Below are 142500 nucleotides of genomic sequence, written 5' to 3'. Positions count from 1 at the left end.
ACTATCCCGCCAAGCAGCAGGAGTATCAGTAACCTGCACATACACACACAGAGTGATGCCTGGGTCGGGGATCCGGACGAGCCACGACCAGTGCAGTGGGCAGAGTCTGGAGTACGGGGTGTGTGGGGCGGCCCCCTGCCCGCCCGGCCAGGTCTCCGCCCTCTCCTTCAGGGCGGCACAGTGCCGGCACTACAACAACAGGCGCGTCTTCGGCAGACTCGTCAACAACTGGGTGCCCTATGCGCAAGGTGAGCGGCAACGCCTCGACGCCAGCAGGAGACGCTGAGAATAATGACTGTATCGTCTGTATAATGAGATATAGATGTCTAGTGGATAATGAGAACTTGAAGATTATGAGAGACCTTGACAGTGAGGTACTTATCTGTGTGTTCCAGGTATCTTTATATGTAATACTTAAGGGAGAGTGTGAGGCATGTATTGAGGATAGCCAAGGATGCCATAAAGATAGTGAGAGATACCTTCAGTAGAGTGAGAGAATTCCTGATGAAAGAATATAATCGCGTGTATTATATTCTTCAGTTTATAATATACATCCTTACTGTCACATTCCTCCGTGACCCTGAACCTCCGTTGTGTTAGGTAGCAGTCACTGGGCGTCATGTAACAACATTATACGAGTGTACACCATCTACCACAAGCCTAGAGGCCTTACAGATTATTGTCGATTTCTTACCAGACTCTGAAGACGTCTCCACTGAAGAATTAGTGAGTGAAGGTTTAGGGTAGTGAGAGAGTGGTTGATGTAGTGGAAGACACAGTAGAGAGAGTGACCCACCAAGTGTGAGGGTGGGAGAGTAACCCGACACAGGCGGGGTGGCGAAGATGACTGTACAATGTACTTCCTTGTGTTTCATGGTGGCGGTGGTGCAGGAGGCATCAACCCCTGTGCCTTGGTGTGTGAGGGCGAAGGGGAGGGCATCGTCTACACCTTCGGCAAGGTCACGGACGGCACTCACTGCAGGACGGACCTCTCTCAGGACGGCCTGTGTGTCAACGGCCGCTGTCTGGTGAGTATTCCACCGCCGCTGTCGTCCTCTTTTAGCGTCACTGTGATCATAATTAAGCGTACGTTCATCCCTGGAACTCCCCTAAAGCCCCACCCCATCTCGCAGGATGGACAAGGGCGCACGTGAACAGGTTGCACTTGCAAACTTGGGATGCATTATGAAGATAGCCTAAACAACAGGAGCGTTGATAAAGTAATTGCAAGGCTCCGGGTACCTCACGCCGGCAGGTCTGAAGGGTCTATAATGACGGTACAACCAATAATGTTGTGTGTAAGGTTACGACTCTCTTCCTGCTCACGGAGTGTGCGGGTGGAGTGAGTGCTCAGGTTTGCGAGATGGGCGCCACCTGTAGCCTCACCTGGTGCTCGTAGCCTCACCTGGTCCTCGTAGCCTTACCTGGTGCTCGTAGCCTCACCTGGTCCTCGTAGCCTTACCTGGTACTCGTAGCTTCACCTGGTCCTCGTAGCCTCACCTGGTCCTCGTAGCCTTACCTGGTGCTCGTAGCCTCACCTGGTGCTCGTAGCCTCACCTGGTCCTCGTAGCCTTACCTGGTCCTCGTAGCCTCACCTGGTCCTTGTAGCCTCACCTGGTCCTCGTAGCCTCACCTGGTCCTCGTAGCCTCACCTGGTCCTCGTAGCCTCACCTGGTGCTCGTAGCCTCACCTGGTGCTCGTAGCCTCACCTGGTGCCCGTAGCCTCACCTGGTGCTCGTAGCCTCACCTGGTCCTCGTAGCCTCACCTGGTCCTCGTAGCGTCCCCCTGGTAGCTACTACCACAAACTTTTTAGTAAACATTTCATGGGGGCCCACAGTATGAGGTGTAAACAAATCATCAATGTTTATACTAGCGCTTTCAGACCTCTGGGAGATTGTTTACCTCCTGTCAGACCCCAATGTTTGGAGATATATAATCTTACGCGGGATGCCAAGTTGTAGATCTTTGTTGCGTGCTAATGTGGCTGCCATGTCTGTGTCATTATGGTGAGATATATTTGTGGGAGATGGTATTTATACAAGGGGGTTCTCAACCCATTATTGTCTCTTGAGAGCACGTTACTTACGATTCTTAGTTTGAGGTTTTTGCTGTTTATCGAGCACGATAAATTTTAAAGTGCTTCAGGAGTTCAGTAGCAGACTTTGAATCACAGAAAATTACTCCAGTGTTAGTGAACGGGTAGCAAGTTGTAGTGTAGCTGTTTATGTAGTTTGTGTAAACACTTAAACAACTGTAAGTTGTTTAACCCGACACAGATGATCTGTGTTATTTCTAAAACACCTACAAACTGGTGTTGTGCGTTCTAGTCACCATTGGAATAAATAGTTAATGTAGACAAAATGTTGGTGGGATGATAAGTTTTTCAGAGGCGGCAATGGTTTCAAATATGAGTGTCTTGAAGAGCAATCTTATTACTACCTTCCTTCATGATGAGTGTGTACACTACCTGGACGGCGAGATACATCAGGAACATTTAAATAATATGTTGATAAGGACGACCATTGATCATACAAGGAGTGAGCTGCTGTATTTATCATCAGTCTTGTGTATGATGGCGAGGCGCGCCCCCAGGTCGGGGGCCGCATCCCCAGAACTCACTCCACATGCTTCAGGAATTCTTGGGTCAAAGTTGATGTCATATGACAGCGGCGCCACGCAGGTATGACCGCTATATCGGGGGTTAGAAATAGCCTAAGCTACTCTATCCCTTTGAGATGTATTTCTTTCTTGTCTCAATAAACATACTTGAACTTGAACCGCTATATCCTGCCCCCTATGGCAGCGGCGCGACGCACGGGAGTATAACCGCTATATCCTGCCCCCTATGGCAGCGGCGCGACGCACGGGAGTATAACCGCTATATCCTGTCCCATCCTCCGCAGCGGCTGTCGTGCGACGGTCGTCTTGGCGGCGGCGCCAGAGAGGACATGTGTCGCGTGTGTGGAGGACACAACGACACCTGCACCCACCATGTGGGCGTCTTCCACACCGACCTGCCCGCCGCCGACCAGCCGTCCGCCCTCGCCCACGCCCGCGCCGCACGCCCAAGTGAGTACGCACGCCCACCGCTGACAGCTAAGTTCATTTACCTGTGTTGAAGCCCCACAATCAAGACCCAGCTCTTGTTTACCAACACGCATGCTTTCATACACTGAGCCAGACAAGTGTATGAGGCAGTGCTACATGTATAGGTCACTCTTATGAAGAGCCAGTTGGCATATAGGGTGTCATATATATATATATATAATATACATATACATAAACTGTGTGCATTATTCTTAGTATTGCAAACTGAGTCAGCTCAATTTATTAGTTAAAACATTTACGATATACCAGATCTGATGCATTAGTGGATTGTCTGCGAGTGTGTGTGTGACACCCAGGCTGGCTCCTGGCAGGTGTATGTTTACAACCTCAGTTGTAAATAACGTTTGTTTACAACCTCATTGTTGTTGCTACACAAGCTGGCTACAACTGTGCATAACCTGGTCAGGTCCAACCCGCTCTCCCACACCATTCCATGACCCCTGTCACACCCTGCCACACCCTTAATACACCCTGTCACACCCTTCGACACCCTCCTCCACCCTTGTCACATTCTTCCACACCCTCCTCCACCCCTTGCACACCCTTCCACACCCTAATACACCATATCACACCCTCCTACACTCCTGTCACACCCTTCCACGCCCCTTTCACACCCTCCCACACCCCCCTGTCACACCGTTTCACATCCTCCTACAACCCTGTCACGCCCCTGCCACATACTCTCTCACCCTGCCGCACCCTGCCACGCCTGGGTCTGGGCCTTCAATATGGTGTGACTTCCCCACAGGGAGCTTCGGGTACTACGAGGTCGCCCACATCCCCAGAGGCGCCACCAACGTCAGGGTTAGAGACGCCTCCCCAAATTTCCTAGGTAAGTGTATTTGTGTACTCATCTAATTGTGCTTGCGGGGGTTGAGCTCTGGCTCTTTGGTCCCGCCTCTCAACCGTCAATCAACAGGTGTACAGGTTCCTGAGCCTACTGGGCTCTATCATATGTGTGTGTGTGTGTGTGTGTGTGTGTGTGTGTGTGTGTGTGTGTGTGTGTGTGTGTGTGTGTGTGTGTGTGTGTGTGTGTGTTTGTGTGGTCCCGGTTCCTTTGTGTAAGCCTGACCACTTTATGCCTTTCCCATATTTTTCTCCTTATAAGTCTACACGGCAGTTTAGGTTGATCCTTGGCCTTGGAGGCGATATCGTCCTCGTACTGCTTCTCTGCTTTTCTTCAGGTTCCTATGTATTTATTCCTCTCCCTTTTACGTATGTTTTGGTTCACCTGGGTTCTGTGCTCCCTGTATGTCTTCCAATCTCTCTTTCTTCTCCTCCGCGCCTCCTCTTCCTTTCTCGGATCCACAAATTCTCAGTCACATTGTGCAAGATTCAGGTCACACTACCATGAGGTGGAGGTCTGGCTCCAAGAGTGATAGGAGCCAGACCCTCTCGCCCGTGGGCCCACCCCATTACCTGAGCTGTCCCTATAGGACTTCCCGCCAAACACACACCGAAACTATGACGTTGCTATAACGTTCGAATACGTTTTAACACCTCCTAACCAGTTATAACAACCAATATATCAAGTTGTAACAACGTTCTAATGCGTCATAAACACGTTAAGCCAAGATGTAACAATTTTATTACAAGTTGTAACAAGCGGAAAATAGAGACAGTTTCGGTTTGTGTTTCCAGGGTTGCTACCATGCTTTCCTCATGATGGCACTAACTCCACCACACGCTAACAGCCATAGAATTTGTTCAAGGTGACTCAATCAATTGCAACAATCCTTTACAACTGACAGCCAATCCTTGTATTTACATGCGGCTCCATTAAGCCCGGCCCTTATTTACGTTCGTGAATACGTCTGAGTATGTGTTTACCTTATGGTGCCGTTCGGCAGCTCTGAAGGCGGGTACCAAGTACATGCTGAACGGTGATTGGTTGATCGACTGGCCTGGTGAGGTGGAGGCGGGAGGCACGTCCTTCATCTACAGCAGAGCCGAGGACGACTCCGAGAACCTGAGCACTCTGGGACCCACCTCCGAGGACCTCACCTTAATGGTATGTTCTCTGCCACCACTCTGGACGGTGAGTACGGTGCTGGGATGGGTACTGTGTACACTAGCAAGGCTAGATGGAAGTACCGGTTTGAAAATAGTGGTGTGGGTGAGTTGAATGAGTTGATAACTGTCATTATCAGGACGGGCAGTTTAACATCTTTCAAGAATAAATTGGAAAGGCATATGTGTGAGAAGGATGTAATTGTGACAGGTTTAATATGAGCCAACAGATTCTAACTTTCGTAGGTAGATATGATGGGAAGCGGGAGCCAAGACACTCTAAAGACGCAGGAGAGGAGTGATGGCAATTTTGAAAAAAATCTTACCTAACAAAAGTAAGAACTTGTGAAACTAATCCTAGGATTAGGGTTCAACTTGGGAATATTGCTAGATAAAGGAACTATAATGGGGATTATCGCGAGGCATTTTAGTTTATTTGGTGGATTTAATGTCTAGGAGACATTTGGTGGGTCATGTCTCCTAGAGTGCCTCTGGGGACATGACCTGGAGGTGCCTCTGGGGAAATGACCGGAAGAGTGCCTCAGGAGGCACTCTTAGATACCTCTCTAAGTTAAATTTAATTTCATTGAGTACCTTAGCAATAGTTACATAGATGTTAATACAGACACTTGTGTGTCCTTGTGGGCTTTACCCTCACTGTGCATGAAGGGCATCACGTGGTAATACCTGTGTGTGTCTCCCACCTCAGGTGCTGCTGCGGGAACACAACCCAGGCATCCACTACGAGTACTGGACCTCGAACTCCCAGGTGTCAACAGCGGCTGCTCCCACCCCCGTCTCCACCACCACCACCACCTCGGACACTACCCTCACAACCTCCAACACCTCTTCCACCACCACCACCACGACCACCACTACCACAACGACACCACGACCAGCTGTACTGGCCAGAATCAACGTGGACCATCGGCTACCTGCAGGCCAGCGGCCGCCTCAGGGACCCCCAGTGCCCCGCCGCTCAGACAATGAGGTGCACGACACGTCGCAGCGGCGCCACAAACCAATCAAGCCAAGCAAGAGTAAGGCCCAGAAAGTTAGAAAGAGCAAAAAGGGGAAAAAACAAAAGAGTCACCGGGGCAAAAAAGGGAAGGAAAGAAAAGAGAAGTCAGGCAAGGGAGAAAGGAAGAAGGGAAAGGGAGGCAGTACGAAGCCAGTCATGCCTGACACCTGTCAACCATGTGAGAAGCCAAGACATCAAACTAAACAGATGTTCTGCACAAGTAACTTTGGTGAGTGACAATACTGGTATTGTAAGTAAGGGCCGCTACCACACCTAACCCAGCCTTGTGTGGCCGTGGGGCACTAGTCGAGTGTCTGATGGTCACACCTGAATTTACCCGAGGGCCACCATCGCTCTCTGGTGGCCTGCCACTTGTTGGCAGGCCACCAGAGAGCGATGGTTCGATGATGGAAAGTTGCGCCACCAAGTTGGCGCAACTTTCAGTGATTGCTGGAGTCTGGCTCCACCATCACTTTCTTCACCAAAGTGCTGCGAGGTGATGTTAGTGGATTGTTATCACACACACACAAACACAACTCATCACAACCACGCACCTCTCCGAACTGGCATTTGCTGTACCACATTTAACATCAATATTCTGTTATTGTTCCCGCCCAGTTTTCTGTTAAACTGACATTACTTCCCTCTACACAAGGTGAAACATTCGCCAAGACTGTATCACCTTGCCAATGGATCACCTGATCCATTTTTGGGGGGACACGTCTCCTCCTACTGCATTACTGGCACACTTCGCCTCTACGTCATTCAAATAAAAATAAACCAATATATATATATATATATATATATATATATATATATATATATATATATATATATATATATATATATATATATATATATATATATATATATATTAGGGGAAGTTCAAATAACAATGAACATAATATCTTGAGGTTATCTTGAGATGATTTCGGGGCTTTAGTGTCCCCGCGGCCCGGTCCTCGACCAGGCCTCCACCCCCAGGAAGCAGCCCGTGACAGCTGACTAACTCCCAGGTACCTATTAACTGCTAGGAAACAGGTGAAAGAAACTTTGCCCATTTGTTTCTGCCTCGTGCGGGAATCGAACCCACGCCACAGAATTACGAGTCCTGCGCGCTATCCACCAGGCTACGAGGCCCCTTATAAAATTGGGGCTGAAAGGTAAAGGCATAAAAGGCTGAAAATTGTATACAAACAATTATTTACATAATCATTTCCATTTTGTGCATCCGTGCCAAGCAGAACACCTTGTAATTAAGGTAGACAGTAGAGGTGAGAGCGAGGCGACGGTCAGCCTCATCCACCATTGAGGTTTCCTGTTGCTTTAAAGTCTCCGTTAACGACCATATGTGTTCTGTTGTAGAGTGGCAGCCGAAGTATCGCCATATTGCTGCCTTGAGGCTTTCCTGCAGTCATAACAACACACCTGTCAAGATGGTTTGGGTATACTGCTTAGCAAAATATTGAGGCAGTTGCTATACTCAATCATTTAGGGTAATTAATCACCTAACCAACACCCCCCCCCCATCCCTCCTCAAAGAATTACATTTCCCCCCCCCCTCGTCCAATCACTTGGGCTGGACGGTAGAGCGACGGTCTCGCTTCATGCAGGTCGGCGTTCAATCCCCGACCGTCCAAGTGGTTGGGCACTATTCCTTCCCCCCGTCCCATCCCAAATCCTTATCCTGACTCCCCTTCCTAGTGCTATATAGTCATAATGGCCTGGCGCATTCTCCTGATAGTTCCATTCCATTCCTTCCCCCCCCCCCCCCCTTCCCTGTATAATTTTGTCATAGAATACTCTGGCGTCTTTGTTGGCTGAGACATACAACAGGTATTCTCAAAGATACTTTTCATTCATAGAATGTTTCCATGAGAAGGTAACGTAGGTGGCACTAAGGTTGGCGCCCTAACTTGAGGGAAAATTAAGCTGTCACAGAACTCGGTTCAGAATAGAGTACCTTGAGCGCCCTTACACACATGATACAGGAGAGGCACTAAACTGACTCTCGAGGACCATTTCGTGTGACTACTGTATGGCTGAGTCGAGACTAGACCCTTAACATTGTATTAGTTGTCTCGGAATGTCGGCATCCCTCATCTGTCTAATGTGTGGGTTAACATTTACTGTTCCACTCGGGCCGACGTCAAGTCTATTCTTCATGCTATACATTGAAACTTTGACAGGCGTTAAAAAGAATGATAAATTGTGACAATACAGTATTTCTAGTCTACCTGTCTACGCTCTCTTAAGTATATTACACTCTGCTATTTACACTTTTCGTGGAGCCTGTCAGTCTCTTAGCTAGCCTCAAAAATTAATCAAGAACAGGCTTACATACCTGGCGCAGAAGATAATTAAAGAGTTAAAGGAAAAAATTATTAATTACGCTTTGTAGTGTGGTAATTACACATCAGGATAGAATTAATATATAAGTAGGCAAGAGCCATTGACACAATAATTCCCCCAGTGTTCCTGTTGTAGATGTGTGTGTTCATAAGATACATATAAAATGCACGTCAGTAACTATCCGTTTTGCCCACAGTGTCGCGGGTGGAGGTGTTGAACAGCGAGGCGGTGGGCGGGGAGCGACGGTACGAGGTCCTGGTCCACCAGTCCTACAAGAACACGGTCCCCCTGCTCCACAAGGAGTTCCTCTGGGTCACCAACCCTTGTCACTGCCCTCTTCTGCGGCATGGCCGCTCGTACCTGGTTATGGGGGTGACGGAGGTCACCCGAGGCCGCGAGGTGCGCCTGGTACTCAGCAGGGGCAGCTACGTACGACGCTACAAGCCACAAAACCTGGCCAGGATACTGCGCATTAGGCACAACGAGATGCGTTTTTGTAGACCCTGGCGGAGAGATCCAAGATTCGTCCAGGTTGAGGCCTCCAACGACACTCTTCCAGCTACCACTTAGCCCTCTCCCAGATAACTGGGTGCCAGCCATTTAGGTATCATTACCTACCACATGGAGGCCACCTGGTTGCCCACAGTCAACCACTTGATTACCACCTATCCCCTTATCAGCCTTCAGTGTCAGTAAGCCCTTAATGGCAGATCCTGAGGGCAACTAGCGCCAGAGGGCGAGACCCAGTGTGCCAGATGTAACTGCTGCTATAACCCATGGCAACCCCCCAAGATGGCAGGCCGCCCTGCCATCACTACTGCCAAGTGACAGTGCTAGACCAAAGAGAATGTTAACTATGTTGATAACTTGAGATATGAAAGAGCTTGTTAATGACTAGTAATTTATGAGGACTATATACATAGTGACGCCTTTGAATATAGTATTTACGTGGTGATACACGGAATACGGTGATGTAAAGGGCATAGCAACTCAGAAATGTAATGTCGCCTTAATGTAGTGGCAATTAAAGGAATTTAGTATTGCCTTGAAGAAATGTAGAAATGCGTTAAATATAGTGATTACTAGAGTGTTGTAATGCCTTGAGAAATAAAATTATGCCTGAGAAAAACAGTGACTTAATATCATAGTGCTGCTGCTCTTGGGCTATGACCACTGTGAGGGAAAATGTAGTTATATGGTGATAAGCGGGATGTATCATGATCTCGTAGAATACAGCGTCACTTTCGCCAATATAGTGATGACTGGCTGACACATGGTATCATGCTCTCATGACTACAGTGTGAGGAGCAGGCTAAAATACCAGGATTTGGAAAACACATCTTCCAGTGTCTCCTACTGTGATTTTTAAGCATCATTCTAACATTTCAAACTTAATGTGAATGTAATATTATTGTTAAAATATTAGATGTTAATTGAGAAAAACCTGAAAACACAACGAAAGTATTTTAATAAGGTTATTACCGAAATTATTTAATAATATATATATATATTACATATATATATATATATATATATATATATATATATATATATATATATATATATATATATATATATATATATGCGAACAAGCCTGAATGGTCCCCAGGCATACATTTGTGTTCCTCACGTGTGCCCCAAAGAATGAGGTGATTTGATAAAATACTATGCCCAAGATTACCATCAGAGTGCCGGCGGACTGATGGGGAAATAGCCTAGGCTACCATCAGCTTTTGTCCGGTCGTGATGGTCGAGTGGATAAGGTGCCCTGTACACCAGTTGCATAGTGCTCCTGGCAGTATGGGTTCGAGTCACTTCTGGGGTGTGAGTTTTCAGTTTATATATATATAATATATATATAATATATATATATATATATATATATATATATATATATATATATATATATATATATATATATATATATATAAACCATTGATATAACAAACATTTTGTTTCAGATTCCTTACTTTAAAAAGCATGACGTTTCGAATACTTCTCGTATTCATCATAAGATCTAAAAGAAAAACAGAACTCACAATAAAATAACTAGTAAACAAAGAACTCATACTGAACAAAATTATCTATCAGAAGAAAAGAGATATCAAATAACACTGGTTATAAAACAAAACACTTAAGCTTACTTGAAGTGATCAAAGAGAAACTAAATATCACATGGATAAGAAAAGCTAATTTAAAAAATAATAATACAAAACTAATTAAGCAAACCACAAATTTTAACTTACGTGAAGTAATCAAACGAAGTGTAACTAGATAATTAACATATGAACAATCAACGCTGTTACAACACTTGCGATAATGATGACACACTTACAAAATTTGATAAATTACACATAGATAATCAACGCTAATACAATACTTATAATAATAACTACACACTTACAAAAAATGTATATAAAACACAAGCAGAATAGAAAACAATTGTAAAATACTCGCCACAACCTTATAGAAAACATAAATATCAAACAAAACTTAACACTAAAAATGTATTGTACGTTTTAATTAAACAAGTTTAACAATATACAATATAAACACTTGAAACAAGTAAAAAGAGACAAATCATGGTAGACTAAAGCAAAAATTAAAACACCCGCATGAACTATAAATCAAAATAAAAGGCCTACTGTGCATTATACAGTGTACAATTGAACAGCTGAAAGGTTGTTATTGTTGTTGTTAAATAACAACCTTTCGGCTGTTCAATTGTACACTGTATAATGCACAGTAGGCCTTGTATTTTGATTTATAGTTCATGCGGGTGTTTTTAATTTTTGCTTTAGTCTACCATGATTTGTCTCTTTTTACTTGTTTCAAGTGTTTATATTGTATATTGTTAAAATTGTTTAATTAAAACGTACAATACATTTTTAGTGTTAAGTTTTGTTTGATATTTATGTTTTCTATAAGGTTGTGGCGAGTATTTTACAATTGTTTTCTATTCTGCTTGTGTTTTATATACATTTTTTGTAAGTGTGTAGTTATTATTATAAGTATTGTATTAGCGTTGATTATCTGTGTGTAATTTATCAAATTTTCTAAGTGTGTCATCATTATCGCAAGTGTTGTAACAGCGTTGATTGTTCATATGTTAATTATCTAGTTACACTTCGTTTGATTACTTCACGTAAGTTAAAATTTGTGGTTTGTTTAATTAGTTTTTTTATTATTATTTTTTAAATTAGCTTTTCTTATCCATGTGATATTTAGTTTTATTCTCTTTGATCACTTCAAGTAAGCTTAAGTGTTTTGTTTTATAACCAGTGTTATTTGATATCTCTTTTCTTCTGATAGATAATTTTGTTCAGTATGAGTTCTTTGTTTACTAGTTATTTTATTGTGAGTTCTGTTTTTCTTTTAGATCTTATGATGAATACGAGAAGTATTCGAAACGTCATGCTTTTTAAAGTAAGGAATCTGAAACAAAATGTTTGTTATATCAATGGTTTATATATTCATTTTGAAATTAATGATTCCCGAAGGGAACACACACACACACACATATATATATATATATATATATATATATATATATATATATATATATATATATATATATATATATATATATATATATATATATGTATGTATATTATACATACACACAACAAAACACCAAAGGAAGAGGGTGGTAAGACAAAAGAACATAGAAACCGTATTGAAGGGGACCTAAAAATCCCCTCTAAGCGTTCTGTGTGCTTTTCTCCGAGGCTAAGGGTCCCCTTCTCAGATGAAGAAGATAACAATTGTTTGAAAAAAATATGTTAAGAACTTCATTTCGTCATAGAAACCACAACACACTGAGCAAAGAGAGAGCATAAGCTCTTGTTAACATTGGTTCCTGTTGTTAACATTGGTTCTATTGTTAACATGGGTTCTGTTAACATTAGTTTTATTATTAAGATTGGTTCTATTGTTAACATGGGTTCCTACTGTTAACATTGGTTCCTGTTGTTAACATTGGTTCTGTTAACATGGGTTCTTGTTAACATTGGTTTTGATTAAATTCCTCTTAAATAAATCAGGAACAAAAGCATGAAAATTATCGTTAACTAGGTTAACGTCAGAAAATGTCAAAGATTTGTTAACTTCAGATTCAGCCGTAAAATTTACATTACAATGCTGAGAATTCAATTGATCTTTCAATACAGCAACACGAGAGAGTTCTTTGAATTGCCAAAAGAACGTGTCGTTCACATTTCTATCAAATAAACTGGTTAACCTTCAGGAGGAGACTTCACCAGCAAACATGCTTCACAAATACACAGGAGAGTGTTGGGATGAGAGGGACACGGAGGAGATCACATAACTCCATCAATTTGTTCATATTAACTATTATTAGGCATACAAATAAAAGTCCTGGACAGAACGTTCTAAAAGTGATGTAAACTGTCTTTTATTAACACCACAACAGCTGATTAAAGCAAATATAACAAAATAAAAAAGTCCTCGACTGAAAAATGCAATTTGACTCTGGAAATCTCTCAGAAAATCGAAAAAAAATTCTTACAGTACTGTGTACGTATTATTGGTTTGGGACTCCAGAGGGGCCCCAGAACTCTGCCAAGTTGTAATTGAAAGTAACAATAGCCGACAAAATAGGTAGAAAGCAAATAACCTTTCAACTTTATTAATATTTTAAATCCTCTACAAATTAACTACGCCCTTGTAAGCAGGCGAGGAGTCACAATAACGTGGCTGAAATATGTTGACCGGACCACACACTAGAAAGTGAAGGGACGACGACGTTTCGGTCCGTCCTGGACCATTCTCAAGTCGATTGTGATGAGGGAAGAAGACGAAGGCTATAAATAGGCAAGAGAGAGGTGAGAAGGAAATCTTAGAGGAAGAAAAAGTAAGATAAAAGGTACGAAAGGTGAGGTGTAATAAAGGGGATAGTAATAGGAATAAGAAAGGGATCGTAAGAGGAAAACAAGGGGAAGAAAATGAAAGATGTAAGGCAGGGTAAGCTTATATTAGGTCACGTTTGTTAGAAAGTTTCAAGCATAAGCTTAATGTTCTAAACTTTCTAACAAACGTGACCTAACATAACATTATCCTGCCATTTATCTTTTTCTTTAACACGAAATTAACTTTGCATTAACCGCCGTAAAGAGCAGGTCTAGTGATGCTGGTGGAGCGTCTCCTCTTACTCTTTTGAGTTCTGTGACATGTTGCTTTAAGAAATGTTTGTCTGTTATGTTTAACAGTTTTTCTCTCTATGTCTCATCACTCCCGCGGGGCTCCCTATGTATCCAGTCTAGTTCTCTGTGGTTGAAGTAAGTCCCACAGTATTAGGATTTTAGGTCTTGTTTCCCCTTGCTACTTTGGCTGTGTTTTCCATCATCTTCAGACAATTCTCATTGCATCTGTCGTATTCTCTCCCTAGGCCGTCTCTTGTTTGGTGGGGGTTATGTCTCACTGCTCCCTCTTCACGCCTCCCACTGTTGCTGTTCCGAGTATATACTCTTGTTGGTCAGTCACTGATGCTATTTTTGGTTCTTCACAGCTTGAGTGCAGCTGTAACAAGAGAGCTACACCACCTCTGTGCACCCTCTCTCTCTCCTTATTACTTGATGCTCTTGTGGCGAGATTGCACTTCCTATAATGCTTGCCAGTTTTGTTTCCATTATCTTGACCATGTGGGGTCATGCTTCTGTCACTCTTTCCTGCAACTCTGTTTCTTTATTATCAATTACATCTGCATTTGTGTACATTACTTTTTATGCTGCTCATGACAGTTTGACTGCTTTTGTTTCCCCTCCTGAGGAACATATGATCATGTGCTATGTGGCTGTATTTCCGTATTCGATAGACAAAGTAGGGGGGGGGGAGGGTGTGGTGGACCACTCTTGTCTAGTCATTACGTAGATGCCTCATTAGGCTGGACAGCCCTAATATCTCCCTCTGTTGTACTCTCTGTTTCATTGTTAAGCTGGTCGGCTCTACTATTTTCGTGTTCCTCAGACTCTGCTGCCAGATTCATATGTACTGAACGGGGTGAGAATAGCTTGAGCTACCTCATCCCTTTGTGTGTATTTTACATCAATAAACTTATTTCAATTTCAATTTCAGATCAGATTTTCTCTGATTATGTTTGCTGCTTCCCTCTCTTCCTTTGACATGTCCTCTCTAATAGACACTATATGGTACTGAATAAATTCACTAGGGCCGTGATGAGGGTTCGAACTTACGTCCAGGATGATCCCAGACGCGAATTAATCGACTGCATCCCGCAGTCTCTCAGAGACACAAACCGGGGTTTTACACAATTTCCACAATTTACAAAAAAACGTTTGTGTCTCCGTGACACTGCGGGATCCGTGTGAGAGCAGCAGCAATCCCGGTTGCAATTCTTATACCATGTCGTGGCGCAGTCTACTAAGCTGCACCTGGGATCATCCTGGACGTAAGTCCGAACCCTCATCACGGCCCTTGTGAACTTATTCATTTGATATATCACGCTATTGTGATTTCTGTCAACAACAGCCAAGACAACCCACAACCTTCCTTTCCCTGCTCGCTCAATCACCCCTTCCCCTCCTCCCCCCCCACACCGTGACCAAAACAACTATGCTAATAACTGTGAGGGCGGCAATATCAGCTCCACCTCTCTCTATTTTTCTCCCCGCCATTATCTCAAGTTCGGGGATAATTGCGTGACTTCTCCCCCGCCGCTGGCCATCGTCGCCGTGAAGGACCATTGTAAAGCTACTTCTCCCCCCCCCCTGCACCTCCTCCCCCCCCCCCTGCACCTCCCCCCCCCCTGCACCTCCTCCTCCACCCCTGCACCTCCTCCTCCACCCCTGCACCTCCCCCCCCCCACCTGCACCTCCTCCCAGTAATTAATACTCCACGTGGCAGCCTTTGATGGCTGCCGTGGTCGTGGGGGAATTTTGAATTAATATTTGTTTCCATTCTACTGTGGAACACAAGATCAGTCTCGCAGGGTTAATATAGAGAGTTAGGTACAAACACACAGGGGTCAGAGAGTCAGGTACAAACACACAGGGGTCAGAGAGTCAGGTACAAACACACATGGGTCAGAGAGTTAGGTACAAACACACATGGGTCAGAGAGTCAGGTACAAACACACAGGGGTCAGAGAGTCAGGTACAAACACACATGGGTCAGAGAGTCAGGTACAAACACACAGGGGTCAGAGAGTTAGGTACAAACACACAGGGGTCAGAGAGTCAGGTACAAACACACAGGGGTCAGAGAGTTAGGTACAAACACACAGGGGTCAGAGAGTCAGGTACAAACACACAGGGGTCAGAGAGTTAGGTACAAACACACAGGGGTCAGAGAGTCAGGTACAAACACACAGGGGTCAGAGAGTCAGGTACAAACACACAGGGGTCAGAGAGTCACGTACAAACACACAGGGGTCAGAGAGTCAGGTACAAACACACAGGGGTCAGAGAGTCAGGTACAAACACACAGGGGTCAGAGAGTCAGGAACAAACACACAGGGGTCAAAGAGTCAGGTACAAACACACAGGGGTCAGAGAGTTAGGTACAAACACACAGGGGTCAGAGAGTCAGGTACAAACACACAGGGGTCAGAGAGTCAGGAACAAACACACAGGGGTCAGAGAGACACGTACAAACACACAGGGGTCAGAGAGTCAGGTACAAACACACAGGGGTCAGAGAGTCAGGTACAAACACACAGGGGTCAGAGAGCTAGGTACAAACACACAGGGGTCAGAGAGTCAGGTACAAACACACAGGGGTCAGAGAGACACGTACAAACACACAGGGGTCAGAGAGTCAGGTACAAACACACAGGGGTCAGAGTGTCAGGTACAAACACACAGGGGTCAGAGAGACACGTACAAACACACAGGGGTCAGAGAGTCAGGTACAAACACACAGGGGTCAGAGAGTTAGGTACAAACACACAGGGGTCAGAGAGTCAGGTACAAACACACAGGGGTCAGAGAGTCAGGAACAAACACACAGGGGTCAGAGAGACAGGTACAAACACACAGGGGTCAGAGAGTCAGGTACAAACACACAGGGGTCAGAGAGTCAGGTACAAACACACAGGGGTCAGAGAGCTAGGTACAAACACACAGGGGTCAGAGAGTCAGGTACAAACACACAGGGGTCAGAGAGACACGTACAAACACACAGGGGTCAGAGAGTCAGGTACAAACACACAGGGGTCAGAGTGTCAGGTACAAACACACAGGGGTCAGAGAGACACGTACAAACACACAGGGGTCAGAGAGTCAGGTACAAACACACAGGGGTCAGAGAGACACGTACAAACACACAGGGGTCAGAGAGACAATTTTCTACTGAAGAAAACTTCTCCCCAATCAATTTGATGAGAATTTTCTGACAAGTGAACAAATAAAACATGATATAATTGACAACTTCGATGCTGCCAAATTCGAAAATTCAAAGCTTGACCTGTATAGAATGTAACACTATCTTTACAATCTATTTTGTAAAGAACCGAGTATGTGTAGGCCTGCGGGCCGCTCCAAGCAGCAGCCTGGTGGACCAAACTCTCACAAGTCAAGCCTGGCCTCGGGCCGGGCTTAGGGAGTAGAAGAACTCCCAGAACCCCATCAACCAGGTAACCCCAGTAGTTCTTGCTACAAGGGGCTGTTTCTATGTAATTATTTCCCATTAGTGGTTTTATAATTAAAATTATGTACCTCATAATATTTTTCATATTTCTTAAATATGTAAAGCGTAATACATATTTGGGAGGATTAATATCAATGTTGATTTTGTTTCAACATGTAAGTTGAGCTTCGCTGGAACGAGCTTCTTCTTCTCCAAGAACTCAGGACTAACAAATTAAAGAGCTGTTACCTTGAGGTTACCTTGCGATGATTTCGGGGCTTAACACCCTCGCGGCCCGGTCCTCGACCAGGCCTCCAAGATACATGTTAGATAAATAGTTTCTCTGGGAATTTATATAATGTTCAACACTCATTTGTTTTCCTCCGTAAATCTTTCAGCTTTTTGAATTGTTAGTCATGAGTTCTTGGAGAAAGTGTATATTGGAGACACATGGAAGATCACACAGGACATTATTTCATGCTGGGTGACACATGTAAGGTCACACAGGACCGTATACATGCTTGGAGACACATATAAGGTCACCCAGGAACGTATACATGCTTGGAGACACATACAAGGTCACCCCAGGACCGTATACATGCTTGGAGACACATACAAGGTCACCCCAGGACCGTATACATGCTTGGAGACACATGTAAGGTCACCCAAGATCTTGGGTCTTAGGGCGACCTTCTTTAATATAATCAATGACGTCATTCTTGTCCTGCTCTCTGGGGTGTGCGTTCTCGATTCACAGTCGGAGATCCCGGGTTCGATCTCCCAGTGGGACCGGAAGAGTTAGGGATTTTTCAATTTACCTGATGACTCTGTTCACCTAGCAGTAAATAGGCACCCGGGAGCTATGGTACTGTGGTGGGGTTGCATCCTGGAGAAGGTATATGGCTGCCTGTCCCCCTGACACAGGGAAGAGGAAGACCTGCACACAGACACCCTTTGAGAATAAAATACAATATTCGGTGCCAGGTTGATGGCAACGTCCCCAACTCTTGCCAAACTTTCCAGGTATTTTATTTTCCCGCCTTTTTAATTTTCTACATTTTTGCTCGCGGCTTTTTTTTAACCCGCGAGATATGAGCACCGCGGCGATGAGAAGGTTGTGATATTGCATATCAATGGGGGTTTGGTGTTTATATTGACGTGAGATTACCCAGCGTGAGTGTTCTCTTGTTGCAAACTGATCCTTAATTGTAAAAAGTCTCTTATTTTCTCTCTCCCTCTCTCTCTCTTTCTCTTTCAATATAAATACAAAAATACAGTCAAAATGAAGCAAGATCAAAGGGAAGCAGCCTTTGTGAGTGACACTCGGAGCTGAGGGGAGAGTGTGGGAGAGGTAGAGAGTATGAGAGAGGGAGGGAGAGTGTGTGGGGAGGTTTCACCTTACCTTGAGGTTACCTTGAGGTGTTTTCAGGGCTTAGAGTCCCCGCGGCCCGGTCGTCGACCAGGCCTCCTGGTTGCTGGACTGGTCAACCAGGCTGTTGGACGCGGCTGCTCGGAGCCTGATGTATGAGTCGCAGCCTGGTTGATCTGGTATCCTTGGACGTGCTTGTCAAGTTCTCTCTTGAACACTGTGAGGAGTCGGCCAGTTATGTCCCTTATGTGTAGTGGAAGCGTGTTGAACAGTCTCGGGCCTCTGATGTTGATAGTTCTCTCTCAGAATACCTGTTGCACCTCTGCTCTTCAACAGGGGTATTCTGCACATCCTGCCATGCCTTTTGGTCTCATGTGGTGTTATTTCTGTGTGCAGGTTTGGGACCAGCCCCTCTAATATTTTCTACGTATAAATTATTATGTATCTCTCCCGCCTACACTCGAGAGAATACAGATTTAGGCATTTTAGTCAGTCCCAGTAGTTTAGATGTTTTACTGAGTGAATTCTAGCAGTTAAGGATCTCTGCACGCTCTCCAGGTCAGCAATTTCTCCAGCTTTGAAAGGGCCTGTCATTGTGCAACTGTACTCCACTCTAGAGAACACTAGCGTCTTGAAGAGTATCATCATCGGTATAGCATCTCTAGTGTGAAAAGTTCTTGTTATCCAACCTGGTTTTTTTTTCTTGCAGTTGTGACGGCTACTTTATTGTGTTCTTTAAAGGTAAGGTCTTCCGACATGAGTACACCCAAATCCTTTACATTGCTTTTTCGTTCTATGGTATGATTTGACTGAGTTTTATACATAGGTTCAGTTTTTATATTTTCATTTTTTCCGTAGCGCAGGAACTGGAACTTATCTTCATTAAATACCATATTATTTACACACAGAAATCATAATAACGTGATGCATGAAATGAACAAATCCACAAAGGCCGTAAGGGCGAAGATGGAGAACGGCCTATTGACATAGTTCGAGTGCATGGGGGGATTGATTGTTGCTGCCGAAGGCGGCTAGTTTATTGTGCACCCCATACTCATCCTGTGAGCGGTAGCGCAAAAGCATTACAGAGGGCACAAAAGGTCTTTATCAGACCTCATCTTAGATTATTACATAAACAATTTCTTCAATCCTTCACACCTTATAGATACAATGTCAGCTAGTTACAGAGAAAGTGCTATTACAAGAGCTACATATTTACAGTAAGTCATCATACATTAATGGTAGGTCTTGTCGTTAATACATAATAGTTTGGCCAATGGGGATATTACAGAGTCATAGGGGAGCTTCTGTTTATTATTAGTCCTCACAATACACTACTTGTTTCTGAATCTCATATGTCGTTCATCTACTGGAAGCAAAATGTGGGTACAGTGCAAGGATTTCAGGTAATTTATCCATGGTAATAAGATAGGTTGCCATATCATACAGAGTGAGCTTAGATTTATCTCTAAAAGGCTCAAGTGCATGGGGGGAGTTGTGTAAAATCCTGGTTTGTCTCTCGAAGAGACTGCAGGATCCAGTAAGTTCAGTAGAACTTCGGTTTCAACTCTTTTGACCATGTCGTAGCTCAGTCGATTAAGGCAGCGTCTGGGATGCTCTTGGACGCAGGTTCGAATCCTCGTCACGGCCCTTGTGGATTTGTTCACCATATTATTTTCTGTAGCCCATTGAAAGACTTGATTTATATCTGATTGGAGGCTTGCCTTGTCCTCTATGTTGCCAACTCTCATTAAAATCCTAGTGTCATTTGCAAAGGATGATACAGTACTATAGATTGTGTCCTTGTCTATGTCCGATATGAGAATGAGAAAAAGTACTGGAGCAAGCACAGTACCCTGGGGGACTGAGCTCTTCACGGTTGATGGGCTGGATTTTATTTTGTTGACTATTACACATTGGGTTCTGTTAATCAGGAAACTGTAGATCCATCTGCCTATTTTCCCGGTAATTCCTTTTGAACGCATTTGTGTGCAATAACACCATGGTCACATGTCGAAGGCTTTTGTGAAATTTGTGTAAATTACATCAGCATTTTGTTTGTCTTCCATGGTATCTAATACCATATCATAGTGGTCCAGCAACTGCGACAGGCAAGAGCGCCCTGTTCTGAAACCATGTTGTCCGGGGTTATGGAGATGCTGTGATTCCATGTATTTTGTGATCTTACTTCTTAACTCTCTTTCAAAGATTTTTATGATGTGCGATGTTAATGCTGTCGGTCTGTAATGTTTTGCCTGTGCCTTAATTCCTCCTTTATGGAGCGGTGCTATCTCTGCTGTTTTTAGTATGTCAGGGATAACGCCAGTATCTAGGATTTGTCTCCACACAATGTGATGGGCCTGCGATAGTGTTTTTATTACATTCCTTGATAAATATTTAAGTTCCAAGAATCAGGGCCTGGTGCTGAGTCATAAAACAATCACAAATAACTTATTCAGTGTAAGTCGACCTTGGGGGGGGGGGGTTAGATATAAGCCTAAAGTGTATGAATACACTCTGGCTTCCTGTCCCTCGACACAATGAATTATTATTATTTGGGTCTGGAGTCATTGCATTAGATAAGCGACAGTTGTATAAACCAGGGCCCAAGAGCTGAAGGTCCTGCAGGCACACGTAGGTGAGTTCACAAGTGTAACATACTCAAAGTAATTACTGGTCCTACACTCTCAATAAAGGCCACGTGTGTTGGGAATGTTTTTATAGCATCAAGTAATATTAAATTCCTGTCGTTAATTTCTGAAAAGTAATTTGCTGTACAACATTGCCGACTATTACAGAAAGTGTAGTATGGGTGTCACCTAGCATGGTGTGGCGGTGTGTCACCTAGCATGGTGTGGCGGTGTGTCACCTAGCATGGCGTGGCGGTGTGTCACCTAGCATGGTGTGGCGGTGTGTCACCTAGCATGGTGTGGCGGTGTGTCACCTAGCATGGTGTGGCGGTGTGTCACCTTGCATGGTGTGGCGGTGTGTCACCTAACATGCTGTGGCAGTGTGTCACCTAGCATGGTGTGGCGATGTGTCACCTAGCATGGTGTGGCAGTGTGTCACCTAGCATGGTGTGGAGGTGTGTCACCTAGCATGGTGTGGAGGTGTCACCTAGCATGGTGTGGAGGTGTGTCACCTAGCATGGTGTGGCGGTGTGTCACCTGGCATGGTGTGGCGGTGTGTCACCTAGCATGGTGTGGCGGTGTGTCACCTAGCATGGTGTGGCAGTGTCACCTAGTATGGTGTGGAGGTGTGTCACCTAGCATGGTGTGGCAGTGTGTCACCTAGCATGGTGTGGCAGTGTGTCACCTAACATGGTGTGGCGGTGTGTCACCTAGCATGGTGTGGCGGTGTGTCACCTAGCATGGTGTGGCAGTGTGTCACCTAGCATGGTTACCTGGTTGATAGTGTGGAGGTGTGTCACCTAGCATGGTGAGGTGTCACCTAGCACCGTGGGGCAGTGTGTCACCTAGCACCATGGGGCAGTGTGTCACCTAGCACCATGGGGCAGTGTGTCACCTAGCATGGTGTGGTGTGTCACCTAGCATGGTGTGGCGGTGTGTCACCTAGCATGGTGTGGAGGTGTGTCACCTAGCATGGTGTGGCGGTGTGTCACCTAGCATGGTGTGGCAGTGTGTCACCTAGCATGGTGTGGCAGTGTGTCACCTAACATGGTGTGGCGGTGTGTCACCTAGCATGGTGTGGAGGTGTGTCACCTAGCATGGTGTGGAGGTGTTTCACCTAGCATGGTGTGGAGGTGTGTCACCTAGCATGGTGAGGTGTCACCTAGCACCGTGGGGCAGTGTGTCACCTAGCACCATGGGGCAGTGTGTCACCTAGCATCATGGGGGCAGTGTGTCACCTAGCATGGTGTGGAGGTGTGTCACCTAGCATGGTGTGGCGGTGTGTCACCTAGCATGGTGTGGAGGTGTGTCACCTAGCATGTTGTGAAGGTGTCACCTAGCATGGTGTGGAGGTGTGTCACCTAGCATGGTGTGGCGGTGTGTCACCTAGCATGGTGTGGAGTGTGCGAAAAATGCCAGGATAATTTAATGAAGAGTATGAAGTTCAAGTTCAACAATGTTCAATAATGTTCCAAGTTCAATAATGAACTTGGATTTGAAATTTAGTACTGTATATATTATTATAAAATAAGAATGCAAAACAAATAAACTAAATTCTTAGCTTTTACAAAAGTCCCAAGTTTGGGTTGTAAAGCCAGTGACTCCTCTTGTTTTTTTTATACAGATAAATGGCTGTAGTTGAGAGGCAGTGTTCTTTAAGGGTGAATAGGGTTTTTAATTGGAGAACAACAGTCAACCTGCAGGCATTTCAACACCTCAGCATCGTATTTTATACAGCGGATAACATTATAAACACAGTACTATGACTGTAAATACTGGTTCTGTTCAATAATCAAATGATCTGAGCACTGTACACAGTGTAGCCTAACTCTGAGATCTTGCAGCCAATAATGAAATACTAGTAATATAACAAGTTAGTTGTATTATATAAGCAAGATATTATATGCAATATGATAAAACTAATATGATAAATTGGTGATAACTATGAGAGCAATTGATAAATTGATGAATCAGATAAATTATATATGCAGAAAGTTATATATACAGATTAAAATGAAACGATTAAGTTAATTGAAAAGTTAATTGAAAATTCAAATGCCTACTGGATATTGGGGTGTTACCTCGTGCCTTAATGATTACCAGTTTAAAAGGGACGTATTATGTTAAGTTATAAAGCATGTAATTGGCTAATTTACACTCTACAAAACACTTAATAATTATTAATAACTTACCCAAAAAATTAGAACCGATGCCATCTGACAAGATGCTAGATTTAAGATCTCTCTTGATGAGATAAAGTACTGTATTTTTATATAAAAAATCTAGCGTTTGTCAGGATAGGATTCTGTGGTGGTGGAGGCGACCTCACGTGCTGGGTAAGGGGCCACTCTCTACACTGGTATTTAGATAAATGTATCAGGATTTGTTCTGATATATAGTCTAGGAGCTCTCTAAGTATCTTAGAGAGTAATCGCTGGTAATTTATGATTAGTTCGTGCGGTATTGTCTTGAAAATGTCTCAAAGCACCCCCGCACGTGTTCCCTGTTTGTAAACAGAACGATCTGGCCTGGGCGCTTAAGGTCCCAGCCACTCCCACCATGCTCTCTGTAGGCCGTTGACTGGTCATGATATATTTATGATATATTTCTCGTCTAAACGATTAATTTGAGGTAAAGTGGGATTATAATATATATATTGGATTTAATGATTATAGGTAATTATAGTACAAATCGATTCTTTATAACAGATTTTAATTAACCATTACCGGAAGTCAAATCTGTTCCAATAGTTTATTAATTAAGACAATTTCTTGTCGAAGCTTCTAGATTCTTGAGATTACATATACAAAGTCTCGTGGGGATTCATAGGCCGATTGGCGGATGTCACCATTGTGGCAGTGTCATGTTGGATCCATACTGTATGGTTTAGATATTATCTATCGATGTAGGATGTTCATGTGATGTATGATATACAAATGATTCTGATGTAATCGTCACATCAACAATAGGCTCCATACTGACCACAAGTACAGTTTCTAATTTACGTAACTGACATATGTGGAGAGCTAGTGTTACCGTCTGGTGGTCTGTAGATTTCTCTCTAATACAGAAGATTTTTTTCTCACAAACCCCATCATGGCTTCTAAGCAAAACAATATTGACTTCCTTCTTTCCAAAGCAAAATGAGGAGTGTAAGAAGAATAACGTACAGGAGACTGATAATGGTAACAGTGAAAATGGCAAGAGTTGTGTCTTGACGGCTTCTCTGGTTCAAATTTTCAAACTGGATTCATGTGCAATTCAGAATGTAATGATGCTTTGAAGTGTAACTTGTATCCCTGTTCAGGTGTTTGGACTGAAGAAATGGTGTAGGGAAAAGGAAACTTATCCATGGTTAGACTTCAGGGATGATGAACTTGGGTGTGAAGTGTGTGCAAACATAAGTAATGTAACACTTTTCACTTCTAAGGGTTTAAGACTATCAAATGAGTGACAGATGTACTAAGTACACTATTATGGAGCACATCCAAGAACACGCTTGAAGTCTCTCAGAACAAAATTGTTGATCATAAACTATTGAAAGATCACACTGCTGCTTTACGTGTTGAACATGTAGCTAGTGAAGATGTTCTTGGAACATTGTGTGATGCAATGAATGCTTCGCGTCTAAAGACAACTTGTTCAATTTTGTGTTCTGCATATTATTTAGCTCAGACTGTCAGACCATACTCTGATCACTTTGGCTTACTAGAACTACAAAAGTAAAATTGTGTTGACATTGGAATTTAGCAGTCTCCGTGGTGTAGTGGTAAGACACTCGCCTGGCGTTCCGCGAGCGCTATGTCATGGGTTCGTATCCTGGCCGGGGAGGATTTACTGGGCGCAATTCCTTAACTGTAGCCTCTGTTTAACGCAACAGTAAAATGTGTACTTGGATGAAAAAACGATTCTTCGCGGCAGGGGATCGTATTCCAGGGCCCATAGGATTAAGGACTTGCCTGAAACGCTACGCGTACTAGTGGTTGTACAAGAATGTAACAACTCTTGTATATATCTCAAAAAAAAAAATGGTACTGCACTCCCGCACTAGTGCCACAGAGATAATTAATCACGTAACCATTAATATGAAAAATAAAATTTGCCAGCATATCAAGCAGATAAATGATAACATTTATGTTCTCATTGATGAATCAACAAGCCTGAGCATTAAAACAACCTTGATAGTTTACTTGAAATGTGAAAGTGATAAGGAAGGTAATCCCCATTTCATGTTCTTAGATCTAATTGAACTACCTGGTCAGAGAGCACCAACTATTGCTAGGCATCTATTGAACTGTCTCAATTATCATGGGTTTGATGACTTATATTTGAAACAGAACCTTGTAGTATATGCTGGTGATGGGGCAAGTGTCATGCTTGGTGACAAATCTGGCGTTGCAACAATTCTCAAGGAACATTAACCTGATTTAATAATCTGGCACTGTCTTAATCACAGATTAGAACTTGCAGAAGGTGATTCAGTGAGAGAAGTTTATGGAATTAATCATTTATGGGGGATTCACTCACATGAACCTCATAACAACAACACTCAAGAATTCTCATGAATCATGTATCAGCACTTATGTTTGTTAAACTACATGGACCTCCTCTAGTTCAGTGGCATCCAGAGCCATATGCCATATATCATGGCTGCGGTGCCACAGATCACCAGATGACACCACGACAAAAGTTGCTTCACACCCCTGAAAACATCTCTCACCTGATCCTTTATGGAAACTGGTGTGAAACTTCTCACTGGTTGTATTTTGTGAGCACTGAGTGTTTTAACTTCTTAAATTGATAAATACATGATTGATGTTTTTTCTTTTTTGCTTAATAATTATATTTTATGATAATTAGTGAGTATAAACATGACATTGTTAATCGTGTGACATATAGAAACAGGATAAGAAATGACAGGCTTTTGTCAGGCCCACCAGAGCTCCGGCACCTATAAAATTGGCACTGTACCCCTACCAAACATGGATAAAAAAGATGGGCCAAAGATGACCAGGGAGGTGGGCCATACTTAACCGGGAAAACGAGGCAAACATGGTGGGGAAAGTGGGCCAGACATGGCCAGGAAGGTGAACCAGACATGGCCAAAAAGATGGACCAAACATGGCTGGAGAAGTGAACTTAGACTTGACTGGGAAGGTGGACCAGACATGGCATCAAGACGTGGCCACATGGCCATGGTGCAGGGTTTAAGCACTCGGCCAGGGCTTCGCGAGCACTTTGGCCTGGGTTCGTATCCTGGCCGGGGAGGATTGACCGGGCGCCAATCCTTAACTGTAGTCTTGGTTCACCCAGTAGTGAATGGGTACCTGGTTGTTAAACGATTTGGCGGGTCGTATTTCCGGAGGAAATTAATATTAAAGACTTGCCCGAAATGTTATGCGTGCTAGTGGCTGTACAAGAATGTAAGAACTATTGTATATATAAATAAAATAAACAAAAATGTTAGATTAAACATGGTTAAGGGGGACAGGCGAAACATGGTTTCCCTAAACTGCATTGGCCGGGAACGTTCCTTTACTCCATTCTCGTGTCCCATCTCTTATATAGACTCTCAGCTCATTGTCTGTACTAAAATTGTAGCTTCATAGTAATTTTACTCTACTGTTTTTCCTCCTATTAGCGTTTTTTAATGAAGAATCCCCTATTTTTACGCTTTCTCTGTCACGGTTTCTTTCACGTTTTCTTTTATTAGCCTCTCTGTTGGCTGTGGCTAACAAATATATTTTTGTTTTATTTTATTATTATTATTATTATTATTTGTATAATTAGGATTCGCTCTAGGGCCCCAGAGGCAAAACAGCTGTTATTCAACACTGTCACTTTTTCATAATGTTAATATGCTTCTATTATTATTGATGTTCTCATTCTTTTCATCGTGTCGTAGAAAGTGTCTTCTTGTTGTCACCGGTATTTTGGCTCTGATCCTCGGCCCTTTTACTAATTTTGTTTTGTTTTTAGCTCCACCTTTCCTCTCGATTCTATGGGAGTTTCCGTCAGTTATCTTTCTTTGTGTGTTGTCATAAGTTAGTCGGGTTTTCCTAAAACAACCTTGTTTCTTATTTTCTTTTCTCTCTGTCTCTTTTCGCTCATCTTACAAAAAAATACAAATATTTATTCAGGTAAATTACATATATACAAGGTGAGATACAAAAAGTTTATGGATTTATAGATAGAGCTAGTACATACGATGCCTAAAGCCACTATTACGCAAAGCGTTTCGGGCAGTAATTATGCTCAGTAATCTTGCTCAGTAATGTCGATTTTCAGCTCATTCTATGTCGTCTGGTTCCTTTCCGTTAGTCTCTGTCACTTTAATACGATGTTCCAACTGCCCTCCACCCCGAGCTGGGGCTTCAGAAACAATATTAATCTCCTTTAACTATAAAACGATTAGTGGAATTAAAACTACCTGAATTAACTGCAGAATTATATACAGCATCCGAATTATTGCCCTCTTAGTGGACAACACAAAACAATTCATTTAAGGACCAGGAATTATTTCAAGAAGCGTGGAGAGACCACCTAGAGTTACCCAAGGTAACATACTTGTGAAGTGCACAGAGAAGTCACACCATCGTGATATACCACAATACAGAGCATGCATCTATCTGGGAACCCCCAGCGCATAGGTTCGATCCCTCATCACGGCTCCTGTGGATTTGTTTATCTGTGAGGTTCTTGGTGGACTGAATATATCCTCCAGGGGCCAGATTCACGAAGCAGTTGCGCAAGTACTTACGAACGTGTACATCTTTCCTCAATCTTTGACGGCTTTGGTTACATTTATTAAACAGTTTACAAGCATGAAAACTTCCCAATCAACTGTTGTTATTGTTATAAACAGCCTCCTGGTGCTTCGGAGCTCATTAACTGCTTAATAATTGTAAACAAAGCTGCCAAAGATTGTGACAAGATGTACAGGTTCGTAAGTGCTTGCGTAAATGCTTCGTGAATCTGGCCCCAGGTGTTTAAATTACTCGCCAGTGATCGTCCATCTTCTCCGATACCGTTTCCCCTCTGCTTCTTGACCCGTATTTATGTATAAGCTCAGATATAACGCTGGTGTTACGATAGGCGATGTTCACGTTGTCATTTACACTCTCAGTTTTTTATGTCCAACACGCCATATTTTCAGTCATATCGATAATTAGAATTGAATACTACTAATACGTCGCCTAATTTTGAATGTTTCAGTACTACTAATTAACAATGTACTCAGCGTCATCTATGTTTTGCCAGCAATTGCATCATCACTATAGAGGAGTTATGATCGGTTGACAAGCTTTCTATGTTTCTGGACAACATAGGTTATGTGAGGTAAGAGAGCGGCCGACCCAAGTGTTGCCACAAGAAGCACAGTTGTACTAAAACCATACAATTCGAAGCTAGCGGTACAGTGGTCTTTCAGTACATTTTGCACAGAAGTTCTATATTTTTTCTTTACCACAAAAAAACATGGGCAGGATTTTAGAGCAATGGAATGTTCTTATTTTCCATTTTATAAGTCCTATTCTGGAGCAACACTTATAGATTCCTTTCAGAAAATTCACACAGCACTGATGAAGCCAATGACGGTCTCCAGATACACCATGAATACGAGAACATCTATCAATTATACAGACAAATCCTCTCAAATTATTTGATGACAGCTCAGGTCACACTAGCGGGGAAGGTGTACCTGGTGGCCAGAGACAGTCACGGCTGCAACTTGTCACCCTTCAACATCTTCCAGCTTCCCCTTACCCACTGGACGACCTTGGTGACACGTGGCGGCCTTGAGGTGGTGTGCACGGCATCAAACACGACCCAGCGACCAGCGACCCACCGACCCAGCGACCCAGCGGCCCAGCGACCCAGCGACCCAACGACCCAGCGGCCCAGCGGCCCAGCGACCCAGCGACCCAGCGACCCAACGACCCAGCGGCCCAGCGACCCAGCGACCGAGCGACCCAACGACCCAGCGGCCCAGCGGCCCAGCGACCCAGCGACCCAGCGACCCAACGACCCAGCGGCCCAGCGACCCAGCGACCCAGCGACCCAACGACCCAGCGGCCCAGCGGCCCAGCGACCCAGCGGTGAGTACACCAACAAGGACCAATTGAGACGACCCACGTGTCATGCCAACCGCAGCAATACAGGAAGCAGCGTTAATCTCCCCCTCTAACAGCTGGCCAGGCCTTGCCAAGGCTATGTTTACCCCCTCATGCTGTAGTATTTCTTTACACGACCAGTTGGACTGGTCGGTACAGCGACGGCCTCGCGTCTTACACGTCGGCGTTCGATCCTCGATGGTCTAAGTGTTTGGGCACTATTCCTTCCCTCCGTCATATCCCACATACTTCTCCTTATGTCCCTTCTAAGATCCTATATAATTGTACTGGCTTAGCATATTCTCCTCATGATCACCTTACCCTGCCCAAGAACCGGAGCAAATAATTATGTGGTCAATAACTACCATTGTACAGCACATTTGTAATGCCCGTAGACTCTCATTATACTTTTGTAATGCCCGTAGACTTTCATTATACTTTTGTAATGCCCGTAGACTTTCATTATACTTTTGTAATGCTCATAGATTTTCATTATACCTTTATGATGCCTATCACGAAACCTCCTGTGATCGGTTGGTAATGCTAATAAGCTACCATGATACCTGATGCGACAAGTGTGAGTGTGTGTGATGCATGTTTAAAGGATTACAGGTGTGTGTGACGTATTTTTATGGGATGACAGGTGTGTGTGTGTGATGTAGGTTTAAGGATGGCAGGTGTGTGATCTTACTATGAAAGAATGTTTCAGCCGTCGACCTGAGGTTTACGGGCTCACCATAGCTACATGGACACTTCGTTCTGAGTAGCTAAATTGAAAACAACAACAACGTCGATCTGAGCACACACACCTGACAATGAGAGTACTAGACGGGGCTCTGAATATATTGACGACCATTCAGGACCAGTTAATAAGCCCATCAGGGACGCTCTGATCTCCCCCACAACCAACACGCTCTGCTTTCAATGAGGATTTGCCTCGCCTGTTGATGACCAAGTCGGCTGTTGTGGCTCCCTGCGACAGAACCTCTCTGTACTCTCTGTACTTAAACTGTACCACACACACACAGTGACATCACTGACTGTGCTGGTGATGTCAGTTAATCTTAAGATTGGGCGGCCTTATCGATCAGGGACTAAATGTTCTACAAATGTCTTAGTGGAAATGTTAGTGTTTTATTGTGTCCAATTCCGAGGTATATAGAGAGAGAATCTTTAATGTGTTAAGACTTTAGTATCACAGCATATGAACAAGAGAGTGTGACACAGCACATGAACAAGAGAGTGTGACACAGCACATGAACAAGAGAGTGTGACACAGCACATGAACAAGAGAGTGTGACACAGCACATGAACAAGAGAGTGTGACACAGCACATGAACAAGAGAGTGTGACACAGCACATGAACAAGAGAGTGTGACACAGCACATGAACAAGAGAGTGTGACACAGCACATGAACAAGAGAGTGTGACACAGCACATGAACAAGAGAGTGTGACACAGCACATGAACAAGAGAGTGTGACATAGCACATGAACAAGAGAGTGTGACACAGCACATGAACAAGAGAGTGTGACACAGCACATGAACAAGAGAGTGTGACACAGCACATGAACAAGAGAGTGTGACACAGCACATGAACAAGAGAGTGTGCCATAGCACATGAACAAGAGAGTGTGACATAGCACATGAACAAGAGAGTGTGACACAGCACATGAACAAGAGAGTGTATCACAGCACATGAACAAGAGAGTGTGACACAGCACATGAACAAGAGAGTGTGACACAGCACATGAACAAGAGAGTGTGACACAGCACATGAACAAGAGAGTGTGACACAGCACATGAACAAGAGAGTGTGACACAGCACATGAACAAGAGAGTGTGACACAGCACATGAACAAGAGAGTGTGACACAGCACATGAACAAGAGAGTGTGACACAGCACATGAACAAGAGAGTGTGACACAGCACATGAACAAGAGAGTGTGACATAGCACATGAACAAGAGAGTGTGACACAGCACATGAACAAGAGAGTGTGACACAGCACATGAACAAGAGAGTGTGACACAGCACATGAACAAGAGAGTGTGCCATAGCACATGAACAAGAGAGTGTGACATAGCACATGAACAAGAGAGTGTGACACAGCACATGAACAAGAGAGTGTATCACAGCACATGAACAAGAGAGTGTGACACAGCACATGAACAAGAGAGTGTGACACAGCACATGAACAAGAGAGTGTGACACAGCACATGAACAAGAGAGTGTGACACAGCACATGAACAAGAGAGTGTGACACAGCACATGAACAAGAGAGTGTGACACAGCACATGAACAAGAGAGTGTGACACAGCACATGAACAAGAGAGTGTGACACAGCACATGAACAAGAGAGTGTGACACAGCACATGAACAAGAGAGTGTGACACAGCACATGAACAAGAGAGTGTGACACAGCACATGAACAAGAGAGTGTGACACAGCACATGATTAACAAGAGAGAGAGAGAGAGGGGTGGAGGCAGTATTGTCACTAATACACCATGATCACCAACATCCTCAGGCGGGGAGGCCGGGTGTGGCCCCGGCTGTGGCCCTGGCTGTGGCCCTGGGTCTGGCCCAGGGTGTGGCCCCGGCTGTGGCCCTGGGTGTGGCCGCCACTCATCCTTCAAGTCGTCTCCTCGCTGCTCTGTAAGTGAGACATGAGACATGTAAGACATGTGAGACATCAGACATGTGAGACATAAGTATGACAAGATGAGGGAGAAAGAGAGAAAGAGTAGTGGAGCACCTTGGTGGTGTGGTGCTGACGAAGCGTCATGATGTCGTCCTTGGCGAACTTGAAGAAGACGATGTAGGCGAGGGTGGCGAGGCAGGCGACGACGACCTGCGTCACGTCCTCCAGGAGGATGAACCACACCACCAGCATAGCGTTGAACATCACCAGAGCCATGGTCGCCAGCCACCACAACCACTCCGGCCCGGCCGTCTCCTCGTACCGCATCTGGCATGGTGGTCAAGTAGTATCATGGCACTATAGTAATGGAAATTATATCCAGCTCACCCACGCTCTCACAACCACTCATATCCAGCGAGTGAGCTGGTTATGAGTGGTTGTGAGAGCATGAGTGAGATGGGTATGAGAGCGTGATTGAGGATATTATAGAGTGAATCAACCTATCCTCCTGAAATGATAAAACTTATTAGGTGTAACTGTTGCCAAACGCACCAACATGTATGACAGGCCACCAGTGGGAAATAATCTCCAAATAACTTTAATTACAAATTATCAAACTAAAACGTGATGAGTGTTACTGTCAGCTTAAGTTAATAAAGCTAATGAAAAAAATGACGCGTAATTATAACTGCGCAGTAAATCAGGCTATGCATCTGAGGCTTACAACTTACTAAACAACTCTGAGATTGAATTGATATCTAATTATAATTTACTGAAAACATGGTTTGAATAAATCAACCAAATCAATAAAAGAAGGAGGTTGTTGCTTCGTATAATTGAATAGCACGAAAGCCTCCATCTGCCACTGGAGGCGGAGGGACGCCATTACTCACTCTTGCTCTCACAAAGTAGATACAAATGCTAAAACCTACGCTTTACGGCGTAACTACAGACGCTTACTGCTGTTCTATACGTCCAGGACCGGAACAGGTCATTCCCCGGCCCATGTTAGGACGCTAAGTCCTCCAGCTCTGTTCTAGTATATATTTGTTTACCATTTCATACATGCTAGGAGCGAGGGAGGAGCAACAAGCTAGCGTGAGTGTCAGTGCCTTGATTTAACTCTTTACAATTGATGAATCTAAATATGAGTAATCATAGAATGATAATTTGAGTCTAACACTACAATTACCGGCTGGTGGTGTTTGAGGTTAATGCCATGTCCCAGAGTATGACGCCAGCTTACCGTTGCTATATTGATCGACCAAGCTGGTCACTATACTCTAACATCTCAGCCATTCTTATATTAATTATTCACTTCTTAATTGTAGTTAAATTTAACTATAATTAATTAATTGGTAATTTGTAATAATATTTAGCCTATTCAGCGACAATCATAAATATATGTACAATAAACGCCATGAGGCTGCGCCTTCAAAAGTTAAATAAGTTAAGAATCAAATTTCGTCAACTCAGTTGTCCAAATAAGTTTAAGTTCAAATTAAGTATTTCAGCATTGAATGGGCTAATTCTTAATTAATTAAATATGGCTATAATAAACAAGACCTCCCCCCCCCCTCCGTATGGAGCTGTGAGGAACATGATAACAGTCATTATATAGTCCGCTGAAGGTAAGATAAATGAAATAAATGAGGACTTCCCACATGACTCCACACTACCAATAATTCCCTTTAAGTACTTGCTATTTTACAGACTCCGGAAAAAATAAAGTTAAAACCCATTTTAAATATTCCTAGGCCAAATATAGCATATACATGTTCTTGATAGTAGGCCTACGACAGCATGTATTAGGCCTGGTATTGCTAGGGGAGGTTAGGTTAGGTCTTTATGCTACCGTTGAAAAAGTTTTCCCAGTTATCCAAATTCAGTAATACAAAAGTCACCTATTTGGTGGTCTATCACTACATATTGATACTTTGGACTAAATTGCTACTATAAGTGTTATAGTATCGACACCGTTGCTGGAGTGTGGAGTGGCGATTTCGGCGCCATCTATGGACCTGCACTCCAACTCCCAGGTATTAGGTGAGACGCAGACAACGCCATCTGTTGGCGGTGGTGTGGCGTTGGTGAAAGGCTCCTGTTTCATACCTCAGTTAGAAGGTGAGGTCTACGATGATGACCTCTGGTGGGTGGCATAACGATATCAACACCATCTAGGTTGTGAAAGCAATTACAGTTTCAATTCCCCGGTGGAAGGGTGATATCTAAGGTCACCTAGTATACTGTCTGTCTAGTTAATGACGTTTTATGTTCACAGAGGTGTAGTAAGGCGATTGCGCTGAGGAGAACAGTTCACCCTAAGCAGTCCAGAAGTCTCGACTTGGTCCAGTATGAGGACAAAGTGGCCCCGTCGGTACTAGCAGCGCGTTAGCTGCTGGAGTTATGCAGTTTGTATGGACCGACGTTCCCGGGAATTGGCCAAGAAGAGTTAAGAGACGACAGTAGTGCGTCTGTTGAGAAGTGCTGCTAGTGACTTCTGCCAGGGTGTTAGCTACCCTTGTAAGTAATTATTTGAGACCCGTGTCAGCTTGTGGCTGAAGCCTTTTGCCAGTGTTTCTGGAGAGAAGATGGTGGGGGTACTGGGACATCGTGACGATACGATGTGTGGACTGGCCCACGTCGAAGGTGAACTCGTTGGTGATTGCCATTCAGCAAGGACGACGTATATGTGAAGGTAGTGGACTTGCCGGGACTTGATGAACATTGCAAATTTATTGAGTGTCCCGAGTGAACGCGACAGTGTAAATATTTACAGTAATACTTGGATAATATATATATAATATATACTGCTGAAGGTGATAATATATTGGTGAAGGTGTAATTGCATACAGTTTACCCTCCCTTTATTCTTTGCACTACTACTTGCCACATCCAGTTCTTAAACTTACCATTGAGTTCGTAGGATAAAGAAGTTATAAGACACGTTAACAGTAAGAACTGTTACTGGCCCAAGCTGGCCGTAACAATAAGTAATTATATATTGGGAGGCTGGACAAGAGTGAATAATAAGTTGTGCGGGTACTGACCTTGTAGAAGAGGAAGAGTAGTCTGGTGGTGAGGAGGAGGTAGGCAGCAATGGTGGCAGCCATCCCGCCGCACATCGCCAACACTGCCAACATCACACGGGGAAATGTAGCATTAATTAGTCAACTTTGTGTATTCACGCACCTTCCTCGTTACTACCCACAAGCAGGGAAATTACTCGAGTTAATATATAAATCATTATTCTTAAGACCTTCCTGCGAAGCTAAACCACCAGTTTTCTATTTAATTTTTTTTCATTCACTCTATATAATTTTCACGCTACTCTGCTCAGTCTTTTTAACAAATATCGCAATCGATCTCTTAATAATGTACAAATAAAAGTGTTGAAGAAATATTTAACATAACTACCAGTATCTATAGTACAAAAGTGTGTGCTATTTGTCTCTACTGGATTGAATTATTATCTTCTGGATCCCGCCTTTCTACCCGTCTAATGTGTCGATTCCCAGGCTTATTTTTTGTATCTGCATACTGCATATCTGACTCGCACATCCCCAGGGTGCAGTCCATAAGCAGTAGCTGTAAAAAAGTATCTGGAACTAACTACTACTTGGTCCCAGGTATCTGGGAATAGCCTGGAAGATTAGGTATTCCCTGAGAATTTTGTAGGTGGTGATCATGTCTCTCCTTGCTCTTCTTCCAGAGACGTAAGGTTAGCTCCCGTAGCCTTTCCTCGTAGCTCGTACCTCTCGGTTCTGGGACGAGTCTGGTGGCATACCTCTGAATCTTCTCTAACTTTGCCTTAACTAGGTATGGACTCTAGGCTGGAACTGCATACTCCAGGATTGGTCTAACGCAAGTGGTATACAAGGTCCTGAACGATTCCTTACAAAAGCTTTCGAAGGAAATTCTGACGTTGGCAAATTTAGGATATGCCGCTGATGATATCCTTTTTATGTGGGCTTCTGGGGACAGGTTCGGTGTGATAACCCTCAGATCTCTTTGACCTTTATCTTGACGATACGTGAGAGGGGTTTCGGGGCTTAGCGTCCCCGCGGCCCGGTCCTCTACCAGGCCGCCTCTTGCAGGATTTCACCTCCCAGATGGTACCTAGTGTTTAACCTTCTGCTACCTTCACCTAATTTCATTACTTTACACTTTTTAGAGTTAAATTCTAGTAGCCATTTTCTAGACATTCTTCCAGGTCGTCCTGTGGTCTCTTCCTTCATAAATCTTGAATCTTCTCATAATTTTTTGCATCATCAGCAAACATTGAGAGGAATGTCTACCCTCTGGAAGCTCGTTTACATGTACCGTAACAAGATTGGTAAAAGTACAGAGCCCTGTGGGACCCTGCTGGTGACATCTCGCCACTCTGATGTCCCGCCGCCCCCTCAGTTACTCCGTTGCTTAGATACTCCCTTATCCACTGAAGCACATTATTTTTTTTTACCTTTTACTCCTGCCTGTTGCTCCAACTTTTGTAACAGCCTTTTATTGTGTGGTGTGTACTCGCCTATTTGTGCTTGCGGGGGTTGAGCTTTGGCTCTTTGGTCCCGCCTCTCAACTGTCAATCAACTGGTGTACAGATTGTGTGTGTGTGTGACAGGGAAGTGGTTGTAGCAGGAGCAGGCAGGGGAGGGTGAGGGGTGCCGGGTACCTACCCTGAATGTCGCGGTGTTGGGGGGCGACGACAAAGCTCAGCTTGACCACCAGCGCCACCACTTGTACCGCGGCCATCACCTGAAACACGCCACGCGTCACCAGTACTGACATTTTAAGTGCGCGCGTTATAAACTATTCCGCTGTGGAGGTCAAACATCATAAATTATTTAGATATATGATCAAACTACCTCGAGTGTACCATGGTATGTCTGTTTTACTGGAGTACCACATACGGGTCCAGGATCACTTCCTGAAAATGGTTTTTAGATTCTCTCAAATGGGTTGAATCGTATAAAAAATTACTAAGTTATGTAGATAATGAATCATGGCTTTATACTAGTATATACACTTTATTTTACTTGTAACGTTATCACTCTTATCGTACAGGGCGCAAGGGTCGTCGGCGCCAGTTACGGTCGGTATATATTTACTCATATTTGAACCTGAATGTTTAGGCAAAGTGACAATTTTTATGGTAGAGATATTTTATTAAGATAAAGTAGTTGCCTCTTGCAGGTTGTCAGTCATTTTTGGGCAGTGTTCACAGTCGTCTTTCATTACCCCATCTGCTAATCTCTTGGGATCAGTGGCCTACCCATATCTGATTAGGTAGGTAAGCCATACCTGAGGCCTACCAACTACGGGAGGTTTAAATGAACAAATCCACAAGGGCCGTGACGAGGATTCGAACCTGCGTCCGGGAGCATCCCAGACACTGCCTTAATCGACTGAGCTACGACAGGGTAAGAGTTGAAACCGAAGTTCTACTGAACTTGCTGGATCCCGTAGCCGTGGGGGGGGGGTGTAAAATCCTGGTTTGTGCCTCGGAGAGGCTACGGGATCCAGTAAGTTCAGTAGAACTTCGGTTTCAACCCTTTTACCTTGTCGTAGCTCAGTCGATTAAGGCAGTGTCTGGGATGCTCCCGGACGCAGGTTCGAATCGTCGTCACGGCCCTTGTGGATTTGTTCATTTGATGCATCACGTTAGTGTGATGTGTGTGTAACGGGAAGGTTAATATGGTCTATCAACCACAAGAGGGATATTAAGGCCTATATCGGTATTTTTAGTTTTTGAATGGCATGGAATATTCCAGTAAGAAATAAGCCAATTTAAAATGAATAAACATATATCGTTATCCATAGATTCTGTCTTTAGTGTGTTCTGGATGACCCTTGGCGCTAACCTCGCTCAACTTTGACACATGAAGCATATGAGGCAGGGGAGCGTCATAGGCCAGTCGCGGCCGCCTCTTTTGTCACACTTTAAGAAATCTCAGAATCTGTCCCTTCTCCTTCCCTCTCCTTTCCGCTCTTATCCTCTGAAAAATTACACAAGTGAAATGAAACTTGCAAATAAGTCTACGGACAACACAACCGATGTTCTAGACTTGACATTAAAAATCCACAGGAGGGATTTTTTGTGAAGAAAATGTGTTAAGAAATGTATCTTTATCGTTCTTAAGATAGTATGATATACAGCACTTGGAAGGAATACGAGGACAAGGATCTAGGATGAGGAATGGGTGATGGAACGGTACCCAACCACATGGACCATCGGGGATCGAACGTCGAACAAACAAGAGGCAAGGTCGTAGCTCTACCGAAAGCTCCAAGTGGGTAACTATCAATTCTCTGAAGTATAAGTAAAAAAAAATTGCTTTTATATCAACGAAGGTCAGTATTTGACTTATAACTTGGGCAGGATGGGTTGAGTGTACAGTTGTTTTCATTCACAAACACGGGGTAAGCGGCGGCTGGATTAACAAACATTTAGCCACTGTTTAAGATAATGGGCTGCGTTACACAGGATTTAACAGTGATTGTGTTAGAAATGTTCCTAAACAGTGCTTCACTCACTTTCTCATCGCACCTCTCTTTTTTCTGAATGTTTCATCCACATTCTACAAATATTGCTTTGTAGAGTTAGCAATTATATGTTAAAAATTGATGAATGTGTATTTTTTATTTAAGCACTACGACGAGAGAGGTGCAGGACAAGCCCCAGCGGCCCATGGAGGGTAAAACACAAAGCCTTGCATCAGTATTAAAGTCGCCTGTCAGCGGAAACTAACGCGATCTGTGGCGGATAAACACATTGGTAAACAGATATGCGGAGCCCCAAGAGTCCCTAAGGAAGGAATTTTAAGGCTCTGGCCCCAGACCCGCACAGACAGCATTGGGTCGTCAAACAAAGTCGCGGCAAAATCTCGATGGCCCCTCATAGAATCTTGCTCAAATGAGCAAATAAGTAAAAAAATTTCTAGTGCCCTTCGGCAGAGCAAAAGACTGCCGCCACCAACACCTTAAAGGCAGGCCGGGAGCCCCGCCAACCCACCGGCACCTCTCTGCCAATCCGCGCCGGACACCGTCTCCCTTCCCCGAAGAGCTAGTCGGAAAACGGATACATCTATGAACTTCCCAGACGTCCGCCCATCGTCAAGGTTGAATCACGAGTCTGAATGCATCATTCGGTTGGCCCCAGCTTGGCAATAAGCGCTTTTCCTCTAGATAAATTTTCACGGCACTGATATTTTGATTGTTATCCGTGACATAGCCTAATGGGCAATGTTGACCGGCAGCCCTAAGAGTGTAACAGACTGTGGAGTCGACTATGTAGTGTAAAGGAGATAGATCTTACCATGCTGACAATACCCAGGATGCAGACCCGGCGTCGGGCACTATCAGGGACGGTCTGGTTCATCTTTGAAAGTTTCATCGTACTGTGTCACCGGTTTACCCACACGCCACTAGCAGACCACCTGAGTCACTCTCACTGCTCCGACCAGGGCTCTGGCACTGCCTGGAGGGTGTTGCTGCATACACCGGCGGTGAACCACTGCCAGTGTGCCCTGCTGGGGGCGCTCTAGTGCCCAAGCTTCGCCACCACCTCCACTCTCCAGCATTATTTGCTCAATCTTTCACGTGCCGTACCGTTGCGGGTATTGTTAATACTCCAGTACCCAGTGACATAATTTTGGTTTGAACTGGCACAGTTACAATAATATTGTGTAGTGAAGGCATGAGGTATATACACTATCAACAAGCTGGAGCGAGCCTGCTACCCGCCCACGCCGCCTGCGCCTTGACCCTCTATCTACTAGGCCTCCCAACATGTTCATGATAACGCGCTGAATTCGCAAAATCTAATACTGATTACAAGTATAAAACGACTAAGATGAGCTATTGTTTATACAAGCACTAACTACAATTTATTAATAATAATTACGTAGTTTTTTCGAGACTATAGAGTGCGGCTAAAGGCTCCCAGCAACATTCGATCATTGTTGGAACAAATGATGCAGCAAGAATCATGGTGCTACAGTACTTGTCACAACATTTTCAGGTGCCCTGGGGTCATCCAGGGTTGACATTGGCGGTCCTGACCCGACCTACAGTGGGACCACTTGGTCACGTGTCACGGCCAGACGTCAACTTGTGGTCATACGGAAGAATACATTATGACGTCAGCAGCATGCTGTCATTTCTCCTGGGGTGAGGTTCTGTCATGTGGTGACCCCAGCCAGCGTGTCGTTAGACCCCTGGACGATTAGAAGATAGAAGTGGACTCCCTGGTGTCCTGTGTGACTGTGCCACCTGCAGTGTTATGTGCTATACATATGTGTATATATAGTTAAGAAGTACAGTTGGTGATAGATCTGTTTAGTGTTATTTACCCCCTTTTCCTCTAGAATGATTATTACTGCCAGTTCTTAGTAACTTGCCTGTGACTCTGGGTGAGATCCAGTAAGAAGAGGCACTAAGGCCGCATGTAAAGTTTGGTATGAGAAGAACCCGGTTACTGGTTAAGTGAGGCAGTATACTGGTACAGGCGCCCACTGTATACTGGTACAGGCGCCCACTGTATACTGGTACAGGCGCCCACTGTATACTGCTACAGGCGCCCACTGAATGAAATAGTAAAATGAATAGCACATCTGCCAATAAATGGCAAATGTGAAAATATTTTATACTTCAATAAACCATACCTTGAGGTGCTTCCGGCGCTTAGCGTCCCCGCGGCCCAGTCGTTGACCAGGCCTCCTGGTTGCTGGACTGATCAACCAGGCTGTTGGACACGGCTGCTCGCAGCCTGACGTACGAGTCACAGCCAGGTTGATTAGGTATCCTTTGGAGGTGCTAACCAGTGCTAATCAGCACCTCCTTTGGAGGTGCTGATCTAACCATGAGGTTAGAATCATTCACTATTCATAATTGGCAGTGCTCCTTATAGTTAACGAAGCTTCGGCAACTTGGCTGTCATGTTAGATTCATTATTTGTCATTATTTACTCCATTACTAAAATATGAATATACTGATAAAGAGCAGGATCTTTAATGTTTGATATTCTACAATTTTTTTTTTGTATTGGGAACCAGGCCTAGACCCGAAGATCAGAACCGATTAGGCTATGAGCAGGTAATGGAACCGATTAGGCTATGAGCAGGTAATGGAACCGATTAGGCTATGTAGCGTCCTGTTAAATAAACTATATTTCTACTCGTGTACCAAGCCAGGCTCTTCCTGAGCGGGGCCCGAACCCCTTAAGTAACGTGTTCGTCAGTTTTTACGAATTGTGTGTGTTTAAATACGACATTTCTTCAAATATAAAAATGGTATTATTATTAGCATTATTATGTATTAGAAGTTAAGGTATAGTGATTTTAACCCATTTTCCTGCTTGGATAGTAGTTTCTGTAACCGTGTTCCTTGGTACAAAGATTGCTATTCTAAGCAATTAGATAGTTGAACTATGTACTATTCACCTTATAGTCAGAAAAACAATTGGGCTAAACAAATATTCCTTAGCCTTATATATAATATAAGGCTTAGGCTATATATAAGGCTAATACAGCATACACATGTACTGTATTAGGCCTCAGACATCGCGTATTAGGCTTGGGAAGGTTAGGTTTGGTTAGTTTAGATTCTTTGCAACATAGAAAATTGTTTTCCGGTTTGTCCAACTCAATTGTGCCGAGTTCTACCGTTTTTGAGTATAAACCCCTTTTTCAATAATAGACGGGTTTTGGTGGGTTATTATTCAATAATAAACACGTCACTCATTGTTAGCGTTTCTAAATCAATGTTTGGAAGACTGGTAGATTGATCGTTAGATTCATGAACCTATCAATACTTTAAGTGAAGTCTAAGCTAGCAGAGGTGGTGTACCTTGAAAAACTTCACATTGTACAGTTAAAGCTTGCAGTAGTAAATCGGCAATATGCTTCTTAATGCTTTAAATTAGTTTGTTATCGGTCCTATCTTTTATAATATATATATACATTAATGCACTCACTTGTAAACAATTATGCTTATTCCACTTCCTCAGCGTCAGGACTAACATGATTTTGGAGCTATTACAGATTTTTTAAGATTTTTAGTTTATAATCTATTATAATGATATATGCTAGGCTATTAATATTACATTTTCTTTAATCAATTATGCATTTAACTTTTTAAAAAGTACGTAGAGTATAGCTGTGAAACCATTTCACAAAAAATAAATCATGAATTTGTACAGATATATACACACATTAACGCATGAAAGTATTAAATTTAAATCTATAGTTTAGTTTTTATTTCTACATGAAGATGTTTACTCAGAGATGCGTATCCCGTTTCTTAGTGTTGATGCAGTGAAAATTTACTGTTAAGGGCCAACATTAAAGCAAACTACTGTTACTGTTGCTATTGATATTCCGACAATTGTTTTACCACTGCACCTTCTACTACCGCAGTCCTGCTCAGTTGTAGTACAAGTTATTACGAATAAAAGCCTCGGATTCTCATTTTTGTGTTCTATATACAACACGCCTCCAGTGGTATATAGTCATAATGGCTCTGCGCTTTCTTCTGAAAGTTATCTTGCCTTCGAATAAGTTTCTGATTGTAGTTGTAGTACAATTTATTACGAATAAAAGCCTGTGATTCTCACTTTATTGTTATATACAACACGCCTCCAGTGGTATAGTCATAATGGCTCTGCGCTTTCTTCTGAAAGTTATCTTGTCTTGGAATACAATTCTGATTGTATTAATTATTCATGAAAGAGGTTTTTTTAAGGTGAAGTAGACTAGTGTGGGAGGCGCCGCCGGCCAGGGTGGGGGGGTCAGTAGCCATGTGGACCTCGAGGCGTGTGGTCACGCCCGCCGGCCTCCTCACCACCTGCAGCTCCGTCTTCACCTTGGTGCTCCTTATCTTCTGTCTCGCCGTCTGCAGTGGGTGAGATGTGGTGTAGTTCGTAGCTAATAGTCTCGCGTTCGTCGTCTTAAGCGGATAAAGTCGCGATAACTATCTTCCCCCCACACGCCCACCCTTGACGCCAGGGTTAGTGGGTTTAAGACAAGACAAACTCGAAAGTTATTAAGGTTACCACAAGCTTGGTGACCCTCCTGCACGTATACTTCAGGCCTGATCAATATTCAATACTAAAGAAATACTACAGTGGGGGTTCAATCACACTCTAGTATTGGGTGATTGGGTCAATCACAATCACCCTTAGTTTGGGTGATTAAATATGTACGCCGATTGTATTGCTACTTTATACATTTTTTTACGTATAATTTTAAATTATCTCGTGCTTTCCACTTTGTTTCTTACCCGCAATATTTGGATAATAAATATTTTTAACGTAAATTCAAATAAAATATTGACAACGTTTCCAGCCGCCTTCCACACTAATGAAAACTAAATCAACAACTGGCATCGTTTGAGAAACACCTAATTCAATCCTCCTCGAGCATATTATGTCGTCACGGGAAGCAGTGACGATTGTGCACAAACGCTAAATATGTAGAGGTTCGCTTTACAACCAGGCGATGCGCATCGCTAGTGATTAAAGTGTCAGGCCTTCCTCCTAAGGGGGAGGGGGGGGTGAAACATGTCCAGGACCTGAAGGCACTGCGATAAAAGGTTATGAATTATATCTGATGCCATATATCAGGGGTGGCCAAACTTACTGATTGTTAGAGCCACAGATTATAAAGAGCTGTTGAATATGAACAGAATTTACACGAAGTTTTTTTTACATACACATTAAACAAATTTTATCAAATTTAATAAAAAATATTCATATTAAATGGAATAATATTTATGCATGTAGTTTTTTAAACTGTTGTAAATGCCCCATCTGTTGCAGCTCTGACGAGTTTGTTCAGTGGAACATCAGCATTTCTTAAGGTGTTTTTAATGTCTTCACGAGTTGTTTCTTTAAGTTTTTAATATCACAAAGTCCAACATTCTCTTCTTTCACATTTACACGAGTGGAAACGTAACGAACAAATATTGCCAGTTGTGGGTTGTATCGTATGTCCGTGAAGCCTCTACTCCTCAAAACTATCTTTCATTAGCGTAGGCTCGTCGAGGCGGCCTAACAAGACGCATTCTTCAGTTTTGACGAACTGCGTGTTCAAAATGTTTATTTTCTCAAATTTAAGGCGAAATTATTTCATGATAGAATGTGCTGAATTTATAGTTGGGCCTAACTTAGGTTAGGTTCTGTTGGGCATTATTGATATTTTAGTCAGTGAATGAAACATTTATAGAGATGCGATTCCAGCAGAAGACATGATCAAAGCACTGCTCAAGAAAAATTACATACTTAAGAGTCGTGTGTAAAGTGTGTATCATTCATAAACAAAGCATTTAATGGCAGGATTATAGATCATTTGTTGTTGTTGACGGGTTACTCAAGGTATACAAACCACTGGGAATGTGGCAGGGATTGAAGTTACTCCTCACACTCGGTTTCGTAGCTAATTCTTCCTTGAATCTACACTCTTGGGTTAACTAAAGTCCGCTGGGCTTTTGCACTCCTTCTTGAAGGAATATATAACATTTTTAAATCCTGGAGACACGAAAATAACCGAAAACCGGCTACAAGCTTTAAAAGTGTTTATGCTTTAAATGGAGTTTACGCTCAACCAACTCCTCCCTTCTCATTGGCTGGCTTCCTTCGTGTCCGATAATCTGATTGCCTTGCGCTAGGGCTTCGAATATCTGAGTGAACACAAGGTTCTAGAAGTTTCACCAGTGCGTTTACTCCCTTAATGAAAGCCTACCCGTTCCCCCTTTACTTACGTTTCTATTGTTTAACATATTGGTGAAAAGTATAACGAGTTTGTGTTGCTAGGGATCGGCAAACCTGTTTATAATTAAGGGTGGAATGAGGGCCGGGGGGGCCCTTTCCAATGTCACCTCAGTGTGTGTATGTTGACAGGAATTATGTGATAACGACGCCGCAGGAGTGGGTGATAGGGAAGCCAAGTCAGGTGTGTGTGATAGTGAATGACACCGCTTCCCCGGCCGGCTCCCTCATCCTTAGCGTCACACGCTTGGACGAGAGCGAGGTCACCGTTCTCTTCCCCAACACCACCATTGCAGTACCACCCGGTAAAATTGCCTGTCAAGCAAGTATATTTATTTTAGTGTACATTTTAGTCACATTTCCTAATTGACAATGAAAACATATGCAGTTTATGCTACTTTGAAATAAGATCTCGCATTTATTTACTATTCAAACTTGCCATTTTAAGTTACTTGCTCTTGAAGAACTAAAGGGCGAGTGTGTACATGGTGTGGTGTGTGTTGCAGGAGAGACAGAGTTCTGCTATAACGTGAATATAACGAGACCTGTGTATCATGACTACGGGAACGTCCTGTCGGTGACGGGTGAGGTGGACGGGAAGATGATCAACCATACGGCCGAGCTCGTCTTTCTCGACGACGACAAGAGGACCATCGTCCAGACAGACAAGTACCTCTATCGTCCTACCCAGACGGTCCATATTAGGATCGTCTCTTTCACCTACCCGAATTTCAGTGTCTCTACCAATCCAGTAAGTTTACCGCGCTCTTCCGTATGTTATCCATTGGAACAGTGGAGATTTATTGAGGTATAAATACACACAAAGGATAAGGTAGCTCGAGCTATTCTCACCCAAGTTAGAATCCTTGGTAAATCTGATACCTTTGATGTCACTCGCCTTGTGGCCTTTTGGTCTCGTATTGGTGTCTTTATAGCCCCTCTTGAAAATCCCGTAACGTGGACGATGCTACAATATGTTCTTTTGATAATTAGATTTGTACTTGATTATAAGCAGAGTGGTAAATATGATTACTAGTTGAGACTTGTATTTGAGTACCACATAAACGTGTCTGTTATCAACAGTACCCGCGGGTGTCGGTGATGTCCCCCGAGCCCTCCCTCTACCATATCGCCAGGTGGGAACATGTTGACAACTCGGCTGGTCTTGTACACCTCCACGTGAACCTCATTGATGAACCCGAGCTGGTGAGTTGGTGAACCCGGGCACAGGGGTAGAGTTGGTGAACCCAAGGACGGTTCATCAGGGAAGAAACGCTTATGTCTGAAAACAAAATCAACACACACACACTGACAAAAACATTGGCTATAGATATTACACTTGATGTATAAATGTGGCAAAATATTTGCAGATGTGTAATGAGTCATTACCAGATATTTGTATATGTCGTTGTTGTATAATGCTTATCACCAGCATGTGCGTACACGTTTCATCTTTTTTTTTATTCTGTGAATCCTAAAGGTTGAGAAGACAAAGTTTGAGATGATAGCTCTACCCAAGGCACCAGCACAACCTCGGCAACTAAAAATCCACAAGGGCCGTGACGAGGATTCGAACCTGCGTCCGAGAGCATCCCAGACGCTGCCTTAATTCATTTGATGCATCACGCAATTGTGATTTGTGTGTGTAACTCAGCTACTACAGTCTTCCAGTAGTTCAAACATATGAAATGCATTTATAATCTTGCAAAAATCTGTAATGGATCTTCTATACATTTACAGTGACGTATTTATTTATAAAGTTATAATTTTCACGGCTGTTTACAGGCTTGCCTTACGTGCAAAATCTTCGTACTAACATCTCATGTTTTGCACCAGGGAATCTACTATATTCTTGTTAGGACTACGGACAATATAACCTATACTTCGGAGTTCGAGGTGAAGGAGGATGTGTTGTCGCAATTTGAGGTGGTGATCGAGACCCCTACCTATGTCTACGTCACAAACACACAGTTCAACTTCTCAGTCTGCGCCATGTGAGTCCTCGTTCATATTTTTATGTTAAACAGTGTGTGTCCGTCCGTCCGTGTCCCGTGTCTTTACTTCATTTTCATGAAGTAAAGTCAGTAATGAAGGTTAGTTTTCGTAGACTTATTCACCAGTTTAATTCTTCGTTATTTATAATTTTCTACGAATGGGGGTTGGGTGAGGGGAAATAAGGGTGGGGGGGGGAAGGAATGGTGATCCATTAAGCCATTAAACATGAACCATTATTAAAAGTGTACCGTACGTGATCGTTCTCATGATAACTGGGTTGACAGGTACAGCCATGGCGAGGCGGTACAAGGTAACCTCACGGTTGAAGTCAACAACACTGGGAATAGGGCGTGTGAGGTCGCCTTCAACATGTCGAACACCGTAAGTCTCTATTATTAGTTGAAGCTTTCATCACTTGCTTACAGAGGCAAGGTATTCCAGTCTTTTTTAGTTTGATATTATCTTGTAATATATTTTGAACCTTTGGAGTGTCTAGTTCTGTCGAAACTTTTTTTTTTTTTAAAGTTTTTTTTTTTTTGCAAATGATAGGTGAAAAATATGGAAATTAAAAAAATGTGAGTATGTAAATTCTATAGTCTTTCTGGAAGTACAGAAGATAAAATTAATCAAATTATGATGTAAATTCCTAAAATTTAGATACTTGAAGCTTAATTTCGTGTTTTCTTGTAGGATTCAAGGAAAACAAAATAGTTTTTAATTGGAAAAACTACAACATGGTATCAAACTTAATATTTTTAATATTTTGAGTCGAATGGTCCTCCCCTCCCCTTACATGATTCAGAACTCTTCAAATTATGATTTGTTTCTGCATAATACATTTTTAAATTGTATTTGTTAAAGTTGCCAGATGGATATAAAAAATTGGTAAGTATTTAGATTTCTAAGCAAAACCAGATTCATGTTGAAATTCTATAGTGGAAAAATGTCTCTCAAATGCCATAGTTACGACGCGTTTTCATTATTTGACATAATAAATTGAATCATTATCTTAATTCAGTCATATCTAATTGACTTTTATTATACAAATTAAACGTTCCCAGCTAATTGCACACGTAAGAAAGGAATTAACCAACATGCTGTAAATTGTGAGTGTTTACGGTAGTCATGAATGACCAGAGTTATATTCAGCCTGCTCTCACCACGTGAGAAATTAGATCATAGCAAATTGCGTGAACCCATCACCAACACAAGTGTCCTTCAGACCCCTGTCTCATCAGGCCAGAAAATCGTCCATATATAAAGGTATATATGTATATTCCATGGAAAATGTTAAATTTATGCGTTTACAAATGTCACGTATTTAGTGTATGGAGTGACTGGATTAATCAGAAGGCTAGTGTAACGCACAGAGTGGGAAAGGTATTATGGCATATGAATAACACGGGTTCACAAAAAGGGCCAAGCCGGTATAGCTGGATGGAACGACTTTAAACTTATTGGACTGTGATAATTATTAGTTATTATTAAGAGTTAACTCTTGGGGGGGGAACAGGGAGCCAGTGTATATATATACACGTTAGGATTATATCGAGGTCTCCCTCTCCCCCAAGGTTGAATTACTGATATAACCTGTGACATGCGTTGCTGCTCCTTGGTGTCTTCGTCACCAAAGATCAACAGATCATCTCTAATAATAATACATATATAATAAATAATAATTGCCACCAGTATCATCTTTATACAAATTATTATTGAGGCTTCCCAATGTTTATAATATTGTCAAGGTGTACTTTAAGTAAATTAATAGAGTATTGTAGCACATTAAAGTCTGCATTCTACTCCAATATATTTGCCTAGGTGAGGTAAGGATTTAGTCCTTATTATTTAATATTCGATATATACAGACACAACTTATTGTTGCCATGTCGGGATCTCCTGGCGAAGGTATTTTCAGTTCCCCGTTGTGTAGTCGAGAAATTTAGCCTTGTGTACGGTGTAGTGAAGGTTGGTGTGTTCTAGAGGCGTCTTGGCGTGAAGGTGTGTGCTCGGGAAGAGCAGCCTTCAGAAACGGTTCATTGAATCCCAACGTAACAGCCAAGAAAGCGATAAGAAGGCTAGGTTTCCTAAGAACTTGAGTAACTGCTTCCTGAATCTAGCCCCGCGGATGTAATGGGAAACGACCAGGGATATTATGAGGCAACATGTATGCTGTATTTGATGTTTAATGTGAAATATTAAATGTTGTTATTTTCAGATCTCCGGGTGCAAAAATCTAGATGTATACTCCAAAGATATAAGGGTGATAGACTGCTTAGTAAACTTAGTACAGCTGAGAGCCATAGTGACAGAAAAGGGGACAGGTGTTCAGGTGACAGAGACGGTCCAAATCTCTCTCCTCTCTCAAGCCATCACTTTAAAAGTCCTGGGAAAGGATCAGTACATGAAGCCAAACCTTCCATACACCATACAGGTTTGCAGGAGTGGGATTATTTTATTTACACCCACTGTTCTTTATTGTCTTAGGTCTTCACCCTTAAGAAGTAAGGTCAGTGTGTTTTTTTAGTTAGTCTTCATATCCCAGCTTATAGTCTGGCCTTGTAATTACCTAACATGGACGCCACTAACAAGGGTGAATAACTGCACTCGCTAAGCCCATTTTTTTTCCTGTTAGATCTTTGCTTCAAATTTCTCATAAACATCTTAAACCAAAATCACCATAAGTATTTCTCCCGGTAGCATCTTCAGAAACATGAGCATCTTAAGACTCATTAACTATGGCACCTTGATTTTTCTCCTTGCATTACTGACACCAGCCCTCGTTCGTCTTTATCGCTATCCTTCGTTCATCAGCTATTGTTTAATAACTGATCATTTCGTAAACAAAAGGATACTTCGTTGATGAGTGACACCAGCCCAGGTTCACAACCCGTCCTCGACTCGGTTCATTACATCCAGCGGTCGACCCCATAGATGCATTCATAAATTTTTACATGCTGTTTCAGTCAAAGCAAGAATTTTCTCAAATATAAATTAATATTATTTTATATTAGCATATTGTACATATTTAGACACTGGGTTAGGTTAGGTGTTTAGGTTTTGTTGGCGATTACTTTGGGCCACTTGTCTCTATAAGTTAAAGTAACGATGATGGTAATTTTTTTGTAAATCGTTAAAAACAGTATCACGGAACATATCAAATTGTAGAAATTCCCATTCAAGTAATTAAGTCTAGATAGTGAATGACGTATTTTTTTGACAACTAACGCTACCTCTTTAAACACAGTTGCAGTGTTACCAGTAAATGGACTGATATTTTACAGAAGGATGTAAAAGGGTCTTGAGTATGAGGGTTGTGTAAACATGTGTGTGTACCACGGTGTTCAACTTGTCTCAGGTGAAGGCCGAGCTCCCGGACAAGTCGCCTGCTGTGGACGTGCCCGTGGAGATGTGTGCAGGAGAGGTCTGCACTAACGCCACCTCTCCTGACGATGGTATTATTACAGCACTGGTTTACTCGCCAACTGCTAACCAGTTTACGGTAAGTGGGGCTCATAGTAAGCTTTCTTGGTTATTTATATATATGGTCCCTAGTTCATCTGCCAATTAATCTTTATTTAATTTGGTAAATCTGTATATCCTTTGGGATTATTCTTCGTGTTATGCATTTGGAGGAGTAGGAGGATGTTGGTTAGCTGCATATCTCTCTGGATGTTGCTTAAGGTTTAGTTTGGTTAGATTAGGTTAGTTTCATTCGCAGTCCCCGTGGCGTAGTGGTAAAGCACTCGCCCAGTGCTTCGCAAGCGCTTTGACTTTGGTTCATACCCAGGCTGGGGAGGATTGATTGGGCGGGAATCCTTAACTGTAACCTCTTCACCCAGCAGTGAATGGGTACCTGATTGTTAAACTATTCGGCGGGTCGTATTCCGGGGAAAATTAGGATTAAGGACCTGCCCGAAACGCTTTGTGTGCTAGTGGCTGTACAAGAATGTACGAACTCTATATATATTATATTATCGTTGCATCAACAGATTACGGCACCAAGCATCCGGGCCCTCATGGACAGTACCAGGCGTGTCAGAACAATTGAACACTTCTTCTCTGCATCGAACGCCTCCCTGCTAATCCAGGCTCCCGAGGCACCTCTCAGCTGCAACTCCAGCGGCCCTAACAACCACAACATTTCCGTCCTGTTCTCTTCTGTTAACCAGACCAGGGCTGTCATCACGGTCCAGGTGAGAGACTAGGCTTTATCTGTTGACCGGACCATCAGTGTCATCAGTGGACCATCAGTGTCCAGTGTTGACCGGACCATCAGTGTCCATGTGAAGGAGCAGGCTCTACCTATTGACCAGACCAGGGCTGTCATCTCAGTCTTGTTTCTTATTCTCTCTACTTGCGCACTGGTTTCTTTCATTTCTTACACTTTTCTAACACTTTAGTAACCTCCATTTGAGCGGTCCACGAATTTTCTGCTGGCAAATTCTTGCTAAACTCGGTATTTTGGCTAAGGTGTTGAGTTGGTCTTGAGTTCGTCCATATTCGTTTATCTTTGTTTATTTCTTGAAATTCTTCCCCCTTCACATTCGCCGTCTTATTTTCCATGATTAATTCTTTAATTTGTTCCTCCTGTCCTCTTAGTTCATCAGTCAAGCTGATAACTTTCTCTCAAAATACTTTTTTGTAAAAAGTCGTTCCTTTTTTTTTAAATCTACATTTTTTATTTTGTTAGAAATTTACATTCATGAAGTTTCAGCAAATGCTTCACCTTCACGAACGTCTCTCTTTGTCTTCCTCTAAAACCCACAAAATAGTCATCCTGTGTTGACTGTTCAGATCCGTCATGTCTGCACTTCTCCTGATTACGTCTCCCATTCGGTGACCATTGCTCTAAATTTGTTCACATTTGTATACTTCAACTCTTTCCCTAAAGTCAATAATAGTCACTCTCCACCTTCTGTTACTGATCTCGGTATTTTTATGGAGAACGATGGCACAACATGTTTGTACTATATACATACTGTATTCGTCCACGATGATCCTAAGCCAATCAAGTGGTTTAGGGAATAACGTTAACTGCAAGAAATACAGAATACAATTTTTTCAGGTAATGGCAAATAGAGAGGTCAAATATTTCGGCAGTAAGGAATACGAGCTGACTGCCAGCGCTCTTCCCGTCAACACTGAAAACGTGGTTGGTGGGCCACCTGTTGTGCTCCCAAAACACGCCATAATCGGCGTCATCAACATCACATTCACCCTCCCAGTCTCGGCGTCCCCTGTTGCCAAGGTATGTTGTTATATCATGTCTGTATCTTCCTGTATGTAGACGAGGAGTCACAACAACGTGGCTGAAATATGTTATCTTGAGGTTATCTTGAGATGATTTCGGGGCTTTTTAGTGTCCCCGCGGCCCGGTCCTCGACCAGGCCTCCACCCCCAGGAAGCAGCCCGTGACAGCTGACTAACACCCAGGTACCTATTTTACTGCTAGGTAACAGGGGCATAGGGTGAAAGAAACTCTGCCCATTGTTTCTCGCCGGCGCCTGGGATCGAACCCAGGACCACAGGATCACAGGATCACAAGTCCAGCGTGCTGTCCCAGGTCGCTCGGCCGACCGGCTGTTGACTAAACCACACACTAGAAAGTGAAGAGACGACGAAACGTCGTCGTCCCTTCACTTGCTAGTGTGTGGTTGCATCGTCATGGTCCATTGTGACCGAGACTGGTTGGTTGGTTTGTGAGTAACAAGTTTCTGTGCATCTCTTGAAAGATAGGGGCGTTCTTCTCAAGATAGGTGTTCAGTTATACACATGTACATTGAGACAACTGTGAGATATAGTATAATGACGACGTTGGTGTTGAAGTCATACAATGTTGTTTTTGGATTCAGCTACTCGGAACAAAAAGTTGCAAGTAGCACTGGCTATGGTGAGCCCGTAGTGGACTTACCTGGCACACGGCTGTGACTGGGGGTCGTACATTGATGTTGATATAGTACAGTAATGTTGCAGGTGTTGATATGGTACACGCGCGACGACGGAGAGGTGGTGTCAGACTCCAGGAGGATGCCTGTGGAGAGATGCCTTCCTAATCCAGTGGATCTGAAATGGTCAGTGTCGCAGGCAAAGCAGGGACAACGAGCTACAATACAACTTACATCAGCACCAAATTCATTTTGTAGCTTTGGTAAGAACGAATAGGTAATTTGGACGTAAACAATTTTACTGTATTTTTAAACACATTACCATTGTTAACATTGTAATCTGTGTGATTATATTGCATTTAGGACGAACCGTTTTGTCGTGTGTGTGTTTGTATAGGTTATTTCATCCATCCGGTAATTGGTCCGATTTCACACACTTGTAGTTTTTTATCCAATCTGTTGCATGGTATTAGATAAGAGCTTGAGAGGTGTATGTGTGTGTATTCACCTAGTTGTGCTTACGGGGTTTGAGCTCTGCTCTTTCGGCCCGCCTCTCAACTGTCAATCAACTGTTACTACTTACTATTTTTTCCCACAAAAAAATTGTGCGCGCGCGCAGATTTATATAAATCACAGCTCTATACACTTTCGGTTAAGCAACACAGTGCTATCAGCAAGCCGGCTACTGCACCAGATAACACGATGAATCTCTAGTGTGTGACTGATTTAACCAGAATTATAGTGGAATCCGTGAGACATTTAGCAGCATTGTTAAAGTGTTAATAGAATATCAGGACCATTACGCCGCTTCTTGCTTCACTTAGAGTGGAGAGACACTTGGCCTTGAGCGGGTAGACGGTGGGATAGTTAGGTTTCCGGGCCGGTGTTCACACATTACGAGGGGGTGATGCCCAAACCTCACACACACAGATGTAGAAATGACGTTGCGGTCCGTCCTGGACCATCATAAAGTCCTGTGTGTAAAAGTCGCATACACATACGACTCGATAATGGTCCAGGACAGACCGAAACGTTGTCGTTTCTTCATCTTCTGGTGTGTGGTTTGGTTATCATATCCTTAGCTACGTTATTGTGACTTCTGCATTACAAGTGGTGGACGGGGATCTCCAAGAGCAGCGTGAGAGGGGGAGTGTATTTTGAACCCTCATAGTTGTGTATGCTTATTGATTAGAATGCGTGTGCTTATTTGATTATAATTATTACATTTTGTTTAGTTTTGTGTATTCTGAAGTTATCGTGCACTTTACGAAGAGAAATGATGGTTGTTAATGTTATGGAACAGGTGTGATAGACAAGAGTTTGGAGCTCCTGAAACCTCAAAGTGATCCATTCTCCCTTGATGTCCTCTTCCGTTATGTGGATCTCCTGGTCTACACTTTTAAAAGTGATGCCGAAAAGGATAACGAATACTGTAAGAAGGGCTTGGAATCAAGGCAAGGTACAGTCAGTTTCCACTTTAGTTTTGACCTCCTCATTCTGTATCACACTGTCGACCGCCTTGTAGCCTTCTAGGTACCTAAACAGTGCCCAGAAACACGCACGTCTCGTGGGTGAGTGACGTGCTTGGGTCAATCTTAGCCCTTGCAAGACGTCTTGAACTTGCCCAGTGTCTTACGTTGATTGGTTCCCCGTGTATGGCATGGTGAACCCTTAAAGTAACTACGGCCTAAGGTCCACAAGTTCCAACGTCGCCTGCCATTCGTATCCTAGTTACCACTCTTATCACAAATACATCTTAATAACCACAAAGTTTCATTAATTCTGACACCACATAAGTTCGTCTAAGTTTATCTCGATGGCAAAAAACAAATAAATGAGCAAAAATAAAAGGTAGAGAACTACAATAACTGACAGTGGCTAGGTCATATGCTAGGCTTGGATGGAGTCCTGACACTGCATACATACCCAGGCATAGATAAACGGTTTCAATAAGTAACGTAATGTGTTCCTTGTTACTGTGAATAATTATAGTGATTGTCGAAGAAGCGTATCATAAATATTTGTTTAGATGTGCAGTTGTGTATATGAAATCTATCTTAAAATATTTATCTAAAATAACTATAATATTTGCAGATTCTGGAAAATACAATACCTACTACACCAACTATGTGGATTCTCTTGCAATGTTTGAAGTAAGTATTTAAGAATTAAGTAAATTAAGTATTTAAGGTTTGGTCAAGTTTCTCCTGTTCCCAGCCAATTCTTATTCACGGAAACTTTTCACAGAATTAAATCGTCTGGCAAACGATTGTGTGTGGTCGATGTAAACGTCTTGCATATGACTAAAGCTGCATTATTATGTGGTGAATTTGCCAGGTTGGCTAAAATGGTTTGAGTTTTCCCCCTCAGGAAGCTGGCTTACACGTCTTCTCTAACCTGGAGCTGGAAACAAGGCCGTGTAAGATTGAAGGTAGGAACGAATGTCTCGCTTTCCTCGTTGTGCATCTCTTATCTCAAATGACTCGTCTTTCCTCGCATGCTTCCTCTCGCATGATGCAAAACATTATATACTTCACCTCAACTGATGCATCTCACAGTATGACGGACCTCGCATGAGGCATCGCACGTCACATTACATCATGTGATTACATCTAATATTACATTATTCACGTTACATGATACATCTCATGTTCACCTCGCCTTCTTCACATCGCCTTCACCTTTACTTCACTATTTACACTTGATGATTTGTTGCGTCTATGAGTAGTAGCTAAAGGCAACAGACTCGAAATCACCCTAAACTGGATCCAAACCATGTTGGAATCCCATTAAATGAGAGAGCCAATGAAACTGCTAAATTACCAACTCGTGATCCACAAAAGAATCCAACCCAGCCTAGAGTTTATACAAAACACCATCACCAAAAAACTCCCACGCCTAGACAAAGCAGAGAGAGCACACCATCTGCACCAGGGAGTAGCAGAAGGTTCGTCCTCTGCAATATGGTATCTTCAGGCCACCAAGGTAGACAGGTGAAATATCCCGAAAGGAATCCACAGGGAAATAGCAGTTCGGTGATGTAGACTACGTCTAGGTTAAAGATGCAACTGGGGAAATTGGTGAACCCACAAAGTGGGATTGCATCTTCTGCCAAACAATCACGGTAAAGCCACTACATCAATATCTCCCGGAATGTGAAGCAACCAGAGGACCTTAGAAGAGCTTTAAGACACACACAAATCACAATAGCGTGATACATTAAATGAACAAATCCACAAGGGCCGTGATGAGGGTTCGAACTTACGTCCTGGGTGGGATAAGGCGCGTCTAGGATCACCCTGGACGTAAGTTCGAACCCTCATTACGGCCCTTGTGGATTTGTTCAAGAGCTTTAAGTTCCTGAATGTTGCAGTAATCACCCTGAAGCCATCAACACTGCCACTCTTCTGGTAATAAAGTGTCCAGCAGCCGGACACCCTCATAAATACTGTCAAGTAGTATCCTCCTCCGCGATAGCAGCCACATAATAGGACTGAAGATTTAAATGCGAGCACAGCACGCAATATATCCTTTCACGACCAAAGATCACATTCACGCCTCAAAAAAAATCTACCACTTGCGGGCTATTCATGCCTGTATTACCTCTTGGGTGTCTTAATCTTAATCAATCGATCTATTGCTGCGTGTTGCTTAATGTTGCCTTCTCTCGGGTCAGCTCAAGATCTTGGTTCAAGATGATAATGTCAACTGCACACCAGTCTCCCAGTCCTCGCCCGTGTCTCTGTTCGGCGCCTCAGCACCTGCTCCCCCTCCCAGCTGAAGGATGCATGCTTGAAGCAGAATATGTAGCAATAGTAAAAATAGTACTGATAGCATAGTAGTAGACGCCTAGTAATGATAATGGCAATATTAGTGAAAGCACTCGAGGTCACCTTTTGTCACCCAGACTAACAAAATCAAACTTATGCCAGTAATCAAATATAGCAGTATGCGCCATCTACTAATTAATTTCATCATGGTATTTTTTTTCCAGATAACACTATACGAGTTACCAATATTGGTTGTATACTATGTTTAGAATTATTCCCTGCTACTAGTGTAACAAATACACTGTTTTTCTATATAAAAGCTAGTACAGGTATTATGACTAATGTATTATAATTGTGTATAATACCTTAATATTACTTGATTCAGTAAACTCGTGCAAAATTAATGTTAATTACTGACTTGCAGAAAGAAAGTTATAAATAGCTTTTAGATTGCAGCCAATGTAGTATGCTCTGATGCCTCTATATAATTTAACGCAAGTTTTCAAGACGGGAATATTCTATAGTTGTTTCCACTATTCTTGTTTACAGAAGTTCGTAAGATCTCTCAACGCAACGAAAAGCAAGATTTTCCATATTTTATGACAAATTGTGGCGGAGTGGCTAAGTCAGTAAAGAAGAAACTAGCTGATGAAACAAAGAGGACCCTACGTGATGAGCCGAAGAAGGTCCCACGTGATGAGCCGGAGAAGGTCCCACCTGATGAGCCAGAGAAGGTCCCACCTGATGAACCGCGCAGGGTCCCACGTGATAGGCCGGGGAGGGTCCCAGGTGATGAGCCGCAGAGGGCCTACAGGACACTCTTCCCAGAGACGTGGTTGTGGGAACTCTTCATGCTGCCGTAAGTTGCACATAATTTAAGCTTTAGGCTTTAAGAAACATGCTCGTGTTGCCTCGATCATGGTGGTTTAGTCTTTGTGAAATTGTGTTTGTTAATTCAATTGCAAGATAATATCAGGATATTTGTATGATACTTGATTGGATCGACAGTGTCTTGTGTGCTGTTAAAAATAAGTGACTGAGTGAAAAATAAGTGTAAAAATAAGGACCCATTTTGGATTTACTTAAATTTTTAATTTTGAAAATGAGAAGTCTGAATGTGAAAATGACCTAAGAGTTATGTTTAATAAGGAATTAAAACCAAAAATAACTGCATAAAAGTACGAAATAAGGCAAATAGGATATGGGAGTTATTTCTAAATGAGTTTCAACAAGACCTCTATCATTCGGCTCTAGGTAGCTTCCCTCGGTGAATGGTTCCATGAGGAGAGGCTTCTGAACGCCACCTGCAGGTGGGGGTGCTGCTGCTTCTGTTAGTTAATATACTACATAAAGCGTATTATTTTCAGGTCTGGTGGTGCGAGGCGGGAGGTGACAGTGCCTGGTATCTTCGCCGAGTGGGTGGGCATGGCAGTGTGCGTCCACCCACAGCAAGGTCTTGGCGTCTCCAGCAAGGTGAACATAACCACCTTCTCCAATTTCTTCGTCGATCTCACCCTCCCTCCATCCATCAAACTAGGAGAAATCCTGCCGGTGAAGATATCGGTCTTTAACTTCCACGATGGTCGATTACCGGTACGTTTTGCATGTGAAAAGGTTTCGTTGTGGCTACTCAAAACAACACGAACAATGTGAATTAGTTGTTTGTGTTTATCAGAGCAAAATAGTTTTTTTTTCTCGAGCTTTGTGTGTGTGATAAGACACGAGGCAGGAATATATAATTATCACTGATATGATGTACTGAGGAGATAGTCGACCGCCCTGTGTTTTGGGTAAGACAACCGTCAGTTATAACTGATCGATAATGCTCGTAGCTACCGTTTATCCATTACTCTCCTTTTATTTGATTTCACTCCAAGGATAGACTTCATCTAAGGCAAGACGGTAAACACTGTTAAATTGTACCAATTTATTACAGGATAACTGGATCAAACGACTAGTTCCATAATTAACATAACACTTGGGGTCACTTATGATGTCACCTGATAAGATGACCACTGACACAGTTAATCAAGAACCAATCAGCCTTGTTAATCAGGTGTCAGACTATATACGTATACAGTATACTCATCACTGAAGGTGATTAATTGCTAGGCGTTAAGCACACTTCTGGAACTTTATAATGTTTAAATTTATAATATGTTTATCAGCCCAGCCATGTTGGTCTCTTTTTAAATGATCGTGCGGATGCTGCCGCTAAGGAAGCTATCCGAACTTGTCCCATCTCCCGTAAAGGTATTCCTTACTCCGACTTTTACCCAGTTATTCATTCCTCCATCCTTGCCCGTTGGCAGGGTTGTTGGTCTTCTGTTACTGGTAACAAACTACGTACTCTTAAGAGTAGTGTGTCCCTGTTGCCTTCTTCCTACCACCGTAACTCCACTAAGTAGAATAATTAAATGTACAGCTTCATGATAAGTGCATAACGTAAGTCTTGAGACCCCAGCAATATACTAATAGAGGTTAATGTGTTTTTACTTCAATAATTCAATACATTGGCTATAAAGCATGAGCCTGGAGGGAAAAATTTATGATACTACATAGTTATGAAGTAGTGATACCACAGAGACCGCGTCCTGGGGTTTAGAGACCGCGTTCCTGTGGTTTACACACACCCTACCTGTGGTTAACGTTCTTATCTCATTGTTATAGGTTTTAGTGGAATTAGTGAAGAGTAAAGAATACAAGATGGTGGTGTCTGAGAGGGAGACGGCGGGCGCCCACGCGGCTTGTGTGGACGAAAAGACCAAGGTGGTACACGTGGTCAGGATAAAACCGTCCGTCGTGGGCACAGTTATGTTGAACGTTACGGCCAGTATAGATAAAGGCGAATCTGCCGTCTGTCGGCCCACCAACGCTTCGCTAACAGGCAGGTCAGTTGAATCCTAAACTTCACCTAAAATTTTGGGATCGGTACAATTTGAACATTAAAATGCAACATTTGCTTGGCACGTGGAATATTCAGTTAATAATGCACAAATGTCTTAATATCTAAGCTACATATTCCTTTGCTTCAGTGACAGTTTGATCAAAGGCATTGTTGTGGAGGCCGAGGGGCTCCCTCAGGAGGACGTTTGGACCAGATATGTCTGCTCTACACGTGAGATACCAGCGGTTGCTAGTTTTTTGTGCACCCCATACTGGTCCTGTTAGTTTTTGTGCACCCCATACTGGTCTTGGTGGTGGTAGTTACTGTGCACCCCATACTGGTGCTGTTAGTGGTAGTTGTTGTGCACCCCATACTGGTCCTGTTGGTGGTAGTTATTGTGCACCCCATGCTCATCCCGTCAATATAGTGTATTGTGTACACCCCCCCCCCCATACTCATCCTGTGAGTGATGGTGCAGAAATATTGGAGATCGCAGAACAGGTATGAACCAGACCTCAAGGTGCTTTTGGCATTAGTGCATAAAATTGATATCTACACCCATTACAGTGAGTATTAGTAAAGGAACACTGATGCCCTGCACATGCTGCGTATGACCTCACATTGCACATCACATGTCAAGTATTAATAAAATGAACTAACATTGTCAACACTGCATATTACAGGGTGACAGCAGTGTTGCTGTTTAAAATGATTGCGTAGCTATCATCATCAAGTTATTGCCCTATTTGTGTGTGTCTTGTCTTTGCAGAGATGTTTAGGTGTAGTAACAATCTAACCAAAGGTAATTACAATTCTAGCACCATATTACTATTTATTATAAAAATCATTAAAATTTTCTTTTTTGATCAGATACGGAGATGATGTCGACTTCGTACGTGACGTGGGAGGTGAAGGTCCCGACGGGCATCGTGGAGACGTCTGTTCAAGGCTGGGTCACTGTTCTGGGCAACCTCCTCTTACCCTCCATACAGGTTAGTTCACCTACCTTGAGGTGCCTCTGGGGCTTAGCGTCCCCGTGGTCAGGTCTTCGACCAGGCCACTACTCGCCTTCTCTGCCTCCACAGTTGGATTCCAGGGCAGGGCGAGGCCTTTACACACGTTTCAGTTCATCTAAAGCGGTGTTTTTCCTTGTAGTGCAAAGAAGGTGCACTTTGATTGTTCCATTGTACCTGGGTGTTAGGGAACTGTTGTGGGTTGCATCCTAGCGAGGGACAGTAGTTGGCCCTAAGAGGGAGCTCGATAACTGACTTGCTGTCCACCGACAATGGGGGAAAACATATTTGATGAAGTGGCACTTGTCAGTGTAAGGGTCATTGATTGTGTGTAGCTCACGCGTCCATCTTAACTACTCCTCTCACATTATTAACGATAATAAAGGATTGTCAACGGATTGTGTCAAGGATCACATGGGATTGTGATCCTGGATGAGCTTGCATGCATGGGTGTCAAAGGGAGACTCATGAAATGGACTGAAGACGACCTCACAGGGAGGAAAGCCATGATCTGCTTCAACGGAGCAATCTCGAGAATAATGAATAAGGAACTCGTGGGCCGCCCCCCCCCCAAGCAAGAGTCTTATTCAACATACTTATGAACGCCATTGCAAATATTGAATTTCCGGAAGGAACACAACAAGTGGGTTATGAAGATATCCTAATACAAGCTCCCACATTGGGAAAAATTAAGAGTTCATTGCAGTCCTTGGAAGGAAATGTGTTGACTAAGTCGACTTAGGGCACTGAAAGCGATGACCTGGAATGGGAATGGTACTTCTATTGTCGTGCTTAAAATAATCTTAGACATTTGATGGTGAAACGACGCCATACTTATTGTCTGAAGTGCATTGTTACACTTTCAGTAGTGCGCCTCCTTGTTAAATCTGCTGGTCTTCAGCATGGTCGTAAGCTTGCTTCCAAACGTCCTTCTGGGTCACTTGTCTCTAGATAGAATGGTTGCTGAATTACGTACCTTTGTTGTCGCTCATCTTGTATCCTTTTGTTCTCACATTGGCGTTCGAGTAATATTTAGCGCAGTATCCCATGACACAGTGCCACATAAGTCTTCCCAGCTTGGCACTTTTTAATAATTACCTACTTGCTTGCTTCACATTTTGTAAGTTCATGTCTCATAAAGCTGATTAATAAGTGATAATAAATATTGGGATAGTATAGGGTCAGTTACATACCTTGGCCAGCACACTCCGTTTAGGATAGTGTTACTATTATAAACGCAAAGTACAGGCAATAGTCTATTGTTGTCATCGGAGGATTGGAGCTAGATGACATTTTTCTTAATATAATATTTTCAGTTGTGAACAGTCTTTACATTTACAGCTTTTTAAGTTATTGAACGATTAGTATTTTAAAAATATATTCTAGAAAGCGAATAAATTTTATTACTGTGGGTTTTCAGAATTTGGGGCATCTGATCAATTTACCGTCGAGGTGTGGGGAGCAGAACATGCTCAACTTGGCTGTCAGCGTCTTCATCCTTCAGTACTTGAATAGCACAAGACAGCACGACCCGGAGACCACCAAGAAACTTCTTAACCTCATACAAACAGGTCAGTTGAACACTTGAATCTTTGATGATCACAAAGTGGATGCTATTGCTGCACTAGTTTGCTCACACGGATCCTATGAGTCCAACTATTGTTATGGATTTGTATACCTATCAACCATGGGCTGTCCTCCTATCTCTTTGTTGGAGAATGTTCTTAACAAGAACGTTCAGAGGTGGACGTTTTGTGTATTCCAACATATTTGATGCTAATTTGTCCCTTGGTTATTTTCCCCCATTGAATTCCTGCCTAATAGCCCGTAATTTACTTCATAAGTCAGACCTTCGATGCGGCATCGTCTTGCTGTGTCTGATCCTCATTACATCTTGGCTGTCCACCCGACAATAAACTCTCACGCTAGCATAGTGTGGAGGGTTGTGGGAGATGGGGGTTATGTACAGCAAGTTGAGGTTAGTGGGTGGGAGATAAAGTTGTGGGGTGGGAGAGGGGTTGTGGGGTGGGAGAAGAGGTTCTGAAGTTGGGGGGGTGGTGATGTGGGGGGTGAGAAAGATGATTTTTCGCGTGGGAAATGGGGGTTTGTGCCGTAGATGGGGGGGGGGGGAGTTGTGGCATGGGAATTGTGGGGGGGGGAGTTGTGGCGTGTGATATGGGAGGTTGTAGCGTAAGAGATGTGGGGGGGGGGGTCGTTGCATGGAAAAAGGGGGGGGGGAGTTGTGGGAATGGAAGGAGGGTAGTACTTTGGGGCAGTATTAAGGAACCATTTGAGAGTGGACAATGACTGCTGTACACACCAAGCATAACTTCAATTGACTATAACTTTTGCTCAACATGATATTTTATATATATATATATATATATATATATATATATGTCGTACCTAATAGCCAGAACGCACTTCTCAGCCTACTATTCAAGGCCCGATTTGCCTAATAAGCCAAGTTTTCATGAATTAATGTTTTTTCGTCTACCTAACCTACCTAACCTAACCTAACCTAGCTTTTTTTGGCTACCTAACCTAACCTTACCTATAAATATAGGTTAGGTTAGGTTAGGTAGGGTTGGTTAGGTTCGGTCATATATCTACGTTAATTTTAACTCCAATAAAAAAAAATTGACCTCATACATAGAGAAAAGGGTTGCTTTATCATTTCATAAGAAAAAAATTATAGTAAATATATTAATTCAGGAAAACTTGGCTTATTAGGCAAATCGGGCCTTGAATAGTAGGCTGAGAAGTGAGTTCTGGCTACTAGGTACGACATATATATATATATATATATATATATATATATATATATATATATATATATATATATATATATATATATATATATATATATATATATATATATATATATATATATATATATATATATATATATATATATATATATATATATATATATATATATATATATATATATATATATATATATATATATATATATATATATATATATATATATATATATATATATATATATATATATATATATATATATATATATATATATATATATATATATATATATATATATATATATATATATATATATATATATATATATATATATATATATATATATATATATATATATATATATATATATATATATATATATATATATATATATATATATATATATATATATGCGCGCCGTTTAGACACACAGGGATGATTATGTATAATTAACATATATATATATTCTTGGTTACCAGACTATGTGCGCGAGATTGTGTACGGACGGGATGACGGTTCCTACAGTGGCTTCGGGAAAGCTGATGCCGCTGGCTCCAGCTGGCTCACTGCCTTCGTCCTCAAGTCCTTTGCCCAGGCCAGCTCTTTTATAGCGGTAAATTAACACCCCTACACTCTCTTGGAGAATAATTTGATCCTTACACTCACACATGTGATTCAATTGTGACAGGATCCAGAGTAATCATGTACTGTGTATGAGTATATTTGTTTATTTATTCTCAGTTTATTATAAACCGAGAACTATGTGCTATATGTTGTCAGATTGATAGGAAGAAGCTGCACAAGACCCTAACGTGGCTCCTGAGCACCCAGAACACTACTACTGGCTGCTTCCATTCTGTTGGGAAAGTCTTCAACAAGTGCATGCGGGTGAGTAAATATCTTCCTCAGTTGCTTGCACTTGCTGAAATGTTGTTGACAAATGCATGCAGGTGAGTAAATGTATTTAAAAAGAGTATTTGGGTAAGTCTTTGTCGATGCCATGCAGGGAAGTAATACATTAGCAATGCCATACAGGTGAGAAAGTCTTTAACGTCGTCATGAAGGGCGAGGAAAAGTCTTCGACAAGTGAGGAAAAGTCTAGCGAGGCCTTGAAGGCGAGAGTCAATTATTCTCATAATCAATTATTTAATTATGAAATTTTTGACAGTTGTGGTTTATAAATGTTTAGTTCCATAATTTAATATTAAATCCGAATTAGTTATATAGCGTGTGTTGAGCATAAAGATGGAGACAACACCGCTGGTAACCTTGCACTAGTAATCTTGTATAACATAATAGTAGTATAGAACAAATCCACAGGAGCCGTGATGAGGATTCGAACCTATGCGCCGAGTGTTCCCGGACGCGCTCTAATCAAATCCTCCTGTAGATTTCTTTCATATATCACGTTAATGTGATTTCTCCGTGTATAGTAGTGTATGTTAGGCTGCTTAACATTAATTTCGTTCATTGTAATCTCGTATGTATTGGTCATCGTTACTTATACCCGTCCACACTTAAGTGGAAGGGTATAAGAGTTTGGGAGTTTTTTTTACTTCGGGAAAATCATTTTGTTTACTAATGTGTAATATATATTCTTTAGGGAAACATAGCTGGCCAGGAGTCCCCGGTACCTCAGACGGCCTACGTGGTTACCGCCTTGCTGGAGACAGGGATGAAACCTACCACTACAGTCATCTTAAATGCAACTTCCTGTGTGGCCAATGACTCGTCTCAGGATATCTACACCATGGCGCTCAAGTCTTACGCTCTCGCCCTCGCTAAACGAAAAGAGGCCCATCAGGTGCTCCAGCAGCTCACTGGGAAAGCTAATGTCACTAAGAATACCATACATTGGGATATATGGAGTGACAATTGTAAGTGCTCAAATGTTCACTCAAAAAGCTTGTTTTTCTTACACCATGTTTCATAATTACCTACTTGATTTAATTATGGTGTAATAAATATTTTGTATACTTAGATACTTAGATATTTTATATATAATTTGGAAATGTGTGTTGGAGGCCAGACAGGAAGTAAGCGGGAAATGAAGGTGGAAGGGTTGTAAAATGTGGGTGAGGAGAGGAATAAGGGACATGAGGAGATTGGGAGGGGGGGGGTAATGTGTGTGTGTGTTCTCTGTATGTATATATACTGTAGGGTGTCCCAAACGTTTGGCCCCATAGGCAAAATATACAAGTAAACCACTTGGGTTTTTTAATTTATGAATTATTAGTTTATCAGTTAGAATAATGTTCAAAATGACATCAATTTACTTCAGTACATTTGTGAACGCGTTCAACGCAAGACATTTGAACATTCTAAGCATGGGAGTATTTGTTATTATGGATTCTCTTATGTTATCCTTTAGTTCATGTACGATTATTTTTATACGATTATTATACGATTATATGTACGATTTAGTTCTAGGACGATTATTAGTTCCTGATAAACTAAGTGATAATTCATAAATTATATAAATATCCTAGTGGTTTTCTTTTAATACTTTGCTTATGGGAACAGACTTTAGGGACACCGTGTATGTATGTCTATATACACAAATATATACACACACATGACACGTGTAACCACAATAAACTGGGAAAGAAGCATTTTTTCCAATTCACCGTGGTTACTCTCATATGTTTATATTCCTGGCACACTAAATATTGTATAATAATTGGAAGAGATGCATTTGCTGAATGTTTTGCTTCTTGTTTAGTCCAAAGAAAAGCATTGGAGGTAGAGACTGCGAGTTACGCCCTCCTAGCTATGGTGGCCACGAATTACACGGTGCATAAACCACAAATACGGAAGATAGTCAAGTGGATAGCAAGACAGAGAAATAGCCAGGGAGGCTTTTACACCACACAGGTGAATCCTGCATAACTAAAAGTTATTTGTGATGATGCCATTTTATAATCTGAAATTTTCGCTTTATCACACTTTTTATCCTTGTACTGATTTTTCCTTCCCCCCCCCCCCTTTATATTCAGGATACAGTCGTAGCTCTACAAGCTCTGTCTGTCTACGAGTCGCATTTCTATGAAGGCAACTTGAACATGGTGGCCACGGTGATAGGTGGCGGCGTGAACCATTCCGTCATTGTACACGAGGGTAACAGGTCCTTCACCAAGATGATGCGCCTTACCTACCTTCCAGCAATGCTCAATTTTAGAATAATGGGCAAAGGTTGCCTGATGGTCCAGGTGAGTGGGTAATACTAGCATACCATAGCTGTTGACAGTAATAAAGTAGATCATTGAAGATCACATGCATGAAATAACCTTGTTATACTGTGAAAGGGAGTTTATTGTGCACCCCATATTCATCCTGTAAGCGGTAAGTTGTAAGTTTTTTACGTAGGTTGTACACCCCAAAATTATCCTGTAAGCTGTGTATAGTGCACCTAATAGTCAATTGTCCTTTGAGTAGTAGTTTATTGTGCAGCCCAAATTCATCCTGTGAGCGGTACCTTATTCTGCCCTCGACGCTTATCCTGAGTGGTAGTTTGTGCTCCCCATACTCATCTGTAGCCAGCACTCACTGCTTGCTGTGACGGCTGGTAACGCTAATAGTTATAACTGTAACCAGCAAATACCTCTAGTTATCAAAGGAGTATATATGCATATTTTAAATTACAACTACATATTCAGTGTAAATATTTTTGTTTAGGGCTTCAACCCTCTGATTAGTTGTCTTGGATCTTGGTTTATTTGGAAGAGCATTTCTTAGAATGTCACATTTGTTAAAGGGGGACTAAAAGAACAAAACTGTATAATGTATTATTATTACACAACGTTTTGTATAATGTATTATTCTTACACAACGTTTCGAACCTACAGGGTTTATTTTCAAGTGACTAATGACAAGACGTGAGGAAACGTATAATTTATAACACTAAAAGGTCTGGCACATGCAAAATTGTCAGAGGGAAAAGCGAAAGAAATAAGAATAAGGTGATGGGGGTAATAAACTAAGCATACAAAATTAAATCAGGAGATTGGGTAATGAGAGTTTAGGTGGCCGTAGTGGGCATGGCGTTTTGGGCAGGGACGTCATCATGTTCTGCTCTTGCTCCCTCCTTCTCCCTCTCCCTCCCTCTCTCTCCCTCTCCCTCCCTCTCTCTCCCTCTCCCTCTACCTCGGGAGAGTGAATAATCCTGCTATTTGAGGGTTTACGGTGGGTGATTCTAATTTTGTGTAGGGCTTAAAGTAACAGGATTGTCATCAATTATGTCTTTTAAGTAGTCACTTGAGAATGAACTTTTTAGGTTCGAAACGTTGTGTAAATTAGAGTAAAAATAATACATAAAGTTTTTGTTCTTTTAGTCACCCTTTAACAAATGTGACATTCTAAGAAATGCTCTTCCAATTAAACCAAGATGCAAAAGCACTAGGGATAGAAGCCTTATCAAGAAAATAATCAACACGGAACATAAGTCTTATTCAATGAAAGCTTGCTGCCAATATACATGCATTTTAAATTATTTGTATACAAAATACCTGATTATTTTCCTTGCAGTCTGTCGTGAAGTACAATGTGACGGAGCGTAAAGCAAGTGCTGCCTTCACACTGACTGTGAAGACGGAGCCTGACAAGATGTGTGTGATAAAGCACTTTACTGCCTGTGGCAGCTACTTGCTGCCAGATGACAGGTCCAACATGGCTATCCTGGAGGTCAACCTCGTGTCCGGCTACGTCCCCAATAAGTCAGACCTTGTGAAAATCACGGAGAGCGGTTCTGAGGTCAAGAAGTATGAAGTGGATGGCAGGAAGGTTACCTTTTACCTGGACGAGTTGACTAAGCGAGAGACGTGTGTAGTGTTCCGCCTCACACGAGAGGTTAGGGTTCACAACACCAAGCGTGGCACTGTGCTTCTCTATGACTACTATCAACCCGGGCTCGCTATTTCTGAGGTAATTATGCACTGATGATTCAATGCTAATGAGTTTAATATTTTCGTTAATGAGCTTAATTAGTATTTTCACTGTATACTGTGGTTTTTTGTTATATAAACATTATAGTTTTATATATGTTGTACCTAATACCCTAAACACACTACTTCGCCTAGTACGCAAGGCTCGTTTTCCTTAACAGGAAGCGATTTTCCTTATTTTCGATGATTTCTTTTCAAATTTGTTTATATATACAGTACAGTACTAATATTAATTGATATATAAAGAACATGAATTACTGACTTCAATACGTTAGGTTACGTAGGTTAGGTTTAATCAAATTTCTGTGTTTTGAATAAAAAAATGCAGATCAAATATTATATAACGGAAAACTATCTTTCTATAAGACAAAATGAGTACTAAAATATTTCCGGAATATTTGGCTTATTAGGTACAACATAAACTATAAGTGACCGTATGTCTGTCCAAAGTTGGAGGCCAGATGCTATTCTTACTGAAATTTGTAGAGAAAATTGTGTGGTGTATGGGACTGACATAGGTTGATCAGGGTAGACCTAAGGTAAGTGCTGTTAGAAACATAGCCTGTAACGCAACACCTCTCATGAAGTCTGAAATGGAAACTAAATGAAATTGGGCGTGTGTTGTCCGTAGAGTGTTTACGTTAATCTTGTTTACCAGTTTCTATTTTGGGAAATAGTCTCCCTCTTGAGTTATAAGTTTATTCTTATTAAATTTTGCTAAGTACAATTAAATTTGAGGACTTTGTTACATTAATTACTTAGTTACTTGATAAATTATTGCGTCAGCTCAACTTATCAACGTCGACCACTCCTGCCTCCATGTGACTAGAGGAACTGTTGTAGTTCTATCAAGTTTAATAAATGTGGGTGTGGACTTTGCAACTAATGCTTAATAAATATGTAGATTTAATAATGTTAGATGTTTCAACAAAAGTGCGTAAGACGAACGGTATCAAGGGAATCAGATTTACCAAAAATATCCTTGGATATATTATCCAAGGATAAGTGACCGCGAGGGACGGAAGGCCATGGGGACACATTACCCTGGAGGGAACGCAGTCTGTTGCCAGTAATAGTAACGACCATGCCAACGGGCAAGGATTGAGGAATAAATAACTGGGTAGAAGTCTGAATAAGGGATACCTTTACGGGAGGACGGGACAAGTGCGGATAGCCTCCTGAGCGGAAGCGTCCGCACGCTCATTCAAGGACACGCCAATAAGGCTGGGAACCCAGCAAAACACACTCTTAAATCTACATTTCTACGGGTGTGAGGGAGTGTGCCTCCCCAAACACCCGGGCGTCAAAACAGAAGTTGTCCGAAAAAATAATCAAGAATGGCAAAAGGTCGGCGGGAAATGATAATTAGAAAGGAGAAGAGCGGGGGATGAAAATGAAAGACGAGGAAGAGGAAATAGCATCCAGCTTAATTAGTGAAGACGGCAGCAGAAGCATAAGGCTTCAAAAAGGACAGAGGCCTGTCCCATGGCAGTCGGCAGCCGCCCACCACCAAGTCCCCTCACGACGACAACGGGCTGGAGAGGGAGAGGGAGGGGGGGAGTGTTGGATGTAACCGACTACAGAGCAAGAGGAGACAGAGGCAAGGGAGGGGTAGCGTAGCATCACAACAGTAATAACTCCTAAAAGTATGTTTGAACAAATTTACTAAAAATTAAAATGCAGTTTGTAGTTGTATTTTCATTTCTTTCCAGGACTATGAAATTCCTCGTGTTCTAAATTGCATATAGGCCATCCTGGTGGAGCTATACCTCAAGCAATGCTCTTCTATAAAGGGATACTTCCTCTGGTGTAATTGTCGGGACCCACAGCCTCCGAGAAGAGAATAAAAGGCATTCAGAGAATCCCTTGCAGATACTTTGACAGTTTTAGCATTTTCTTCTACCACTTCTATTTTTTGTAATAAATATGATTTATTATTTATATTACATTTTTTCATTGTTACATTGTGTTTCAACTACTATAATACATGAGTCACTGTTCAAACATCTCTGCACAAGTGCTCATAACACAGGAGGTATTTTACTTCTAGTTTGTGACACTGAAGTGCTGGAACAGGAAACTGGCTGCCCTTGGGTTGCTGGTTTGCCTTATGAGTTTCTCTCCCACCGCCTTCCGAAAGTTGAGTGGACATTTACCCCAGGTTTCCAGGGGTCTCTTAGCCTATTGGCACGAGCCTGTAACAATGCTCCGAGTCATTGTATTACTGGTTTCCTTGGATTCCCTGAAGATGGCAGCAATACCACCTTGGTCTTCACTGTTCTCTAGATAAATATCGGCCAATGTAGAAGCACAAGTTTAATCCCTGGTTTCTTCAAGGTTGCAGGGTAATTCCATTTGGAAGCTTGAAACTATTGTCAGATTTGCACATTTGGCAATGTGCAAACTTTATGCGGGACACTTTGCTGTAACATTCTCTAATGTCACTGCCTCGAAACTTTCCTTCTGGTCTACGGCAGACGAGACCAGGGTTTCTGTATTGGTTTATCAATGCACAGCTGCAAATACACCTGTGTTGAGTGGTAAGACACATGGTAAAACTAATAGGAAGCGCTGGGCCGTCCAGGTGGATGCCAAGAGTAATTAGGGACAGCCAACAGGAAGCTTCCCCAACCTCTCATGAGGAACTGCCACAGCAAAGAGCCGGGTTTTACCTTGCACAGAAGCTGGCTCCAGCATTGTTTGAAGCCATGTTTACTATGGGGCTGTAATTGCGTCCGCTCGCGCGCACACGACAATGTCTGACCATAAAGGAAAATGACAGGAAATTCCTTCAGTACTTTCGTTTTAATACATCTTCAGAAGAGCGAATATTACAATTGGGGGCGGGGAGATATAGGCAGGAAGGATGCAAGCTAGATGGAAAAATAAGTCTTTAGTTCACGAACATAAGAAGAGCAAACTGCAGAAGGCCCATTGACAAATACATGAGTGTGTTCCAAGAAGCATCAATTCTAATGAGAAATGTATTAATGAATCTCGATTAGTTTTTTAATTGATCTATTAAAAATAGATCCAAATTGTACAAACATTTACTAATGTCTGCGAGAATCAGTAAGAGCCATAAGGATGATTCGAACCCGCCCACTCGGTCCTCAAGCAAACTACACCCCCTTCCAGAGTGTCTCCACTACCACTACCACTACACCCCCTTCCAGAGTGTCACCTGGTGGCGAGGAGATTCTCGTACGCCTCCGAGGTTGGTGAGGGTTGCCTCGACCCTCTCGGCGTGATAAGGTACATACCCACAGGGATCTCGTTCTGGTCAACGGCCCCCTATGTTGCCTATTGTTCCTTCATCTGGGCGATGAGACTCCCTGTGGCCTCTGGTGGGCAACACTGCTGCCATTCACTCGGGCCTCGTAAGACAGACGAGCATCAAGTCATCCTTGCTTATGATAATTAACTCATTATACATTTTAAGTAGTTCAAAGGAGAAAGCGCTAAACCATTACGACTGTATAGCACCGAGAGGTCAGTCTGCTCTTGGTGGCCGTGGACACAGAACTGAGACCCCCATCGTTGTACCTATCAAAGAGAACTAGTTGCAGGATTGGCTAATGATGAGCAGTCCTGTTATATTAATAATGTGGAAGAGCACCAAAATGAGGACAGATGTTAAGTCTATATCTATGTCCTTGGCGTTATACCCACTTGAATAGGTGTAGACTGTCCAAGTGAACGGCAACAAATTAACACATTGACCCAGCATTTATTTATTTATTTATACAAGAGTTCTTACATTCTTGTACAGCCACAAGCACGCATAGCGTTTCGGGCAAGACCTTGAATCCTAATTTTCACACACAAACCCCAGGAAGCAGCCCGTAGCAGCTGTCTAACTCCCAGGTACCTGTTTACTGCTAGGTAAACAGGAGGAAATCAGGATGAATTTTGGATCAGGATCAGGCCTGCCCACTTGTTTCCGCCTCCACCGGCGATCGAACCCGGACCCTTAGGACTACGAACCCCAAGTGCTGTCCATTCAGCCGTCAGCCCCCCCCCCCCAATGGATCATACCAGCTCTTAGTAGTTGCTACTAAGGAGTGAAATCCGATAAGTAACTCTTACACACACAGGAATGTATAGTAGCCAGGAGAGGTAGTATTGGACTCCGCAAATAGACATCCTGGAGTCTTAAGGCACTGTGCATTGTATTGCAGGTTAGTGCGTGGTGTGCGGCCGACCTACTCACCTGACCTACTCAGTTTTATTTAAAAGGTCACATCGGCTTATTTTGGTGTTCGTGTAAATGATCATTTTAGGTTTTTTTGAGTTATAATGTCTGATTTTCATGTCATCTTAGTCTGTACATTCATGATGCCTAGAATCATTTATTGAGTGAATCTGTTGCTACACAGCCTTCCCGGTTAGGTGCCTTCTTTTGATAATAATTTACTTATTGAGTGAATAACTTCTGTTAGAGATGACGATACAGTTATGGACGGCCAGGTCACAAATATTCACAACACTTGAATTGGTGTTAACGTTATAGAAAACAAGTCCCTCTTTACGGCTGATGACTCTTCCCATTGTTTATATTGATAAGTGTTCTTATAGTAGTTATTCTTGTGATAGTAACCACCTTCATGTAGTTTCACATGTTTATATAAATTCCCCGTGTACATATCACTCATTTTTAGGACTTTAAATGCTCTGTTTACCTTGTATATATCGCTGAACTGTTTACCGTACAATGGAAATATTGACTACAGTATTTATACTACTGTTTTGGCGGTATTGTTTATTTAAATGTTGACATTGCTTTGTTTATATTCATGTATTTACTAATTTTTTTTTACTTAGTACAGTACAGTATTAAAGCTATGCTTAAGTGTTGACATTAACTTTGTTTACTATCTCGGGTTGTCATTTTACTGTATATACTGCCGTGTTGATATTAGCAATTGTCACTAGAAAGTGATTCACTATAACGATATCAAAGAATGTCACTAATCATAAACTCTTAAATGAATGTGTTAAAGGTTGAACGTGTCCACACCCTCGTGCTCAATCTGAGTGCAGAGTGATAGCCTAATTTAAGTGATTTACTACCGGGAGTAATGTCTAATCAATGTTTGATATTTCTATATTGTCATGTGAGTAAAGTTTTGACAAATTTATGCACGTCTCTTTCCTCTTGTTTAATAACTCTCGCCGTGTTTGGTAAAAAGTTACATTCTGGTATTTTTTAGATAATTTAATGTGAGATGGAACATCTTTGGCAAGTTGGAGAAACACTAATTATTTATAGGAAGGAACTTGTGTTAGTTTCAGCTAAAGGTGGTGAGCATAAATGACAAAGGTACTATGACTGGAAAGGTTCGGACTAATTTACATGGCGGGACGACAGAGCTCTTCTAGCCTTGTTCACACATTCCTGTTAGTTACTGTAGTAACTCTAGGACAAAAGTCGTAATTTTCTGGTTGAAGACCCTACTTTCTAAATTTTTACTTTTTTCTGAAAGAACTAGGGTGGAATTATTAAGTAACAATGCCTTGTTCAGTTTTTTTTTTATTAGTCGTAAAGAGCGCAAGAGGAATGGTAGCCACAACCACCCCCCCTTTTGTGCGAAGTTTCACTGCAACCTTAGTCGCAGAAGTGTAACCCTGGGTCAAACACTGTGTGTTGTGACCCTGGAACACATGGCTTGTCTAGCTTAACCTTAAATAAAATGTGTATATTTCTGTAATTAACCCTGAAACACCCCCTCCAGTGTGCACCTTTGCACAAAAGCTTATAGCAAGATTACTCGTATACAATATTATATACTGGATATACAATATTACTCCAATACATTACACAACTCCATGAGCATCCTTCCTAATGACCGCCGCACCCTGCTCAGTCTTGGTCACTTCTAGACCCTCACCCCCTGTCCTGCCTCCTGTCTGGTGCTGGCCATCCAACAGTCCTGTCTCCGGTAATGTTCCTGGTGTCTCCCATAGGGGTTCTACATCCTCATCATAACACTGGTTAGAAAGAAGATCGTCCGATTTCCAAATTGGATCAGAGTCGTTTTCGATGATCCCGGTTTTCCATTTTTCCATCATATGATGTTTGACGGGTTGTTCCTCCTGGAGTTCGTCTTGGTGTTCAGGAGAGAGTGCTGCTACCTCCATGGGTATGAGGACGGCGAAGAGCAAGAATATGACGTGTGTGGGGACGTCCTGGATGAACGTCCATTCCTGGGCAGCGAGGAGGAGAGGAAGATGATGAGAAGCGGAGACGCTGGGAAATGGGAGATATAATGGTAACGGTGGTGTGGGAGATGATGGTGGTGGTGGAGGGGTAGAGGATGGTGAGAGGGAGGCAACAGCCTGGAGAGGGAGTATGAATGGGAGTGGAGACGAGGCTGCCAGTAAACACAATACACTCATGTTAACACATTAAATAAACTGTTTCATAAAAACAACTTATCAAGACGTTAATCAAATATCTCGATCTGAATTTCCTCCAGTGGTCACTAGGAGGGCAGTGTACCTACAATAGTCATCAGGAGGGTAGTGTAGCTGCAGTAGTCAATAGTAAGAGGGTAGTGTACCTATGGTAGTCACTAGGAGGAGGGTAATGTACCTGAGGTAATCAACAGGTGGAGGACTCGCCATACCTTGTAGTAGGAGACGTAGAGGTAGAGAGAGAGAGCAGGGCGGAGCACCAGTGACCACACCAAGATAAAACAGCTCACCAGCCATCGCAGGAAGACTACACCTTTGTGAACTGCTCTCTCCGCTGCATGGCCACGTCCACATCGGAAATACAACCATAGACATGAGATGCTCGCCGTATATACAATCACAGAGGGAGTGCAATAAATGAAGGTGCACTGATTGGATTCAAGAGATGGAAAGGGGTGTAGAGGGAGAGGGGATGGGTTGCAGAAGGAAGGGTTCGATCGGGGTGATTGCAAGGGAAGATGAGGGTTGCAGGGTGGGAGGGGAATAAGGGGCAACAGGAGCTACGGAGGGGGTGTTTGGGGAAGCAGGACATTAGGTATGGGGGATGGAAACAATGGGAGGGGTTGTAGGTGGGAGAAAGTGTGGAGAGAAGGTCATGAGCGAGCCGTAGGTCCCACAGTTAATGGCGTCTTTATTGCTCTTTGATGTTATCATCGCCTTCCTCACTACTGAACCAACATTAGTGCTAATCGATCTCCTATCTCGGTACTTTTTTTTTTGTGCAAAGTATACATGCACCTCAACTCTATGATGTGCAAAACCATCATTTCAACACTATTATAACTAAATACATTTCACTATTCTCCTTACTTGCAATGCCTGAAACACTATGGAATTATATATTGTAAATCCCCAATTTTTACCTTTGCTATTTTGCCTGTTGTAACCCCACACTGCAATGTTGCATGTAATATTTTAAACATTGCAAGCCAGGATGGAGGGACGGTCTACGTCTCCATTTACCCTACTCATAACCAAGTCCCAAACACACCACAAGTATCAGGGGAAAGACAACCAACCACATCCATCAGATCACGACATGAAGAGCCACAGCTGTAAGACGCAGATGTACAACAACCACAGGTGCCAGATGCTCGACAAAATACAAAAAACTTCATGTCTTAATCAGTACGTTGATAATTTATGAAACAATTGTAACACACACACACGACATAGCAATAATTGTAATAATAAATTTGGTATTTATTGAAGGCATTTCACCTGATGTTAGATGGTTGTAAAGTTCCTTCTCGGTGTACGTTTGAGGCTGGGTGCTGGAGGCCAGGGTGCTGGAGGCCCAGTACATGATCGCTGCTAGCACTGTTGTCAGCATCCACTCACCCACAGCCAGGTGCAGCCAATTCTCGTTAATCTCCGTTTTGCATATCACACCAGCTGCCAGACAACACCACACATGTAGCAGCCTGTCCTCTCATCTTGCCACAATGGACAGAAAATGGTATACTAAAATATCCGAACCTAACTTAAGTAACCAAGTGACTCGCGCATAGATAAAGTGAATGCTTGTGAGCCGCTAGGATTTGTAGTTCATCATATTTTGTCTGCTGGGGATTTTGACGTCAAAATGCAACGTCTAATTCGAGGAGCACTTGTGGAGCAGTAGTAGTCTTCAACAGATGCTCGCCAGCTGCCGTTCACCCATACAGATGCTCGCCAGCTGCCGTTCACCCATACAGATGCTCGCCAGATGTCGTTCACCCATACAGATGCTCGCCAGCTGCCGTTCACCCATACAGATGCTCGCCAGCAGACGTTCACCCATACAGATGCTCGCCAGCTGCCGTTCACCCATACAAGTGCTCGCCAGCAGACGTTCACTCAACATATGCTCGCCAGGAAACATTCACTGATACAGACAAGCATCAAAATGATCCTCCAGAAATGAACCCATGTTGATGGGTTGTCACGAAGTGTTTTCTCTCCAGATGTGTTACTAGGTTCTCACGATCTTCTCCGTCACCTTGCATGATATACAAGTTAAGGACACTAGCCTGTAGTTCAGTGCCTCTTGTCTGTCACCCTTTTATATTAAAAAATCATATCAGTTGGTCGATAAGGCAAGGGCGTGGTTCGAGCAGGCTCGAAGTTCGATCCCCGATGTTCCGCGAGGTTGGGCATCTTTCTTTATTTTAGGAAGAGTCTCGGCCTCAGAGTGGTGTCTGCCGCTGGTGGCCGAACGGTCGTCAGCTCGAGCCCAAATACATGCCAACTATTCCTTTGGAGCCGGTCGGCCGAGCGGACAGCACGCTGGACTTGTAATCCTGTGGTCCTGGGTTCGATCCCGGGCGCCGGCGAGAAACAATGGGCAGAGTTTCTTTCACCCTATGCCCCTGTTGCCTAGCAGTAAAATAGGTACCTGGGTGTTAGTCAGCTGTCACGGGCTGCTTCCTGGGTGTGGAGGCCTGGTCGAGGACCGGGCCGCGGGGACACTAAAGCCCCGAAATCATCTCAAGATAACCTCAAGAAGATAACCTCCACAATCCGAGCGTACATTAAGGAAAGCAAAAGATGAAACTAATCAAGCTGCCATGAGGTTAGGTTAAGACTCTATGGTTAATATTACGTTTACATCGTTTGTCCTCTTAACTACCACAAATACTTTAAGACTTTCAATATATATATCATTAACCAAGCTATTTATGAAAGTCAATATGAAACTGGTTTTGAGTCAATACTTGGAGCGTTAAATATAATAATAGGGTAATATGATGATGATATACTGGGAAGCTAAACATTTGTATCTTACGAGTATCGTGGAGCAAGGTGTAATTGCCACGATTTTCAATGTAAACATTCGCTTGCAGACTCCAAGATTTGGAGGCGCACGCCTGCCACACCACCTCGTTCATCACCAGCGGCGCCAGCAGGCCGCACACCATCATGCCCGTCCAGCTGGCTCCCAGCACCACCTGTAACAGTTCACACACCATCATGCCCGTCCAGCTGGCTCCCAGCACCACCTGTAACAGTTCACACACCATCATGCCGTCCAGCTGGCTCCCAGCACCACCTGTAACAGTTCACACACACCATCATGCCGTCCAGCTGGCTCCCAGCACCACCTGTAACAGTTCACACACCATCATGCCCGTCCAGCTGGCTCCCAGCACCACCTGTAACAGTTCACACACCATCATGCCGTCCAGCTGGCTCCCAGCACCACCTGTAACAGTGACAACCAAGGATACAAGTTACACTTACGGTGGTGTGGAGGGAGCCGACCCGGGAGACAACCAGAGCGGTGAGGAAGGCGCTGGTCGTCCTCTGCTGGAAGTAGCAGTGGTAGCTCACCACACCACCTGTACACCACCCACGACCTTGCGTTAGTGTTTAGTAACAATATACACACACACACCAACCCGTTCTCGCACTTTCTTACAGTCAATATTGACTTATCAAATACGTGCATATGTGACATACTAAACATACTAGTTTACCTTGAAAAGCTTCATAGAAAACACCGACCTTACCTAACCTTCTTAGTATGTTAAGATAAGCATCTTATTGCTTTATAATTACAATTATTACTTAGCCTATACCTATAATAGGTATAGGTTAAGGTTATAATAACCTGTATATGTATAGGTTATAATAACCTATACATATTATAGGTATACCTATACCTATAATAGGTTAAGTAGTAATTGTAATTACGAAGCAATAAGAGGCTTAACATACTAAGAAGGTTAGGTAAGGTCGGTGTTTTCTATGAAGCTTTTCAAGGTAAACTAGTATGTTTAGTATGTCACATATGCACATATTTAATAAGTCAATATTGACTATACGAAAGTGCGAGAACGGGTTGCGCGCGCGCGCACACGCGCACACACACACACACAAGTGTGTGCCCAAATGAGCCACAGAGATATTAGAAAGAACTTTTTTAGTGTCAGAGTGGTTGACAAATGGAATGCATTAGGGGGTGATGTGGTGGAGGCTGACTCCATACACAGTTTCAAGTGTAGATATGACAGAGCCCGATAGGCTCAGGAATCTGTACACCTGTTGATTGACGGTTGAGAGGCGGGACCAAAGAGCCAGAGCTCAACCCCCGCAAACACAACTAGGTGAGTACAACTAGGTGAGTACACACACACATACACACACACACACACACACACACACACACACACACACACACATTGGTGAGTACCAAATAGGTGAGTACACACACACACACACACTTGGGAGTCTTGTTGGAGCTCCCATGCGCCCTCGCATGTTGTCTTCTACCAACCCCATAAATATTTGTAATTATTTTATTTATAACTTTAATACACAAAATGAGTTAAAACATAAGTTACATGCAAGATAAACAATTTGTTGTCACAGTCCGTCTAGTTGAAGGTGCTCAGATGGCGGGCGGGAACCCTGAATGCAGTGTGCGTTACCCCCCCCCCCCCCTTCCCCTGAGGCGCTGTAAAAGGAATTTGGTGGCTCTTGGTGTAACTTGGCGTTTCGACTATTTAGAACCAGATGTTTCAAGAAATTTGTGGTACTTTTATCCCAGCACTTAGCGTCTCCTATGCAATAGGGATGAAACTATAAAGGTGATCCAGTTCTGTGTACTTATGGGACTCGTCCAAATCAAGTGTCCTTAAGCAATTTTTCCTAAGTATAAGAGTGGCAAATAAGGTGTATGAACTAAAGGAGGATATCATGGGGTTCAAACTTTTGTCAAAATATCTTTAAGAGGCTGTGTTCAGTTAAACCAGACTGCTGATAGCCAGGAGCTAAAACTCTCCCCTGGAAAACACAATATGTATGTTGGTACATACTGTAAATGGAGTAGTGAGGGTGGTCTTCGACATCGACGGTCCGCAGCACCAGCATGGGCAGCCACATCACCAGGTAGACGGTCACCATGATAAGGGCGTTGGTGCTGAAGGTGTCCTCACTCAGCCGGGTCATCACTCCTGCTGGAGACGTGTGGTGCTCACTGGGTGGGTCCTGACATTGTTGTCAAGTAGTGAGAGTGTAAGCGTTTGTGTGTATTTACTATTTGTGTCTGCAGGACCGAGATATTAGCTCTTATTTCTCGCCTTTCTTACCAATCTATTTTTCCGCTATTATGTCTACTACATATATTTCTCTCTAACACACACACACACACACATCCCCAGGAAGCAGCCCGTAGCAGCTGTTTAACTCCCAGGTACATATGACCATCAGGGTGAAAGAAACTTTGCCCATTCTTCTCCGCCTCCACCGGGAGTCGAACCCGAGCCATTAGGAGTACAACCCCATAGCGCTGTCTACTCAGCCGCGAGGTCCTTGTGTGTGTGTGTGTGTGTGTGTGTGTGTGTGTCTCTCTCAGGACTGAGGTACAGACCTCGTTGGTCGAGGCGACAGAGGGCGCGCCAGCAGTCAGCCTGTAGCCTCATCACCAGCAGCAGCAACACTAAGAAACACAGCCGCTGTTCCCAGGGTGCTACACCAGGCATCTCTGCAACATACAATATCATTTTTAGATTTATGTGATCACAAAGGAACTGAAGCATATATACAAAAAACACAAATACTTGATGTAGTCAATTAGCTATTGTTGTGGCCTTAATAACCCTCCCGCATTTGATAGGCCATAAGCACAACATATAAAAAGCCACATCTTTTAAGATATTTCCGACGTGAAGAGAAACAATTTCATCACAAACACCAGAGGCGCACACAGACAGGGTGACATCGGCAGCATATGAGACGCTGACAAACATTAGAACGTCGTTTAGAAACCTAAGTTACGACGCTCTTAAGGCAACATTCACAGCTTCTCTTACACCAATAATAGTATATGCAGCGCCGGCCTGGAATCTTTACCCCGTGAAACGCAAAAGCAAATTCGGGAAAGTACAGAGGTTTGCAAACAGATTAGTGCCAGAGCTAAGTGGCGTTAAGCTATGAGAACAGGTTGTGGGAACCAGACCTCACAACGCTGGAGGACCTAAGAAACAGGAAATATGATTACATACAAGATACTGAACGGGACAAGTTGGACAAGGATAAACTTTTAATCAGAGAAAGTAGCACAAGAGGAAGCTGGAAACACAAATGAGTCAAAGGAATGTAAGGAAATAATCATACTCTGTACAGGTGGTCAATAAGTGGAATGCACTTCCACTGTACCCGAGTGGGCATTCATCGATCACTGTACTGGGGTGGGCATTCATCGATCACTGTACTGGGGTGGGCATTCATCGATCACTGTACTGGGGTGGGCATTCATCGATCACTGTACTGGGGTGGGCATTCATCGATCACTGTACTGGGGTGGGCATTCATCGATCACTGTACTGGGGTGGGCATTCATCGATCACTGTACTGGGGTGGGCATTCATCGATCACTGTACTGGGGTGGGCATTCATCGATCACTGTACTGGGGTGGGTATTCATCACTGTACTGGGGTGGCCCCACAATCGTCATCCTAAGAACCGTCAGACCGTCGTGACCGGGTTCAGCAACGAAGGCGAGAATTTACATTACAAGCGCCCACCCCTCACTCGACAACGTCTTGTACCACAGTTCTGTGGGTGAGCGCGCGCTCCTCCCCAAACACCCGACGTTAACACAGAAGACATCGGAAAGAATAATTAAGAATGGCAAAAAGTCGGCGAGAAATAACAATCAGAAAGGAGGAGAGGGGGGGAGGGGAGCATAATTGAAAAACGAGGAAGAACAACAAGTAGCCAGCATCATTAGTGAAGACGGCAACAGAAGCATAAGGCTTCAAAAGGACAGAGGACTGTCCCATGGAGCATCAGGCCCCGGCAGCCGCCCACCACCAAGTCCCCTCACGACGACAACGGGCTGGAGAGGGAGGGGGGGGGGGTGCTGGGGGTAGAGACAGTAGTTACAGGCAACACACAACGTTGATGAAGCAAGATTTACCTTCCAGTCTCTTCTGAATGATGTAGTTCATGACGGAGGATATATCGGTCACGTCCTTCGACCAGTGTTGCAGTTGTGGGCGAGATACAGTAACCACAGTTGCTTACTCAACACGCATGCAACAGTGACAGCCCGGGCTTGTTCTGGTATGAAGGTTCGCTTCTTCACACTTCCACTGTATACAAGGTCCTCATCACCCAGGCTAAGGTAGCGAGTGAACTGCTGGAAAGTTTAGTGTCAGATTGCGTCCAGGACCTCCACGCTGACAGGGATTTGAGAAGCGTCGTGCTATTTTTGGTTGCAGAGTTTAACAGCAGTCGTCGTCGTGTTGGTGTCGTGACTCGCAGCCTCTGATCGAAAAGGAAGCTCCACTCGCCTCCACTCCACTACTAGTCAGTAGTGTTGATATCACGCACATATACAGATGAACACCTGTGGCCACGACCAGGTGATACAGACTGATAGAACACAACATCCTCACCAGAGCAGCTCTGCTGCCATTGACAATGTTGTGCTGCGGTCACTGATTACATCAATTAAACAGATAAAATATATCCATACTATAAGCGAATCTATCCGTTCAGAGATGACCACGCGACTGGGGCGAGCCTCACCCAAATTGGCAGTGTGAATGGTCTGGGGTACGGGATAAACAGGCAGGTCGGAGTTGCCATAATTCAAAAGGGAACAGCGTGCCACGGTCACATTCACACCCCCACGACGATTGTTGACATTTGTTCGCCAGCTACACGGTTAAATATTTCAAAAAACTTTATATTTTTCCAAATCAGTTTAATTAATATTCGCCTTTATTCACTGAACTGAAAAATTAATACATTTCCTGCTGTTAATAATTTGTCCGTACTCACACAAAACAGACGAGTCTTCCACAGCTTGAAAGGTTTCTCGAATTTCACACATAATATGAACGCGACTCCCCCCTTCCCCAGGACCATCACTCTACTCACCAACGATCATCACCATAATCAAATAACTCAACAGGAGCCTTGGTGAGAGTTCGAACCTATGCTCTGGATGTTCAAATATCACATCACCCCCCCCCATCATATATCACCATAAGGAACTTCATGCTCCACCTCCCAACGACCAACATCCCCCCCTTCAATTACGATCAAGGCTGTAGTATCACTCTTCCGTACTTCAGCTGTATCTAGCAATTACCACCCACACCTGTTGCCCAAGTGTAAAGTACTCACACCTGCTCCATACCCGACAGGTACACCCACAGCTACACCGAACTAGTACATCCTGGTCTACTGTACCTGGGAGTACAATTCAGTGTGTACCATCAACATCAGAAGACCTATTGAATGTTTCCAGAAATATACTGGCCTCTTGACCTGATCATCATGATTTGAGTAAAAGTGAACATACAAGCACATTTGCCCACTTTCCTTCACCGTTTTCATCACCTTTTATCCATAGGTAAGTAAGTAAGTAATTATCAAAAGAAGGCACCAAACCGGGAAGGTTATCCATAGGTAATTGCATGTTGTGTGGTGGCAGCCTCAGAATCAACCCCCCCCCCCAAGCATTAAAATTGAGGACAAGAGAGGCAGTTGTCATGACAAAATTTAATGTAGTTATCAGGAGAAAGTGCTATTAAGCCTCGAGTCTCTACAACTGTATAACACTTGGAAGCGATGAGGACAAGGATTTAGGATGACTGAAGATGGGTCCACGACGTAGCCAGCACCGAGGGCCTAGGGTCGAGCCCCGCCAGTTAACTGGAAGAGGAACTGAAAAAGTCAGTTGGCGTAGTCAAATATGAAGCTTCTGGGCTGGACATGGTTGGAAATACTGAGCCCGATCTTCCAGTACTGGCCAAAGAGAAATCGGTAGGAGTCATGAAGAGGATTCGAACCCGCTCACTTTGTACTCTCAAGCAAACGCTCTAGACGACCACCGGACCACAAGCCAGAGTGCATGGAGAGCGGTGCGTGAAACCCGTTTGTGCTCCACATGGAAGCCTCATGACCTTCGAGGATTCAGTGAGTTGCATTGCTTTTGCCCATGTTGTGGTGTAGTAGTCTAGGGCGTTTGTTTATGACTACCAAGCGAGAGTGTTCGAATCTTCCATATGGCTCCTACCGATTTTTCCTCATCGATACATCACTTAAATGTGATTCATTTGAGCATCACTGGCCTGTGTCGCCGGCCCCACCAGCCTGTGTTAGAGAAGTCAGTTCGTTTACCATTTATCATTGTTTTCAATGATAGGACACGAGGCTAAAATTTTATTTTATTGAAATATTGAAATTTTAAAATTTCAATTTTTTCCCAGTATACCACCCAAAAAAAATCTTAAATCCCGAGTGTATTTATCGCACTTTAGGACCCTAATACCTCGCCATATGCCGCCGTGCACAAAGGTTTAAAAAGTATATTATTTGTTATTTTTATTTGAAGAACAGTGGTACAAACGGGTGCAAATTATTAGAGTATTATATACAAGCCTGCAGTCGTCGAATATTTGGCTAGTAAAAGCTGCCTAAACTTTACTCCATTCTCAGATTTTCGAAACTCTGAATACAATATTTCTCACGTTTGCTACAGTCAGTGAATCACGTTACAGGCAGATTATGTAAATAATGAGAAGTGTGGCGTGGGCGAGGCTGCGAGCACCTCCGCCTCACACTGCACATTAACGTCGTTCTGGATGACAAGTGAACCATGTTGGGCACAACGCCTCACTCGCAGTCTTCGGCAGCAATCAGGCGGTAATCCTGTACAGAAATATAGCAAGTTATAAATCTATATTTGACATTATGACCACACTTTGGGCTGTGATGGAGTACAAAACAACATCACCAAACCTCTATTTATATTAAAGATATTTAATATAAATTTATTTTAGACATTTTTGCTCTTGCCGGCAGCTCAAAGCTGGGAATATGCGTGATCTTACCTGGCTGAGGGAGAAGTGTGGGTTGTAGTAGTCATAGAGAAGCACAGTGGCGGGCTTCACGCCCCCCACCGCCACCTCCCGCCTCGCCACCACCGTCACGCACCTCGCCCTCGCCGTCACCTGCTCAAGGTAGAAGGATACCCTACTGCCCTCTGCCTCGTACCGCTTGACACCGGTGTTAAGGAGAGACAAGTACGACGTGACTGGAACATAGCCGGAGACGAGGTTCACCTCTACGACCACCATGCCGGAGGCGGCGTCTGAGGCGACGTACGCCACGCAGGCCGAGATGTTCTGAGTAACGCAGCCAGAAGCGTAGTCTGCCGCGGTTACGATGGTCATGTTGAAGACGTCACTAGGTGCAGGGTGAGCAACATTGTACCTCAGCACTGCCTATAAAACAACGGTATAATAAAAGGTTTAAGAGTGTACTCGTACGGGGAAATTATTACACGGCCACAGGAATACCTGCCGGTATTCTAAAGTGGAGCTACTACAGTATGGTCTTACACATTTGGTTAAAGCTCTTTCTCTCCTGCTCGAGTCACAGAGTATCTCCTTCACAACGTGCTTATGGATGCATGCAATCTTGCAAATCCAAATCTGCATTAAACTAACCATCACACTATAGACAATGGCCATTAACTTTGTGGGAGCTAAAACTGCCATAAGCCAGTAAATAAAATTAGATCACAGATCCAACCTGGAATTTTTGGAAACTGGTAGGCAAGGTAACTAGGGAACCAACTGTATCCGTCACCATACGCGAGATATAGATTATGGGTAATATTCTGCATCCTAACCATTCACCATCCAATTTAAGCAATAACCACTATGCAAGGTATTATATGAAAGTTAAATAACTGAACAGGAACACTGTCCACCAAACTACCCGGGGAAACTGGCATGACCAAGTGCCAGGCTGGCTGGTGGTCCCCAGCTGCACACCCCGGCGGACACTACAGTAGAAGAGCGGCCACTGCTGGTGGCTCACACCTCTACCACCACCTCCACCAGTCTAATATAGTTACTTTACTCTAGGAATATCAGTTTGAATCTGAAGTTAATTCGAGATCACTTAACATGTTTAAAGGAGATGGGGAATGACTAAATAATAGCCAGTCTAGTCTATAGCTACATCTGCCAAATTAATACAAAAGCTCTATATATCCCATATTGTCATTTGAAATTCGATTTCCCCCCCCCCCCCCGGTAGTGACATTAGAACTTCCCAACCTTCTTTAAGGCAGGTGTCGAAGTTTGTTAGAGAGTTAAAGGGAATTGTACCTCAAATATTGACATTTTAAATATTCAGTACCTGAAGTACGGTACATCCATGACCGTCTACGGTGATGCTAACGTTGGTAGGGATGATGGGCAGCGTCACCCGCTGCTCCACCAGCTGGTTAGAGTCGTTTACTGCGAAGTCGTAAGAGAGAAGGTTGGCCTTCACTCTGCCTACCACACTGACGGGGCCAGGACGCAGGCGAGATTCGTAGCTAGCAAGGGCCTGTAGAGCGACCACTGTATCCTGCAGATACTCTGGTCATGAGCAATTCGTCGAGATGGAGTTAGGAGTGAATACGAGTAATTTTAGTGCCTTCGACAATAAGACTTCCAGAAACTATAATAGAACCTTACTTGAGTAGAAAAGAATCCGCCTTGTCCATTCCTCTGTGCCATTAGCCATTGGACGATTTTAGTAGAGTGTTGAAAGAAGCACTCTGCATAGAGTGACATCATACTCAAGACTACGTAACCAGCAGTCTCCACCTCAACCGCCAGATTCCTCCCTAGGATGGAAAAAAAAAGATAAAGATAAAAGCCTTCACGTTAAAACACGACAGGAACTTTTGGCTCTTGTACATCAGTACCATCGACTACACACCTCGACTGCTTGGCAACTCCCAGTAGATGTAATCCTTTGTGACAACTGCTTGGTCGAGGATCTCTTGCAGTGCAGTCTGTGCAGCAGGCAAGCGGGCCAAGGTCAGAGCGTAGGCCTTGAGTGCTAGAGTGTAGGGCGAGAGAGAGGAGTCGCCAGCCAAGCACCCGGCAGCAGACAAGACAGTCGGGCTGTGGAGGTCCTCGCCGGCCTCCAGCAGGGATATCATTACATACGCCGTCAGAGGAACAGAAGAGTTTTTTCCACCAATACCTCCCTACCATGGAAACATTTTACAAACCATTACCAACTGTAAAGTTTTAAATTAAATTTGACCATTAATAAGAACTATAATTTTACATGCCTTCATTTCCTTATGAATGACCATGCCGAGAGGGACGAAGCAGCCGTCAGGACCCTGCGCGCGCCCAAGCCACGAGCGAGACTTGTTCAAGACCTTCTCGTCCACCTGTAACATTATCACTGTACTACCATTACAGGGTTCATTTAAAGTCTGTAGCATCTTGGTACAGCATCTTACACAACAGTTTGGTTATGCCCACAGTCTTTAAAATTACCTTTAGTGTCTCAACTGTAAATTTGTTATACAGTATTTCATGGAAGGAGGAGAGACTCGGGCGTTGCCGGGTACCTCTCATCCAGTGTAAGATAAATTACACCCCCCTCCCCCTATTGTGTACTGGATAACATTCAATATTGACATTATTAATAATGATTAACGCATTATACTTGGTCATGGCAACTTTGTTTAAAAATAGTTCATTGTGTAAGGTTCTCACTGACCAGTATGAAGGGTCTAGCCAGAGCGAAGGACTTTAGCACAAAAGCCGTGAGCCAGGTGGAGCCGGACTCGTCAGCTCTGCCGAAGACGCTGAAGGAGCCGTCGTCACGCAGGTACAACAACTCCCGCTGGTAACCTACACGTCAACCACACGTTTAATACGTCACTACCAAATATGCCTTTACTCAAGCAAGTTCTAACCTAAAACAATTCATATATTAGTTTAAAAATTATTATTAAGCCATTTTTACGAACAAAAACTTGAACGCTTGGGCACAAGTCTCTACACGACACGAGCGCCACCATTCTCCCTCTTACACCCGAGCCACTAGTCTCTTACCTGTAGTCATAAATCTTACAAGTCTGTCCGTGACCTCTGGCGTGTCCTGCCCGGTGGCCTTAAGGTACTGGAGAATGAAGATGTTGGGAGCAAAGTTGACCATATTCTGTTCCCCGCACCCAGACGGCTGGCGGACCAGGTTACCCAGGTTCTGGAACGGTTCTCACTTTTATTCATTAATATTCATCTATAACTATGAACATTACCAAGCCTTTTTCGAAGCAATGCACAAAAGTGTGGCAAGCAAAGTACTCCTGCGCACTTTCGGTACCCATGGGGAAATTCCGTCCGGGCCAACAACCACCCCCCCCCCCCTCTTGTCCAGATCCAAGATATGCCTCTTCTCTTTTAATTTCGAACCCTTCCATGGCCTACTGGTTTACTGCCACCTCTTACCTCAAGAACAATCTTTTTCATCTATGGTAGGTCATGTAGTCACAAACTTTCACAGGCCTGGATAACAGTTCTTTTGTTCAGTGGCAGTGAATTACAAAAAGGAAATGTGCAAGAAAACTCAGTAGCGAGAAGACCTCGTCCACACACTATACCAACGGTGGCGCAAAAGAGCCCCTCAAATTGTCAAGGCAACACCTTCGAGAGCCAGGGGGGGGGGTTCCTTCCATAGCTCATCTTTAGCATTTTAAATCTGGCTTTCATGGCAGGTATTAATTTTAGTTACAAGCATTATAATTATATAAAAAAATCTCGCATTTGTTTGTGAGATTGGTTAAGTAATTAGAGCATGAATAAGAGGCTTGCCTGGAGCGAGAGGACGAGGAGGCCCCCGATGGTGACCCAGGCTCTGGCAGACCCGTCCACCACCGCCGCCTCTGCTGCACCCACCGTCCACGCCACCTCCCGCCGCCCGCTACTGTTACCTGTCAAGAAGTCAATTTTTACACTTTATTGGAAGAGCTACACGGCGTTGCTCGGGTGATGGAGACCACATCTTCACAACACGCAATCATCAACCATCTTCGATAAATACCGTCGTCATATTAGCAATCACTACCCAGGCACCTCTGGGTTCGCTATCAAGAAGTTCTCACCAATTCTGTCATTCTTTTAACTAATCACTTTATATTTATAATCGTGTTTAAAAATGCCTACAATCTAAGTCATTTTGCGCACACTAGATAAATTCTTAAACAAAAACAGTGACATGACTGACAACTGCCACTTTACAACAGCTCTTAAACTGGACGAACGTCAATTCACCAGAACGAATATATAATGTTAAAGTTACTCAAGCCAATTTACAAGACAAATTGTTAGGCAATTCTTGCCTTGAGAACACAGGTAAGATGTCCAAGTCTTCTCTCTGGGGAAGCCTTCAGCGTCCACCTTGATGGCCTTCACTACTGCATCACTGAAAACGTTAAAACATTAGCATGGTATTAAAATTGACCGGTTAACTTTGTTTACCTTCTAACATTTAAGCACAAACCTTTTTATGGGCGTATCCCTGGAGCCACAGGAACCAGGAATAGTGTTGTCTACGTGTGCGGACACGTTTATTTTGACGTCACCGAGGGCAAGCATGTTGAGCCTGATGGTGACGACGGCCATGTCCTGGGCGGCCACACACACGCCCTCCTGGACGCCGCCACCCACTACTTGGTATTCTCTACTCTCCTCCATCCTTACCCGCACCTGCAAGTCGTAATTCATCTATTCAACCGTTGTGTGTAAAGATGGACTAGCTTTTGTTAAGGTAAGTCAAGCGCGGAAGGGTAATTAGTCATCACGATATTTCACGATTAAAGTCTAGCTGCTGGTTGATCGGTACACAGTCCAAGACTATAGTATCCTCGGTATGTACACTGGAAAAGTGAGCTCCACCTCTGCGTATTTTCACAGCTGTCTACCAATAGATCAATTTGATCAATGCGTGTTTATATACTCTCGCTATATAATCTCTAGATAAAAGTTCTCTCGTACTTCTCACCCAGTTTTAGTCAAGGTTTCTTATATGCAAGTGTTCATACCGACCTCAAGGGTAAAACCCAAGACAATACCACATCTATTACCATCCACGTTTACCATAAGGGCAACATATCCAGTGGCCTCGTCGGGGACAGGCAGCCTGTTAAAAAGGTACCCCTCCATTGTTAGAATTATCAAAGGAATTTGAAAGCTACAGCATTGTGCTGGTTTTGGCGTGTATGCAACACCATGGGTTTACTCAGCCTTTCGTCTCTTTCCCACAACTTGCCAAATCCAGCCTCCTAACTTCAGTCTAGCTTTAACAGATACACAGAGCCACCGCCCTCGCTGAAGGGAGTGTGGTAAATTTTACCACCTATACACAATCATCTATGCAATTTAAATTGACAGTCTTTACTACTCGCATGAAAGATTCATTCAACACAGAACTGACTAAAGGTCCACATCACAGCAAGTAGTCTGCTCCCTCCCTGCACGTAGGCATACAGGTAACCGCCATAATTACCGACAATTTCAACCCGTCATTATTATCAGTAGATATATTTACTATTCAACTAGCACTAAATTGTCTGTCTACATTAAACCTCCTGCTCGACAGGGTCTCAATGACTGTTACAATGGATTAGGGCATGAAACTTAAATTTCATTGATTAATGCAAATTCTGTTGACCAATACATAAACCATACAAATGCGACTCTCCCATGTAGCAGCCTTCTGTCAGACGATCTTCCAACCATAGAGCACTTCGGTCGTGACTTCGTTACTCTGTACAAACCCTGTCCAAATTGCTTATTAATTCAAAGTCATTTGAGTTTGCACTACAATCGACAAAATTATTAAATAACATACCTCGGGCTAAATTAGGTAAGACTTACCGGTAATGCTCTGTTTAGGTAATTGAAAACGGAGATCTTTACAGGGAGGACCTCGCCACGCTTGACGGAGGGCGGGATGGTCAAGTCTAAGAAGAAAGGCATAATTGTCGTAAGGTTGGCTGGTAGGGAGAGTCCGACGTCCATCCCCGGGGTGACGCACACAGCCTTCCCCACCCACTGTGTGATGGTGTCCGGGACCTCCAGCACCTTCACCCTCTTACCAGAGGACCTGACAACCACCAAAGAAGTACATTAAAAACTTTCTATAACTACGTACAAGTGAACACTAAAAATTTTGCGTCAACTAGTCATACATTTATTTTTTTTTTTGTACAATATACCGAGTTCACAATATCTAATAAACATATTCGTAATCTAAGATTTAAAAGTCAAAATTTAAGATTTAGATAAATGCAGTCATATGGCTCTACTTAATTTGATCAGCAAATAGTGTCATTAAATTCAAAACATTGAAGGAAATTACGGGAGAAGGAAGATGTCAAAGAGCCACGTCTCTGGGAAGTGGGTCCTGGGGGCGGCCGGCGCTGCACCACCGCCACCTCCAAGCCTAGCGACTCCATCATAAAACGGGATTATGTAATCGTCTGTCAAGATAAGAGTTTCGGAAGAATTACACATTACAGCCGGCCAATACTTAAAAACTTCTGTTTTAAACCATCTGAAATTCCCTCCAAGACGAAATTTAGTACCCTTTAAAATTTAATAGCGATATTCAATGAGAACGTATAATTCTAGATTAGAAGTTTTACAAGGCGTTTGTTTAGTAATGGCAAGCTGAAGTTGCACCGTCTGGCAGAACAATGACAGGTGGGCGTCTGAAGTGGCAAGTACCGTCAAGTATTTTGAATACCAAGATAAAAAGTAACTAGGGGGAAAGAAAAGGTAAAGTTTGGGTAATATAATGAAAAATAACTAGCACGTAATTACAAAAAGGCACCAAGAAAGGAAGACTATGTAACACCGTCAGTGTCGCCGAATGGTCCAAAGACGCTAAATACCACATTTAAGATGTCAATACGAGAACAAAACTACAAAGCGAGCAACAGTTATTAGATTCAAGGATATTTATCACACACACACACACACACAGAGAACAGGAAAACTTTTAAATGCTCAAGAGTTGGACGCGTGGTGCCAGTGCCTTACCTATAAGGCTAGACAAATGACTGAATGGTCGTAGACTGATGAATGATTGACTGGGTAGAATTCTAAAAAGGAATTTCTTTTGGGGGAGAAATATAACTGCGTATGGCCTTCTCAGCGGCAGTGTCTGCACGTTCACTCAAGGAAACTTTAATATGAAACCCAGCAAAACTACTATCGCAAGTGTACTAAATGTAAAACTGCCAATACTGGATACGTACCAGAGGGTAGGTGTAAAGGGTGAACTGGTAATAACGCCATACGAGCACGGGAGTCAACCAATGACAAAGGAACGGTGACGTCGGAACAGCCGTTTAAGAACATTGGTCTTTTGCAGCAAAGGCAGCACGAATGTAAAAGTACACCAATATCCTGCTATCTTTACCCAAAGAAGTTCACGCTTGCCATTTCTGAATTAGCCCAAATGGTATTCCAAGAAAATGGGAAAACTTAACCTAATTTGTCCTAACAATCCATGGCCAAAGAGGCTCTCTCAAGTCAAATATAATAAATTAAATTTTTGATTGTGCTATACTAGGCCAACTATGGTCAAGCAAGGTCGTTACCTTTCAACCCCCCCCTCTACAAAATAGAAAAATGTAAACAGTTTGCTGTTACAGTACAGTTTTTGAACATTCAACCTAGTGGTGTCCAAGTACCATAATTTTAGGACTTACTCATTGGACATAATGTCCCTTTATGTAAAGTGTCCTGCGATCACAAACCTTACCAGGGTTTAGTCAACCTTGTATTGCAAGGGCAGGGGATTTTTTTTTTAATAAAGATTCATAAAAAGTTGACTATATGGCAGTCAACTTTATATTATTTAATACTGGCATTGGTAAACTTTAAATTAATGTAAAATGTGATTACACTTTTGCTTACCAATGCTACGCCAAGAGATCTTTGGTGTGACTTCCATAATTCACATTCAAATGTGTGCGTATACACTACCTGGCATGCAAACGTGTTATTTAGTAGTAAAATATTTAAAAATGGTTCCCTACACAAGCCTCTCAGTTGGCACATCCGATTCAGAGCCATTTCTTCATTGGCATTAAAGTCAAACGGACATTAGAAATCGTCTAATACATTATTAAAAAACGAAGGGGCACATTCACAGAATTCGCTACCTAGTATTTTTTTTACTAGTCAAGTACTTCTAGATACATTAGTTCATCACAAACCGTTGATCTTGCGGATATTCGGCTGAAAAAACTAAATTAGACTGAATCGAGCAACGGTATATTGTGCCAAAGGCTGGCAAGTTAAAAGTAATAGGTTACAGAGTATATCTGGAGTGTGTCGCCAGAAAATTTATTTTTGAATCAGTGTTCATTAACACGTGTGGGTTATTTGATTCCACTTTTGACTAAAAATATAATTAACAGTTTTACCTTGGTATTCGCAGGGCCTGGCTACCAGCTTCAGATCTGAGAAGACATGCAATCCAGCAATCTGAAAAAATAGCATTATTAGTATTGCTAACTTTGGGTACCGAAGATGGCGTCTCATGCCCACTTAACTGACGTACGTGGGTCACCTTAACATGCTACTCCCATACCACTCTACTCACCTGGAACATCTGGAGGGCGTCAACATACTTGCTGGCTCTTGGGAAGGGCCAGATGGGAAATCTAATAGAATTCGGGATTATCCGTTTCAACCTTGCACCTGCAACAGTGATTCACATGTAACTTTACTTAAAATTAACTGCATTAATGTTTACCTAGAGCTACAGTTTACATTAGAACCTTTTAAGAACATTTACGAAACTTAGCCAACAAAGATGTGCAAATCAAATTTTAGTATCAATACTGAACTGTCTTTAACCAACCTGTGTTTATGTCCCCTTGTTTTATACAGTCATCTTGACCGATGACCCACGGATAGGCTTCGTAGTCATTTACGAGCTCAAATATTTTGTCCACGGTGATGGTATCATCCCTTTTGTCCAGCAGCTCCGTGCTTCTGTCCACAACACCTGTTTGGTAGATCACTATTTGGTTCAGTATTTTTCCCCTCGGTAGATTTCAAACAATGTCGAACTTTAAAATAGCTTACAAAAGTGCCTTAAAGCCATTATAAATGTTGTATCACTATCCAAGTTTTACTTTACTAAGGACATAGGGCCGTCAGCTTTATATAGCCAGCAGTTAACGAGCTAATATATCAGACAGTGGCATGCGCACAACGTACTGTTAACGTACAACGTAATGTTAACGTACTAACTAGTAACCTATAGTAAGGAGGTGCTGGCTAAATAAACTAGTCCCTATAAAGTAAGCAGTAGTTTCACATAGATATAGTGCTAATGAGCAGCGTGGGGATAGTTTTAGGTGGACGTTTTATGTAGCTCGTGGAAGTTTCTGAATGCAGCGCTGCTGCCATTAAAAATCTATAGAAAAACAAATTAACACAATCTTTGCTTGACAAGTGACTGACCGACGCTACAGAGAGAGAGTGGAGCCGAGGAGATGGCGAGTGTGGTGGTGTCTCGTGGCTGTGCCGTAGCCGACGACCAGGCGAGGTTGACACCGCTCGCAAGGCACTTGTCCACCTCCAGCTGCCTGGTGTCCGCCACCACCTCCCCGTCCTCCCTCCGGTACCACACCAACACCTGCAACACACACACACACTGTAGAACTTCTGGTTTCAACTCTTTTTACCATGTCGTAACTCAGTCGATTAAGGCATCGTCTGTGATCTCTGACGTAGGTTCGAATCCTCGTCATGGCCCTTGTGGATTTGTTCATTGATGCATCACGCTATTGCGATTTGTGTGTAACGCACCATGTACTCGCCACACTTCTCACTAAACGTTACTCTCTCCAAATTACCGAGAACTGTGCTCTATGAGAGCCAGAAAGTTTGGTTCACATGACTGCAATATTCGTGGGGGACCAGTGAGAATATCTACAAAAACTGCACTTGTCCTAATGAGAGTACAAACTCCCGTTCGACTAAGATCCTTCTCCCCCAGCCGGTACCCGTGGTATTCGAGCACTCCCCCTCCCCTGATGTCAGCCATCACCACAGAACCAGTTCGATTGCAAGGACAACAGTGGATTTAAATTTATTATGTGTAGATCGTGTTCAAGTGACTAGACTATCTGTACTATTTTAAATGCATCTTCTTGCTGTAGTTTTATACACGTGTTAAGTGTAGCCTGCACATGACTTTAGCTGCTTTAAGCTGCCGCCAAGTTGGGTGGGTGTGGAGCAAGATTAGTAACCGACTCGCCGTACATGTAAAGTGCCTTGTATAGTGTGTTTCGAGCCTCTTTTTGAATCACGTTTGTTATAAAAAGATTAGTTACTCCAGGAAGGTACATATTTAAAGCAAAATTTTAACCTTGTGATATTTCCAAGAACTTACACTGACTCTAGGCGAGGCGGTATAGGGGAGTGTGATGGGCAGGTGTAGCAGCCCCCTCACAGTGTGCGGGGGAGAGGGCAGCAGAGGGCCCACCAGGTGCGCCACACTGATGGGCAGGACACCTGGCACTAGAGCGTACTCTTCCGTCTTCCAGTACTGTATCCGGCCGCGGGATACGACCTGGAAGGAAGGTCAGCGTTACCACGGATGGCTCAGTACAACCCGTAAGTGGAGACTGACGAGGAAGGATTGGTCAAGGTACCTGAACATTAATGAAGGCGCGGGTGAGGTTAGTGGCAGAGAACATGACGGGGAGATGGTGTGTAAGGCTGGAGCCGGAGAGGCAGCGGAGACGGCCGCCAGGGACGTGTATCAGTAGGGAGGAGTTGGAGGGAGACACGTAGTGCGCTATGTCCACCCAGTACTCTGAAGAGTCTGTCCTGGCACTGCACATTAACGTCTTCATCTGCAAGTTGAAAATATTATGATGAAAAAAAGTAAATTGTTGACCAGACCACACTAGAAGGTTAAGGGACGACAACGTTTCGACAATCTACTTGAGAATGGTCCAGGACGGACCGAAACGTCGTCGTCCCTTCACCTTCTAGTGTGTGGTCTGGTCAACATTCTTCAGCCACGTTATTGTGACTCATTGCCTGCATAGAACCAGTAAAAGATAATCTGCAAGTAAACTATTTTTTTTAACCAATCTCCAGCAACTGCCGAGATCACTGAAGCTTGGAACACCCAGACCAAGCAAGCTTTTAACCAGCGAACTACAGATTTTATGGCCAGACATTTATCGCATATACAGTTTCTTTAATTTATATATACAACTTTACTCCCATTTTCATATAGAACCACGAAAACATTTAAATCTTTGTTAACAATTACTAGCGTGCAGAATATTAAATTTAGTTTCTAGATTTTTTTTTTTTTTTTTTTTTTTTTTTTTAGCAGACTATACTTTTGCGTTTAGTTTACCATGTGTTATAGTCTATCTGCTCATGTAGGCAGGAGTCTGCAACTATTAGTGACCTAACCAGTTAATGTTTATGCAATTAACTTGCCCGTGTCAATGTTTGCTTAAAATATGTTGAGAGTACTTACAAAGATCCTGTTAGCCTTGTATGATGGCAGAACGAGTGTGATGGAGCCATCCAGGGCCGCGGACAAGTTAGTGCACACTCCGGCAGCACACGCCTCCACCTTCACTCCTGCAGCCGGCGTCCCGTCAGGCAACTCTGCTGCCACCTGTCGCCAGGTCAGTGATAGTCATTATCAAGTTGGAATCCTAGATTAGTTTAATTTTACAGACAGGGTTTTTAGTACTTACAAATAACCCGAATCTGTTAATTTCTTTATCCCACCAATAGTACTGTCGTTTTCAGAGGTGGGCCGATGACCATAGATCAGATCAGCGAGGGCCTTTGTTACACACGCGGGCCAGTAGCAAGGATTAACACTGGTGGCAACTTAGTATGATTTCCTAAGTCTACGGATTAACTAGCTCCCGGCCGAAGCTACATGGTGCCACCGCTGTCTACTCTTCTGTAGAGTTGCCAGTGCATATTCATTGACAACAGGCTGTAGCAGACCCCACTTAGCCGTTCTCATGAAAGCATACCAGTAACGGCAAAAATCACCAATGCCACCCGTGACATCAGTGATGCATAAATATTGCTTTGAGTGACATCGCCAGTGACATCTGTGATAATCTGCGCGATACAAGTTTGGCAACTCATAGTCGAGGTCGTAAGCAAGTAATTATCAAAAGAAAGCACCAAACCGGGAGTCTAGGTCGTAAATTCAACCGAAAACCTGAAGCAACGGGATTCTGCCTAGCACCGTTTTCAATCAGTATCAGCCTGGATGACAAAAGACCGACTTCATCTCGTACTTCTCACTTAATCATTTTCAATGCACAGTCCACATAACCCAGTGAACGTTATAACACGACCTTACCCTACAAGGGCTCAGACTTGTGCTAAGGGCTACTCCGTCCTCAAAGGCCTGGTCATACTCCACGACTAACTTCAAAATAATTCACGCCTGCAAATCCCAAAACTTTTAAATCTACAAGCCAGGCCTACGACGCAGGCGATGAGTCACAATAACGTGGCTAAAGTATGTTGACCAGACCACACACTAGAAGGTGAAGGGACGATGTTTCGGTCCGTCCTGGACCATTCTCAAGTCGACAATCTACTTTAGGTCCAGGACGGCTCTATCGTCCAGGCCAAGTGGTTGGACTAGCTATCAAGTACTGTGTTACAGGGATGTGCATTGGTACCACTGTTAGTCAAGGTTTACTCAGGGGTAACCCGATTGGTAAACTTCGCGCTCTAACAAGTTATAAGAAGAAATGCAAGTGGGTTCAACAGCCTCACCTGGACAGTGAAGGGAAGATTTGGCTTCATATACTGGTCTTTGTAGCGTGTAGTGAAGACGACTGGTGACCGCGAGACGGCAAGAGTGGTGGTGCCCACCGCCGTCACCTCCGTCCCGGCCTCCGTCACCGTCGCCTCCCCCGTCACACTATACGCTCCACACTCCTCCAGCAGCAGCTCCTCTGCCTTCACCACCACCTCTCTGCACCCTTGTATCTGAACAGTCACACACTTCATTAAGTCTGAAGCTTGTTCAATACGATTGAAGTAGCTTCAGAAAAAAAAAATCAGCAAAGTAACTATACATCTTTGTGGTAGAGCCCCATTGCCTTCCTAAAGCCATCTTGCTCCGAGCTAACGGGTCACATCAGCCACAAGTTCTGTTTGGCCTACCGAGGATCTGAGCCAGAACCTGGCCCGCTTCAGCGGTGCAGAGTGAATTTACCACCCAACCGGAAAGGCATCGAGAAAGTCGGCAAAGCTTTACACAAGTTGCAACCCGTCCTCACACTAGGCTGTTTAAACACGCGGCTGTCCTCCCAGACGCATTCATCAATTTTAACATACTGGTGGGTCATAGTTGGCTAGGCGAATTATCAGTCCCTCCCTGCGCATCTGTACGCGCCTAGTTCTGCTTGCGGGGGGGGGCCCCCCCACTTCGGCTCTTTGGTCCCGCTTTTCCAATTGTCATTCAACTGGTGTAGAAGTTCCTGAACCTATTGGCTCTATCATATCTACACTTGAAACGGTAGAGAGTGTGCCGCCCCACATCACGTCCTAATGCATGTCATTTGTCAACTACTCAAATTGTTAACGTCCCTGTGGCCCATTTGGGTACCAAGTTTCCACCCGTGCTCCCTTTTTAGCACTGGTCGTACGCTAACGGAGTATATTTATCTACCATGTGAAGGGCCAGGGTCCCACTTGGGTCTCTGGTAGGGGAAAAAAACCGTCACTAATGTGACCATTAGCTTAGAGCAATGTAAGCAAAATAGCTTCAGGTAATCATCTAGAGGCTCAGTTGAGCTCTACACAATAAAAGTTCTTATTTACAGCGCGACAAAATTTAAAGTATCTGGCAACACCTTACCAAGTTTTGAGTAGGACAATTTGAAACATTAGGAATGAAGCCATTGCAAAATTTCTACTTTTTACGACGTTAATGCATTTTAAGCATCAAGAGTTTATAATTTTTGACAGTTTGTGGGTATTAGAGTAGTACTCACTGGAGCCGTCTTGACGAGGCTGGCCCGACACTTCCTGGAGAGCCCGTTGGTCACCTCCAGCCTGAGGCCGCCCCGCACAGGCTGCCCGAAGGTGTACCTGACCCAACAACATCCTCACTCACTTTTTTTTAAACTAGATCTACTTTTAAATAATGGAGAACTTTTGTAGGATTTATTGCCCAAAGGCCTGATAAACCTTGTTCTCAAAATATTCAAAGTTGTAAAGACAGAAAAGTGTCCGATTTAGTATTACTAAAATATAACCATCTTCTGAAGTGTGGAATTAACGTTGGCACTAAGACTGCTGGACACTTGGACACTCAAATCTAAGTTAATCATTTTGTGGCCAAGTGCCTTAGCTAGCCTATATTTTGATCAAGAAATACTCAACATGAAAGGATGATTGTGAGGATTGGTAAATATTAGACATTGAAAACTTTCAGATCAGTTACTGGGCGGTAACAGTGACAGTAACAAATACATAGTGACAGTACCTGGCGCAGACAGTGAGGGCGAGGCTGGCGTCGGAGGCCAGCAGGTACCGGGGCGGCGTCACCGTCACCTCAAAGCGAGGCAGGACATACTTCTCTACCATGAAGTTTGTCTGTGCTTGTGCTTCCTCTGTCTTGACAAATATAGTGTACAGCCCCTGTAGACAAGACTTAATTATTAGTTTTAAATACCAGGAACCCAGAAGCATTTTAAACCATTTCCATGCAATTATTGTATGCAATGTTTTAACATTTAAGAAAAAATTACAAATTTGTAAAAAATTTCAGATTAAACTTAATCTCTAGAACAGCCATTACAAATGTTATTCCCTTTCCTATGTTTAAGATTATCTGTTATCCCCAATGGAACACCCGAAACCGATTCGATTAAGGACAAGAGGACGAGGGATTCGCTGGAGTGGAGGTGGACATTACACCTGACCCAGTAAGAGCGCCACGCCTGTGGGAGGCATGTCCACTACCGTGCTACTTTCAACTTTTTGTTCAGAGTAGCTGAATCTAAAAGCAACACACCTGACTTGCGTGTTGTAGCAACGTGTATAGATGTATCTACAGTACACAATAGAACTTTCTTGTAAATATGGCCAAGTGGCATGGCGTCTTATCAATTTCGCATGTCATATGTAGACCCATCATTAACCCGGCTCCACGGGTTGTATTATTGCAGTGCTATGAGCTGTATAGAGTGCAGTAATTGTGTGGCCATGAAGTCTTTAGCCAGGCTGCTCCTTCGGGAGCCCTATAATCGAGTTTGACTCTTATCCCTCTATTCAAATTAGCTTTGCATGATGCCAATTTAAAGACCGTGTATTTGGCATTTGTGCCGTTTTATTTAATAACTTTCACGATTCTAAGTTTCAGCGAAACCTTCTATAAGAGATTGGGGCACTGATTATCCAGTAACTGAAGCGTGTGCTAATCAAATTAGCAACTACAATGAAGACATTCAATGGGTCCATGTTCTGTGCAAGAGAACCACACGACGCAGGAGATCACTGCCTCCTGAACACCAGAGAGGCGGCCATCTTCTGCGAGGAGTCTCGCCATATGCGGCATTGTAAACAGATGTAGTCCGGAAAGAATACAATCTTAGTTGATGTAATGACTGCTTACCTGCTGGGGCTCGTCAGCGAGGGTGAAGACCAAGTGGACGAGGCCGCCCGTGTTGTCAACACGTGTCCACTGCGCCACACGGGTCCCAGACGGCGCCTCCAGCCACACCACCGGGTACTAGACAAACCAATTAGTCCTCAGGAGCAGAGCAACAACCTCACTAATTATATTAGTAGCCACTGGTATATACAATATCAAGGAGATGACAAGGAAATTAAAGTAAAATGCGTTTAATTATATTAATTTTAAGTTCTTTATATTTACGACATAACCTTCAATAAGCGTTTGCAATGTCTAACTGCATGCTTAATCTCTTAAGGAAACAATAAAATTTAGTATAAAATAAACCAAGCATCAAAATTATTTAACCTACTTCGCAGTACTCTACCAAACTATAGTATTTTAAAGCAATGTACCGTTGTACTGTATATGCAACTGCTAGAGTTGTTAAAGTTTACTCCCCGTCACCTAACTTTGTGCTCTGCTCCATCACCCGCCAGCCAGCCCGCCCCCCCGCCTGGCCGACACTGTAGCACTCTACCCACCCACTGTGTCGACACCTTGAAGAAGGGACCGAAGACGGTAAGTATCCTGAAGCGGACGGTGTCACCAGGCTGGTAGAGGTACTTGTCCGTCTGTATGAAGGTGACGTAGCGGGTGGAGGTGAAAGTGACGGAGGCGGCGTGCTTCACTCTCGCCCCACTAATCTGCCCCTCTACCATCAGCTCTCCTGTGTTGGACGCACCATCAGCCTTCACGCTCACATTCACACAAGTCGACCACCTCCCTGACAAAATTAATCCATAACGGTAACATGCTACCATGCTTAAGAAAAACCAATCGGGTTTATTCCATGATAAATATTGTACTCTCCTAGTATGTGTAACAAACCTGGAGGGATGTCTATTGTGGTAGGGTTATTGAGCGTGATGTTACGAGAGGTGTTTGGGTCAGGAGCCGTCAGTGTGAGGGAGAGGCGGCCAAACGGTGCCACTGGGTCTGTGACCACCACACACACCTGGCCCAGCCCGCCAGACCATCGCTGCGGCGCCGTCACCACGTAGCCTCTGAGGAAGGTAGCCGTGTTAAGCATGTGGGGGCGAGGCAGCAACAAGATAACAGCAGTACAAGAAGTATCAATTGAAGACCAAGCCGGGTAGTAGTAGTGGAAAAAGCTAAAAGATATCCAACTACTTCCTCCTGTTGTTCATACATCTTTATCTTCACATTTTAGCAATTTTTAACATTAAAATGCTAACGTTGTCAAGTGTTTGAAAAAGTTATACAACTAGAGTTTGGGTTGCGAGTCGTTCATTCAGGTGCACTGCATCATTGACAACTTGTCCTCAAAGAATGTAGCTGTTCTCTCGTATGCGTTACTCTAGTCCAAATATTTTCGTATTAGAAAATGGAAGGGTCTCGCGAAAGTGACATTGTATCGTTTTCCGTTTTGGGTCCTCTGGTTGGGTAGGAGAGGACTTTTATATTTAGCGTTTTTTTTGACGTTGGGAAACCTTAGGACAACGGGCTGTGTTCACAGCACCAGCATGCGTCATTAGCTCAGAGCCGCCTACACACGGTTCTCACATTCCAAGTGAGATTACACAACTTTCTTTAAGACAATATTGTAGGTGGAGTGATTACCACAAGGCTCACTAGTTAAGCCATTATGTATCATTTTCATGCTCAGTAATGGCAGTTTTTTCCCCTTCTCAAATATACACTATAAAGATCATATGTATAAATTTACAAGGAAAATGCTACATTACGTATAGTTCATATAATTCTCAGTAAACCAATGTTTACTATCAGAGCACGAGCCTTAATTCACATTCAACAATTATCAAATTTATATACCAACTAGCTAGGAGAAAGATATTCGACTTTTTGCAGCTAGTTCTTGTTTCACCAAGCTAGTCTACCTTATCCAGGAGTAACTTAAAACCTTCCGTCCGGAAGACCTTTTCTATCGGGCCTGTTTCCAGTTTCCTTAATTGCCTAATTTCAAGAAAGTAGATCTGTTTCCTGTCGCCATCGTAAAGACAGGAAGCCATTACCTGGCAATCTACAAACCTTCCCAAGGATGCACCCATAACAGTGACCAACTTTCCGGGCACGTAATTACTGCAGGGCAGACAGAGGCATCAGGTTTAAAGAAACGTGTCCATAAATTTATTCTCCCGTGAGAATCTAACCCGAGAACTTTGTTATGGTCAGAATCAGCTGACAACTGCGCTACTGGACCTTTCCGTCCTTACTATCATCGAGAAAGCGCAAAACAACTCAAAAAACTTGCACCAAAACGTATAAACGAGTAATAATTCTGCATAACAAAGATAATAATAACCCACCCTGGACAGACTTGGACTAGAGCCAGGAGCCATATCAGCAGTTGAGGAAAGACCCAGTAGGTAGCAGCCATGCTGACGGCTGTGTGAGGTAACGCGAGCATCCAGTCAACAGGTTATAAGTACTGCCGGTGTTGGCCACTTGGGGACGTTGTTGTTAGTGACCACGAACCTGGGGACTGACTGGTTCATGCTCGGAGAGTCGAGCATCTCTGCGGTGTCCAGCTCTTCGTCAACAACTTGTGGTGTCTCAAGCAATCTGTCCTCATAAAACATACAGCCCAAATTTCAGCCCATTATTAAAATAAGGTACCATATCGGGATTACAATGTTTGTGTACAAAATACGGATCATTCTAGTCTGTGAGGGAACAGCCCGTCCTCAGACCAAATCCATTCCATCCAGTGGGCCCCAAGGACGTATTCATCAATTTTAACATTCTGTTCATTCAAAACGGAACTTTTCTCAAATATAAATTAATATTATTATATATTTTCATATTGTGCATATTTAGTCATAGGTCAGGTTAGGTGGTTAGGTTCTGTTGGCGATTATTTGTATTTGTAGTACGTGGGTGAAGCATTTACAGCATTGTGGTTCGAACAAAAGTCGTCAGTGAAGCACTTGTTCCGGAAGTGTTCGAACGAAATCAGTTGTGAGTCTAGGACGGGTTGACGGTTGTCCATTCATAAACAGGGGGTTTGGCGGGTGCATGGAATACGGACTTTGTGTCCTTGTTTGGAGAACAGGCTGCAACCCGGCCTCCAAACAAAGACCCAAAAGTGATTTCATGGGCCCCCTCCCCCCGGGGCAGGTGAGGTAGCAAGCCCCGCCCATAAGGGTGCCACACAAAACAACATTTGCATTTTGCTCTTCGAAAATTTCACGTCAACGACACGTTGTATATTTTTGTATAACCCGGAACGATCCCAACGAATACGCCATCGATGACGTCATACACGGGATAGGTTCATTATTTAGTAATTATTTTATTCTTAAGTATACTTGAATTGCGTCGTCGTCATCGATGACGTCATACACGGGATACGTTCATTTACCTTTTCTGGTAATTATTATATTCTTATGCATACTTGAATTATTATATAGCAATGTGAGTGAATAAACTGAGATGAATAATGTGTGTACAACACCCGGCAACAGGCGATGGTGGTATAGTGGTGAGCATAGCTGCCTTCCAAGCAGTTGACCCGGGTTCGATTCCCGGCCATCGCAAACTATTTTTATTTGCTTTAGCTAAAATCCTGTGTATGAGATACACAATAAATATATTGTTACTAAACACAATACTGCTTTTCCTATATACCATAAAACTTTGTACATTATTTTTTCTTATTTTCCTCTACTTTTAAAAATGTGCTTCAGTTGCTATTGAAGTTCTTCAGTGTTATTGCTTATAGACAATTCCAAGGTTACAATCAACGTCTTTGAAGGTAGATTTTTTGGCTAGTTCATGAGCTTAGGAGAATAGGTCATACATTAGGAGAATAGTGTATATGTAAACCGTTGTTAAACAATTTGGGGGCGGGTTGTATTCCGGGGAAAATTAGGATTAAGAACTTGCCCGAAACGCTAAGCGTGTCAGTGGCTGTACAAGAATAGAACTCTTGTATATAAATAAAAACAAATTCAAAATGTATTTGTTGCCAATTAAAATTATTTTTTAGCATTTGTGTTTTATAATTAAGCTTATTGCAACGCGGTTAGTCAGATTCCTCGGTAGTATAGTGGTGAGTATCCCCGCCTGTCACGCGGGAGACCGGGGTTCGATTCCCCGCCGGGGAGATAGTTCTTTTATGGATTTGCTATACAATAAATGTAATATCCATCTAATTTTTGTTTTACTGATGAAATAATGTCAGCATACTATAAACTAAGCTACTGGCTTTATGGATGCATGTTTATACCTAGACGCTCATTTACGACCAATATTCTGTTTTGCCACGAGTATCCAGAAGTATCTTTTTCCTATATATTAGGCACAGGGCTACGTACCATACAGATAGAAAGGTCTATTATCATCGTGGTCGATGAACTACTGGGCAAATTGAACTACGAAATTCAAGCAGGAGACGTCAGGCCAACAGACGTCAGACCAGGAGACGTCAGACCAAAAAAAGTCAGACCACGGAACACTAAAACTTGAGCCGGGATAAAATTATGACATAGTGACGTCACACACCACGTACATTTCTCGTATAAAACATACGTTATCTTTAATTTGCGTTAGTCGTGATTGGGATAGGCTACGTTCGATTAGGGTGGGATAGAATAGGAAAGGTTAGGTTAAGCTAGGGTAGGTTGGCTTGAATCGTGTTAGAGAAGCGAAGACGTAGAGTGGAGAAAATTGGCTCAGATCTTAGACCCACTAAAGCAGCTTAGAGAGTAGGAAGGAAAGTTATACTGGTGTAAACAACAGAGGCATTTGTGTCAAATTAAAAAATTGCTCGAGAAAATCGCCTTTATGAACGCTGCCGTGTTTGTATAAAAAAAAATAAGTCCAGTCCTTATGATAATGAAAGTTTGACTAGAAATAGGCAGAAACCTTTTTACAAACTGCAAAAAGTTCGCAATCAATGCTAAGGGTGTATCAACACAGCTGTAGAGGCTCTGGCAGTGGTAAGACCTATAAAGTAACTAATGAAGACAACCTCGCCCAGTGGGACCCCGCGGAACACCCAGTAACCCACCTCAGGGAAACCTTTCCAATCCAATCCAAGGAACCTTGATCTAATCTTACCCAGAAACCTGCATGGTGTACTATACCTGTGCCTTTTGCCAGGCTGTAACTGCACCCGGCTACCATTCTAATTCTACTGTATTAATTACCAATTTATTGTCCATTACTTTAGCCGGCTTCCTGTCCTCGTCCAGGCCACTAGAGATAGTTCCATTATAAAATGGCTATTTATAATGGACCTCCGGTCCTCATTTACCTTGAGGCATAGTGAAATTCATACCAGTTCCTCTATCTATCATCATTCTATTATGCAGGAAGTACCGCACGTCTATGGGTCATCCAATAAGGTTAGCAGACTTCTATATGTTACCACCACTGCTAAGCTTAGGCTCGGCTACAAGTACCTCTGGGAGTTTGTAACATCTGCTGATGTAGATTTGACTACATGTAAACTCTTGTCAGCAGAACTATTCGCATACTTTGCAACATTATATACTGCAATGTGAAAAAAATCGCGGAATTCAGAGATAACACCATCAATGGTGTCCAAGAAATGTGTAAGTACTTCATTCATAATGATGTGCTGCCCGAAATCTTAGCGATGTAACCAAAATTTGCTGACTGTAGGTGCAGCATGCACATGACTGTAAAGCTGCCGCCCAGTTGGGTGGGTGAGCAGCAAGACTAGTAACTGTGGGACTCCCAGAGATGTAAAGACTGTTGTGAGCCTCTTGTTGAATCACTTGTGATACAAAAAATTATTGATGTGTGTATTTGTGTAGGCGATTGAATGTGTATGTATATATATATATGTACATGTATGTGTATATATAACATTAATAATTGTCACTAGCGTCAAAAGATTATTTGCTTAGCTAAACGAACTAGAGGGTTCAGTTCCTGAAACGTTTATGTGCCTCTAATCCTTTACACCACCGCCCACGGGATGGGTATGGGGTGCATAATAAAGAAAACTTGAATTGAATTTGAATTGGTGTTTATCTCCGGCTCTACTGCAAATCACTTTAACCCCGAGCCTTGATATTCTTAAAAAGGTTGGATTAATCCCAGCCCACAAAAGTGCGTGTCTCACAGAAATAAACAATTTTAGATTAATATCACTCCTGCCCACCAGTCAAAAATATTTGAAACACTAATGTACAAACATCCAATCTCATTCTTATCCTGACCAGTGCTATAGACAATTTTTTGTTTTGCCGTTATTCTAACTACTAAATACTAAATAGTGTTGAACGATGCCTTCAACCATTAGGCGTTACCTAAATATTGTAGTGTTTGCAAAGTGTTTTACTAAAAGTCATATATAGCTTGTTAGCTTACGTCTGGTTTAGTAGTTTACCACACTAAACCTATCAATAATTTAACTGAATTATCCTTAGTATGTCCAAACCCCTTTGCATACTAATGGTTTTAATGTGCAAATTTATGTAACAAATAAGCAACCACCGTATATTTCATTTTTATTAATATATATAATGGTAAATACTGTTCCATTATCTTTAATGGACGTTTGTTAGGGTCCCCGCGGCCAGGTCAGGGACCGAGCCCCGGGGACCTGAACCCCAGGAACTAAGGCAACTGCAATATTGGTGCCTTCTTTTGGTAACTTAATTTCATGTATAGTTAGGCTATGTAATAATATTCTTATATTACAAAAATGCAGATTTAAAGTACACACAATATGCTTAAATTGATGACAATATTTGGGGTAAGTCGCAGCCTGTATAACAATTGGAAAGAGTGCTGCAGTAGGATTCCTTAAGTACCGTTTGGAAATATGCACCAAATTTCTGTGCTGGTTCACGCTCTGCCTTCCTTGCTGCCCTGTATCAGGGGCCCCATATCCACTATGATTCCCGATGTGCTCTTACTTCTCAGACTCTTAGCCTGGTCCTTGGCTCGTTCTCTCCACAATCCGTCACCTGTGACTGGTATGTCGCCATGTCCCTTTGCTCCTTCACTACCAGTGTTTGGTCATGGTGTCATTCCCAAGTGTTGCCCCCCAGGCACCAGCCAGTCTTTAGACCAGCCGTCGACCCCAAAGACGTACCTATCAATTTTAACGTTCTATTCGTTCAAACCAGAACTTTTCAAATATAAGTTATAATATATTAGCATATTTAGCCACTGTTAGGTGTTTAGGTTCTGTTGCCTATTATTTGTATCTGTAGTACGTTGGTATAGCATTTAGTGTTGTAGTTCGTTCGAAAGTCGTCAGCGAAGCACTTGTCCCGGAAATGATCAGTTGTGTCGTGTGTAAAGTTTTTCATTCATAAACAAGGGGTTTGGCGGGTGCATGGAATGGACTTTGGCCTTTGTTTATTAATGAAATGTGGTTTACACACGACTAGACTAATGACGTCTGAACATTACCGAAACTGTTTCGCTCACGTCCTCTATTCGAACCACAATTCTATAAATGCTTCACCCCACGTACTTCAAATATAAATAATCGCCAACAGAACCTAAACTATAGAATTTGGTATAATATTAATTATCAACGAAGTTTTTAATTGTTTTGTAATCAATTAAAATTGATGAATGGGTCCGGGGGAGGGCGGCAGCTGCTCTAAACAGCTTATTGTGAGAACGGGTTGTCTCGTCCAAACTTAGAAAATGGGAGAACGAAGCAGGGTCTGATCCCATCGTAGCTGGAGCTATGGAGCCTGTTTTGCCATTAGTTCTACTTGGGTTGTTGGACCCAAGCTCTGAAGACAAGCCCGGCCTGGGGAAAACTCCCAGAACCCCAAGAGCAGAGGACATTTGTATAACCTCCATTGCCCCTAGCTACACCTAATTTCTTATCTTCACTACTTTTATTGTGTACTATAAATGTCAATTCGATATTTTTTTTAGTATTTTGACTGGCTTTCACGTTTTGTAGGAGTTTAATTAAAGCTAATCGAAGGTATTTCCGAGATTTATTTAAAATCCTTAAGCAAAAGAAACCACCGTACATAGTGCCGAATTACAAAATATAAATATATTTATATTTTGATACCAAGCATGATACCAAAAATACCACAAAAAATGTAAAACTGATGAAATATTATTATACCGCCTCCTTCATGAAATGCCATACCAAGTGATGCTTCAACGCGATCCATCTTCCTATGTTATCTGCAAGAAACATTAATTTTAATAAAATGGAAATAGACAACTGCTTTTCTTCACTACAGGGTATTAACAGCAACAATATCCTCAGAGCAGAAATATTTCAAGCGGTAAATAAAATTGTAAAATGTGAACACACTCGCCTACAAAGAAATTTAACCGAAGCAAAACAAATTATGAGCAATATTTGAGAATATCTATTAGAGAAAAAAATGTACTGAAATATTACTTTAATGGATAAGAAAAGGTGATGATAATCGACTTACCAACACCTATCAGGTACCTTTCTTTCCCATCTTCAAAGACTCCTGTAAAAAAATAAGAGTAATAGGTATCAACATCTGAAAGATCTAAAAAAAATAATCCAATACCTATATTTTGATCAGATAAATAACAGCCATAAAAGTAGTTTCATTAACTTCAATCGGTAATTCCATTATCATCATTAGGATGACTAAAACCTGCCAAGTCCAATCCAATCAAAATTATTAACATGCAATTTTAAATAAAATTATATTAAAACTATCCTGACGTGTTGAGGGAGCTGAATATATACAATACAATTATAATTCGAGTAGAAAGGGTACAAGTTTCAGAAAATATTAAAAATATGAAAAGGTAGGGTCCAAAAAAGAAAAACATAGCAATACCAACTAAAGTGACATACTAGGATGAGTTGCCAGGCTGGCATGTGCAGAGAACAAGCAATACAACATTTAAGCAGTCCAAGAAAGAAGGGAAAATAGAAGCAGGCAAATTATGATCAAAAACAAGCTAGAATATAGCATGGAGAGAAAAACATCAATTTCAGGATTTAGCAATTTAAGGCAAACGAAGAAAAAAAGCAAGAGAGCAAGGGGTGAGGATCACAAGTGGGATGGAGGCTTAGAAAAAATATTGCAAGAGTGCAAAAGGAGCTGTTTTTAAACAGTTTAGACTTACAGCCCAAAGATGACCATTTCCTGTGTCAGTTTTCACAACTCCTGTAAAAGAGAAAAACCATTAAAACTTCCCCATCCATATATTTATAAGTTGCAAATATTAATATTTTTATCAGACAAACAACAGCCATAAATGTGGTTTCATTAATGTCAATCGGTAATTCCATTATCATCATTAGGACATTTTTAATGTAACTTTACACATGAGTGTAAAGAACTTAAGTATTAGAACTACTCTTAATCCTGGAAGGAGCTTGCCTATTGTGTTCATAGGCAACAAATTCCTCTAGTAAATAAGAGGATATTAGGTAGAAAAAACATTATCTGAGCATGTATCAAAACCTCCTGATAAGATACACTATCAGGTTGAGCTGACTGGCATAATATAATTATATTAAGACCAAATTAAATTATATAAACTGATCAGGACAAGCAATACATGAATGATTAAATCAGTGAATTGGGTAAATTTAACAGTTGAAGCAGGTAAATTATGAGAAAAACAATACTGAACTTAGTAAAGAATTGAATTCGAGCAAGGAAGATGCGAGATTTTGAGATGTTACACTAGCTCACGTAGAAATGATAAAACAAACTTTTTTGATTTTGAAGGTCTGGGAAATCTAGTTATCCTAATTGGATACATTCCTGGACAGCCATATTCTGAGGTCAAGCTAAATAAACTTATAGACTTACCTACATTAAGTAGGCCTTTTGCTTTCTCATCTTTAGACACTCCTGTAAAACAGAAAAATATATAATAAATCTCTGCTTCCATAAAAATCAATAAATTACTGGTCATTTATTATCAGACAAAAATAACAGCCATAAATGTGGTTTCATTAAGTTCAATCGGTAATTCCATTATCATCAGTTAAAATTTGAAAGCTATCAAAACAAAATTATAAGTTATTCATTACCAAAGAAAAGTCAAATTACATTACGGGGGGCTCCCCCAAATTTGTATAGGGGGAGTTCAATACTCCCCCAATGCTAAAGTTTACAGGAAAAAGAAATCAAGGCAAGTTGAGAGATGGTGACACCAAGAGAGCACTAGTGGGATTTGAGGATTAGAAAACATTCGAACTGACAAGGAAAACAGATTAATACTGTAATTAGACTTACCAGCACAAAGTAGGCCTATTGCTTTCTCAGCTTCAGACACTCCTGTAAAACAGAAAACAATATAAATCTCTGCTTCCATAAAGACCAATAAATTACTGGTCATTTATTATCAGATAAAAATAACAGCCATAAATGTGGTTTCATTAAGTTCAATCGGTAATTCCATTATCATCATTAAGACAATCTAATAACCGTATCTCTCTGGTTTAGAAAATTTTAACAGAACAAAGAACTAAATAATTAACAGTATCTACAACCATTCATCATATATCTAAACACACCAGAGCAATACTCATCCCATACAACTACACCCCTTCCCATACATCATGTATAGCATTAATATAATATTTACATTTCACTATTTTGTGTAAATGCTATCTCTTCATCCAAAAAGAAACATCGTCTATAACATCAATGAGCCAGAAGACATTACAACCCTGCGGTGCACACCTCAAAACACTAAAAAGGCTCTTACAGTTGCAGCAAGTGCAATTTTGTGGTTTTCATTTTTCAAGATGCACTTCATCTAGAGTGCAGTGAACAAAATTCATCCAACCCCATAAATTAACCTCCCACCATGTGTCACAATTCAGTGGCAAGCTTCACTAGATCTGAAAGTAGCATACAACTTTCCTCTCTATAAAAGTTTACCTATATTCAAATTAGCACCCTTTATATAAGTTTAAATATAAAAGTTATTAACAGTCATTAACAACCCCCCCTTCCCATTTTTATGAACTACTGTACACACAGAAATCACAATAGCGTGATGCATCAAATGAACACGTCCACAAGGACCGTGACAAGGATTCGAACCTACGTCCGAGAGCATAACAGACGCTGCCTTAATCGACTGAGCTACGACATGGTTAAAAGTGTCTCAGAGGCTGCAGGATTCAAGTAAGTTCGAACTTTTGGTTGCAATTAGTTTAACCATGTCGTAGCTCAGTCAATTAAGGCCGCATCTGGGATGCTCTCGGACGTAGGTTCGAATCCTCGTCACGGCCCTTGTGGATTTGTTCATGAACTACTGAATATTCAAAAAGATAATGGTTATCAAAATATCCACACCCAAACACTTTGAAAAATATAAATTTATAGAAAGAAAATCTATTGGAATAAAAAGTAGTGAAAACTGACCTTACTCATGTCAAAGAAATCCTCTTCTATTGTACATCACAACTGTCCTGAAAGACATAAGCACCAATTAAAAACATTATCCTCAATTTTCACAATTATTAGAAACTCTTACATGTGTAAAATCAGTATTATAAACTAATCAGGAATCATTGGATTGACAGATTAAGTATAATCATCATACAATTGCAAGACCACAAACAACTCGGGCTCTACAAATTTTAATTTTAAATTGGGAATATGCAGGTTAAATACACTAACAGCTACTTGATTAATGCCTAGGAAGAAAAATACAGTAAAAAAATAAGTGTTAAATCTTGGTGCAGCTATAGTAAATCTTTCTAGACACCACTTAATAGCACTTGAGAAGGAAAACCGATAAATAAATCAGACTTACCAGCACAAAGTAGGCCTATTGCTTTCTCATCTTCAGACACTCCTGTAAAACAGAAAATATAAATCTCTGCTTCCATAAAGACCAATAAATTACTGGTCATTTATTATCAGACAAAAATAACAGCCATATATGTGGTTTCATAAAGTTCAATCGGTAATTCCATTATCATCATTGTCAACAAAATTTGAAAAGCTATCAAAGCCAAATTAAAAATTATTCCTTAACCAAGCAAAGCCAAATTAAATTATGGGCATGACCAAATTATTAAATTATTTTGAAGCATTGGGAAAGCTTAATGCTCCCCCAATTCACAATTTTACAGGCAAGATATCAAGGCAAGTTGAGAGGTGGTGACACCAAGTTAGCACTAGTGGGATTTGAGGTTTAGAAAACACTCAAATTGATAAGGAAAACTCATTAATAGTTAGACTTACCAGCACAAAGTAGGCCTATTGCTTTCTCAGCTTCAGACACTCCTGTAAAACAGAAACCAATATAAATCTCTGCTTCCATAAAGACCAATAAATTACTGGTTATTTATTATCAGACAAAAATAACAGCCATATATGTGGTTTCATTACGTTCAATCGGTAATTCCATTATCATCATTAGGACACTAAGAACCTTATCTCTCTGGTTTAGAAAAGTTTAAGACCAAAGAACTAAATAATTAACAATATCTACAACCATTCACCATATATCTAAACACATCAATGCTATATTTGCCCCATATAACTACACCCCTTCCCATACATCAGGTATAGCATTAATATAATATTTACATCTCGCTATTGTGTAAATGCTATCTTCTCACCCAAAAAGAAACATCGTCTACAACATCTATGGCATTAATGAGCCAGAAGACATTACAACCCTGTCATGCACACCTCAAAACACTAAAAGGCTCTTACAATTTCCCCAAGTACTCATTCATCTAGAGTGCAGTGAATAAAATTCATCCAACCCCATAAACCTCACACCATGTTTCACAATGCGATCTAGGTGAAGCAGCATGCTTCACCTAGATCTGAAAGCAGCATACAACTTTCCTCCCTATAATAATTTGTTACCTATATTCAAATTTGCACCCTCTAATAACTTTCACAGATATTAAAACATTCTGTAGCAGTTATTCACAACCACTTTTCACATTTTTATGTACTATATTCACGACCAAAATTGTTCTCAAAATATCCACACCAAAACAATTCGAAAAATTAAAAATTTAAATTAAGGAAATGTATTGAAATAAAAAGAGAAAACTGACCTTAATCTTGTCAAAGAAATCCTCTTCCATTGTACATCACAACTGTCCTGAAATACAGAAGCACCAATTAAAAACAGGATCTTAAATTTTCACAATTATTAGAAACTCTTACATGTGTAAAATCAGTATTATAAACTAATCAGGAATCATTGGATTGACAGATTAAGTATAATCATCATACAATTGCAAGACCAGAAACAACTCAGGCTCTACAAATTCTAATTTTAAAATTGGGAATACACAGGTTAAATACACTAACAGCTACTTTATTAATGCCTAGGATGAAAAATACCCCTGCAAGTCTTGTCACTCTGAATTACTGTACAGTAAATGAAAATGGGTTCAATTACTGTGAATCATGGAAGGCAGAAGTAAGAAAATGTATTTATAAATTGCCAAACTTTTTCACTAAAAGAATTTACAGTACTAGTAGTTATAATACTTTTGAACCTAACCGATATAACCAACTATGCTTAACCCTTAACATGCAGTCATTTCTTGATTGTCAGGGCCACTGCTGTTGCCATCTGACCATTATTGTTATTACTGCATTGTTTATATACCAAGCAGCATGTAAACAGAAATTCAGAATTGTTATTTGGAGAGTTATGTTCACTAGTGGCCTGGGGTTATCAACAAACCAGTTTTTGATGATAATTTTAATGACCATTTTGAGGATTAAGCGATACATAGAAACCATACGAATCCCATTATATATTTTAGACAAAAAACTGCCAGAACTTACATTATCAAAGCGAATCATCATCACAAGGTCTCAACTGTTAAAAAGATAGAAAAATACAAACTTAGAAAAGCTTACTCATATGCCATAAACATGGCAATAAATACTTACCTCAGTATTATTAGCTAATCAGGAATCATTGGATTGACAGATTATATATAATCATCATACAATTAAAATGTAAAAATGAAGGAAATGGTGCAAAATGAATGTGAAAAGATACCAAAATTTCCTAAAAGCCTTGTGCTTACTTTATGAAACTGATGAATCTGCATAAAAATCCCAGCCTTCTGGAAAATAATACACTAACATTAGATTATACTTGGACAACTGAAACACCTTTTATATCTTTCTATATACTGTACAATAATACTTTCTGCCAATTCAGACATTTCCTACTATTAAATGTAAATTGTAATCATTTCAAATGTATTTTAATTAATACTTCATTAAATTACATTTTTTTGTTAATTTAAATTTAAAGAAATTATTTAAATGTGGATTTTTTTTAATTTAGTAAAAAAATATACATAAAAAAGTAGCTTTTGATAGATTTATATTACTGTAGTTTAAGTTATAAAATATATTAGAACCTGGCAAAAATTTGAGATGAAGCAACTAGAATTTTATCTAGTATTAAATGTTTCTTATCAGAAACCTTAAATGAGTATCTGATAAAATCTAATCCTGAGTATTAACAAATAGCCAGTGCGCTTTAGTACTCACCAAGTTTGTACAGGTTATCAAGAGCTGTAAACAAATTAATGTATTAATCAAGACCCTAATGCTACACCCTGAGAATGTATAAATTTGTATAAAATTACTTATAATGCCTCATTTTAAGCATAAACACCTTTCATTCAGGTAGTGAGAACACAATTGTCAAATTTGCCCATGGTTCAAATCCAGGTCAATTTGTTTACAAATTAAAGGTGAAGGTGAAAAAATCCGATGCACTTATACTATAGGCCATTGTATAATAAAAGCCACCGACATGATTCTACATTAAAATTTATCTTTACATCAAATAGCATAACATTTAACAAAAGACATTCACTGAGGGTAAGAAAAAATCAAGAACATTCGCAGCTTCCATTTATTGATTAACGACGACCACCATGTCCGCCATGACCTGGTCGACCAGCCCGGGGCATCTTTGGAGCCTTTTGCGTAGCTTTCTTTGCCTGTTGGGAGAAATTCAAGGCACTAAGACGTTAAGTAAACAAGATTGTATTAATATATGTACCAATCAAAACATTGGCAAAGGTAGCAGATCATGGCAATTTATCTATGCTGCCATATAATGAATGGTACACAATTTTGTTACATTTATGGGTTCCAACTAGCTGTTGGCCTCAGGTGCCATTTAAATTATATTTCCTTTATTTTTTTACCCCTTTAAACTGGATACATGTGGCTTCCACTACTAACACTCGCCATAACACCATGTCATGGAGTGTGGCTTAAAACTGTATCTTGCTCCCTAAAAGACAATGGCTGTCCACTGTCTTCCTTAAATTATCTTGAATGCAGCCTACTTACATTACTCACTTTTTACACCATTACCTCTAGACAAATTTACCATAAAAAAACATCATTCAACTGGTTAATATTTAAGGTAACAGTATTCATAAACACATACCTTGCCAGGAGCTGGAGCATTAGCCTTCTTATTGGCCTTCGCTGCTTTGGTCTTCTCCTTTGCTGTTCTGAAAGTTAATAATCAATTTGATAAAAAATTTAACCACAGCTAACCCATTTATAGCATAATAAATTCAAGATCTCTTTCAACATATAGAACAAAATGTGTAAACATACCTGATAGCTTGTTCTCGCTGGGCCTTGCGAACCTCAGGCTTCATGTTTCTGTGAAAATTATAATCAAATAATGAAATCAATGTATCATGCAAGTTTAGAATATTAGCATACATTTAGCAATCCAGCATTTTAAATGTTATGGATTTAAATTTTAAAATGTTAGGGAGATGACTGGATTTTGAAAAACTAGATAAGCCAGGTAACTGATGAATAAACCTAGTGTTGAATGTAATGAAAAGCCTCTTTCTGGCAGAGCCCTGGTGGCACCCTGTTGCTATCTTGCCAAAATTGCTCCAATCTACTAGTCACCAATTCATTTGACATACTAGGCACCAGAGCCAAAACCTGGCTACTTCACAAGGTACAAAAAGAATTACATTCAACCTTTTCACTGGAAATGCATTAGAAACTGGAAATTACAGACAACTGCTGGATTCTCAAGCTTCAAAAACAACTAAAGTACAAAATAACTCCAAATGATACAAAATATAGAAAAATAAAAAAATCTAGCTAGAACCCAATACAGTACTTCCAAACCCCACCACCAGGTAGCCCATGGTCCAGTCAGCCTACAAATCAATTAAGGAACAGATAATGCCAATGAAACGATAAGCATGGAGGCGTGGAGCCACCAGGGCCCCACCAGAAAGAGGTCGTTCATTACATCCAACGTTGGGAGAGCAGCGTTTGATGTAATTAACTGCCTTGGCCATGCCCATCTTAACTTCACTGCTATCTGCGGGCAACAGATCTGTAAGAGCTGGGCCAAAGGCTACCAACAACTCCAGAAGAGACCTAGCCAGGCCGAATCTAAAATGGAACCAACTGGGACTTACACAGGTCACCAGAAACCCGATCCTGGTGAGCTGGGAAAGAATCAAACCCCTGGCTAGCTTGACAAGGACCAATTGGGAGCCTAAACCAGCCAGTAGTCGAGAGCCAAAAACTCGAACCCTCACGATACATGGTAGTCATGCCTCGCACTAATATGGAGAAAAAACAGATTCAGGCAGAAAGGCAGTGCCTGAAAGCTTCAACTCCTCAAGCTCAGCCAGAGGCCAGGCTTGACTTGAAAGAGACCAACAATTTTAAGTCCAACAGACTGTTGGTTGGAGCGGCCCGCAGGCTCACATGATGCAAGTATCCTGGAGATACCTAGACACCATCTAAGCCCCTGGTTGAAAAACTTGACAAGCGACAAGCTTTGAAAAAAGTGGTCATGCAGAAGGATTGTGAACTGTGTAAACAAATGACAGTTATAACCAGCACCTGCTCGTTTGCTCCACCCTTCCCCTCATTTTAGGGAAGGAGGGGGGCAAGCCAAGGCTTACAGGTCGCTCCACCGTCAGTTCGACGAATGATGCAAGAACCAAACTCCCCGAGGGAGGGTGTCAAGAGCCACTGGTGCTCACCTAGAATTAGAGTTTCATTACATTCAGTGCTGATTTTCTGGGGAAGCCCCTTACGGCGCCCTGAAGCTAACTACCCACAAAAGGATGAGCACACACCAGAGAGAGCACTGCAGGAATCAAAGACAGACTGCTGGACAAGAAAGCAGACCCACAAACATACAGGGGTAATGAACACTTCAAACCTGGGATCCCCAACAGCCTGGATGACCCCCAAAACACCCATGCCCTATTCAGTCGGAACAGGCAGACAAGGACTGCTGAAAACTTGGTTTCAATAGTTTCCTTGCAGGCAAACAAGGAAACACTGTAAACAACTGCTGGAATAGGGGATCAAGGAGACCAGAGCAACCCATAAGGCAGCCATCAAGGCAGACCTGGTGGCATAGTCTAAGCAAACTTTCATTAGGTAACCAAACCTAGCCTTTTCAATACACAATTCAGAAGTGATCTTCTAGCCATTTTCAAAATATTTCTGATACCTTCACTAAAAGGTTGAATGTATAATAAAAAATGGAGAAAATACAATTAACTGAAAATTACTTTAAAAATGCTCCATGGAATAAAACCACATCTAAATACCTCTTGGCCATAATGTCTGTAAGAGAGGCTCCTACAATAGCACGATGGTATTTCTGGGCACGGCGAGTACGCTTCTTTGTAGTCTCTTCTTCCATACCCTTCTTGTGCTTTCGCCTAGAAAGAAAACACAGCAATTATTACTAGAAACAATGAAAATTTACAAAGTAGTAAGGCTGATAATGCAAGCTAAATGTGTACTAGAAAATAAACAGCCACAATGTCCATAAACCAATTAAACTAACAAAGGCATCAACAGTAGCACAACAAACTTAAGGCAAGAGGTTAGCCATGTGGCTGGTAGATGAATGATTAAGTCATTACCAATCTAAAGCTTAATCTAGCAGCAGTAGACCTTTATATCATCCTTTACATTTCCTCCCTTCTTTATCTCTAAACCAAGACTACTACTAGGCCTATTACTAATCCACAGAAGAGTACTGTGAAAGCATTATTAGCCGACCTCTTATCTTGCCAGTAGATTTATAAATGCTTTAAACAAAATCATAATACAGTAAATTTATTGAACACCAACCTGTATAAAATAGTCCATCGAATCTCACGGGGATTTCGCTTCATCATGTGTGCCCGCTCACATTTGGCACTGAGGAACACGTACACCTGAAGGAAAAATTAATTATGGTTATACAGTATATAAAAAATCCAATTTGAATCAATTTAAATCAAATCAAACCAGTCTTACTGCAGCATGCAAACTTATTTATACCCATTGTTTTGTGTTGATACTTTGAATACTATCAATTTCCCTTTTGTGTCCATTCATCCACTCGTATACCTCATGGCACCCCTAATTCTTCGCCTTTCTAAAGAACTTTTCTAGTTATCCAATTTTTTTTTATAGTGTATATAAATTGGATATATGTGAAAGAGGGATAAGATTTTGCTGCCAAATTTTTGTTTCAAGATTTCTCATTTCTGAAATGCTTACAGAATTACGGACCAATTTAAGTGTCAACACTTTCAGCCTCACGGCGAAGGTAAAAAAATAAGCAGTATGTGCTCACGGCGTTTTGCCGCGTAAGCGTAAAAACAAAAATGTGTATACTCTTTTTACTCTCCTGACCTTAGTTCTCGAGCTACGCATTTCATTTTGGTACCAACGTGTTAACAATAAAATTCTCTAGAACATCAGTAAAAAAAGTCACGAAACGTATAGGGATACCAGCACCAAATAAATAACTACGAAGATGACTCGCCATGAGCGCCCAACAGCAACAAAATGTTTTTACTCTTGGGATTGTTATCACCTCCACACTTGTCTTACAGCGTTAATTTTGGTATCAATGGACTCGCAATGAAATTCCCAACACGATGATATGAATATAAGCGTAGAATAATGATTGCGGCCCGCCCGCAAAAGAGTGGGAAGTGGTGAAATTGTTACCCGGTATCGGTGACGGGACGACACATGGCGCTTTGAAAGTTTATACTTATTTCACTCTCATGACATTATTATTCTATGTACGTCATTCATTTTTGTGTCAATGTGTTCGCAATAGAATGTTCTATGAGCCCGTAGGTAAAGAAGATCAACAAAGCGTAAGATAGAATAGCGCCAAATATAAAACAACGCTGGAACATGTCAGTGAGAGTCAAACGCACACGAAATGTTTTTACTTTTGTTATGTTTGTGAACCTTTCATGAACTTATTGTAAAAAGAAGCCTATTGGTGAGAGAGCCTCATGGCGCGCAGTTTGAAACAAACCCAAAGTAAATCAGATAAAAATTGAATTTTATACAAATATTTTAAAAGAGGACAAATTTATGTCCACTATGCGGGAGCAGGTAGGCGAAACAGGACGCCGCGAGGAGTCCTCATCCTCAGAAAGTGTTAACTCACTGATTTCAATTTAGTATTAAATGTTCTTTTAACATCAGTAATATCACTAAAAAATAATTTGAGGGATTATATATGTCATTTGAACTTCAAAATGCTGTTGTTATCTCTCGCATATCACCATTTGGCAATTTTAATTGGCCAGTTTTTACATCCCTGCTTAAAATGTTATAATTGTTCTATATGGATATAAAGGAGTAAACAAATATTTTGTAATTGCTTACTATGCAATGAGTTAATTATGCATTTGGGGGGGTGTTCCGATATTGCCAAATCACTATCTGGAATATCCCAGTTAGCTGACATGCAATACAGTACCAAAAACAGATAAGTGAAATAACTCAAAAAAAAAAAAACCCACAGTTAACAAGTCTCTCATACAAAGATGTGGAAAGCATGCCACCTGCTTATACATCAGACTACTCTGCTAGATGAACAGGACCTCTACAAATTATTCTACATTTGTGATGACGACAACAGTCTCCTTGAATTTACTTCTGGAACCTGGGAACCAACTACAGTACTGTATTTTGAGTTTAAGCCAAAGTGTTCCTGGCAGTGATGGAGTATTGGCCACAGTGTATAGTTACTATCTAAACAAATCCAGTACAATTAATGTTTTTGTTTGGTACTGACAGAAAGGTATATGCATATGTCTTTGAAGAAACTGGTCATTTCTGCAGACAATATGCAACTACAGGTACTAGGCACTGGAGGATGAATGTTTGAAATTTAGTACAACTCAATCTATCAAGAAATAATGATATTGTCAGGGATTCAGATTAAGGGGCAGGGTGCTTTAACCCTTTAACAGTGCAGATTGTATGTGTACAATTTTGGTCTAACGGCCTGCACATAAGTACCGCGTAAGATACTTCAGTAAGATAAGCTTCCTCAGGTATCCAGTAAACAGACGCTATTTAAAAAGAAAATCATGGGCAACATTCCTGGGTGTAAAGGCCTCTGTACTGAGTGAGCAGCAAAGGCTGACGTATGCAGCATGAGCTAACAGTATGTTGAACAGACCACACACTAGAAGGTGAAGGGACGACGACGTTTCAGTCCGTCCTGGACCAATCAACTTGAGAATGGTCCAGGACAGACCGAAACGTCGACATCCCGTCACCTTCTAGTGTGTGGTCTGGTCAACATTAGCTATGTTATTGCGACTCATTGCCTGCATGAGCTAACGGCACTGTTGTTCAGCTGGTGACCACGGCTTTGCCTAAAAATGTCAAAATATATGTGTAACTGCTACTAATTACTACTGTCATGTGAATCCCCTGCAATGCAGTGTATTCTCCCTTCACCTTCAATGCCTCTGCACTGGAAGTCTACATCTACATCAGCCCAGATGAGTCAGTTATCCTCTCCGTACCCCCCAGGGCCTGGCACGGCCTGGTACGACTCAAGAGGCAAGCCGGGCGCCTCTGCTAACCGGTAGTTTGCCCCCCACAAACAAGCAGTTAGCCACCTTCAACTGGCAGTGGTGCAGCTCAACACAAAGGCACCATCAGCCACAAACGAGCAGTTTGCTAGTCGACCAGATGTCCACCTAGCATTGACACTGGACGAGTCATCACTGGACTATATAAAGGGTGCTGCCTCCCTGGAGAGCCAGTCTCCCTTAGTGCTCTTGGATCACCTTCATGTCTCACCCGTCATCCGCCTTCAGCCAACGCTGTGACTGATGCCATGGTGGTATGGTAGCTGTCTTCAGTACACCAGTATGTCTTTATACTTTTATTCATTGCCTATAGTTTATTTAAGGTCATACTAACTTGTTCATCCTTGCATTACATGATAGCCAAGTATTGTCATGTGTCATTTTTGTTCCATTACTATTTCAGTAAATTGTTTAATTATTTATATGATGATTTTCATTTGTTTCCACCTGCGACACACACTGCAAGGCCAATAGCAGCATTTTTTTTTTATTTGTGAGGGAGAGCCATACCATCTTGGTTCAGTATAGCTGCGATACCACAACCTATCACACTACTGATTACAAAAGAACCTGACTTGTGATAAAGACTGTACAATGTTCAGCTATCAGTGAACACAATGCTGTTCAAGACTTTACAGCTCTAGCCACAGCTAGCGCTATGAACATGGGGCAAGTATGTGGAAGTAATTTAATAAGTTTACCTTGCCCATGAAAAAAATTCTGCTACCATTTCATGGTACAAATGTGGTTATAATCATGAATGTTACTAGGTGAATGCAGTCATCATATGATGATTTAAACAATTATTGTCTTGGTTTTACATAAATGATGCAAATATGGACAAAAATGATGTAAAAAAAAATGATAAAACAGGAAGCATCAACACAGTGGAGCACCAGGCGTTAAGTGCCAGGCGTTAAGTGCCAGACGCAGCTCCTCAGAGCCCCTCCACCCACTGAAAAGATATTCACTTATTTTTGTGTTTTTCTTAATTCTGCATACAAATTCATTCTATAATGAAGAATTATTTGTTGGAACTTTCATATTTATTTTGTGCACAGGCGGAATGACCATAGCTCCATGGTCAGGTAAGTGGCTCCATAGCCACTGTAAGGGTTAAGTAGCCCCTCACTCACCCGCACCTTTGTAACCCTGTAAGCGTAACACCATAATTTTTAGTCGTGTGGTCTAGTGGTTAAAGAACCAGGTACGCCATGGTGCATAGAGCTCCTGGATGTCTGGGTTCAAATCCTTCTGGAGGTGTAGAATTTTCAGTTGCATATTGGTTTGGGGACCATTCAAGCTTGTTCTCATTTGTATGATTTGTAGACGGTTGGAACAAGTTATGTAAGACGGAGGAGGCCAAAACCGTCAGTAGTTTTAATGCGTTATGACAGTGGTGGGAAGACAGGACACCACGAGCGTAGCTCTCATCCTGTAACTAAATTTAGGTAACTACACTAAGGTACTTACCAAGAACCTGGTTTGTGTATCTTAGCAGCATGCTGCTATCTATACCACCATGTCCACTCCTTCACTACAGTATTGGGGGCTCCTCACGCTGCTATAATCTATTACATACTCCTGTACAACCCGTGAACCAATCTAATGGCTAAATGCTCTTTATAGTGTCCATATAGGTACTCACCAGGTCACCCCCCCCCCCATGTTGCCTCACTCTGGACTCACGTGTGTTAACACTAGTAAATATGTGCCTTATACCAATAATGTATTTTGAATTTTAATCTAGCAAGTTGTGAATTGCTGGTATATGTATAATGTTACATACAGTATAAAATATATTGTTTATGTCCAAAAACACTCAACGTCATCGACATACATGTTTCACCAAACTGTTTTTAATACTGTCTGGCCACAAAGCCCTGTTTGGCATACATTTTTGGCATGTATAATGCTGCCCTGTGTAGTGTGTGGCGACACACGAGGTGTGGGCCCCACACACCCTCCCAACACAAGACTAGTGTTGCTCACCTTGCCATCCGTCCGCACCATGGTCTTGCCATGGCCGGGCTGGATTTTGTAGCCACTGAAGTTGCACAGTTGAAGCCTGAAAATAAGGAAAAATTCATCATGGGCGATGATCTTGAGGCAGGAGAGGAGGGTATAGACAAGTATGGGAGGAGGAGGAGGCAAGGATGACTGGGATATAGGAGGACGCGGACGACACTCACTTCATGGCGGCGGCCACAACACAAGGACCCGGCCAGCCCTCCCTCTCCTCACCAAAACACTCACTTTCGTATTAATTACTCACTAACAAATATATCTATATTACGTTCAATTTATTATTATTTATATTGTAAATTATTTTCATTGCATATTTTTATAATAAAATTATATTTAAATGCGTTTTAAGAAATCTGTTTAAATCAAAATATATCATCGATTTCTTACGAGAGTCGATCAAAACATTGGCGCTCAAATATGGCCTCCTCAGGTATGTGCTATTTTAGCCAATATAGGAAATTTGCGGGAAATGTCAACCCCACGACCTCTTGACTCTGCTTGTTCACATCTGTGTTTGAACAATAAAGACTAGTTATTGTTTTCATGCTAGCGAAATGGAAGGACTGAGAGGAAGAATGGTGTAGTTCAAGATTATTATAGACTTGTCATTTACTGTGGACTCACACTGGCAGGTTTAGCCCTGCTCGCTCCTCAAATGGATGACCAAGGCAGAGGTTGGTGAACTCTTAAGCATTGTGGCATAATAGTGTGGATGGTGACGTGTCGTGTGTGTAATGGGCGTGTGTCACGGTGGGAAAAATGGGGAGTGTCAATGGGGGGTGAAGTTTGACACTTGTTATTACTATTGATTAACAGACCAATTAGCTGCATGTTAGAGCCTCGGCAGGTTGAGCTGAGGGCTTGTGCTTGTCCTCTATGGATCACCAGGTCACCGTCTGCTACTAAATATACTTTTGAAATTATTTATATTTATATCACAATATTTAAAAAGTGATTCATAGCACTTTACACAATTATTAGCATGATCATTTGTTTGGCACCTTGAAACAATATTGATTGATTAGCCAGCAGTTATGTTTGTACACTAGTTGTTATTGCATCACATGCTGTCATGTGGCATATTATGACACATTATAGTGGGTTAAAATGTTTGGTTCTGAAGAAGTTATAATGTTTGGTAATTTGAACAACATATTTATAACTAGATATTTATCCTTCTTTTTTGACTACATCAAGTGCTGTATATTCAAATTATTCTGTAGCTAGAGCACGTATCAAATGTGATATGAAGGGGCTCTTGTGAGCAAAACACATCCACAGTAAACCTTATGTTCCCATAGGGAACAACTGCACATTGTTATTGATGCTGCACATTGTACGAAGCTGCACATTGTTATCAACAATGTGCAGCTTGTTCCACGGTTACGTACATGATTTGTGATTATAAGCAGGGATTTTTGAATGGAATGATTTGTGAAACTAATGACATCAGCTTTATATTTTATTGCCATAATATGCAGTTAATTAATTGTGTTGTTTTATTTGCTTCAGGAGAGGAAAAAGATGAGGGACAAGATGACACAGGTAAGATGTGGCACAAGACTGTGCTGTAGTAGAGAGTTCACTGCACCATTACATGTAGGTTGGAATATTTGTGCTAAGTCTTGTTGTACATTGTACATGTACTAACAATTGCTGATGAATTCAGCTTTTATCTTGATAAATATCCTTAATTTTACAAAATTCCTGTTTTTTATAGGAAATTTTCTATACAGTATGCTGTTTTAAAAAGACTTATCAAAATCTTATCTGTAATACATTATAGCATTGTCAAATTTCTAGGAATAGTTGAGCACAGCTGTTGTTTTCAGAATGAACATATTGTTCATCTAGATTTGATATCTAACAATTAATTTTGTTGTTGATTGTCTGCTAACTTCACTACTTGCTTTGAGAAAGAAATGCAGTTGGTTGCTGAGCACGTTTTCTTCCGTGATGAGTGTGAAAACTGATCTGTGTCCAGGTGCCTGCAAAGAGAGTTTTGAGATTCTGTAATGTTTTTTGCCGAATATGTGGCTTACCAAATAGGAGTTTAGATTTGGTATGTTCAGGTCATCCTCAACTACCTATCCTACTTACCCAGAAACCACCATCAAACTCGTAGACCTACATCTTGCCCCTATTTCTGAAAAAAAAGATTGCGTAATGTACAGCATTTTATTATGTACTGTACACTGAGATGTGTTGTGTAAAAGTTATATAATGATTAAACATGTTGGAGTCAGTTTTCAAGCTTGGAAATATTTTTTCTGGGGGGAGCTCCTTGTGGTTTCCTAAAGCTGCTGTATATTATATACTGATATAGTACTATCTACTAGGTCGCATCAGCCATAAAGTTCTATATGATTAATTAATGGGGACCAGCGCAAAACCTGGTCCACTCAGAGAGGCACAGGAAGCAGTGACATTTCCATGAAAAAAAAAATGACGGGATCGGTGTCCAAAGTCAGCGATAGTGTTAAATACGACATATTATTTTACAAATTATATCATCAAATGATAAAACATAATTCCAATTGCATATGACCTTAGTCAAAGATGCATTTGCTAGCAGAATTACCTGTTATCTTGAGATTCTTGAGGTTTTCTTTAGATGACTTAGCGTCTCCGTGGCCTGGTCCTCGACCAGGCCTCCTTTTTGTTACACGCCCCCAGGAAGCAGCCCATAGCAGCTGTGTAATTCCCAGGTACCTATTTACTGCTAGGTAACAGGAGCATCAGGGTAAAAGAAACTCTGCCCATTTGTTTCCGTCTCCACCGGGGATCCAACCCGGAACCTCAGGACTATGAATCTGAAGCACTGTCCCTGTGGCTTGAGTTGCTGAACTACCTGTGGCGTGAGTCACAGGTTCTTTAACAGACAGGATATTTGACTCAAGTCAAAGATATTCTTGTTTGCAAGACTGTTTTTGATCTAAATGACAGATGCTGTTTTGGGCATAATTACACACTACTTTAGTAAGCAGTGTGCATTCCTATCTCTTTGCTCTTAATGAGACAAAGGGTAATACAGTACATACTTTGAAAGCATGTTGATAAAGTAATTATATTTCACCATTAGGAGTAACATACCTGGTATTACATATACTGTAAGCAATTTTCATGCAAGAGAATTCTTTAAGTTGTATGCTTTGATTTAAACTTTGTAAGAAATGTTGATTTATTGCTTTCCCAGCAGTTGTGTATGACTCTGAAATTGTGCTTGACCTGTGTGGCAGAAGACTGAAAAGATTGGAAAAAGCACCAGCCAACCAAGCCTATGCTACTGCCCTTGTCTTAGATAACAACTCTTTACAAAACCTTGCCAATCTTGACAGCTATGGTGAACTTGAAAGGGTAAGATGAAACCATTCTCTTTTTTTTTTACCTGTTATTTGTAACTCACATTGTGTAAGGGTTGAGAGTCAAGTACTAATAGTCTCTCTTGATTTTGTAATCAAATTGTTGTTGTTTTGCTTCGTCATCATCATTATTCACTATTATTGTGTGTGCAACTATCAAATTGTAGTTACAGGAGAAGGGCTAAGTTCAAGGTTCCCATCGTCGTTATACTGTTTTGTCACACAAAGTTTTAAAACATGTAATGGTGTTGACACACATACTACACTCTCTTGCAGTTTATCACATTTGTCAACTTCCCTGTTCGTAAAAGCATGTCCAGTATTTTTGTTAACCTGCGTTTCTTTCATTCTTAGTGCTGCAGGTCCAATCTTGAATTGTTTTATTTTTGGGAACCAATAAGTTGTTTTTAACTTTTTTGAGCTTATCTAGCGTATCTATATGTTTTTTTTTTAAATAAGGGCACCAATAACAATCCAGAGTTTAGTATAAGGAAATGCATCTCTGGAGGGTGTTGCCCTCAGTAGCTCCCAGAGTTACACACTGGTATATGTTACTTGTCAAAGCCTCGTTATAATACCAGACTCTATTGATTCATAAGCATCTACCACAGACTTGTTTCAGAATCTTTTCCCCTCAATAGAGGGAAGGGAAGTCTGGGAGGGGGTCTAAGACCACCACAGTAATCAAGAGGAAGACCACCAGAAAGGTAGAGCACACCAAATCAAATATCTGCTTGGATCACATTATCAGTGCTTTCCCTTACTATGTAAACAATCATTAACTGGGCCAAATCTCTAGTTTATCACATCTGATTATCACCATGTGGCAACCTGAGCCACCAACAGTACAGATCTCCTATCCCATCACGACAATGCACAGCCCTCGAACCTACAGGATAAAGGAACTGGGACAAAGATGGAGATGAACCTCCAACTAGAGAAACCAAACAACAAAGACTGCAGCACCCAACTAAATGGCAAAGACCCAATGTCCCATCAGACCAGATGAAGGAGGCAGAATTTGAAGGGATCATAAGCTGTGCAGAACTTAAGTAGAAGAGATGGGGATTCTCAAAAATGAGGAGCCCTGAAAAAACAAGTTTTCACTGGTTAATTCCAGTGAAAGGGGCCGACTGACACCACCCTGAAAGAGCTAAGAACCACTGGATAGCATCCAGGGCGGAGCCAGATCGTCAAGTCCCCTGGAAGATAAATGCTCATCATCACAACCAAACCACAGTGGAGTTCCACTGCAGACAAGTGGCCAAAGACAACAACCAGCATGATGACAACTTGCTGTGCACCACTTGGGCACCTCCAGCATGTCATGTGACCACACGTCATGTTCTCATGGGTCAGTCATGCATGCAAGCACACAGTCACCTTACTTTCAAACATCCAGGGGATGTTTGGAAGAGCTAATCCAGGGGATTAGCTCAGTCGATTAAGGCAGCGTCTGAGATCCTCGCGGACGTAGGTTCGAACCCTCGTCACGGCCCCTGTAGATTTGTTCATCCAGGGGACTCGCCATCAGCATCTTTCCCAAATCTTGGCATGAATCTCTGCAACAGCACTCTCCACCTGCCATGTTTGATCACTGACTAGGCTTCTCTCTTCTGTAGAAACTCAAAAATTAAAATAATACAAATTTTAGGCTCCCTGCCTCCTTATAAACATTGTAAAAATGAATCTGGGGCCATCATACATTTTTACATATGGGAACCAGAAGTTGAAGGGGCGACGACGTTTCGGTCCGTCCTGGACCATTCTCAAGTCGATTGTCAATCGACTTGAGAATGGTCCAGGACGGACCGAAACGTCGTCATCCCTTCAACTTCTAGTGTGTGGTCTGGTCAACATACTTCAGCCACGTTATTGTGACTCATCGCCTGCATACATATGGGAGTTTGACTTGACAGGTGGAAGAGGTGTCAGCAGACGGTAGCCATAATAGAAACATCACACATGCCACACAGGATATGTGATCACAAAGTTCAAATTACCGAGTGGAATGAGTAAGGTGGACAGGGTCAGTCTTTTACAAATTAAGGATAATAGGACAAGAGGACACAGTGAAAAGGTATTAAGAACTACTTGAATGCAAAGCAGGTGATAGGCAAGTGAAGTGTACTTAAAGAAGTAGTTGGGGATGCCATCTACATCCAGTCTCAAGAGCAAATATCATGGGAGATAAAAAAACATCAGGTACCATTAGCTAGGAGTACACATGTACTCAGCACAACAGAACGTATAAGTAAATTAATGTGACATAACATCATTGTCTCTTTGCAGCGAATGGATTGGCTGTGCTGCTTTCTTGTCAAAGTTTATATATAAGGGAAACTGCTGAAGCTCTGAATTTTAATAAAATTACCTAAAATATTATTTAAATGGTTATCTTAAATTTGATAAAACCTTTTAGTTTGATGCAATTGAAAGTAAAGAATTTTATCTTTCCCTTTTCTATACAGTTGACACTGGCATGTTAACACAACTCATCTTTGAAAACATTGGGGGATGGTTTTTAAGTGAGACTTGTATTATTTTTTTAATAATAGCATTACAACTTTTCCTTCCTAGCTGTCAATTGCCAACAACCAGGTTGTACGGATGTACTGGTTTGCTCGTATGTACTCGCTACGTGTGCTCAACCTTCCTAATAACAGCATTGTTCAGGTGGAAGGGATGAGGGAGCTCATCCATCTTGTCCACCTCAACTTGGCTGGTAATAAGTTGAAGGTGAGTACACAACTGTAGAATATATATATTGTTTTACATTAGCTTATACCTTTCTTAACCCTTTAGCTGCATACTTACATTTGACCTCATATCCACACGAGTTGTAGTATGTGGGCTGATAGTACTCTAGAATGATATTGTGTTGGTGATGATTGTCTATCTTCACAACTAAAGGGTTAATAATGTCACTGTAACATGTATTGTTTTTAAATATAGTAGTTGATGATCACTGGAATTCTAGGTTGCACATTCACAGGATGCTGTTACTCTTTGTTTATTAACAGTGCTGATTGAGTAAGAATAAAGATACAGTAGTATTTTTTATGTCTTTCTAATACTTGTATATTTTTCTCTCACCCACGCAGACTATTGAGGGGCTAAGTTACAACAGAACGCTGGAGCATTTAAATTTGTCAGGAAATCTTATAACTCATGTCAATGATCTCTCTATGTTGAAGAATCTCAAGGTCAGTTGACAATTCTGCATGTAAGTGATCTTTCTGCACTAAGTGCCTTTTGATGCTTCCATATCCAGTGCCAGGATGGATCCCCCAGGACTCATAATACTTTCCCTCCCACTTGCTCCCATAATTTTTAATCCCTATCATGATGGGGTAACTTTACAAGTGGTCCTGCACTTGCAAAGATGTCTCTTGTGATAAGGATAAAAATCATGGAAGCTGGTGAGTGTTGTAAGTCCTGGGTGAACCATATAGCCTCTGGTTATGAAAGAATCCAAAGAACTGACTCATAAAGAGCATTATTCCTTGGCCAGGTTTGGTTAAGAGTTATGTTCATCCATGTCTGCTGTGTGTATTTTGGTCAGTATTATATTATTACATAATGTTCAATACAACTAAATAGTCTTAACAATTTTGGTTTGATTTAAAAATTTGTAGACGTTGTTATTAACATTAAGAGTCAGAGATGAGTATGATCATTTTGCAGTTATGGGATTAGTAGCTTAGTTAGGGTAAAAAATGCAAGTTGTTGTTGTAGATAAAACTGGCCAAGGACTATGTCTTGTGTCGCTATCTGTTATCATAATATTGCTGTTTACCTCTTCAGCTGTCATTATTAATGCTTTCTTCTAGTAATGACTCATTATGCCTCAGCAGTATTGAAGTAATCATTTTTTCTAGGGAAGTCCCTTGTGGCTCCCTGTAGCTAACATCTCCAGTGTGTGTATTGCCTGAAAGTTGCCATCAGTCTCAGAGTTCTCTGGTCTCCTGGAGACCCAGAGTCAGAACCTGGTCTCCTCACTGAGGTATAGGAAGCAGTCACATTTATCTTTTTATATGCCGCCACCACCATTATCATTACCATCATTATCGGGCTTCCCACTTCAGTTCGGCAGACCACATGGGTATGCCTGTTGACCCTGCCCTCATTATTTGCGAGGTTTAGGGTGTACGTCGTCTGTGCCACCGGGCGATGTTCATTCACCCTGCCTCCGCCTGTTGTCTGTTGGGTCACTGATACCTTTGACCCTGATTTATGTGGGGTGTTCCCATCACTTTTCTCTTCTTCCCAGTCCTCCTGATGACATTTGAGCTTCCCAGGCAGCAAACGCTCTTAGGGGTATATCACAGGGGTATTGTTCACCGAGTTGATCAGGTGCTCGAAGGTGTCCCACCTTCAGAGTTCATTAAAGCATCGGTACAGTAGTACTAATTCTTGGCAGTTGTTTTGCCACTTGTATTGTTGTTCTTTTTAGTTGGAATCTCCTGCCAATACTGTTGCCTTGGATTATGTGGCACTGGTGGAGCCATTGCCACTTGCGTACAGGATCGACACTGTCACCACTCCATTTTGCAAGTTGTTTTGTACTTTGTTTTCCCCCTCTGGCCTGTTCTTGTGCACTGGGCCAGGTGCTTCCCCTTTTCTCTCTCCCATTCATTTTCATGTTCCACATTTTCCCTGGTGGTGGCATATAAAAAAATAAATGCCACTGTTCAGTGAGGAGGCTAGGTTCTGGCTCTGGGTCTTCCATAGGCTAGAGAACTCTGTGACTGATTAGATATTACAGTGGTACCTTTGTTTTGGTAGGTAATCCGTTCCCAGAGATGGTACGAAAACCGAAGAGAATTTTCCCATACGAAATAATGTAAATTGAATTAATCTGTTCCACACCTCCAAAAATATTAACTGAAAATACATTTTATACAGAATAATACTCTTTGGTACCTTATCTTCATGGAGGACTCTTGTTGGTGTGTGGAAGACAGTGAGGAGGGGGGGGGGGAGAGGTTTAGAACAGGAGTCCCCCTTCCATTATAACAGCAGTGATGACATTTATGGGGTACTCTCTCTCTCTCTTATGTTTTGCAGGCATACCACTATGACCTGGTTGTGGCTCACTGCTTGCTTTTCTTACTAAGAATCTGTCTATAGACACTTGTTTTTCCTTACAGTACATAATGTTCAGAAACCAAAAAAGCATGCAAACAATGAAATTCTTCACAAAGAATCCAAGCACGATCATCACTGGGCGGGAGATACTGGTAGCATAAATTGAAGCGCCACGCTCACACTGGACCAGTACATGTATAAACAAACTGCGCCCACCGAGGCAAACTACGACTACCGTATCGAATTTCTCGTAGAAATTTACTATGAGAACCATAAACTACAAGAACAGGGGCATATGAGAACCGAGGTTCCACTGTACTTTTAGGCATTAGACACATCGAAGATGTTTGCTACAGGGAACCACCAGAGTTCACCCAGAAACTGGCATTTTATTACATCCAATGCTAGTTTATTTGCTTCATTTGGTCACCAATTTGCCCGTTTAAATCACTAATTACTGTACAATAAGTCATTACGGATTTTGTTTCATGTAAACCAAATCATAGCAGTCTTAGGTAAATACTGTAGTAGTGTACTGATTGAATACTATGGCATTTATATCATACTTTTTTGCTTTATTTGATAATTTAATGACGTGATTTAATTTGTCTAGGAGTTGTTTCTCCATCGGAATTTAATAACTACACTCTACCGCTGCAACAAGTATTTACCTCCCAGTCTCATCATCCTCACATTATCAGATAATGCTCTTGTTGATCTCAACGACTTGTCAAATCTCTCGCACTTGAACCACTTGGAGCAGGTCACTATTCTCAATAATCCCTGCCTTGACCCAGTCCAGCCCACAGGTGAGTACAATTTAAAAAATGGATACCAACACATTAAGGTAATAAAAATAATATTTACCCATTATAAATACTGTAATTATATATTTTTCTGGGAGGCCCCCTTCAATAGCTGCCAGAGCTAAGTGCCGGTCCAGTCATTCCTTATAGAAATACACCAGCCTTGTGATGTCTAACTTTGCTTATCAGAACCAGAAGCTGACTATATGAGGCATGAAGTACATGGGGATCAGACATCAGCTCCAAAAGCATAAATGCAACAAAACAAGCCACTGCCTGAAGAAAACTTGGTACCATCAGGGAATAGGGCAAATGACCATTGCTGCAATGTGCTTATCTATTAATGATTGTGAGGAGCAAGATTTTTTGACAATTTTTTTTACAGTAAACTATACTGAAGCCTATAATAATAACTAATAAAACTGAAGATCATATGCTCTCCTGAGAGCATAATAACACCAAATGAACAATTTGTGATACTGTATTTAATATTTTTGATGCTCATTTGAAAATCTGAAATTTTCAATACTTATTTATATAATATTTTTCATTTTCTTGCTTTTCAAGTTATGTTGGGGATAATTTAGACAAAGTTGGAGCATGTGCCTAGTAGATTATGTACCAAAAATTTGAAAGCGTTTGAGCAAGGTGCAAAATTTCATTTCCCGGCCCCTTAACTCTTGCCCCATTCGGGGGTTTGTGTTTCTCCTCTATTCTTCCCCTGGTGAGGAACTGGTCTATGGTTAAGTTTTTATTTGCTTGCAAGGGTCTGGTGTAAGCATATGAAGAGTCATAATAACGTGGCTGAAATATTGTTGACCAGACCACACACTAGAAAATGAAGGGACAACGACGTTTCGGTCCGTCCTGGACCATTCTCAAGTCGATTGTCTGGTGTAACTCAATAGGTATGTAGCTAACCAAAGTGAATAGCTACAGGGGAGTCACTAAGGTACCCTCCACAAAGAAGCTTTTAATTACATTCAAAGGTAATGCATTTATTAATGTGTGTATTTGGTCAGACATTTCTATTACATATAGGTACTGTATTCACATATTTTTTTTTTTTTTTTGGCAGATGAGTCTGGAGTCCCTTTTGGGCCCCCCTCTGGCCTTCGACTACAGACCTTATGTCATAAACTGGTGCCTTAATCTCAAGGTTCTCGATGGCTACAAGGTCACACCAAAGAGAGGTTAGTAAGAGCATGTTGAAAATAATTATCGAATTCTCCATTAGGAAGTGATAACCAAAGAATCTGATCTGATATACTTGTAATTTGTAATTTTATATAACATGTAAGTCAAGGTAACAGTTCAGTTGACCTTTATTACTTAGACAACTAATTTATTTTTCTGCAACATTATTGCATTATTTTTTCTATAAATTGCCAATACTCTTACATAGAATGGATTCCTGCTCAGACTGAACCCAGTGCAGTTCAGATGGAAATCAGATGCACAGAGAAGATTCTGGTCCAATTGATTTTAACATTTTACTCGTGTTAGATAATGCATCTGGACACCCAGTGATCTTCTTGAGGTTATCTTGAGATGATTTCAGGACTTTTTTAGTGTCCCCGCGGCCCGGTCCTCGACCAGGCCTCCACCCCCAGGAAGCAGCCCGTGACAGCTGACTAACACCCAGGTACCTATTTTACTGCTAGGTAACAGGGGCATAGGGTGAAAGAAACTCTGCCCATTGTTTCTCGCCGGCGCCTGGGATTGAACCCAGGACCACAGGATCACAAGTCCAGTGTGCTGTCCGCTCGGCTGACCGGCTCCCTATCATGTATCGTGTATCATTGGACATAGATCATGATGAAATCATCACTGGGTGAATGATGTGATCATTCTGCCTGAATGGGCATGATCCCATTCTGAGAACACAGTGAACCTTGCTTTTGTGAGAAGCAGAATGATCTGTTCAAGGTGTTTTTCATATACAGTGGTACCTCGGAATGCGAGTGTCCCTGTATGCGAGTTTTTCGGAAGACGAGCAGGATTTACTCCAAAAATATGTCTCGGAAGGCGAGGGTTACCTCGGGACACGAGTTTGTTGATACGTGTAACAGGCCGACTGACGCGTGGTGGCATGGCGATTGCGCCTCGGTTTACCAGTGTCTCGTGTCCAGTGACTATCCCAACTGAATTCTTCACAAGGATTTACAGTTTTTATCGTTTTTTTGGCCATTTGAGCATAAAGTTGTCATTATATATCTTGCCATTGGTAAGGTTCAACCTAAGAAAATAGCTGTGAGTAGAGGATGTCCCTTCTTGATTAAGAAAATGTGTGAAGTATGGGAAGAACTGCAAAGTTTTGGTTGAAAAAACTCACCCAGATAAAGCTGTAGCAGGCCGTTGCATTGACCCTTTTAAATGATAATGTGATGTCTTACTACAGACAAGTGTTAAAATGTAGGGAAAAACAAGTGTCATTAGATAAATTCTTAGTAAAACAAGCAAGTCCTAGTGGTATGCAGGCAAAATGTGCCAGAGTGTGCATACCAGTGAAGTCCTCACTGCCTGATGTGATAATGGAAGGGGACTTCCCTTCCAAACAGTAACTCCTCTCTTCCTCCCACCTCCTCACCATCTTCCATACGCCTACAGCATTCAACAGCAAGGTAAGTAACAACTTGAACATAGTTTTGTAGGTTTATTTAGATGAATTAGGTATAAAAATTTAGTTTGATGTGGGGTTTTTGGGGTAGTCAGGAACGGATTAATTCATTTCCCTTTATTTCTTATGGGGAAATTAGCTTCGGAATGCGAGTTTTCGGAATACGAGGCGTCTCCAGGAACCAATTAAACTCTTAAACTGAGGTATGCCTGTACCAGTACAGTACTGTAATCCAAAGCATGATTTATTTTATGTTCTAAGTTGTCAATAAATATACAGTATTTATAATAATCGGAAAACTCCGGGATAGGTGAACATTATATGCAGTGTTGCAGGTGTGACATATTTAACATAAATTATAAAGCAGAGAAGGTAAGCTTCACTAAAGAATGTGAATATGGTTTAATTGTATTTTAGGGAATATTCTTGTTGATGGTGAAATTGAGTGTTGTAAAATATTATGAAAATCTATAACATGCTTGTTATTGTGAGTAACTTTTTTTTCAGCTTAAAAGCAGAGTGGCTGTACTCTCAGGGTAAAGGGCGTGGATATCAGGTAGGAGAACATGCGGCACTAGTCCAGTACCTGTCTGGTGTTTGCCTCGCTGGTGGAGGTTGGGGAGGTGCAGACCTTCCTGACGATGATGATAAGTTGGCCAAAATTCTCCAGCTTGCCAAACAGCATCAACATGATCTCAGACACTCTGTTAATGGGCAAGATGTTAGGTAAGCAACTAGGTTTAGCTAGTAATTGAAATGTGTGGTGGCTAGTATAATGGTTCCTCTAGTTATGCCAGTAATATATCACTTGAAGTGTCATACAGACTTTCACTTCTCTCACGGTTTACCTCTCCATCTTACCCTCTTTGTTACACAATTTGTTATACAATATTCCTCTCACGTACGGTTGGAGTTGGCTTGTTTTATCTGCCATAGATGTGCTCCGTTCCTTTCTACTATCTTTTGTAAGTCCTAAATGCACTAAAACTACAATGCTCAGACATTAGCTTTGCTAAGCGAGTGTTCATAGAAGTTAAAAGGGCAGTCTATTATTTGTATTTCTTTGCCCGTGTAAAACAGTGGCTCAAAAATCATACAGTTGACCTTCACTCTGAATATCTTCACCCATCGGTTAGAGGGAGTGAACATAAACTGCTACACTTACAAATTACTTGGTCATTGTTCATTATGTTTGTCTGGTCACCTTCTTTAAGTATCATTTGTAGCAGCAACCCTTTCTTAAAGCTATTCATTTATTGCATAGAATCAGAGTTTCATTGCCATACTGCGTGTACTTTATTCTTCCCCCACCATACTTTCTACATGACCATAGCTTATCAACAGGCTCATTCTGTTGTCTCACTTCCTCTGTTTCATGCTTTACTTACATTTTCTATTCCTTAACTTTAGTTTTATTTTCTCTGAATTATAGGTACATTATAAAAATTACCTAGTACTATATTAATCTCCTGGGTACAGTCACTGACCCTCAGTGACTTAAACTAATTTTGACGTCTTATATTCAGCTGCTCTCGCAAGTAACATCCCTGTCATTGGACATAGATCGTGTACAGTTAAGCAGAGAAATACACAGCTCGGTACACCTGGGAATTTCCAAGCATCTTTGCAGGGTTATATATGGGGTGAGAATCACTGGAGAAATGAATAAATTCAGCTAAAAAGAAAACCTCATGAATTAATTTATAAATATTCAGTGCCCTTCCAAAGCCTCACTTGGCATCACAGGTGATTGTAAAATGAGGTCTAACAAACTACCAGCTGGGCTGCCTAGTCACCCCTACTGACCACCAGCAGGGTTGCAGCAGCACCTTACCCATCCTAGGGTCTGTTGACCCGAGCCAGTCCACATGATCCCGGACTGTTGTCCAGTGAGCAAGCTGGCTTTGGTTTTCAATTGTCTTGATTTTCATCTTAAAGCATTGTTTCTTGTATGGTGGGTGGGTAAAATTTATTTTGTCTATGGTCCATTAGTAAAGAGTTAGGTTTTTTTATGTATTTTGCTTTGTTTGGTTTCAAGCCTATACAGTACCACTTTATTTATGGTCCTCTAGCATATTTTCTAGGGAACTGGGAGTCTATTTCTGTGTGGTAGGTACTGGTAAATACACCCATTTTCCCACATGTGTGATGTAGGCATATATTTGCTCTATTTACCCACCAGAGGCTTAGGGCCATACAGGAATAACTCTGCAAAAACAAAAAGTACTTTATTTCATCTGGTTTATGAATATGAGCATCTCTCATCTTCCATTGTCAGACATCCTGACAGTTATGCTGGGTGTTAGCACTGGTTACTGACAGCAGACATGGCCCCAGTATTTTGTCTTGAGGGAGTTTTGCATTATTGTACTTGGCTATGGGAACTATTCCATGACACTATGAGGCCTGTCAGAACTTTGCCTGGAGCAACATGGCAATACCATTTGAGATTAGTGGAACCTTAAAATTCTAAATTATGTTGATCCAGACCCTTTTCAGGATTTTTTTTTTTTAATCTAGGTTTCAAGTAACTTTACATCAGTTTATTTTGTCAATATAGGCTGGGTTTCTATTACATAAAAATTATATGTTTACACAATATATAAAACAAGGATTTTTCCTAGCATAAATATATATAATTTAGTTTTTTGTTCATGTTTCTGGGTTGGCTAATCAGGAGCTGCCTTGAATTTGAGCACTGGCATCTCCTAGAGGTTGTACCAGCCCCCTGGTTTGTTCAACATGCTGAACGAGGTGAGGGAGAAATTGAGGATCAGTGGTCAACCCAAAAACCAAAGCAAACCGAGCAGAAAATCCAGGCGAAATGCCCTGTAAACCAAACCACTGCTTGAAAACAGAAAATAACGAGGAGAACGGTGTAAACAAGAGAAGGCAATGGGCAAACAACTCGACTCCAACTCACTCAGTCACCACTAGTTGGCAGCCAGGGTTATCCTTGTCCTGACCTACCACCCACCTCTACCCTTAAGGGTAGAGGTGGGTGGTAGGTCAGGACAACATTCTTGGATCAACCAACAGCTGCAACAAGAGTGCTTTGACACTAAGGCATTGCACAAAATGCCTTGGTATCAGGGCATTTTGTACAATGTGCGAGAGAAAACTGTTAATTAAGAGTGCCATATTTCTGTCAAGTTGGCCTTGATAGATTAAGGAATTTCTTGGAAAGGATAGATTGGGTAGACCTGAAAATGAGAGGCAAGCTCTTCATAGGATGCAATTCAAATCCAATGGTGTATAACATGACACCATTGCACTAGTTATGACTAGTTGACTAGTTATGACTAGTTGACTAGTTATGTGGTTGCCATAGAGAAAGCTCTTGAACAAATATAAAAATTAAATCCCCAGCAAGTCCCCAGGGTCAGACGAAGTATTTTCCCAGGTTCTTAAAGAATGTATAAATTAGTTTAGTGAGGCCTTGTCTTGCATATTTAATAAGTCAATAGAGGTAATCAGAGTACCATAATTGTGGAAAGCTGTAAATGTAATGTCAGTTTTCAAGAAGTGAGAAAGATCACTTGCATTGAACTACAGTATTAGTTATTAGCCCATTGAACTATCATCAAATTTGCTTAGCGTATATTGTAGGAAAATTGCTTGAATCGATAATTGCAACTGCGATTTGTTTGCATCTTGAAAAACAGGTTAATAAGAAATTCACACATGATTTTTATTAAAGGCATTTATTTAATAAATTTGCATTCATTCTTTTGCAATATATTTCAAACAGTTGATAGCAGAAAGGATTGCCACATTCTGTACAAAGCCTTTGATACTGTTGCTCATGAGGGACTCTTTAGAAAGTTAGAGGCACCTAGTATTGGTGGGGATATCTAAATGCAGATGATGAGTCACAATAACGTGGCTGAAGAATGTTGATTTCAAACCACATACTAGAAGATGAAAAGACAACGACGTTTTGGTCCGTCGTGGACCATTATCAGGTTGGGTTATCCAGAGTTGGATTAGAGGTTGGTTATTTCAGTGAAACTGAGTTAAGTGTGAGTGGAAAAATACTGTAAGTAGAGTGTCTGGGGGCTCTGTCATGGTATCTCTATTGTTTATGGTATATTCCAACAATTTATACAGGATTAAATAGCAACACTTGCAAATTTGCAGATGGTGTAAAAGTAGGGTGAGAAATAAAACCAGAATTCAAGCTCCAAATTGCTACAAGACAATCTAAATTGGAGATGATGAGTCAAAATAATGTGGCTGAAAAATGTTGACCAACCCCACACTAGAAATTGAAGAGACGACGACGTTTCGGTCCGTCCTGCATAAATCCAGAGCCGTGGTAGTTTCGTGAATGTGTCTAATGTACCAAAGGTAAAGCACTGAGAAGTTCTGAAGCCTTCCCAAAATGGGCATTCATTACATTCAACAATGACTTTCCAATTCTCCTGTTCCAGATATCCTGGCAGGGTTCTGTGGCTTGTCCAAATATTTAGCCAAAGTTCTCTAGGTGGATGCTCTGGCTTGGTCCTCTGAAGGTCTTTATGGAGGTTCCTTGATGGTCTTTTTAAAGGGTAATCCTTGGATCTTTATTGGGTCCTCTGTGAATGTTCCCTGGGTCTTCTATACAAAATTTTCTTCACAGGGTGCTGGATGTGCTTTGCCCTTCCACTGTTCTCCACGTGTGTTTTCATAAGCTAATGTGTCCCATTTTCATGTGCTTTTTATGCCATATGCACTTTCCTACTTTTTATGTTTGGAATCCTGTTTCTTTTTCCCAGTGGTAAGTGTTCTTTGAATGGATCTGGTAAGGTTGTTGCCTGTTGTTGTGAGCTGGTGTGCCTTTGTCTTTGCTGCCTTGTGGAGCTTGGCTGTTTGGCTTTAGCCCCTTCTTACCTTCTCTCTCTCTCAGGTGTTTGCTTTCTTGGTTTCCTTGTGGTTTGAGGTGCAATATGTTTTCCTGTGTATACTGTGCCGACCTCGTGTCCGGGTGGCTTCTGCTGTCATGGTTTCTGGTGATGGGTTCTGGGGTCCCCTTTTGTTTTTCTGTCTTTGGTCTCTCCCTTCCTTTCTGGGGGGGTGGATGAAGAGCATATCATTCTTTCTTGTTGCACCTGTCCTTCAGATGTGCTGTGTTTTTTTATTACTCTTTTCCCTCTGTGGAGTGTGCCTTGTACTTTCCTCCTCACCTCCTGTACTTGATGGGCGAGTTGAGTTGCCTCTTTTTTTTGCTTTACTTCATCTCATGTTGCCAATGGGAGGGGAAGAGTCCATTCAACTTACTTTTGTTTCACTTTTTTGCACCTCTTTCATTTTGTCTGACATTGCTTAGTTTCCTGTTTTGGGGCATATGTTCTTAACCTCTCTGTATATATATTTTTCCCTGTTCATTGTAGAGTTGTCTCCTTAAGAGGGTTTTTTCTTGCCTGGTGTGGGGTGGTTGCTATGTTCGGCAGTTCTGTTTCCTGTTGTGCCCGGGGGGCATTTTCTCGCCTTTGGATGACTGTTGTTTCCAAGGTCAGTGCACTGCTTGTGCATTCTGGCCTGGGGTTTTTATGTACTAATCAGTGTTTCTTTCAGCTGCTTGGCGGCTGTGGAAGTTTTCCTGGTCTGGGTTTGTACCCATACCCTGTTTCCCCACCAGGTAAGCAAGTTCCCTTCGCCTGCGGTCTGTGGCACCTGGACTGCCCTTGTTTCTAGGCCCCCTTGTGATACCTGTTGGTGGTATTTCCATGGGCAAACAATTCTCCTTCCTACGGCTCCAGCTTCTTCATTCTCCTGTTTGGGTAAGTTATTGTCTTTGTTCTCATGTAGCATTGCTTAACCATGGGGAGTTGGCTTTGCTGGCATCCGATGGGCCTTGGCTCAGAAATAATGGGTTGAACATGTGAAGTCCTCATTTCTGAGTTGTATCCTTGGATGTTCCCATTCCCACCCTTGTTGTCCAGTCTTACCCAAATGTGCTTCGGTGGTCTGGACTTCAAGTGGGAGTTGTCAGCTCCCTGACCCTCTTTTGGTGATGATAGTAATACTTGGTGGTGATCGGTGTAGCTTTGATCTACTAACGGTAGTTTGCAGTGCAGTACTGTAATTGGTAATCTTTGTATTTCTAATTTTCGTTTTAAGGTCGTGATTCATTCCATTGTAGTATAGCGAGCTGGTGCTCTCTGTAGTGGGCTGGGTTAGACTCACCACTATCTCCCTTTCTTAAATACATGACAACACCACTTGCAAAGGTGTCATGATGGGAATGAAAACCACAAGGGTCTGGCAAGTGTTACAAGTTCTAGATGGACCTTGATGGCTCTGGCTATAGGAGCATCCAAGGGCCTGGCGCATACAGAAGCATTTCACTATGCTCAACTTCAATTTTCTGTGGGGGAGCCCTGTCGGCTTCCTGAAGCTATCCGAACTTATATAGTGCTTTATTAGTTTGGAATCATCGGTCACAGGAGTCCTTTGCCTACCGGGCACCTCGAGCCAGAACCTGGCCCCCTCAGAGAGGCCCAGGGAGCAATGGCCTATGAGCACTTTACATTTAAAGTATGTCATCTTTTGGCATTGACTGGGGAAGGCACCCACATTTTTGCTTTATGGCTTCATGACCTTAGTCTTTTCCAGCCTTTCCTCTCTCTTAATAATCTGGCTCCTATCAATTTTAAAGTTGAATGGGAATCTAATTCCCTCCTTCCTTTTCTTGACGTTCATGTTCACAGCTCTGTGTCCGGTTTCTCTTTCTCTGCAAACCCATGTATAGTGGTATGTACATTTACTACTTTTCCTAACATCCTCCGTCTCTTTAGAAAAGTGTTCTCGTCTCTCTCTTTCTCCGCGCTCTACGCATCAGTGACCCTCGGTTTCTTGATTCTGAAATTACCTTTATTTACAAATCTTTCTCTCACCTTGGTTACCTCTTACATTTTATCTACTGTACCTATTCCCAAAGTAAACAAAATTTCTTTCATCCCAAACCTGTTTCCAACACTAGTACCACTGTGATCTGCCTTCCCTTCACATCTGTACTAAAAAATCTCACTAATACCCTTCGTCCTCTTGATATAAAGCTTACCTTTCAACAAACTAACATTCTTCGTAGTAATGTGGTTCACACTGCTCCTCCTGCTTCTAATGCTGCTGGTGTCTACTCTATTTCCTGTTCGTCTTGTCCTGTCCAATACTTTGGGGAAACTGGCCATACACTAAATGACAGACTCAAGGAACACAAAAGAAGTGTTAAGTTTGCAGACACAAACAATCTCTTTCTGACATGTTAGGGACCCCTAATCATCCTATTGATTGGTCTTCTAAAATAATCTTTCCTGTTTCTACTTTTCACAGATGCTGTCGTGTTGAACTGGCTCTGATCTACAACATACCCAACATGAATCTTAGTCCTGGCTTTGTTGCTGTTGACTCTTCCCTTTCACAGTACATACTCAAATGCTCTAACCTTCGTAACAAACATGACCTGACTTAAGCTTACCCTCCTTATTCTTTATCTTACCCTCTTCTTATGCTTACTTATCCCATTCTTCCTTCATCCCATTATTACACTCGTCCCATTTGCTTTCATCCTATTATTACCTTTTTGCCTTACTCTTACCTTCTTCTCTTACCTGCTCCCCACCTTACCTTCTTCTAGAATTACATTTTTCTCTTACCTCACTCTCCACGTTTGTTGCCCCGTGCCTTCCTCTAATCCCATCACATACAACTTGATAATGGTCCAGGACGGACTGAAACATCGTCATTTCTTCTTCTGGTGTGTGATTTGGTCATCATTCCTGAACCTAACATAATACTGTAGTTTTAAGAATAATAATAATTTATTGTGTCAGGGGACAGGAAGCCAGGTTATACATACAGTACATGCTAGGCTTATACGAAGGTCTCACAGCAGGGT

General features: G+C 42.0%; 8 protein-coding genes, 1 long non-coding RNA gene and 2 other non-coding genes across 18 annotated transcripts in view; 7 read left to right on the top strand and 4 right to left on the bottom strand.

The window, feature by feature from the left end:
• LOC123754361 (ADAMTS-like protein 5) overlaps positions 1-9621 on the top strand; it is a 116108-nt gene extending 106487 nt beyond the window's left edge. For both annotated transcript variants that reach the window (XM_045736703.2, XM_045736702.2), the window contains exons 5-11: positions 52-248; positions 892-1028; positions 2905-3070; positions 3858-3941; positions 4960-5120; positions 5829-6369; positions 8689-9621. In XM_045736703.2, the coding sequence (XP_045592659.1) occupies positions 52-248; positions 892-1028; positions 2905-3070; positions 3858-3941; positions 4960-5120; positions 5829-6369; positions 8689-9062 (1660 nt within the window). In that variant the 3' untranslated portion in view covers positions 9063-9621. The remainder of the gene's footprint in view (positions 1-51; positions 249-891; positions 1029-2904; positions 3071-3857; positions 3942-4959; positions 5121-5828; positions 6370-8688) is intronic.
• A 12735-nt stretch (positions 9622-22356) lies between these two features.
• Positions 22357-31662, top strand: LOC123754359 (uncharacterized). Its single transcript, XM_069326438.1, has one exon. It carries the CDS (start codon positions 28759-28761, stop codon positions 29278-29280), a length of 522 nt encoding a protein of 173 aa, XP_069182539.1. The 5' UTR covers positions 22357-28758; the 3' UTR covers positions 29281-31662.
• On the bottom strand, positions 30325-39301 carry LOC123754360 (uncharacterized). Its single transcript, XM_045736699.2, has 5 exons — positions 39161-39301; positions 36522-36600; positions 34899-34981; positions 31963-32175; positions 30325-31860 (listed from the first exon to the last, which is right to left on the bottom strand). The coding sequence occupies exons 1-5, from the start codon at positions 39236-39238 to the stop codon at positions 31840-31842; spliced, it is 474 nt and encodes a 157-aa protein (XP_045592655.1). The 5' UTR covers positions 39239-39301; the 3' UTR covers positions 30325-31839.
• Positions 32182-40179, top strand: LOC138365857 (uncharacterized). Of its 2 annotated transcripts, XR_011229053.1 has the most exons (3): positions 32182-34081; positions 38002-38139; positions 38494-40179. It is a non-coding gene; the product is annotated as an uncharacterized lncRNA (long non-coding RNA). The 2 variants fall into 2 exon arrangements; XR_011229052.1 differs by lacking the exon at positions 32182-34081 and having other exon boundaries at positions 37378-38139.
• Positions 40180-42608: 2429 nt separating this feature from the next.
• On the top strand, positions 42609-73006 carry LOC123754564 (alpha-2-macroglobulin). Its single transcript, XM_069326437.1, has 27 exons — positions 42609-42744; positions 44741-44913; positions 45115-45359; positions 45692-45814; positions 46445-46602; positions 46888-46984; positions 48819-49034; positions 49959-50102; positions 50593-50796; positions 51669-51851; positions 52577-52751; positions 53792-53947; positions 54583-54641; positions 54859-54919; positions 56808-57117; positions 57626-57851; positions 58929-59149; positions 59294-59376; positions 60016-60137; positions 61579-61729; positions 63407-63540; positions 63708-63815; positions 64531-64804; positions 65650-65801; positions 65924-66136; positions 67452-67847; positions 69580-73006. The coding sequence occupies exons 1-27, from the start codon at positions 42641-42643 to the stop codon at positions 69613-69615; spliced, it is 4524 nt and encodes a 1507-aa protein (XP_069182538.1). The 5' UTR covers positions 42609-42640; the 3' UTR covers positions 69616-73006.
• On the bottom strand, positions 72695-81718 carry LOC123754358 (uncharacterized). 2 transcript variants are annotated; one of them, XM_045736696.2, is made up of 8 exons: positions 81250-81718; positions 79698-79811; positions 79144-79284; positions 77567-77664; positions 77112-77274; positions 75566-75739; positions 74497-74618; positions 72695-74074 (listed from the first exon to the last, which is right to left on the bottom strand). In XM_045736696.2, the coding sequence occupies exons 1-8, from the start codon at positions 81278-81280 to the stop codon at positions 73685-73687; spliced, it is 1233 nt and encodes a 410-aa protein (XP_045592652.1). In that variant the 5' UTR covers positions 81281-81718; the 3' UTR covers positions 72695-73684. The 2 variants fall into 2 exon arrangements, with proteins under 2 accessions (XP_045592652.1, XP_045592653.1); XM_045736697.2 differs by having other exon boundaries at positions 79144-79281; positions 81250-81716.
• Positions 81719-83656: 1938 nt separating this feature from the next.
• LOC123754357 (pregnancy zone protein) lies at positions 83657-102323 on the bottom strand. 2 transcript variants are annotated; one of them, XM_069326435.1, is made up of 27 exons: positions 102164-102323; positions 100704-100879; positions 100358-100599; positions 99813-99929; positions 98682-98836; positions 98188-98284; positions 96962-97177; positions 95682-95825; positions 94834-95037; positions 94572-94751; positions 93638-93812; positions 93030-93176; positions 92769-92866; positions 92590-92650; positions 90513-90633; positions 90029-90257; positions 88653-88858; positions 88492-88574; positions 87965-88083; positions 87206-87356; positions 86868-87001; positions 86424-86532; positions 86067-86336; positions 85820-85971; positions 85497-85709; positions 84179-84571; positions 83657-83996 (listed from the first exon to the last, which is right to left on the bottom strand). In XM_069326435.1, exons 1-27 carry the CDS (start codon positions 102262-102264, stop codon positions 83961-83963), a joined length of 4329 nt encoding a protein of 1442 aa, XP_069182536.1. In that variant the 5' UTR covers positions 102265-102323; the 3' UTR covers positions 83657-83960. The 2 variants fall into 2 exon arrangements, with proteins under 2 accessions (XP_069182536.1, XP_069182537.1); XM_069326436.1 differs by having other exon boundaries at positions 87965-88077.
• A 998-nt stretch (positions 102324-103321) lies between these two features.
• On the top strand, positions 103322-103393 carry TRNAG-UCC (transfer RNA glycine (anticodon UCC)). Its single transcript has one exon. It is a non-coding gene; the product is annotated as a tRNA-Gly (tRNA).
• A 498-nt stretch (positions 103394-103891) lies between these two features.
• On the top strand, positions 103892-103963 carry TRNAD-GUC (transfer RNA aspartic acid (anticodon GUC)). The gene has a single exon. It is a non-coding gene; the product is annotated as a tRNA-Asp (tRNA).
• Positions 103964-114683: 10720 nt separating this feature from the next.
• LOC123754356 (ribosomal protein L24) lies at positions 114684-122986 on the bottom strand. Its single transcript, XM_045736693.1, has 7 exons — positions 122907-122986; positions 122707-122782; positions 117944-118029; positions 117412-117525; positions 115421-115468; positions 115245-115311; positions 114684-114786 (listed from the first exon to the last, which is right to left on the bottom strand). The coding sequence occupies exons 1-7, from the start codon at positions 122909-122911 to the stop codon at positions 114706-114708; spliced, it is 477 nt and encodes a 158-aa protein (XP_045592649.1). The 5' UTR covers positions 122912-122986; the 3' UTR covers positions 114684-114705.
• A 78-nt stretch (positions 122987-123064) lies between these two features.
• On the top strand, positions 123065-133184 carry LOC138365855 (centrosomal protein of 97 kDa-like). Of its 4 annotated transcripts, none has more exons than XM_069326434.1 (7): positions 123065-123172; positions 124255-124287; positions 125942-126099; positions 128685-128843; positions 129209-129310; positions 131809-132004; positions 133080-133184. In XM_069326434.1, the coding sequence occupies exons 1-7, from the start codon at positions 123160-123162 to the stop codon at positions 133151-133153; spliced, it is 735 nt and encodes a 244-aa protein (XP_069182535.1). In that variant the 5' UTR covers positions 123065-123159; the 3' UTR covers positions 133154-133184. The 4 variants fall into 4 exon arrangements, with proteins under 4 accessions (XP_069182535.1, XP_069182534.1, XP_069182533.1 ...); XM_069326433.1 differs by having other exon boundaries at positions 125939-126099; XM_069326432.1 differs by having other exon boundaries at positions 123131-123416.
• Positions 133185-142500: the final 9316 nt, after the last annotated feature.

Source organism: Procambarus clarkii, chromosome 18, assembly GCF_040958095.1.
Source record: "Procambarus clarkii isolate CNS0578487 chromosome 18, FALCON_Pclarkii_2.0, whole genome shotgun sequence".
Taxonomy (NCBI): Eukaryota; Metazoa; Arthropoda; class Malacostraca; order Decapoda; family Cambaridae; genus Procambarus; species Procambarus clarkii.
This window is presented reverse-complemented; position numbering and strand designations above follow the sequence as displayed.

Coding starts and splice junctions, on each gene's coding strand:
- LOC123754356 (XM_045736693.1), bottom strand. Junction 117,526..117,943: donor CGATGGACTATTTTATACAG/GTTGGTGTTCAA, acceptor TTTTCTTTCTAG/GCGAAAGCACAAGAAGGGTA. Junction 114,787..115,244: donor ATGCTCCAGCTCCTGGCAAG/GTATGTGTTTAT, acceptor TTCTCCCAACAG/GCAAAGAAAGCTACGCAAAA.
- LOC123754360 (XM_045736699.2), bottom strand. CDS start 39,238: ATGAAACTTTCAAAGATGAACCAGACCGTCCCTGATAGTGCCCGACGC. Junction 36,601..39,160: donor TCCTGGGTATTGTCAGCATG/GTAAGATCTATC, acceptor GGCGTGTTTCAG/GTGATGGCCGCGGTACAAGT. Junction 31,861..31,962: donor GTCAGCACCACACCACCAAG/GTGCTCCACTAC, acceptor TCTCACTTACAG/AGCAGCGAGGAGACGACTTG.
- LOC123754357 (XM_069326435.1), bottom strand. CDS start 102,264: ATGCTCGCGTTACCTCACACAGCCGTCAGCATGGCTGCTACCTACTGG. Junction 100,880..102,163: donor CTAGTCCAAGTCTGTCCAGG/GTGGGTTATTAT, acceptor TACCTTCCTCAG/AGGCTACGTGGTGACGGCGC. Junction 95,038..95,681: donor ACAAGGCTAACAGGATCTTT/GTAAGTACTCTC, acceptor TTCAACTTGCAG/ATGAAGACGTTAATGTGCAG.
- LOC138365855 (XM_069326431.1), top strand. Junction 124,288..125,938: donor TGAGGGACAAGATGACACAG/GTAAGATGTGGC, acceptor TTGCTTTCCCAG/CAGTTGTGTATGACTCTGAA. Junction 126,100..128,684: donor GCTATGGTGAACTTGAAAGG/GTAAGATGAAAC, acceptor TTTCCTTCCTAG/CTGTCAATTGCCAACAACCA.
- LOC123754359 (XM_069326438.1), top strand. CDS start 28,759: ATGACAGCTCAGGTCACACTAGCGGGGAAGGTGTACCTGGTGGCCAGA.
- LOC123754564 (XM_069326437.1), top strand. CDS start 42,641: ATGTGGACCTCGAGGCGTGTGGTCACGCCCGCCGGCCTCCTCACCACC. Junction 45,815..46,444: donor TCATTGATGAACCCGAGCTG/GTGAGTTGGTGA, acceptor GTTTTGCACCAG/GGAATCTACTATATTCTTGT. Junction 64,805..65,649: donor GGATATATGGAGTGACAATT/GTAAGTGCTCAA, acceptor CTTCTTGTTTAG/TCCAAAGAAAAGCATTGGAG.
- LOC123754358 (XM_045736696.2), bottom strand. CDS start 81,280: ATGAACTACATCATTCAGAAGAGACTGGAAG. Junction 79,812..81,249: donor CATTCAGAAGAGACTGGAAG/GTAAATCTTGCT, acceptor TGTATGTTGCAG/AGATGCCTGGTGTAGCACCC. Junction 75,740..77,111: donor CACCTTGCTCCACGATACTC/GTAAGATACAAA, acceptor GTTGTCTGGCAG/CTGGTGTGATATGCAAAACG.